Genomic DNA, 134,278 nt, shown 5'->3' with positions numbered 1-134,278 from the left:
GGGTTAGTTACACATGATTCAGGTGCATCTCTGGAGTAATCTAAGGATTTCATACAGCAGCTGAGGCCCCTGCTTGTGCAGCAGTCAGAACGGTCTGCCTGATGTTACAGGAATGTTTGAAATCTCTGATCAAGGTTTATTATTATTGCCACTGGGCATCCCGCTGTGCTGGTTACTGTACAAACACTCATGAAGATGACAGTCTCTGCCTCCCTTCTTGCCAACAGCAATAGCAGCTATAGAGCCCACCCCTTCATAGCAGTGCTTTCAAAATAAACAGTAATCAGATTCTGTGGATGGATCGTATGCAGATGGGGAAGGGGGGCATATTATTTGCATTTTTGATGCAAGTTTTCAGTGTAGGTTGACCTGAAAATCTGTTAGTGCTACATATTTTACAAGTTTTATAAGACTGAATATTTCTATCTTTAAAAGAGGTAGGTTAATGTCCTTCTCATGGTTCTCAAGAACTCTAGCACAACATAGAAAATTATAAAAGCCAGACTTGATAAGTATTTAAAAGACCAATCTTATTTTCTATTCAGGTATTTTTAAATTACAATGACTTCATTAAAACTTTGAAGTTCTGTATAGTACATACAGCCAAATCCAGAGCAAAGAATCCATCTCCTGCGCATCCTTAAGCAAACCAAAAAGCCCAGTGTTATTTAAGGGGTGAGACTTAAGCTATACTTCTACTTTGAAAAATTTCAAATGTGTCTTATTGATTATATTAAAACATTACTAAGTTTATATACAAATGGGATTTTGGTTTGGTTTTTTGTTGGTTTTGTTGTTGTTGTATTGCAAGCTCTCCCAACTTAGCCTGTAACTTGGACATTGCATTGGGTTTGTGTAATCTCTCTAGTCATCAGAAATCATAGCTCTTTATGCCAAGCTATCCTTTTAATCAATCCTAGTCACCCCATGTCTTCAGAATACCCTGATGGGAAGGCATGACTGGATATGCAGAACTTTTCTTGCTAGTAATGATGAGTGACCAGCTTGAACCTCTTGAATCCAGTTTGCTTGGTTGGCAATGAGAAAACCACAGACTATTCTTCATAAATGTTATGTTTTATTTGTTGCTCCCATGAAACAAAAAAATTACAGCTGCCCTGTGTTTTTAAAACTGAAAAAAACGCCACTTGAAATACCTTGACAGGTTCTTTGTACTAGAGACATTGAAATAAACTTTTGATTTGTGGAAGGATGGAGGTGTCCATCCAGGTGATGTGTAATTCACCTCAGCATCCAGATTTTATGAAAGTGTCTTTAAATTTGCTGGGGTTTTTCCTGTAAAACACAACAGCTGGAAGGACTGCCCTGAAGTCCAGGATGAAAAGAGAGAATTTATCAGAATGGGCTCCCAGCAAAAGTAGCCATGGGAAGGAACAGTCCAAAGACCAAACAAATGCATGTAGTCTTCTTCAGCTGCTGGTTGCAGCAAAGATAATTTCTCTCCCAACTCGTACATGTTTTATGCCAAAACCAGGTTCCCATCACAGCTGTCTGATGCATGCTGTCAGGCCCTTCCGTCCTAATGCCATGCCAGATGGCAGAAGTTGATTTTTCATTTTTTTTAAGAGAATACTGTACACAAGAGCTCTGGGAGGAGACCGCTGCACTGAGAGAAACAGGACTGACCCTTGCATCTACCAATCCAGCATGACATTTTAATGGTGGAGTCTCCTGCCATACATACTCATTCAATATTTGTTGGTGGAACTTATCCCTCTTTCAGCTTGGTTAGTTCAAAGACAAGTCCCTCTTCTGCCTGTCCCACAAGCAGAGAAACTATAGCGGCTCCCACACGGGGCTCAGTGCCTAAAGTTTTGGCTTGCCTTATGATCCAAGACATAGCTTTTCCTATGTTTCCCTTAGACCAGCCATAGAAACTGCTGATTAGATTACTGTAACCCAATGTGACAGTTCTGGATCTTGAAAATTGCCATGTATGACATACTAGCAGTCATTTGATCCCAAATGATTGCAGAGGCACAGAGATGTGATGAGTGGTTCTAAAAATGGTTTCATCAGACCATTGGATTTTTATGAACAGTCAAGAAAACAGTTACCACTGGTGATTTGCAGTGAAAGATCTAATTACATAAACCTAATGGAACACTATAAACAGAGCTGTATTTTCTCCTTAATCACTTAAACTTGTGTTTAGCTGCTAGAAAGCACTACTAGAATAAATGGACTTTTGTGGCCATGGAAACACGTGAATCCACTTTTAATTTACCTACAGAGAAATTGTTTGGGGTTTTTTCCTTGAAGTTTTCATAGCAAAAGCAAAAGTACCTTCTGTACACTCTTTCTGTCCCTGACAATCTTTATTGTTAAGATTATGATAGTGGGAAGTCATATATTTCATTTCTCTGTAATTAATTCTTCATAGTTAGCTCTTTGAGGAAGAGTCTTGTGCCATCTTGCACCATATTTTACCTTATCAAACTGTAGCCTAGATCCAGCAAAATATTGACATTTCTGTCTTCTACCTAAGCTTCCTCACTTCCTATTGATTTGACAGACTTTGTAGACCTAAGTTCTGGTGTGTGCCTGGTCCTTTCACAGCACAAATACATTGAAATGGAATAATATTTAATGAGGTTACAAAATTGTTCTTTTCTAATCCTCTGTTCTGAAAGTGCAGCCCAGAATCTGAATTTCAAACTGTCTTCCATCTCAATGCCCCCCTAGAATCTGTAGAGTCACAGTCCAGTTGTTCATTCTATATGAGGACAGTAGGTTCCAGCTCTTTCTTCCATTATTGCACTGCCTTTTGTGAGCAGGAAAACTTGGGGAAAAGGCTTCATCAAGACTGAAAATAATAATGGTTTGGAGACAGCAGACTGTTTCCTCTAAAGCCCCTGAGAAGAGAGCAAGGAGGAGCTGTCCTGTCCCTAGGAGAGATTGTGGTTCAGGCTGATTCTCAAGCACATCCCCATGTGATGTCCCCACATTGCAGGGAAGAAACCTATGCAACTACAACCAGTCCTGTCACACTGCTCTCCACACTCTTCCAAAAAGGTTTCTGTTATGTGCCTTGCTGCATGGCACAAGGAAAAGCAGCTCTGGAGGGACTGGTTTGCCACTGTACTGCCCTGCATAATATACTACTCTATGCAGGTTATTGTGGAGCTCTTTCTCATCCTCCCTACAACTTGATAAATAACATTGATAATAGATGAGTTTATTTTTTGTGTTTTTATTTTAAACTCATCAAGTATTTACAGCATATGGAATGTTGGATACAATAAAAATGCTTGCCTATGTATTCCCTCTTTGCTTTCTGTTTTCCAACAGCTTTATAGTGTTTGAACCCTGTAATTCTTGAATTGGCATTTAACATTTCCCAAATATGACATAAATTCAAAACTGAAGGAAAAAAGCAAGCTGTTGTTTACACATGAGAGAAAGGGAATAATTTTTTTTCCTCATAGTATAAAAGGGAGACATGATTTTTGACATTTCTAATACTGAAGCAGGAGTGAGATGAAATTTAAAATTTAGCAGAAAAATTTAGTGTTTCAGTGATGAACACTTGATTTTTTTGGCTTAAGACCCTTTGGAAACCATGTTTTGTTCATGCACAGTACATTTTTAGTGAAAGGTGTATTATGAGCAAGTCTCACCTAAGCTCCAAGGGGAAAGATAAGGTGTGTTGCTCATGCATGCATGGAAAACTAGCTGTTTCATCAATAATTTATGGAGGGTCCATAAAGTATGCTGCAAGGGTCTCCAAAAGCCCTGCCTTGCTCTTTGGTGTGGGCATGAAGCAGAAACTATGTGTGCAGCAGGCCAGAAGCAGAGAGCTGTGCTGTCACTCAAAAATCAAAGTGCTCTAATGCTGCACTTATTTTTCCATTGAAAACCATGCAGTTTTGAAATGCATTTTTTAAAGGCCAGACCCCACATACACACTTCACAGTAAGACCTGATCCAGTAAGGCAGAGCCTCAGGAGAGCACTGTTAAAGGCTGCAGTCCTTAAGCCAATGCTCTACAAGAGCCTGTGTCCCCCAGGCAGTGTAATCATGTTCAGCTTTTGATCAACATAGGAGCTGCACCTAGAAAGTCCCTGGGACTTGGCATGTGGTACCATCTGGAGGCTCTTTGTTTAACTAGTTAATTCTATTAAAACACACTACAGGATTATTGAGTTTGCAGAGCTTGATGCCCAAACTTAGTAATAGGAACTTTGGTTCTCAGGGCCTACAACTCACAATCAGGTCTGTGAGAACATGCTCACTCCTGATGATGCAAATCACACATGAAAAGATAACCTGTATTTCCACCATCTACAACCTTGTTTGGAGGCAATTATAATTTCAGGTCTTACCGTATTTGTTCATTAGCTCAGTAAAAACATAATGGCTTTTTCAGGGAAAGCCATGTTGTGGTAACACATGAAGGAAGTGACTAGAGAACAGGATCCCATCCAGGTAAGCTTTTAGTTTGCTTCCTTGCAAAGCATTTGCTTTGCCTTGGTCATCCTGGCTTTATCTCCACTGGTCTGTAGATTTCCAAGTTCACTTTCTTGAGATCTTTCTCGAAGGTTGCTCCAGCTGCCAAGCCAGGCACCTGTTTGCCTGCCTTACTGAGTGCACAGGCACAACTATAGTCTGTCTGTTTGCTCCACAGACTGAACTGGTGTCTTCCCATTGCAGCTCAAACTGGAGAGTTCAGCTGCAGAATGTGCTCATTCTTTCTGTGTATCAGCTTGGAAATTTACCTTTCCAACACAGAAGTGGTAAAATCATTAAATATGACATAAATATTTTATAATAAATGTTTGATAGTTAATGATTAGTTAACTGTAACCATATTTATATTATTTTTAAACCATTAAACTTTAGAATAATCATGTAATAATATAAGATGCTATTGAAAAGAGGCCCCACATATACACTAACATTATGAATACCTCTTCTTGGAGACAGAAAGCATAACCCATGAGTAGGTAGATGAACCACAGTGCCCAACACCACTTCCTCAAGTTGTTTGCCTTTGTTGTCTACTGTAATTTTCTTTTTCTATGTGGAAATGCATTCTGGTTTCTAGCATCTTTTCCTAAAACACGCTTCGAAGCCACCAGGAAATACAGTACCCCATCTGGCAGCTGCCAACATACATTGATTAGTGTTGTTTAAATAGGCTTCAAACCATCAATAACCTAGGCTAAGCCTTCTCATATGACATTATCTCTTTCCTTTTTTCCTATGCTAATCCTATTGAAATGGCTAGTCCTTGCAAAGCAGTACAGGTTAGCAAAGTAAGTTTAAACTCACCCTCTGATGCATTTCATCAGACGCCAGACAGACTCATTTAAATTTTGGTTAAAAGCAGCCCCCTTGATCACATTTTTAAGGGATTCCACTTCTCTCCAGAAGGGGAAATAAAAATGAGGCTGAAAAGGCAAAATACCTTCTGTGTAGGGTGATTTGAATTGCTTGAGGATCAGAAGTGGAATCACATCTCTCAAAAACAGAATGTTAGTCATAGAGTGTGGCAGATGTCTGTTAGTCACCATAAATTAGGAGAGTTTACCCACTCTGTTCAATCAATGCAAACATGAGATAGATCAGGTCCCAGTTAGCTGCAGGGAAAGAAGTCTTTAAGAAGTCAAATCTGATCATTAAAAGGGATAATACTGAAAATGTGAGAGGGGAGAGGGAAGAAGATAGATAGACTATTTTCATTAACAAAAATAATTGTTAATCTCAAAAATACGTTAGGAGATAATTTCTTTTTCCAAGCAAAGGCTGAAAGTTCAGCCATCACAAAATAAGTGGATTTTGCTCTTGATGGTAATTGAACAGCTGCAGCAGTGAATGAAATGTACAAACCCTTCCCAGCTCTCAGGATTTGGCCCATCAAGTGGTCCTTTCAGGGCACGGCACTGGCTGCTGGCTCAGCACATTTAATTTATGTTCTGAGATGCACCACTGAAATCTACCAATTCCAGAAGATGAAGTCTCTAAATAGCTTGTAATGTTGTTAGAAATAGGATATTTAAAAGACATCTGAGAAAAAATGTTTGTGAACCTCCATCAGAAACAGCTTATTTGCATGCCAGTTTTTCTCCAAATATGCAGTCAGGATTTGAAGGAGGAACATTTTCAAAAAACGTTGTCAAGATAAAAATCAGATTTCCTGGTACTGCGAAATGCAGAAAACTATTAACTGAAAGGAATTTTCAGAAGCTCCCTCTATGCAATGCTGAAAATAATTTTACAAAAATGAAAAAATTATACAAATCAGCTTTTATGTCAGATTTATGTTCTCCATTTGGTGTTTTTGTTCTTCTGTAGCTTAGATAGTTTGGTTAAAGACTTACTTTCATTCAGATGTGCATGCCCTGACAAACTCTCATTTTCTCATTGTTTTGCAACCTTGTTTTTTGCTGTGTCAATGACTTTTCAAGAGAAGCTTTAAAATTTCTTTAAAAAGCTTGTTCCAACTAATTTAAGAAAAAGTGAGAACATTTTTGTGTGATAGAATCCTACTCTGAGCCTTTTTTTTTTTTTTTTTGCAGGGAGATAATGTGGTCTGAGCGATATTAAAGCAATGCTGGTGACCAGATGCAGCAACTCAAGCCAGAGCACTGCTCTTCCCTGTCTGCCATATCACTGCTCCACGGTGGATCACTGAATGAATCACCACTGCAGAGAGCTGACAGCAATGCCCTAGCTATTGCATTGACTTCTTCCTGACAGTACCAGCCTAGAGATTAAATCCAACATAGGAGCTCTTAAGCCACTGTTTCTTCTTGTATTTCAGTTTATTGCAGCACATTGTCCCATGGTGTGGAGCTGCTTGCTGCTCACTGGGACTTCATGGCAGTCTGTTCCTCAGACCCTGGAACAATTCCTAGTAGCTTTGCTTGGGGATTACTCTTAAATCATCAGAGATTGCTTGTAGAGATCAACTCTGTCTTTGTACTCATTCTGTCACTGGTCAGACACTCAAGTTGAGGGTTTTCTGGAGATTTAATGCTGTTTTTCCATCAGAGCATCATCCAGCTACCAGAACCCTACAAAAATTGTACAGACCTTATTGGCCTGGATTTGAACAGGAACCTATTCTTACATTAGAGTATCAGCCTTCCCCGTTGCCTGCTTTCTCAAAAAAGGGACAAGAAAACACAACTTTTTCCATGTTCTTTTTTATCTGTATATATAAATTCTGCTAGATGAGCACTGCTTTGCTGACATTGTTATTTTGGCAAAGCTGTGTATGCTGAAAACAGTAGAATATTCCTGGAAATTCAGCTACCACTGTAAATCTGTCAGTGTTTCATGTCACATGTCCTAGGCTGCTTAATTTCATGAAGTACATGAAAAATCACAGTGGGTAAAGGCACTGTGTCTTCACTAAATTCTGAAGGGACATTGATATTTTTCAGACACTTAATTATTACTTCTTCAAAGTCACTCTGTAACACAAAGTCTAGTAGAAAAGAAAGGGAAGTAAGAAAAAACTTACTGAACATCAGTTTAGTTATTGAAGCTTAAAATAGATACTATGCAAAGTATTCTACCTGCTTGCTGTCAAACTATTCATTTGTACACTGCAGTGCCCACTTAACTTTGCCTCACTGGAACCATCTGCCTTTTTAAAACACTTTATGTGCAAGATTAGTCCCTGGAGGAGATTGCACAAATAACATGAGGAAATACAGTGTTATTCTCCTGATTTGCACAGCACCTTCATCTTTCTTCATCTTCTCCATTTTATACAACTATTGCTTTTTCCTTTGGGAAGTCTGCTGTCACAGATCGGCATTTCCTTTGCTGCCAGCAGGCACAGTGGTTCCCTGCATTTCCCTTACACACAACTCTGAATTGTTCTGTCTTCCATTTGGCCCACCTGTATCATCAGGACTAGCAGGGTTTTTTGTCATGGATTTAATCAGCATATTTGATTTTAAGAGTCTTCTCCTGAAGTGACTCGCTGTTTCTGTTTGATTTTGGGTTGGTATCTTTTTTTTTTTAAATCCTCTTTTCCTCCATGCTCAAAATATAGAAAAGAAATAACAAATTAATATCACTTCCTGCTATCTGTTTGGGTATTAATGAGGTATTAGTAACTGACTGACTTATCTCACACAAAAATATCTTGTGGTTTTTTGGATTTATAGTAATTACTCTTAAAAAAAAGTTTCACTGCCTGATTCCTCCCCTGGTCATTCTTATTAGTGGATTACTACAATTGCAGAGTGAACATTCTCTTCTGAGTACAATTCCTTACCCATTAAAGACAGAAAATTATGCTGCTCTGTAAACTCAGACTTCCTTCACAAGCTGTACTGTGTAATAGCTTGCCCTTCTCACAGGCATGGACTGGACAGTCCCTGAAGCTTCTTTCATTCCTCCGTCCTTGGGTGAATCTGTACCTGCCATTCCTGGGACTCTCTTTTCCTATGTTTCCTACATAACCCATGTCACTGCCTTCCAGAAAGAAGGCAAAATCTTCTTCATAGTTTCTTCCCATCCTCAGTTGGTGTCTGCTCTGACCTTTGTCTTCTTCAGGAAAACTTCTCAACTGCTTTTGTATCCCACATATCTTAAACTGCTTCAGCACCTTTTCAGCAAAATGCTACCTCAGGAAGACACTGGCAGTGTTATAACCCCCTTGCCAAGAAAATTAGTCTTAACAGTACTTAAAGACTGGTATGTAAATTACATTTCTATGGAGTCTTGAACTTCTTAGTAAAGTAGGCATTTGCTGCAGGCAGCTGCAGTACAAGTCAAACCAATTTATTTAGTGTAGATTAATAATTTGATACCATTATTTTCCAAGGACACTTACTAGAGTTATTTTTGAGTGTTTAGTCATTTCATAGCCTTAAATGTACTGAATGATGAAAGTAGCTGGATTTATACTTTCAAGTCATCTTTGTTTAATTTCAACTCCTTTTTTCCAAGCAGAGACTCTACAAAGATGAGCAGAGGTCAAATCATCAGCTGTTGGCTGTAACGCTGTCTCCTTTCCTCTAGTTCAGTGAACTCAAATCCCATAAATCTCCTTGATCTTGAAATACACAAAAGCACACTGAAAGCTAAAAGAAAAACCTGAGCATTTAGCTGTCTCAGAAACGTGTTTCCAAATACATATTCTTCAAGATTCATCCTGCAAAGCTTGTTAAACAGGTGTGTTCAGTACTATTGTCTGCTGGTTTAAGCAAAGAGATGTTGATTCCACTAAGAGAACATAAAAAATAAAGACTACTGACAAAATAGCTGACTGTATATTTGTACTTCTTTAGCAATAAAGACATATATCTGAATTTCTATAATTGGAAAGTCATAGAATCACAGAATTGTTAAGATTGGAAGGGACCTCTGGAGATCATCTAGTCCAACCCTCCTGCCAAGGCAGGGTCACCTAGAGCAAGTGACAAGGAATGTGTCCAGAACATGACTCCAGACAGAGAGACTCCACAATCATCCTGAGCAGCCTGTTCCAGTTTTCTGCCACCCTCAGTGTGAAGTTCTTCCTCATTTTGAGGTGAAATTTCCTGTGTTTTAGTTTATGGCCATTGTTCCTCATCCTGTTGCTGGGCACCACTGAAAAGAATCTGGCACCAGTGTATTCGTGTATTAAGGACAGTCTGTCTACTTCTTCATCACATGAACATCTTCTATTTATAATTTGCCATGTCAACAAATGGTTGCTTGTTCATGAGGATATGTGTTTGCAGCAGGTACTGAGATCAATCAATAGGTGAAGCCAGATAATCTGAGGTGAGAACTGTGATGCAGCAGTATTCAACCCTATTGGTCTTACCTGGCATAACATCATCATGTCAGCTTGCAGTTTTTCTGCTCCTCCACCCTGTGCATGGAATGGGAAGCAGAACAAAAGTGAAGGCTCACAGATCCACTTTATCTGTGCCCCTTTTTCCTTTGCAAAGGTGTCTCGGTTTGAGGCGAAAAAACCAAAATGTTTTACCCACAAGCAGGGGAGGGGCCTCCTCCACAATAATCACACCACTCTTTATCAAATTTAAGAAAAGGAATTTTAATACAAGAAGGATAACTGCTATATATATATATATATGTAAACAGACTAGTACAACCCACTTCCCCAACACCACAAGAGAGGGAAAAAAAACAAACCAAAAGAAACAAAACAACAACAAAACCCAGCAGGTTTTCCTCTGGGAGAAAAGGTTATACTTAAGTGTCCTTGTCACAGCCCGGCTGGCTGCAGAGTGAGTTTCAGTCCCTCTCCAGCGAAACAGACGAGCAGTGGGCTTTCAGATGGACTCAGTCTCTTCCCCCTGTGTTCCCCGTCCAAGAAGCAGAAAGGTACGAGCAACCAGCAGCAAATCCAAGGCAGGTAGCAACAGCAGCGCGGCACGAAAAGTAGTCCGAGGTGGGCAGCGGCAAGACAGCCAGGAAAAAACCCCAGCAGTAACCAGCAGGGCAGCCTGCCTCCTTCGAGCCCCCACTCCCCCGTTCCGCCGAGCCAAGACTCCCGAGAAATCCAAAAAAAAGAAACCAAAAGAGACAAACCTGCCCCCACCCCAGCGATCAACAGTTAACTACTTCTTTTGTTAACCGCTGGCCTGGGCAGTTAAGTGGCAGGGGAGAGAATTTACATAATAATCCCAAACTACAACAAAAGGCTCTACCACGTTCTTTCAGAAAGGCACTTCATACACAGCAGAGAGGCAGCTGCTGGCTGGACGGGTTCTTGCAGTGACAACCCTCTTGGAGTGACTGGATGTCTGCCCATCACATTAATTAACAGCTCTGTGCTGTCACTGGGTGATGGGCATGTCAGGCTGCTTCATGGAGAGTGCCAGATGCTGTGCTCAGATGCCACATGAACATCCTGTCACAAGGCAGATGTTGGGCCACATTATTTTGTCCTCCATCAGTAGCATACCTCTCTGGCATGAGCATGGAGCCTTCTTTCCATGAAGGCTTTTCTGGGCAGGATTTCAGATGTCTCCCTAACTATCTTACTTTTCCTGCATTAACTCAGAAGCAAAACTTATTCCCTTGATCAATGCTGAATGCAGAGTGCACCCATCCGTCTCTTCTTTCTTTCTCCTATTTCTGTTTTCATATTGATCTCCTCTACCACAAGAAAGTCTGTGAGGTGTAAGTATGATATTATGAGGCTGGAAGTTACAGTGACATTTCTTCATCCCTGAAGGCATTCTCAGCAATCTGTAAATGCTAAAAAAGGATGATGCCTTAGGAAAATCAGTTGATGTTTCAGTTCAGGTTATGACACACACACTAAAAGTATAAGGCTTACCATGATGTTTTCAGGACAAATCAATACCCAGAAATTCTTGTGAAAGAGGTGGAGGATATGAGAGGTTTACAGTGGGAATGGTGACCTGCTGGAGAGGAAGAGCAAAAGAAAACTGGTCAGACCCAGCAAGAGGGAAAGAAAGAAAAGGAGAATGATAATGCTTAGAAGATTTCACACTCTTCACAGCATGCTGTGGTAATGAATTCCACAATTTAAGAAAAGCTTGTGAAGTATTTCTTTTCTTTTTAATCTGTCACATGATCAGTTCATTTGATGTCCCCCAGTTCTTGTACTGTGAGAAATAGCCAACAATCATTCCTCATTCATTTTTCTCTGTGGCATTCATGAATTTATAGATATAAATGATTTTTAAATATTTTTTCTTTTTTTTTGTACTTTTTCTAGTTTTACCATATCCTCTTAAACACTGATTAATCAAAATTTCATTAAGTTTTTCTAGGTGCAACTTGCAGACTTTGGCAGTGACTTGTTTAGTATTTTTTACTCTTTTCTTACTAGATTTTAGCCTTCTATTTTCCTATTTCATGGATGCTGAATAGTGAACTGATGTTTTCTGAAATTGGTCAGAAAAAATCCAGTTTTTCTTTCATGGATAATAGTTGCTGATTAAAACATAATGAGGTGCAGTACTTCAAAACTGAGGTGATTTAACCCAACACAAAACCAGGCAAAAGTATAAAAAGGAAACAAGGATATAAACATTCATAGGAAGATAAATAGTGCAGGCTTTTACTTCCTCAGTCCATCTTCAGGAAGATCAGGTAGCCAGATGAGAGGAAGCTACAGAGAATCAAGTTGCAGTGGAAAGTAAGAGATGACAAAGATGTGGACCAAACAACCTCTCTTTTCACAACTGGATGAAGTAGACATTATCAGCAAGGAACAACTACATTTAGTGTAATTCTTGTTGGGGACAGAAAATAAAATGCCACAATGGCAAAAATGATGGCATTTCATTAGAGACAGGAGGAGATGAAAAGATGAGAGAAGAAATGATGTGGCTGTTTAGCACGCAACTGCACCAGGTAGCAGCTGCAAGAGGGGCCCAGATGCAGCCTAGGGAGGTGGGGGAAGCAAGGGGTGAATGTCAGCAGCTCATAGGATAAACACCCTCATTTTCATTATTGTGCTGCTGCCCATACCGAGCACACAGTACCACTAACGATGAGTGCAAAACTAGAAGACAAGTCCCAATTTTCTTTTCTGTTGTTTTTTTAAGTTGTTAAAAAAATGAAAATAATTATTTGGATTAAAATTTCCCCTGTGTTTATTGACAGTAAGGTTCTTTACATGTAATGTAGTATCTCTGTTAATGAATTGCATATGAATTTAGAGCCATTATTGCCTTAAGAGGCTTCCAGCAGTTCTGTCTTAGAATATTTCATGGGAAAATTTATGTGCTTCAAGCCTTATTACTCTTTATTGTACTTAGGGGATTATGGTGCACACATGTTTTCTTTATGTTATCTGAATAGTGCAATCATTTCAGTCCCTTACAAGGAGATGACCATTAGTCAAAGTGATTTTTATACTTCTCTGTTCACCCCAAGAAAGTCTAAATTCACCTGTTTTATCCTGATTGCTTTAGTAAAAATTTCTCTGTATTTAGTTATAAATTTTAATTTTCTTATTTTTATTTTTAATTGACTAATTGATTTGGCTTCAATTATTTGGTCTTGGTTATTTTGAGGTCTAAGGAAAAAGAAATAAATCTTGAAAACCTGAAGAAAAATGAACAGTGTCATGGAAATAAATGTCTTTTTTTTCCAGCTATCTTTGCTTTAAAATAGTTGTTTAGCATAATGTGGTACTTTCCAGAATGGTCAAGTCAGTGAAATACAAAAGAAATATTCAGGAAATGTGAAAAATGTACTCATTATCAAACTTAAAAAACATATTAAAAGCAGACTAAATGGGGGAATGAAGCTAGCACTGAAGAAAATAATAGCATCTTTGGAAACCAGTTTCTTCTGTCCCCTTATATAAACAGGTCGGCAAACACCACACTGTCATCCAGAAACAAAAGCAAACACCACACTGTCATCCAGAAAAAAATGCAGAATTACAGCATGTTTCCCCAGGGTTTGAAGAGTATCTGACTTGTCCCACTACTTCGCTAAAGTCTCACATGGAGATAGATAATGAATGGCCCTTACGGTACTCTGGTGTTGTCCCCTGGGCTCCACAGACTGAAAATCTTACAAGAGGGAAACCTGTTGTTTCTTGCTTGCAATTTTTCCCTTTCCCTCTGGTGAGAAGAACAAAGACAACTCAGTGGATCTTGTCCCTAGGCACTGATAAATATTAGTCTGAACCAGAGCAGCAGTCCATTTGGCTGGCCTTGACTGGGAGATTCTCCTCAGGCTTCAGCAGAACTCCATGCAGGACAGGTGGACCTGGCTGGTGTGTGCTCAGCTCTGACAGTCCTGAGGCCACGCTGTCCACCCAAAAGAGATATTGGGTACTGGCAAAAGCATCCAGCAAGCCTGGTTATTTCTGCCCCTTGTTCAGAGTGCCCTGTCACGCTGCCAGATGGGACTTGTTCAGGCCATTATGTATATATATGTCTATGCTGGATGGGTGACCCAGAAACCCGGCTAGCTTCCATGTTTAACTGATGTTATAGACAAAAGTTTCTGATACCTTGGAGCACTAGTCGCATGCACACTATTACTAATGGCAGTGAAACAGCAGAAAAGGTCTGCCTCCATCTCCCTCAGTGCAAGGGGTCAAACTGGCTGTATCCAGACCAAGAGGCTGTGACCACTTACAGAAGCCCCCCTGCATGAACTGAGACCCTGGAGAAATTATGAAGTCTCTTGGGCCTCCATGAATTGGAGTGCATAAAACAAAATGCTAGGGAAAATCTGAAGTTCAAGGCTTCCTTTTCCATAAGACAGTTCTTTTTCCACTACACTTGTTATATTAATCATGCCTTGATTACTTTTACAATCACCTCTTGCTCAATAACCTTGTTTCATATTCTGATTTCGGTCATATTCTAAGGCAACTAAAAGCTAGTGGCTGCTGTTCCAGGAACTCACAACCCTAATTGCTGTCCCTGACAGTAAGGAGTTTGCCTTTCTTTTCCACATGGATTCACTTGGAAATCACAGCACACTTACATAAAAGAGTTATTACCTTCAAAAGAGTAGATCTCTCAAGCAGTCATGTCAAAGACTTAATCAGTGTAAGAAAGCACATCATCTTGAGTTGCTCTTCAGTGTGGCAAAAGTTTCTTCTAGTCCCACGTAGGAAAAAATGTCAAATCAGACAAGAGTTGTATTAATTTCTTTTGGCAGTTCTTTGCAGAATATAAGGAGTTAGACTTCTGGTCTGTATTTATTTTATTGAAAGGAGTAGAAAGCTTGTCATAGATCAAAGTCTTCCAGCTGATCTCTTGGGAAGGCATCACTCCTTCCTCTGGGTCTATGGAGCTGAGCATACAAGTAAGAATAAACAATATTTAATAATCACTTGTGATTACTTTCAGTATTCATCTGTTTCCATGGGATAAACTAAACTTTCAATGGTCATTAGACAGTTAGCTGAGTGTTATTTAAAAATGCCTGCTGGAAACACAACTCCCAAATTATCTATGTACCCATTGCCTATAAAAATGTGATTTCCCCCTTCCCATCAATTTCTTTCCCATCTTCAATAGGGAACAGCCATAAATAGCTTGGTTTTGTCTTGTTATGAGAATTTAATTTAGATTGCATTGTTTTTATTCACATAATTTGGATTAACATTTAAATATTAATACTATGCTACATAGAATGTTATAAGTACATTTGCTAAATATATTTATATTTTATGTTTAGACTTAATTAAATATTTCAGTAGAATCAGAATAAAGTGTTTAACATTTAAAGTCATTTAAATTCAGAATTTGTTTTAATTATTTCAAATTAATTTAAATTTTTGATACAAAGTACAACCTCTTTTGCAACTTTTTATTACCCACCAAAAGATACTGAAGTTCTGGCCAAATTTTTGTCATTCATCCTTTCCACAGATATTGGGAACTTGCTGCAAAGCTGCTTCTTCTGAACTAAGTCTTTACATTTAGAACTCTCACTTGCTGAGGAGCTCTTGCCTGTGGCACAGAGGGCCTTTTTAGGCTGAAGCCAAATACAGCAACAAAAACTGTTAGTATTTTTTTACAATTTGTTCATTACAAATCTCTTTGACTCACGTCTGTCAGTTTGGAGACTGGGTTCAGACACAACTAATAGTAAAGAAAAGTGCAATCTTATATCCCTACAGCTGTCTGTTTCCTTCTCCAACACTGATGTTTTCCAGATTCCAGAAGTTGTGCCACAGAATAAAATATCAGATTTCCAGTCCCTGTACCCCCTACACCATCTCTGCTAGCCCAGCTTCTTTTAAAATTACTTTCACTTCTATTCCATGTCAGATTCGACTGCAACTAGACCCTTTCTTTCCTAATCATTTCTATGCCTATAATTGAAAATCAGAACTCATTTCTTTGCTCAACTCCAAGAATGTTGAAGCCTGAAAGAATGGAAATTGCACTGCAAAGAAATTTCTGTATATAGTCACCTTATTTAAAAGGGATTCAGGTTTTTAATAATCCATAGTGTCATTAGAGAATTAGAGAGCAAGGAAAATCTAAAAAGCAAACAAAAAATGATAAAGACCTATTATCAAAATGAAACAAACTAATGCACCCTAAGATGAATGATGCTTACTTAAAATGATATTTTATTGAATCAGGCAGAACTTGACCAATATTGGAAACAGAAGAAATTATAGCGATTATGCTGGGATAATGTCAGAAAGCAGTTTGGCTGCATTATTAAGCTGGAATGAATCAGCTGCCACTGTAAAATGCATTGCCAAACAGACAAGGACAGTAACAAATTATACAAAGGAAAGTAGGGGAATTGAGAGGCCATTTTGTCACTGCACTGTCAGTGTGCAAGCATTGATCATCTGTCTTGCTGTGGACAGTCTGGCGAGGTGGGAAAATACCTGTACTCTCAGGAAACCAAACCAAGCCTTGGCACAAGGACAGCGAGGAAGGATTGTATCTGATCACATTGAAACCCAGGAGGCAGCTTGTCAATCAATACATTTAACAGGAAAGATCAAGGTCCTTCAAGAAGAGGCAAGTCCTTTTCACCTGCAGGGATGGTCTTGTGTTATGTGTGTTTGCCATCTTGCTGTTTCTAATGAGGCAAACAGTTGAATGCAGGCATTGTTTGTTAAAGATGCTGAGAGTACAAATTTACAAATACAGTCATAACACAAAATTTAGTCCCATAAAGTGCCAAGGTGAAAAGGGCAATTACAAATAAAGATTAATTCAGTCTTGGTTATGCCTTTCTTACCTCTGCAATACTAGTGGGGCTGCTCAGTTTTGACTAAAATTAGTTTTTAAGCCAATAGAAATGAATAATCCCTTGCAGGCCCTGGAAAGAACTGTAATTTATGCTTTTCCTATATGTGTCTGAATTTCAAAAGTTAACATATTCAGAACCAAGAGATGCTAAATCAATATAGAATGATGGAAGAACATACCCCAGGCCACCCTGCGCTTCTAGAAAACAGATACAAATAACTACTTCATGGTGAATTTAATGTGCCTGTGCACAGGGGAGTGGAAGTGACCTGGTGAGACCTCGGAACAGAAGATGGTTGAATGACACAAACTGATCTTCTAAATGCCAAGATGAGGCTGTGAATCAACATAAAAAACCAACTTGGTTTTAATGGATCATATTTATTCAGTGAGAGGTCTTTAGGAGGTACTATATGTTATAACCACAGATGTTAATATTTAGGAGTAGAACTTGAGGCTAGTCTTGAAGCTTTCAACTGCAGAAATTTCTCTAGTGCTAATTTTTGCTGGAGGGTCGAGAATTCACACTGGAATTTTTAGACCTTTATTGTGTTCTCATAAGCTACATTCCCATTCCCTTCTGTTGGTGAGTCTCTCATGGGCTTGATTCACCATCTGTAATTTCCTTACGGTGCTGAACTTTAAGACATTGCTTTCTTTCACAACTTAATCAGGATCTTTTGAAAAAAACCCAAACCAAACAGTGCAAATATTAGTCAGTATTTTAAAACTAACTTCTGTGCTAAATGTAGACATATTCACCCAGGCTTTTATTAGGAAAAACCAAACAAATAGAAGAATATCATTTTTCTACAGACCAAGAAGTGAAATCTGGAATTTAGTGGGTCTTGGGGTTGGGGATTTTTGGTGATTTAAGAAAGAAAGGTAGGAAAATTAATTTGTGTCAAGTTTTTGTTTCAAAATCTTTGAAATATTTCCATTCAACTTTCACAATTATCTTACTCAAACCATGGATAGATTTTCAACATAGGGAAATTCTCTAAACATAAGAGAAATAAGCTGTAATTAGAAAAACACGTTTGTGGAAATCTTTTTAATCACTTTGAAAATTTTTGATGGTAAAAAGAAATGTCAGAACTGACACTTTCCAGAGAAGGTTTTAGCTTGAATGCATCAGCTTTATTCCTTAGGAAACCAGATTGCTGGAATTACTTTGATGCTCCAAAGGTTCATTCAAAACTGATGATTATGCTTCACAGTTATCACCCATTGTAACTCTTTGATGCAAAAGAGTTATCATCTTCAACCAAGAGTAAATTTGGCCTCAGAACTCTTTAGATGATACTTCCATGTAGTTCCCTACCTAAATGAATACATTTTCATTGATGAAAAGCTCATAGGAACTCCATAATATGTTAAAAGCACATTTTTCTTAATTCAAACAAGCTTAATTCAGATCAACTAATTTGGGTGTGGGGAGGTGTTGAAATCTGATTTCTCAGTCTCATCCCAATTTGACTTTTTGATTCTAAACAATTTTTTTCTGGCTCTCTCTTTCAGCTGTATGCAATTTAAGATAAATCAATTTGGAAATTAGATGCATGAATTACTCAGCAGTGGCTAGAAAAGAACTTGCCTTTTTGTACTGGGTTGAGTCCAGATTTCTCTTTTAAGTGCTAAACTTTAATTCTATGTGGAGGTTAATTAGATCAGTTTTTAGAAAATGCAAAGTTTTCAGTGGAAACATTCTAATTGAGAAAAACCTGGGGTTTTTAATGATTTTAGGTTGATCCAAATTTGAACTGATCAGGCATTCTGCTCTGTGAAATGCTAGACATGAAGGTTATCCCTCTTTTGATGCAAAATGTCCCTGGGATCACAGCAGCAGGCAGGAAGATGAATAGTAAGGAACTTGCCCTCTGGAAGGATGGGAGGCACTTGGGAACCACAGCCAGAGCTGCTCCTTCCACTGACTCTGGCGTGTTCAGAATCCCCTTCTTGTTTCTAAAACCAGAAATCCAGTATGATCTTTCTGTTCCTTGGGTAACTTCTGAGGTTAGTTTCTGTACATTTACTAAACATTTAGAGTTCCCTAGTGGAGGGACTGCTATAGCTCAATGTTTTATAAAAACCATAGAGAAGAGTTGATGCAAGGTAACATAATCTTCAACAAGGGCAGTATTTTAAGAAAAACAATTCATGAATACTTTTTACCTCAAATAAAGAAGAAAAGGGTTTTAATTTAGCACTTCAGTGAGCTTTACAGGTAGTATCTTTCTAGATAATATATCCAAAAGTGGAATATTTGAAACTCATTAACCAGAACTTTTCCTGTTTTGACTTTTTTGTTCATCTTTTTGAAGATACACATGTGACATACTATAAAGGGTTAAGACAAATCCGTAATGGAAGTTGTAGTCTATGATACTCTCTAGTGCTTTACTCAAGTATGTGTGGGACAGAGGGTTTTCCACATCCTGTAAGCAAACAGACCAGTGTTGTCCTTGGGTTACAATGAAATTAGTTTTATCAGCTGCAGATGTGGCCTGCTGTTTTGGATTATATGCTAGTAAGGAGAGTGAGCTCTGCATCTCTGATTGCACACCCTTAGTGTTCCTTACCAATGGCTTAGCTGGCTGCCTCCCTGTCTACACCCAAAATACTTGTTAAAGCGCCAAAGTCACTCAGTGTAGAGTAAGCAAAAGGATGTCCTTCAGTCACTTTTAAGATTAGAAATCTCTTCCTCCCTTCAAAATCCGTACAGAGGCAAAACTGATTTCACCTCAGTTTGACATTAGGCATATTTGATGTCCCTGTCAAAAGTACCTCTCTTGTTGCATTACTTTGCTCCTTCAGCTTCACCTTTAACTCTGCATGTTTGAAGAGAACATGGACAACAAACTCAGTTCACACTAGGTCTTCTAAATTCTCTGCTTCTAAGCTATTTTGAGGACTGTAAGTTGGTAAATAAAACCAATGGTGCTGACCTATAGACGAATGTTTTTTTCATTTGGGGAACCAAGAAAAGATGTTCACACCAGCAGCCTCTGAAAAAACCACCCCTGCTACAACTGTTTGGCATCTCTCTGAAAAGACATTGATATGGTGAATGGATGAAAGGCATTACAGCATGAGGTGCACACCAGGTGGATTTGTATTGCATAACTTGAAGCTATTTGTCCATAATTTCCTGTATGACAGAGATAGTGCTGGAAAATATTAGGGTTCAGCTCAAGTGCTGATCCCAAGAAACGAACACTCTCCTGTTAGGGCCATGCATGGGCAATACAGCAGGTAACCAGGAGCTTGGGGAAACAGTAGCTTGGGCAATGGCTGACAATATGCGTGTTTGCTGGTGGAGCTGTTAGTCCCAATGTCAGTAGGGGTCCCAACATTTGCCCTGGCAAGTTTACTATTGGAAATTGGGCAAGGCACTTTCAAAAGTAACACTGGTGATTTGTGTTCCCAGGTGCACAGAGAAGGTTGGATCCTGCAGCAAGTTCTGTGCCAGTGACAGTGCGAGCTCCTAAAGCATAAAAGGGCCCTGGCACAGGCTCTCAGCCAGCCTCAGGGGCAGGTACCGACCTATTCAGGGTGCTGTTGTAGCTCTCAGCCTTTTCCTCCCCATCTGCTCCACATGAATGTGTCCAGAGCATCAAACCAAGCAGCAGTGTTTTCCTTCCCGAGTCAGATGATGACAGTTTTCACCCTTCAGTGGCCTTCGTGGGAGCAGGAGCATACCTACATTTTCAACAGATACCAGAAAAATGCATGAGAAATATTCCATGAGGACAGTTTGGAATACTTGTCAGTATATAGGAACAGCAATAATGAATGAGATATGATTTCCAAAATCTGGACTTTTTTTACCTTTGTTACATGGATAGCATTTGTTCCTAGTCCCTTGTACTCTTAGAAGTTGTTGCTGTAGAAACATTAATATCAAAGGTAAATACTAGAGAAAAATGTTGCAAAATATTCCTGAGTGCAACAACTAAGGTGGAGAGAAAGGGGCTTTTACACTCTTCAGCAACTGTTTCCCTGCTGCTGAAGTGGCCATGGGCAAGTTCAGTCCCCCACAGAATTCAGAGCAGCTCACGGGCTGCCCTACCTTTCCCATTCTTTGGATCATCCCTCTTCTCCCATGGACACCACTCTCTCACCGACCAAGCCCTGGCAGAGGCATCCTGGCCATCACAAGGGGAATGGCACAGTTCCCTCCAGCCCAAAGGCCCCTGCTGAGCTGCACTGGCTGCAGCCCCCGGAATGCCATTACTGCCCTGTCCGTCATGTTGCTATTAGTGTTCCTGAGAGGAACAACTCCAGCCAGTAAAAGGCATTAGCAGAGGTCATTAATGAAAGGTTTTGAGTATTCTTAGAAAATCGCAGCATTAGTGGGATGATTTGAAATATTTATTAACGTAGGGAATTATGTCAGTTTGCAGATTTCTCTCGTTACCCTACTTTTTTTAAAGCTTGTTGCAAGGCTACCAAGCAGGCCTGTGAGGAATCCAGCAGTGGTCTCTTCAATCACAGAAAGTGCTTTTAGAAAACATTATGGTAATGCTTAGCACTAAATGCTGTCTGTTCCTGAAAAAAGGAAAAATCACCACGAAGAAAACAAGAAAGTAGCACAGAGAGAAGAGTGTTCGCTGCAGGAAATGTGCTTCTTTGCACCATCTGTGAATGTTTTTTGAATTCAAAATCAAGATGGCTTTGAGCAACAAAAGTCAGATGGCAACGGTCCCCAGTTTTGAACACAGGTAAGGGACTGGTCAAACAACAAGGCAAAATCATTGTTTTCATCAGGTTTCCTTTAGCTCACCGGGGGTGTTTAAAAACAAATCATTCAAGCATGGTTAAGGAACTGGTGTTTGGGGCAAATTTTGGCCTAGTTTTTAAAATAAATAGTTAATTTTCATTTGGAGGTCCTTTGTAGGTGCTGATGGGTGGGTGTCACAAAATTTGAATCCTCTTTTTAGAGACAGTAAGCTGGTTTTCAAATGCTTTTCCTAGCTACTTTATTTTGCATCATTTGGAGATATGTCACTCTCTATAGATGCTAATGATGCTTGCCTACAGCTGTAGGCTTGAAAAGTAGAGAAAATATACAGAATCAAGTTAGAGGAGGGGCTTTCAATCTATGTTTTCAAGGCTTTCAATCTGTGTTTCAATCTATGTAGAATCTGACTCATGTAGGAGAACAGCTACCAGAAAAATCATCTTTGAGACTTACACCCACTCACATCTACACCTGAGCACTAGCACCCACTCAAAGTGAGTCTGAGCACTGATGGGTGAGCATGCTTGTTTAAATTGTTTTTGCAGCAATGGAGTGGTTGTTGAAGTTAACTGATGAAAGGAAAAATTATGATAGCCCTCAAATTGGTGAGAAGAATGTAGGTGATTGGCATAAACAGGCAAAAAGAGCATTTGTCATTCGTGTACGATGCCAGGCAGAAGTTACTGTGTGGGTGCGTAGCTTTGCAGATGTTTGTTGTGGTTGACTTAGCTTAAGTCAATAATTCTGCTAAGATAAGTACCTGGAATGCCAGAGGCAAATCAATGAAGGAAAATGCGGGTATCTAAACTTCTCCAGAATCAAAATAAATCCCCAGTGTAATACCTGCACAGTATTTCTCAAAAGAAATCAGTAGTTAGCTTTGAACAGAATTTGGCTTACACTGAAAACCCATCAAATTGTAAGAATTTGTTGCATGATAAAGACAATTAAAGGATTTTGATGTTATTGTTGTTTTTAGTAATCAGCTTTATGATTAATCATTTACCTACCCTGAATCTGAAAAAAAACAAGGGTAATAGGGAGTGAAGAGAGATATAAATAATTCTATAAGCTTGGACTTCAGGAAATTCTCCCTTAAACCCACCACATTCATTCTGTTTGTCAGTGGAGGAACACATTGAAGAAGGAAGCAATAACAACAACTATGATATTAAAAAATTTAAATTAAGGAACACAGACCTGTCTCGGTTTGAGGGGAAAAACCAAAATGTTTTACCCACAAGCAGGGGAGGGGCCTCCTCCTCAATAATCACACCACTCTTTATCAAATTTAAGAAAAGGAATTTTAATACAAGAAGGATAACTGCTATATATATATATATATATATGTAAACAGACTAGTGCAACCCACTTCCCCAACACCATAAGAGGAAAAAAAAAAAAACAACAACAAAACCCAGCAGGTTTTCCTCCGGGAGAAAAGGTTATACTTAAGTGTCCTTGTCACAGCCCGCTGGCTGCAGAGTGAGTTTCAGTCCCTCTCCAGCGAAACAGACGAGCAGTGGGCTTTCAGATGGACTCAGTCTCTTTCCCTTGTGTTCCCCGTCCAAGAAGCAGAAAAGGTACGAGCGACCAGCAGCAAATCCAAGGCAGGTAGCAGCACCGCAGGAAAAAAGTAATCCGAAGTAGGCAGCGGCAAGACAGCCAGGGAAAACCCCAGCAGTAACCAGCAGGGCAGCCTGCCTCCTTGGAGCCCCCACTCCCCCGTTCCGCCGAGCCAAGACTGAGGAGAATATCCAAAAAAAAACCAAAAGAGACAAACCTGCCCCCACCCCAGCGATCACAGTTAACTACTTCTTTTGTCAACCGCTGGCCTGGGCAGTTAAGTGGCAGGGGAGAGAATTTACATAATAATCCCAAACTACAACATTATCCACCCCTAAATTCTCTTCCATGCCGATACTCTACATTAAACTTAAATTTTCTTTCAAATAATTAAGTGTTTACAAATACAGTAATATGAGTCGTTTACCCAGAGATAAGTTCCCCTTGAGGTACACATCGTGTCTCTCCATCTTCCTGCATCACCCACCAGGTGGAACCAGATCCTTGAGCAAAGACAACCCCACGAATGGGTTTGCCTTTGCCTGAGGCAGGGTTGATCCAGACTGTTTTCCCTAGCATACCTCTCAGGTGTATTACAGGGACTTTGTCTCCATCTACAGTGTGAAGGGGTTCTGATTGGGCAGGGCCGGCTCGATTGACAGAGCCTCTAGTGTTGACTAGCCATGTAGCCTTTGCTAAGTGTTGATCCCAGTGTTTGAAAGTCCCTCCACCCAACGCCTTCAAAGTGGTTTTCAACAGTCCATTACACCGCTCAACTTTCCCGGCAGCTGGTGCATGGTAGGGGATATGATACACCCACTCAATGCCATGTTCTCTCGCCCAGGTAGCAACTAAGCTGTTTTTGAAATGAGTTCCATTATCTGACTCAATTCGTTCTGGGGTGCCATGTCGCCACAGCACTTGTTTTTCCAGGCCTAGGATGGTGTTCCGAGCAGTGGCGTGAGGCACTGGGTGTGTCTCCAGCCACCCTGTGGTTGCTTCCACCATGGTGAGCACATAGCGCTTGCCTTGGCGGGTCTGTGGCAGTGTGATGTAGTCAACCTGCCAGGCCTCCCCGTACTTATACTTATCCCAGCGTCCACCATACCACAGGGGCTTCACTCTCTTAGCCTGCTTAATGGCAGCACATGTCTCACAGTCGTGGATAACCTGAGAGATAATGTCCATGGTTAAATCCACCCCTCGGTCTCGTGCCCATTTATAAGTGGCATCTCTGCCCTGATGGCCCGAGGCATCATGGGCCCATCGAGCCAAGAACAGCTCTCCCTTGTGCTGCCAGTCCAGATCTGTCTGTGATACTTTCACTTGCGCAGCTCGGTCTGCCTGTTGGTTGTTGAGATGTTCCTCATTGGCCCGATTTTTGGGCACGTGTGCGTCTACGTGGCGGACTCTCACAATCAGCTTCTCTACTCGGGTGGCAATATCTTGCCATATATCGGCAGCCCAGATGGGTTTCCCTCTGCGTTTCCAATTGGTTTTCTTCCATCGGTCTAACCATCCCCAGAGAGCATTGGCCACCATCCATGAGTCGGTGTAGAGGTAAAGCTTTGGCCATTTCTCTCGTTCAGCAATGTCCAGGGCCAACTGCACGGCTTTAAGCTCTGCAAACTGACTCGACCCACCTTCTCCTTCAGTAGCTTCTGCAACTTGTCGTGTGGGACTCCATACAGCTGCTTTCCATTTGCGATTAGTCCCTACAATGCGACAGGAGCCATCGGTGAAGAGGGCGTAGCGTATTTCCTCTTTTGGCAATTGATTGTATGGTGGAGCTTCTTCCGCACGTGTCACCTGCTCTTCCTCTTCATCTGCTGGATGGTCTAATTTGGTCTTATATTTCCTTTTCTGAATAGGGGCAACTTCCATAGGCTTGGCCTGTCCTCCTGGTTTAGCCTCATCCTTTTCTCCCTTCACTGTGGCATCAGGGGTTTTATTCTCTCGCTTTTCCCCCTTCACTGGGCTAGGTTTCTGAATGCATTCTGGAAAAACCCTGGCCCTACCTTCAAACATTCTGTAAGCTGCAGGGATACAACCCTGCAGAAAAACCATAAAGAGCAAGATATCTCTGGCATCCAGGGAGAATTTAAACATCTCAAAAGCTGTTGTAGCAGACTTGAATGGGGAATGAACAAAGGGTTGGGAGAAGAGATTCCCCTTTGTTCCTTCCCAAGGGTCCGTACTATTATCACTGAATCCCCAGAGGTAGCAGCTTAGGTTGCGGCAGGAAAACAGCCTGGAGAGCACCACCCACATGACATCCAAAGGCATCGAATTCATGGCACCATAAATCCAGAGTAAGAACTCAATAATAATTGCGGCTATTTGAGTTTTGCTCATTGATTTGTTGATAAGACTTAAACCTGCCGCTCCTTTTGGCATGAATTTGTACCAACAAAAAGCCAATATATTATACAGGATGGTCCTGATGAACTCTAAGCTCAAGACCCACATGGTGCCACAAAATAGCAGTTATCCTTCTTTGTTTACAAGCCCCACACGTTGGGCGCCAAGAAATGTCTCGGTTTGAGGGGAAAAACCAAAATGTTTTACCCACAAGCAGGGGAGGGGCCTCCTCCTCAATAATCACACCACTCTTTATCAAATTTAAGAAAAGGAATTTTAATACAAGAAGGATAACTGCTATATATATATATATATATATGTAAACAGACTAGTGCAACCCACTTCCCCAACACCATAAGAGGAAAAAAAAAAAAACAACAACAAAACCCAGCAGGTTTTCCTCCGGGAGAAAAGGTTATACTTAAGTGTCCTTGTCACAGCCCGCTGGCTGCAGAGTGAGTTTCAGTCCCTCTCCAGCGAAACAGACGAGCAGTGGGCTTTCAGATGGACTCAGTCTCTTTCCCTTGTGTTCCCCGTCCAAGAAGCAGAAAAGGTACGAGCGACCAGCAGCAAATCCAAGGCAGGTAGCAGCACCGCAGGAAAAAAAGTAATCCGAAGTAGGCAGCGGCAAGACAGCCAGGGAAAACCCCAGCAGTAACCAGCAGGGCAGCCTGCCTCCTTGGAGCCCCCACTCCCCCGTTCCGCCGAGCCAAGACTGAGGAGAATATCCAAAAAAAAACCAAAAGAGACAAACCTGCCCCCACCCCAGCGATCACAGTTAACTACTTCTTTTGTCAACCGCTGGCCTGGGCAGTTAAGTGGCAGGGGAGAGAATTTACATAATAATCCCAAACTACAACAAGACCCTACAACATATATTGGTTATTTGAATCATTAAGGGAAATCTGAGGGGCTCAAAGCCAGAGAAAAAATGTAGACTTAGGATTCTATCATGCAAATCTCGTACTATGTGGTACTTTCCTACTAATGCAAGGGAAAGCATTTCATTATTGATAAGCTGCTAGTAGCTGGAGTCAAGACAAGGACTAAATTAACATGCACATTTCAAAATTAGACCAAAACAAATAGAAGGTGACTTTAAAATCTAAATTTCAGGCACTGTTTACAAATCTGCATATGTAACTTACGTGTGTTTTGGTCAGTCACCCTTTTCAGTTAAAAAAGGAACAGAGTTGCTAAGATTTCTTCCCAAAGTTATGTGTAATTATCTACAGAGGTGCAGAAGTTTCACACTATTCTCCCATTCATTTAAGCAGGACTCCTCATGGGATTAACGTCTCATTGGCAGGAATAAAGATTAATAAAGAAAAGATCTTCATGTTATAGACAGATGGATTTTATTCTTGTACAGTTTATTAAAACTATCACATACCTGAAAATGGAGCATGGTTGTCTAGGTTTCATTAGATATGTATGTAAGATGGTTAGTGCATGTCCCTGAACTGGAAGAATATCACTTTGGGAAGAAATTTCTAGAGAAATTGTTCCTTTGTATAAATGTAAAATGTATTTCTTTATTTTTGCCATCATTATTATTATTACCTTTGTTCTTCTTTTTGTTATTGTTAATGAAAATGCTCTCCAGAGTGTTTCCTACTGGAGTATTCATGAACAAGAAAACTATTACACTTTCATCCTTTTTTTTTTTTATTACACTTTTTGTGCTGTTATCCCACTGTAAATTTTGATCTTTTACAATATATGAGGAATTAAGGAGTTTTTTGATGCTAAACAGATTAGTCATAGGGTGCCTTGCTTTCATATTAACGAGAACGCTGAGACATAGCAGTGTGGCACACTCAGAGGGAAAGTGAAACTCACCAATTCCTTCAGGGTTCTCTGGAAATCGGCTCCTATGACTCTCCACAGCTGCAAATGTGAGAGGTTTCTCTTTTCTTTGGTTAAAACTTTGGTTTTATTCTTTATTAAAAAAAGTATTTCAAAACTCCTGCGGTCCTTCTGCATAACATCCTATGGCCTTAGGAAGACCTCTCCTCTGAGTGGTCTCTGGGAACAACACTCAAGTATCTAAATGGAGTCCAAATGAAATTCATCTTAAATGCCCATAACTTTCGGTGAAAAATTATGCCTTCCCCAGAACTCTGAAATGCTACAGAAAGCACATCAACATATCTGAAAAACTGTACATTTCCACCTTTTAAAGGTCTAGACTACAAACAATCCCCCCAAATTAATTATTTCTGAAGCCGTAAATTGTGGCAATGCCATTTTAAGACTCTGTCAGCAGTTGCAAAGATGAAACTGGTGTCTGATGAGCCTGATTTTATGCTGAGAAATGTGTGTAGCTCTGTCTAAAGACAGCTGCTGTCTGTCCTGCCTTCAAAAGCTTTTCATGCATGACCAGTGAGGCACTGGTGGCATGGCAGGTCATGATTCCCAGAACTCCAGCAAGTCAAAAGAGACTTACAGATGTGCTAATGAAATAAAACTGCAGTTGAGATGAGAGGAAAATGCAGTGAAAAATGAGGACAAGTTGCAAGCTTTCAGAAACTAATTGGCACCACAGCCAGCTTCATTCACTAAGGCATGGACACAAAACCAAATTACTTTCTCTTCATGAAAATACTGAAGGTTTTTTAATACTGCTTTATGCTTTCATCCCTTTTCTTATTTTTCCTCTGCAGTTTTATTCTTTCCTTCTGTCTGATCATTGACCTTCTCTTCCCCCTTTTCTCTCTTAGCTCTAGCATTTTTTATTTCCTCTGCTCTCAAACAAACATTTAAACTCAACAGTTATTTCCCTCCTTCCTTTAAATAGTCCCTTGGTTATCCCGTTTGAAACACCCTTTTTCCCTCTGCTAGTTTGGCTCCCTCACCTTCTGCCTTCTCCACTGACTCACACCCAGGCAAGCACAAAGTTACTATTTTTCCTTCTCTTTTACCTGGAAAACATAAATGTGTGGGCAATGAGTGGGAGTGAAAGAGTATTCCCAGAATGGGTGTCTTCAACTATAAAATTCCTTGTGAAAACTGATCATCAAACATGTTGGGATAAAGGCAGAGAAGTTAGCAAGGAGGTTTTTGAAGGTCTTTTTACTAATCTGTAAAGCTGGGGACAAACATGTCCAAAACAAAGGTTTTGCATGGAAATACAACTAACTTTTCAAGTGTCTAACTTTTCAAGCGAAAAGTTTTCTGTGAGTTTACAACAGTCTGAGAAGCAGACACACATGCACACACTGTACTCTCTCTGACATGGGAATTTTCCTTTTATTTTGTTGTCTGAAATCTTAATTAAAGTCATCCAAATTGAAAGAGTTTTGGGCTCTATGCATGGCATAACAAAAGTCACCACTAGCACAACACTGCAACACATCGTAATGAACTCTGTGTTGTCATGCAGCAAAAAAACATTCCCTCGGTAGCAAACCAGTTACTTTTCTGGGATGAAACATGAGAAGATGCAGCAAACAAATTCTAGCTCTTTTCCTTGTAATTCTGTTGGTCACATAACAGAATGAATTTTCTGATATGTGGTTAAAGCCTTGCCTCAGTCAACTAAATCATGTTACTTTTTTTTTTTTTAATAAGCTTGGGTTCACAGTCAGCCATTACTTTTCTTCAAATAGATCATGTGGCCTTTTTGCTTCCCTGCCTATTTTAAAATATATATTAACACTGCTGAAGGAGTGGTTTGAAATTAAAGTCTGGGGAATAAAAATACATTTGATTAAATAGCACAATTTTATTACTGGACAATTTGGTGGCAGCAGGCTCCATGTACCCTTACAAAGGTAACCCAAAAATGGACTGTGCATGGAGTACATACAAAAAGTCAGGGCTGAGGAATGAAGAGGCAACTCCATATATTTTTCAAAACAAATTTTCAACCTCTCTCTCAAAATGATGTAATGTATAAATCTGACAGATCATAGGTAAGCAGTGGCATAAAGAGAAAATAGAGTAGGCTGAGTGAAAGATCTCACCAAAACTGTGCATCTTCAGTCATCAGTGCAAGCCCACTGGAAATGGATTTGCTAGTGGGCTGCAAATGAGATTTTTCCTCCTACCCAGTCAGTCTTTGGCTTCTCTGCTGGCACCTTCCATCACTAGCAGACTGGAACAAAACTCAGTTTGTGCTCTGTATCCAAGATTTATTGTGGGATAAACTAAGATACCCGCTTTCACTATCTCTCTGAAGAGCAATTCCCCCTTTGAACTAATTGCCACCCAAAGAGGAACAGTTTCTAATGTGACAATCTAGGACAAAATGCCATCTATACACACTAACAGGCTTGGTCATGAGAACTGGCCCAGGCATGGAGCAGCCAGAGGAAATTCTGTGTTCTTCCATTTGAATGGCTGCTTGTAAATAGAGATTCATACTGTACTCAAATGGGCCACCAGATGCTAATAAGTCTTAAGCAGCATAGCCCTGATCTGGATTTAAACTGACAGTCAAACAGAAATGAGACATACATCATCTCCTTCAAGTCATCTAATCCTTTTGCTGTGACATGATTTTAATGTAATTCTTTGCATTCACATAGCATGGCTTAATCTGAACTAGCTTTCTGAGCAAGACCTGATAGGGGCTGATCATTTAACCTCTCCAATCATTTTTTCTCAGACAGACCTAATTTTAGGTCTCCTTAATATTTCCCCAGCTGTTTTGTCGTGACCTTCAGCAGCTCCAACTCCCTCCAGCTGACCCAGATGCTTTGCTTCTGTAATCTGAATACCCAGTTCTCAGAGGCTGCCTCTGCTCCACTGTTCTTTTCTAAGCCTGCAATAAGCTCTCACAGAAAGCTCTTAAAAGCATATAGTCATCATGGCATGGAAAAGAAGTCACTCTTGCAATTAAAATCTGCTAATGGCACAGGGAAATGAAGATATGAAGAAATGGTTCCTTTTTATAAAGAAGGGAAATTATCACTAAGAATTGCAAAGGTTGTGTGCCCGACATATGAAACAGCTACAGATAATGGGCAAAGGAGGTTTGTAGGTGACAAACTTTTTGTGATGATTAAAAACCATTTAGTAAAATCAGTTCTAAAGCTGACTGCAAAAAGTGTCTGAGGGATTTTACAGCATTGAATAATTGCAAGATAAAATGGCAGGTGAAATATAAGGTTAAGACCAGTGTATCACAGACAGGGAAAACACTTCTAAGTATACATAAAAGTGAATGGGCTCTAATTTAGTGACATGAAGGGGAAAAAAAGGAATGGGAATCACAAATAGAAACCATCATTAATTTGGTATGTACGCTGTGACACTGCCCACGCTTCTTCAGAGAATTTTTTTTTCTGGAAAATGTGGACAAAGGGAAGTCTGTTCAAAGCTATGGAAATAGCTTAGAGCCTTTTAACTTGAAAAAGAAGGAAACCATGATCAAGGTTTATGAAATTATAATGGTTTGGAAAAGGACAACAGATCTCCACTGCTTTTCATAATGAAATAATTAAAGTGCACCAAAGCAAAATAGCCAGTAGCAAATCTAAATAAAACAAAACAGTGGGTTTTTACACAGCAGGCAGTTAAACCATGTAACTGTTTGCCACAGGTGTTAAGGAGACAAAAGCAAGATTGAGTTAAAAAAGACCTGCTAGATATATTCATTAACGTAGAAGTTGATCAAGGGTTATTTAACATAAGCTCCAGTTAAGTCTTCCAGGTGAAGAAAATCTCCTGGTCCAAAAATCTCCAGCTCTTGGTCCTGAGGCATCGAGAAATAGAAAAAAGATTGGAAATAGAAGAAAGATTGTTTTATATTTGACCCTTTTCTTACTTTCTTCTTCTAAGTAGCTGGTATTGGCCAGTATCAGAGACTCAATGTTGAGTTACAGTTGTCTTTGCTCTGACTCACTACAGGCATCCTCCTGTAATTAAGGAGAAAATGTTAGACACAAACTGTTGACCAAAACCTTCTTTATGCTGAGAATGGAGAGAAGTATACAGAGTCTCCCGCTCAGGTACTTCCAATCTGCAATTAAAACAGCCTCTAAACACATTACAAAGACAGCAATGGTATTTGTAAATGCAGAAGGTGCATTTCCTGTGCAGAACCATCCAAAGAAAAATCTAGGCAAGGAGGAGTCTTGTTTAGATCTTGCATTGGATGCAGGGTTAACATAAGCCCTTGTGTAAGCCATCCTGCTCAGGGCAATTTTGTGAACCAGCTTCCATGGCCAAATACTCTGCTGCATGAGGGAGGAGCTGATGATTATCTCAAATGAGCTATAAATAAACTGAAGGGCATTAAATAAACAAGTCACACAGAATCATAGAATAGTTTGGGTTGGAAGGGACCTTTAAAGGTCTTCTAGTCCAACCCCCCTGCAATCACCATGGGCATCTTCAACTAGATCAGGTTGCTCACAGCACCTACAATCTGACCTTGAATGTTTCCAGGGATGGGGCATCTACCACCTCTCTGGGTAACCTGTTCCAGTGTTTCACCACCCTCATTGTAAAATATCTTCCTTATATTTAATCTAAGTTGGCCCTCTTTTAATTTAAAACCGTTACCCCTTGTCCTGTTCACAACAGATCCTGTCAAAAAGTCCCTCTCCAGCTTTCTTGTAGGCCATCTTTAGGTGCTATAAGGCTGCTATAAGGTGTCCTCAGAGCCTTCTCTTTTACAGGCTGAACAATCCCAATTCTCTCAGCCCTTCTCCATAGCAGAGGAGTTTCATCCCTCTTGATTGTTTTTGTGGTCTTCCCCTGGATCTGCTCCAACAGACTCATGTCCTTGTTTTGCTGAGGATCCCAGACCTGGATGCAGTACTCCAGCTGGGGCCTCATGAGAATGGAGTAGCGGGACAGAATCACTTCCCTTGACCTGCTGGCCATGCTGCTTTTGATGCAGCCCAGGATACAACAGGCTTTCTCGAGTACAAGTGCACACTGCTGGGTCATGACCAGCCTTTCATCCACCAGCACCCCCAAATCCTTGATGGATGTGATTGAGATTAGCAATTCTGAGGAACAATAATAACTTCATGTGAAGGAAAAGTAGAGCACTTACAATGATGATTTTGCTAACAGGCCAGGCTTTGTATCAGGTGTAGAGAGCAGATGGTAACAGAAGGAAATCGGAGCTACATGTAGTTGCTGCCACAGGCAAACTCTGAATGCAACAAGCCAAAACTGCCATAAGAGACAGGCCAAAAGCTGTTTACATAACTACATGAAGAAGAAAAAGGAAGCAAAATATGATCCAAACAGGATGCTGCATTTCAGGACATAAGGTGGGAAGTGTTAGTCACAGCATCAAGCATGCATGCCTTTAATTCAGCGAGAGGAACTGTCTGTGTGAAGGCACTGGCTTTACTTTCCAAAACTGTCTGGTACAGTGTGTTTTGAAAGGGTGCAGTGAAAGTTCATGAAATGAGACTCTGAATGGTGGGGCATATTGTGTCAAATGGAAATGTTAACCTTCCTCTTGCCACTGAATCACAAAGAGCAATCTCTCTGAGGTTCTGTAGACTGTAAATTTCATCAACTACCTTCTTATGAAAACAACATTCAATTCAATTCCATTCACCCAAAGTGTTAAGAAGCCACAACTTTTTCTGGAAGCAGTGCTACTAGAAGCTTGGAAGTTGATGAGGTTTCTAACCATCCAATAATAAAAAAAAAGTAGGTGACACATAAATTCAGACAATCAAAGTAACAGATTAATGGTTTTAAGCTATCTATTTCAAATATTTTATTTCCCACAGTTCCGTATCAAATCAAGATTTGAAGGTTTGAGCTACAGAAATTATTCGTAATCTGACAACTCTTCCTATCACTGACAGAAATTTCAGCTCAGGGTGTATTTATAGACCAGCATTCTGAATCCAGCTATGACTGATTTTTCAGCGTTGTTTGGCTGATTTGGCAGAACTGGCAATGGTAGGTATACAACCAATGTTTCACCACTGTAAGTCATATTAAAATTCACTTTTAATTACATTTTTTATTAAACTTTAACCAGGATATCAGAACTCAAACCCTAAATATCTTCTACATCATAGAAGGACAAACCTGATGTTTTTTGACTTCTACTCATTGCAGAAGTATTCCTTGAGAATGCAAAAAGAAAGAGAGAAAAGCTCAATACCTCTCCACCTTCAGAAATTGTGGTTAGAAAAAGTATGTCTTTGGTGAGTTGTGTCATGATTGATTTCCTCCATTTTTAATAAACTTGAGATATAAGTGCCTCTTCCAAAGGCTTTACATATTAATACAACCCATTGTGCTGGTTTTGGCTGGGGTAGAGTTAATTTTCTTCACAGGGACTAGTATGGGGCTGTGCTTGGATTTGTGCCGAACACAGTGATGACAATTTAGTCATGTTTTTCTTATTGTTGAGTAGTGCTTGCACAGAGCTGAGGCCTTTACTGCTCCTTGAACTGCCATGTTGGCAAGGAAGTTGGGGGTGTGTGTGAGGTTGGGAAGCAGCACAGCCAGGTCAGGTGTCCCAAACTGACCAAAAGGATATTTCATACCATATGACATTATGTTCAGTATATAAAGTGGAAGAAGAAAGAAGTGGGGGAGGTTCGCAGTGATGGCCTTTGACTTCCCAAGTAATGGTTTCGCGTGACAGGGCTCTGCTCTCCTGGGGATGGCTGAACACCTGCCTGCCCATGGGAAGCAGGGAATTAATTCCTTGTTTTGCTTTGGTTCCGTGTGTGGCTTTTGCATTCCCTATTAAACTGCTGTTATCTCAAGCCAGGAGTTTTCTAGCTTTACCCCTGTGCTTCTCTCTCTGATCCCACTGGTGGGGGAGTGACTGAGACACTGCGTGGGGCTTGGTGGCTGCCTGGACTTAAACCACAACACTTCTAAACACTTCAGAGAAGTGAGGACCATCCCATAAACCCATTGTGACTTATTTCTGGGTTGTGTGGCTCTGACTGGTCCATCAGGCACTCTGTTCGCTGGCAATGAGGTCTGAGTCTGTCACATGTTGCAGAGCTGAATTTATAAAGCCAGAGTAGATCACTGATCACAGAACCCTGGGGAAAATATTTTTTGTTGTTTGCTTTCTGCAGAGGGAGTTGAAGCTAAGGGATGTGGGCAACATTTACAAATGCAGGAAAGATCCATCCTTCACAACAAACCAAGAGTGGGCATGACCGAACTGCAAGATGAGCATGAGCCTCAATGAACTGAAGCAAGCATGGAGGTGATGGCTGAGGAAAGGGATGGAGAGGCTCAGGGTAGAGTGGCAGGTTTTACACAATTCACCTTTCTACACAGGAGACCTTTCTACACAGGAGAGATGGGATCTGAGCCATTGACAGGTGAAGTCAGAAAGCACTTTGGGAGCAGTGGTCTCAAAGCACAAAGGAACAGTCACCTTGTAAAGTTTGCATGCAAAGACTGGCTGCCTCCTCACTCGAAGATATGCTATTGCATTTGCAGCTGCCAACATTGACTACAGCTGCCTCTTGCAAGGATCAAAATACATACACAGGTTTAGTCTCTCCTCTTAATTACTGGCAAAGCTGTTCAACTTTGCTCTTCTCAGTTTCAGAAAAATAGATCTGGAGTACTGCACTGCCTTGTGATACTGAGAAATTGTCACATCCCATCCCAGAAACAGTGATCTCTTAAAATGGATGGGACACTGAATGAGGTTGCCAAGGACAGAGCATTGCTCCTTATGTTAAAGAAGCACACAGGGTTTTTTATTTGCTTATGTCAATACCAGTATATATTATAATACATTAAAAAAGCTTTTCTGGACAGTCCTGGTTTATAAGATGCCATTCTGGAATTTACTGTTCCAGATGGTGAACATCAGAGAAACCTTTCATGGAGTTTCTTTTCTGTTATTGAGTATTTGGCTGGCTTTAAAATAAATCTATTTGTGGCAGTCACCCAGCAAGGCATGTTTCATCCTAAACAGCTAAAGAGTTATATAATTACAGTCAACAGAAAGCAGTCTTATCTGTAAAGAGTCAGGCAGACTTACTTACAGGCAGTGATAGGAACTCAGTCCCTGCCACAATATGCTCTTTCATGTTTCTTCCCCTTTTTATTGTTTCTTGTGCTTAACTTTTTGCCCTGATTTTACCTGGGTTGTATTAGTGCAGTATTAATCTTCTGTAAAATCAATGGTGCCTCTGAATTAAATATATAGATTAAAAGGGAAAAGAAAGGTTTCCCCAACATAATATTAATGACTTGTCAAGACCACTAATCTTGGCATATTAAGGCAGCTTTCTTTGACTATTCAAAATAATTTCTAAAGTAATTAGCTTCTTTCTCACATTTTTGAAGGTTGTATCCCCAGTATAGTACTATACAACTGACAATTTATGCTTCTCATCAAAGTGAGGAAACAACAGGAAAAAGAGTGCCTAAGCTACACTGGGAAAAAAATAGCTATAACAAAGCTACTAGAATTTTCTTAAGCCGCTTCATTAAAAAAAAAGAGATGAGGATACTGTAACAAATCATTCAAATCCGTAAAGTCTAGGCTTCTCACAAACTGCAAAGTCATTGCAGTAGTCAATGAAAGGAGAAGCTGTTTCCCTAGATGACTATAAAATGACTTCTACAAAACAATCTGTCACAATTGTGGAGGAGGTGTTTTTAGCAGCTGAGCTGTATTGTCCTAAGGGGTACCAAAGAGCAGTAGCTCTGGATTTTGGCATGCCACCCTTTGGATTTGGGCCTATGTGTGCATTTACTTGGAAGGTGATGCCCTCTGCATTTGAGAAGAGTGGGAAATTGTAACAATCAGAAAGGGTCTCAGGTATTCCCTAAGCTCTTTTTCCTGGTGGCTTTGTGAGGGATTAATTGACTAGACAGGGCAGAGCATGGCTGCTGTTAAGTGACTGTGCAAGCAGGCTCTGCCCAGCCAGTTGCTGGAGTCATCTGCAATCTCTGCACACCTTCACCTGCCAAGTCCTGGGTATGGAGCATCCCTTCAAGGCAGAAACACCTGCACATGCAAAAGTAATGTTCCTACCCACCTCCTATGCAAGGAGAGGTACTTTGCAGGTCTTAGGAAATAGAGGAACTATGAGGCAAACAATCATACACCTTTCCTTCTCTGTGAAATGGAATGAAGTCTAGACTATTTTATAGTCTGGTGGTCAAAGATATCATCTATAATGACTGGTAGCTAATGCACGGAATCTGTATCATACATAAGGAGACATAGCTTTTTCCATCAGCAACCCAGTTCATCACATTAAAGAACAAAAAATAGAATAAATAGTACCAGGTAGTGACATCTTGTAGTAACAGTATTATGCTAATGCAACCAAAGATACAGATTTAATAAAGTGCTGTATTAGCAATGAATGGGTGAATAATCCCCACAGCTATGCTTTCAAAAGCTCCCTATCCAGTTATATTACAGAAACCTCTGAGAACATAGGAACCTGTTCTGGGTGATGCACTCATCCTAGGGTAGTATGACAGCTTACAACAGCCACAGGATCAAAGAAACCATGAAAACAACAAGGCTGTCACACTTACGTTGCCTGTGATACTCTTCCTGGGCCAGCTTGTGGGCCAGCTTTGCTGAACATCTTATCTGTATTTGTGCTTTGCTATTCTGCTCAGAGCTGCAAGTCATTAAGCCTTAGGTTAAGAGGAGGAGACAGTGAAAGGCCAGAAGTGGGCCCTGTCCTTTATTACCCAGAGATGAACAGTGCTCTCTGTGGAACTGCCTCACACTGGGAATCAATGAGAGGTTTGAGGTTTTGAGGGATGTTTTGAAAGAAGAGCTTGAGAAAGAAGAGAACAACTCATAGTCCCTCAGATACGGTGGGAGCTTTTTATGCCTGCAGAAGCCATTGTGACTTGTGCTGACATCTCAGAGTGGGTTCCTGCAATGCTTTGTTGTTGGCAGACTTCTTTAGAGTGACTTGAGCTCTTCCAGGCTTGCTGACTGGCTTCTACATTGTGCTCTCTGCAGCTTAATTACATTCTGTCAGACACTAATGGGGAATGTTAATTAACTAATTATCATTTATTGATAGCTGATCTTTCTGGGAATACAGGGGAAGCTGCTCTTGACATAAGTCACTAGGATAGTCTTTGCTCCCAGCTTAATCAGAGATTTTCACCTTTTGGTTTTCAATTTTTTGCAAAAACAAAGGTGGGACGATATTTACTACACAGTCTTTCTCACATCACAGATCCCAGGAACATGAATCCATCAGTGGGACACACAGTTGTGGGGAAGAGAAAAAGAGGATCAGCCACTTGAGTACAACCGTGCATATTCTATAAATCATCTTAAGAAATTGGGCTTGACCCCCATGGTTGCAACTTTAAGAGGAATTTCTCTCGTCTATTGGTCACAGCAAGAATAAGAAACTAAATGCTTGATACATTAGATACAATGGACAAATTAATTGAGTGTGAAATCTCATCTTCAAAAATTGATTCCAGGTTTTAGGCAAGACATAGTTTGTCCAAGAAAGTTAAAATTGCAATGGATATTTTCTTCAAGGGAATACTGATACTGCTGTAATAAAACATGTTTATGAGACAGTTTGAGTGTTAAAATTAAAAGAGCTCTGCCTAATTCAGAAAGTAAGAAACATGCACAAGGCCTACCAATGGACTGTATCTCTGTAAAGTTAAAAACCAGCATATGGAACAGATCTGCCAAATTCCAGTGTGTGATCTATGCTGTGGAAGAAGGCACCAGATACGCCAACTTCCAGTTCTTGTTATGCTATTTTTGCCTATAGCTGAAATTGAGAGAATTCCCTTGGTTAAAATGGATTTTTAATCTGGCCCAGTATTCACAGGATCCATCGGAATATCTAGGATACTCTCCTAAGAATGTTAAAATGAAGGATTAGAATGGAAGAGTAAAGAGAAAAGGGGGAAAAAAACTTTGTTGGAAAACACGTAAGAGAGGTAGGGAAAAGAGACAATTAATGCATCACAGAATATGTATGTAGGAGAGATACACTACACAAAAATAAGTGAAAAAAGACTACATAATGAAAGAGAACATTTCTATTCACCTCTCTGTGATTATAATTTCTGATCATGTCAGAGGGACAAGCATTAGTCCTATTAAAACTGTCCTATGGTTGCAGAATGGAAGTATGTTGTACACATGCTCCACTTCAGGGAATAGTCAAAAAATGACTACATGGGCTTTGCATGGCTTGAACAACTAATAGTTTGATAAGAAATACCGGACATACCCACCCAGCCATGTATTAGCTTTCAGGGCATGGGAGAGAAAAAAAAAGTGATGAGTTTTGATGTAGTTGCTACTTCTTTTGAGCGTTATGCAGTTCTGATCCTAGACAGGACTGCAATTTGTTTAAAATGTGCTCCTGTCTCCTATGCCACAGTGTCCTATCAATCATCACGGCAGTGTTAGGATTTCTGCGTGCAGGCACTTTGCTGCCATGTCACAGGTTTGCCATGTGACTTTGAGGAAAGGACATTCCCAAAACAAGGATATCTTAGGGAGATTATACATAAACTTCAGGAATAGTTACTTTAAGATCAACCTTAGTTATCTGCATAGAAGGGGTGTAAATAAAATTAAGATAGTAAATAGTATTTTAAACAGTATATCTATTAATAACATCATAATTTCTTTACAACAGGGAGATGAGACTTAAATGACACTAAGAACTTTCAGATCTACTGACAGTAAATGCTAAAAAATTTCAAGTGTTGTTACAGTAAATGGGTTTCCACAGAAGACAATAAACAGAGTGAGAGAAAACAGTAAACAGCCTCTTGAATGAATGACCTGACGTCTCAAAATACAATTCCATCCAATAAGATGGGACTGGTTTTTTTAGTTTCTCTCGAGTTAGTATCACTTCTCGTCTTTGCTGCTGCACATACTATATCTGCAGTCCACGAGCTGCATGGCCAAAAGGGTGACTAGAGTGAGGGGAGCTGCACTGCCTCATCCCATGTCACACAGGCCAACTCCATGTCAGCTCAGGCTATCTGAGCAGTTGATGTCCTTTCATCTGCAATGGTTAAGTCTGTGTTCTCTCTCTTTGCACTGGAGCAGTGGAGAAACAGAAATAAATAGGGCAAAGTTCTAAAGGGCAGGATTGTGTAGCTTTTATTCCATTGTTGCATAATGTGTTATGTGAGTGTCTGAAACACCAAGTTAAGACTTATCTTGAATTTAATAATGCAATTGCCCCATTCCATAGCAAACTGCAGGAATCACTAATTACATCTCTTAGAGGCTAAGCTATTCAGCTAACATCAAATGAGAGATTGGAAAAAATAATTACTGTTAACAAGTGAAGTGAAACTATTATGCAAACTTCCCCAGTGTGCAGAAGCTGCAAGCCATAATATGAATGAGATGGAGGATAATAAACAGCAAATATTACTAGAGCATGTGGGTTTTCCTGCCTTCTGTTTTAAAAACAAAATAAAATAAAAATAAAATTAAAAAAATCTAAGATGTTAATGCAAAAAACACAAGCACATATTTCTGCCCTAGGGCCACAAAGACAAACTGGGATGATGATGAGACACTGCTCTCTACAAAGCCTCTGAGTTGAAGGAACAAATTACATTATTGCCATCAACCAGGCCACTTGAAGACCAGTTCAAAGTCTGCTTTCCCTTTTCCACTCTGTCTGCTTCCAGCTGGCCCTGCCAGCTCAGATGTTGTGAAGAAAATTCTCTTCCTTCTCTGATGAGGAGTGAATGTGTGCTATAAAGACTAGCTTGAAATAAAACTGGGCCACTTGCCACACTTGGATTCAGGGCTCCAAGCTGTCCTAAAATAAGCACATTTACATTTTCCTACATGGTGAGACCCCATGGCTGTTTTCATTCTTTTCACCTCTCCCCTGTCCTCTGTACTCACCTCCAGTGCCTCATCCCACACTATATCTTGCTTCCCAAGCCTCACCAGGGCTTTTACAGGGCAGTGCTTGTCTTAACACTGGCTCACTGTTTGCACAGGGCACTGTAGAAGAGATCTGGGAGCTGCAAACCCACCACCTCCCACAAGAACACATCTGTTGCTCCAGCTTTGCTACCAACTCATCCGCATCAAACTGTCTTTCCTCCAAAGGAAAAGAAGCTTTCAATTATCTTGAATGATCCTTCACAGCAGTGGTTTCTGCAGAGGGTTGGCTTGATAGGAGGCAGGACTGGGCAGGGTTTGGGCAAGGTCCTCACAAGCACATGGCTTTGATAGTCATTGGACTATTTATGCCTGAAGATGATTCTAACTAAGTCTAAGTCTTGGCCTTTTGTTTCATTAATGGGGACATTGGAATCACTGCTTGGGATAGGAAGAAATTTTTTTGACATCTCAGGTTATTAATTTGCTTTGAGGTATCTGAGTCCTTTTAAGTCCTACCTAGGGAGAGATTTCTTTGGAGTATCTCCCAGGGATTTAATAAATATCCTTAGTTTGCTTAGGCACTATGAAAGACAGAATGAGGGTCCTGCTGAATTGTCAATCAGACTTTCTGTAGCAACTGCTATCATCTTAAAACCTGAATTAGAGACATTTTTAATTTACAGCGGGGACTAAAGAAAACAATTTAGGACAGGAATGTTGTAGAATGGGAGAGAGATGGAAACAGCAAAGCACAACTGAAACTTCACCTGTCATACTTTATGAGACAATGGGAGAAAATAGCACTGAGTTTTATTTGTAGGAAGGTGACCCACAGCGCTTTCATGGTTGAACTCACAACTTGCACAAAATAGTCATGGTTTAGGGCCTGTGAGTCAGAAATAAATTTAAGCCTTGTGTTTTTTATACGTCCAGCAGTACGCCTTTCTTTCTTCTCCTGTCCTTGTCGAGTGAGACACTCACAGCCTGTGATCTTGGGACTGTTAGAGAAAAGAGAAAGGTGTGATGATAGCTTGAGTCTATTTATATCTACTAAAAATGTACCTCAACCTCGAAAATTCTCCTAGGCTCTTTTCTCTCTTTATCAAACAATGTCATTGCTGTGGTTGGCAACATACCCAGCTGGGAATCACTTACTATAGCCACATGAAATACAGCTTATAAGACTTCAGATGGATACAGTACCAGTCAAGCAATGGAGACAGATCTAGAGGTACCTGGTCAAGTGGAATCAAGCTACGAACAGCAAGGGAAATAGTCATCGTAGAGCATCAGGTGACTCAGCACTGCCAAGAATTTCAAAGGCAACGATTTAGAGGTGAGGTTCAAAACGGCTTAAAAGTGTTACAGACTCATTGTTTTCCTCCTGAGTCTCTCCTATAATTGAGACAGGAACTATTCACACTCTTGGGCATCTTAGCACCACCTGTATATAGGTTTACTGAATAAGATCAGACCACTCGGGCTCCTTCATTATCCTTCTTACTCTCTTCTTGCTCTCTTTACCTGAGAGGCAAATATGCTAAAATGCAAAGTATGCTCTGGGGCTTCCTCAATGCCACAACCTTTTAAAGACAGCAACCCAGGAAACACTCTCAAAAACACCTGTCATCCCACCTCTGGGCTGCACCCTGTATCTAGGAGGTGTGAAACTCTCATCTTATCCTGAAAAGTTCTCCTAATTTCTCTAGTTGTCAAGCAAGTACCTATGCCTGGTCCCCTGTATGTGCCTCTAAGGACTAGTCCAACTACTGAAAAACAGTTGTCCATTCTGCCATTTGGCTATGGCAAAGAAAAGTGAAACAGGAACTCCAGGAAACAAGTGCTGTACCATGAGACTTATAATAAAAATTACCAGCAAGCAGCACATGTGGGAGCACTGAGGGCAGCTGACATAAATGTCAACCTCACACTAGCAGTTCCCCCACAGTAGGGTGACTCAGGGGTAGTTGTCTCTGTCAGTTTAAAGAAAGGCCACACAGGTAATGTTGTGTGCACCTCAGCACCCTGCTCTCCATCTTTACATTTAACATGGTTCTGAGGAACTGCAGCAGAAAACTCTATATATCAAATTCCTCTCATGCAAGATTTATCTGATAGGACCACCCATATTTGCTCAGAAAGTGGAGAATGGGCAGTAACCCTGATCAATAAGGGAGAAAGAGGAGTTCTTCACAGCAAAAGATATTTAGCACTCCTGTTTCTTAGTCAATCTCCATTCCACATCTTTTCCATATCTCACAAGAACCATATACTCAAAGGCATTAGAAGAGAAGAAAATACAGGTTTTGCTTTTGAATAATTGGGTAAGGCTGGGCACAATGATTAATTCTTTTAATAAAAAATTCTGACCACTTCATCAAGGCAAGTCTTTTAATCTGTCTAAAGAAGTCATATCTTGCTTTCAGCCTTCTTTGTGACAAATTTAAGCTTATTTGAGCTATTTGTGTTCTTTATTGCACAGCAATTATCCTGCTGTGAAGGGATGGACTTAATGACCAATCAGGTAATTTCAATTGCTTTTTCCCCCCTTTATCTCAGGAGGATGCATGCTAAAAATTCTTCTTAATAAAAAGAACTTTCTTAACCTAGTGCATATAATTAAATCACTGGTAAAGCACAGGTACATCCTATTTTTTAAATAAATGACTTGTGATTCTGCTGGCTTTGTTTTTCAGATGCTGAATGTGATCCATCTTGTAGGAATCTGATTCATAAGACATCTCAAACATGGCTTTTGAATATGTAGTCCCTTCAAAATGCTATAAACTGTCCAAACCAAAAGCACCATAAAACTAGTTGATTGAAAATTTAAGCTGCAACTACAATATCTTTTCATATTGTACTTGAGGCCAGAGGAAACTTTATTGAACAAAGGCAAATGGCTGCACAAGTGTCCTGACAACAACCATTCATTAAGTTTAGAAGGCAGAGGACATGCAGAAAATGGTGGAATCAACACAACATATGAGCTCATGTCCAATCACTCACTGCCATGTGTAAATTATTTGGTAGCTGAAGTGAGACTCTGACAAAGCTGGCCTAAGGATGGAATGAGGATTGAAAATCATAGCCTTGTGTTTTTGTTTGTTTGGTTTTTGGTTTTTTTTCCCCAGTTCTAACTGTACAGCACTAGACAATGACAATGACTCACAGCCTTATGTGTAGTTCAGGATACCATATGTCTCAGATATAGTCTATTTTTACTCACAAATTCTGCTTGGGCAGAATGAGAGGATCTCTCACACTTGCCTATGATTTCGGGGCAGCTGGCATTATTTCTCACTAGCTCCAACCAGGCTAGTGTATGTGTGGAACACCAGGATATTCCTTCAGAGCATCAGTAGGTCAGATTTATAGCGCTTGTCCTGCAGGACCCACACATGAACATGTGGATAGTTTAGTGCATATGGGCATAGCCCTGCCTTTCTCAGGAGCACCAGCTGACCAGCACACATGTGCACATTCAGGACAGTGTGACATATCACAGAAGCACTGAATACTCTGCGTGGCTTGTAGTAATTAGCTGAGTCTTACAACTTACGGAGCATCAGAAGGGCTAATTTAATAAATCCAATACAGAGACTGTAAAACTTTCTGAGCAGATTAAAAAGGTTAGCTCCTGGTGACTAATCATGCTAATATTCACCAACCTGCGTGTTAACTGGAAACTGTAGCATGGCAAATATGAAAAAGGAATGACATACATTATTTCTATGATTTTTTGAAACTGTCAAGATATGTAGATTTTTACACAAATATTTGAATAAAGAGCAGAGAATACCTTCCCCTGGAAGTCAGTCCAATTCAAGTTCTTCACCTACAGATGTATTTTTGGTGATTTGAGGGCAAATATAGCATTTCCTTAAATAGTTGCATCAGAAAGATGATTTGGATGACTTTTGAAGACCATGAATTTCTATCTTCTGAGGGTGCTCATGAATCTGCAATCTGTGCAGCACCTGAATTAACAACTGCCTAAACCTGGTCAAGACATTGTGGACGTTACCAACTGAGAAAGTCAATAAGGCAGTGTATAAAAGAATAGGAAAAAAAATGGACCACTCCCTTTTAAAAAATCACCTTGTCATAGTACAGGAGAGTTTTCTGTGGAGAGATGCCATGTCAAGTTAATGATAAGTGTCTGCTCAGACACCTGCTGTCCTGAACAAGGTGACATGCTGTAATCATTGAGCAGTCCTGGGGTGGAGCTGGGGAGAAGGCTGAGGGCTGGCTGGGGAAGCAAACAGCACCCACAGGGCAGCCACACATCAGGGGATGGGTTGTGCCAGGGGAAGCCAGGTAGCAATGGAGTGCCTCACTGGCCCTCTTCCCTGTGAGCTCTGCCAGCAGCAGACAGCTTTAAAACCCTTCTCAACTGATACATAGCCCTTACCTGCTGATCCTATTTACTTTTTGGGCTGGCTTCCAGCGCCTAGCAGTCATGAGAGATTGCCACCACTTCATGATGCTGCTCCCACTCCTCCAGGAGAAGCTGGGAGCCAGAGGAAGATGGGGTAAGGAGCAGATCTTGGCCTGTTTGGCATACAGCAATAAAACTGCAGGGTTGGCAGGGAGAGGAGGGATCTTGCCAGGATGGGAAGAAAGATTTTTCATTTCTTATTTCCACTTTGTTTCTGATCACTTGCTCTGTTACAAGCTGAAGTTCCAGTGGGTACTTCAGCACAGAAAATGGGAGGCTGAGATGAAGCCTTGTCTTACTCGTTGCTAAGAGAGTAACCTAATTTGCAGCAGATGGTGTTTATTGTTACTTCCCATCTGCATGAGGATTAAGAATTCTTCTCAGAAGAAAATGATGCAGTCTGACAGCATCCTGGTAAGAACAGGCAAACTAAATTCCAATCAAATACGGCTTTTCTCCTAAAAGACAGGCTTTTCTCAACTTTTGGGTAAGCTTAACTTAAATGACGTTTAGGATTTTTAAAAAAATAGTACAACTCAAAATTTCTAGCCTTGAAGAGTCATTTTAAGAAATGTGTGGCAATGGAGTCAAGTAAAGCTTATGCACATTGCCTCTGATCAGAAAGGAACTTCATGTCAGAGCTGAGATTAAGTTTCAGCTCTCTAAGGCCTTAGACCAGGATGAGGTCCCACAAAGGAACTGACAGCACATCTTGTAAGCATCTGTCTTTGGCCTTAGCGCTGATAAAAGAGAGCAGATGTCTCTCTTATATTCTGCTCCCATTCACCCATGGTGCCTCATGGTTCAGCAGGTCTTTCTGTGCATATTAAGAAACTAAATTTTTATTCTATTCATTTAATCCATCTGAAGTCGTAAGAGTTGTACCAACGTGGTTAGTACAATGAACCTCATTAAAGTCTGTCTTAGGTTTTTTTGTAACCCATACCTGTAAAATTGACGTCTTGAATATGCCATTGCCACTATCACTTTCAGTCATGACTGGGCTTTAATAAGCACACAAACATTACCATGACTACAACTTAGAAAGCAAGATGAAATGGAAAGGGAAGGAATTTACAGTGGACCAAGCAAAAAATAATAGTATTCAAAGCAGAGATAGCAAAAAACCCAAAACCTGAAATGACAATTTGATCAAATATGTGTTTACAAATAAGGGCAACTCGCCCTACTACATGGGCCAGTCCCAGACTGCAATGGTTATACTGCATTTATAGCATTGCTTTACTTCTGCTCTCTGTACTCTTGCTTATAGATTCATTCTTTTAATCAGCATGCTCTCTTTTCCTTCCTGCAGTTCATGTCCTAGAAGAAAAAGCAGAGTCTGGTTATTTTTCTGTAATTTCTAGAAATCAGGCATCCCCTGGCAGATAGGTGGTGGTGCATGAGAGGATTGACTGGGTATGTCAGGAAATTCATGGCATTCCAGGCAGCAGGAATATGTCTGAGGCCAGTGGACCTGACCAAACACATGCCTGGACTGCAGCAGACAGAGTGCCTTGCACAGCGGCTGCACAGTTGATCTGTGCATTTGCAGCAAATCTGAAGCAGCTGGGGTACATCTGATACCCGACATATGTGTTGCATAAATAGAAATCACTCTCTAGGATTTTGTGAACAGAAGTCTAGAAGTCCTACACACATCTGTAGCAGGTATCCTAGTGGTTGCTAATTTAATGCAAAAATCATGACAGCATTAAGTCATTTGGTATGTTCCCTTCTTGAGACTTGTGGTGCAAAAGGCACAGCAGTGGCAGCTCCTACATGGTGATGTTGGCCAGAAGGCACTTTGCCATTTTAAGTACATTTATTGAAATCCTCAGATGTTTATTTTTCTCTTAATTGGTTTGTACAATAATGGCACATTTGAACCTTTTCCATTATTTTCTGTCTTGTGCTGTTATTAGGTGTGTGAGTGCACACTTATGTACAATATCTGTTATACAGACACCACAACTCATATTTCCCATCCAGAGTTTCTCTTCCAGCTTGGTTATGTTCATCCTCTTAACTGAGCTGTGCAAGAAACTTTGCTGGCTCTGTTCCCCAGAATCTTATAGCAGAGGATCTGTTTGCTACGTAAAGTCATCAAGTTTGACACAACTTGGCAAACCCATCCAGATCCATGCTTACTGCACACTAATAAAATTTGCTGCCATTTGAGGTAGAAATGTTTCATGTCCAAACCTTGTGCTCTTGAAATCATTTTTTACCCTTTGGAAAAAGTGTGCAGATTTCTATGTTTCCATGAATCATTAGTGACATCCAGTGGCTAAAATACTAAAAATTTGTGATTCTTGTTGTCTAGGGACACCTTCCATCTCTTTCTCTAACAGAAACCTATCAGAAAAAGGAAAAAGTTGGAAAATTGTGTTCCCTGGCACTTCCACAACACATTCTTACTGTGGATTTGTTTAAGCCTCCCTGAACTTGCAAGATACAACAGTTATCTTTCCTTTGTGATGACTGTAAATAACTATAGAGCTCCCTTCAGAAACCAAGTGACAGAAACCATGCCATCTCCAATCAAAACACAGATACATATCACAATACAAAACAAACAAATACATGTAAACACTGAAAAATATAAACCCATTACACATAAGAGTTTCACTGGGTAGTGTTCTAGGGAGGTATCTGCCTGGCAGAGTGAGACAAGCCGAAGAAACAATACAAAACGAAAGAAAAGGCAACAGCATAGTAGAACAAGAGAACTAAAGAATTTGGATTGTTAGGGACCTTTAAATATCATCTAGTTCAACTCCCCTGCCATAGGCAGGAACATATTCCACTAGATCACATTACACAAAGCCTGACCTTGAACACTTCCACTGATGGGGCATCCACAGCTTCTCTGGACAATCTGTTCCTGTGTTTCACCCCCCTCACAGTAAAAAATTTTATTCCTTGTATGGAATCTAAATCAATCCTCTTTCAGTTTAAAACTATTGTTTCTTGTCCTGACTCTACAAGCCTGTGTAAAAAGTCACTCTCCATCCTTCTTACAAGTCCCCTTTACATATAGAAAGGCTGAAACAAAGTCTTACAGACCTTTCCCTTCTTCAGGCTGAAAATCCTCATCTCTCTTCTTTTCTTCATTAGAGAGATGTTCCAGCCCTATGATGATTTTCATGGCCCTCCTTGTGAGTAACGTAACCCTGATCAAAAGCTTAACAGACATTTTTGGCCAAAGCACTGGCTAAAGGAGATCTGGCTCTACAAACCAATACATTGTCCTGTTCTCTGAATAGTCTTGTCTTTTAAAGGTAGGCTTTTGTAAGTTCTTGTAATAAGCACATTATCAAAGAAATAAACAACTCTGATATTTGTTTTCCCTCCTAATGAAAATAAGTTGATAATCCCAGAATTTTCAGCAATGAGATATAGGCAGTTATTTCTAGTTTTGCTAGCTCTATAATGTCTGGGTTATCACTGAACTCCAATTAGCCAGCTAACAACTCAACAACTGAGAAGAAATTTTCAGATTAACTCAAAGTAATGAAGTTCAATTTTGAGAGCTTTCCTCACTGTCATTGTGAGCATGCCAGGAGGAGGTGAAGGTGGAAACCAAGAACCTTTTTTGTCAGTTATTTAGTGCACTGAGACAGGATGTCATAAGTTAAGCAGCTCCTTTACGCTTTGATTTGTTTGGGCCCAGCAACTCGAGCAAGAGAGAGCTGAAGTCTCCTCCATCACTCCCCTCTCACCTCTCTCCTTACTCATGTCTCTGCACTCAAGGTATCTTTAATGTAAAGTATCACCCTGTAATTACCCCATCAGGGAAAGGGATAAGTCTGCAACATTTTAACATGATATACGTACAAAACAGGTTTTGAGGAGGCCAACTTTCATATCATAGGTTCTATATTTTACATATATTCATCTTGTAAGTGTGTATCACAGCTTCATAGAATGGCCCAGGTTAGAACAGACCTACAGAGATCAATTGGTCCAACCTTTCATGTGATGGGAATCCCAGGTGAGATTGTCTAGCACTCTGTCCAGTTGCATCTGGAAAACCTCCAGTGATGGGGACTCCACCATGTCCTTGAGGAGGTTGCTCCAGTGAATGTTTGTTTCAAAAATTTATCTGTTATGTGAAGATGAATGTTTATATCATACATATAAATTCATATTTTGATATAACCACAAAATAATGACATTGCTTCAATATTATAGTTGGCTTCCAGCTGGCTCAGTTGGATTATTTACACCTTTGGAGTTAGGTAACTGACAGTTAAGCACAGAAATCACTGACTTCAGTGTTCAGGACTGGAGTCAGGTATATAAACTCTTGTACTTTTGTTCATGTATTTAATTCCATTTCCAAAAGAAAAAGAAATAAAGGTACTCAGTTATATGAATATTAGGAAAATACACTTTTCTGCTTTGAACTGCTATTTATTAATTCATGCTCATTGTTTTGAACATCTACTGAAAGCTGCTAACAGAGTTTTGCTGAAGTGCTAAAAGATACACTGATGGAGATGTTGTTTTAGGAAGGCAAGGTACTCAAAATAACCCATCAACAATGGCACCACAGTTTGCCTGATATTACCTACATTTTTGAAGGTTCTCAGTACCTGGCGTGTTCTACCACAAATAATTCTATAATATCTGTGCCTACATGTTGTACACAGTCACACTTTTCCTCTTTATCATAAATTGCACGTGATTTCTCTAGGTTTTATAAATAATAAAACCAGAAAGGACTTTTAAGAATGTGGTGGAAGGTATAACTAGTTGCTTTCCTTCCCAATTTAACTGTTATATACTGGTATTTCCAAGACAGTGGATTAGTCATTGGTAGCCCTCAGTAAAATGATGATACAATTATACTAAACATAATTTGTCATATCACTATGCTCCCTTGAAATGTTCTTTATTTGAGAATAAGAAATGATGCTGGAATCTTTAAAATTCATCACCCACACAACAGCTAAAAGTAGCTTTTCTGCTCTTGGGCACCTACACCATCCCTATTCAGATAATAGCAATAATACTGAGGCAGACTTTCAGATGATCTCTCTTCATTCACCTACTAGGTCCATTAATGATATGTTATCCAAAACCTGCAGATTAAATAGTGATTAAAATGTTTCACACGAAATTATTGTTTCAGGTCTTTGTGGTTGGGGAAGAGCTTAAAACCGTGTCTTCTAAGCTTGGAAGGGTTGGAATGACAGTGACAAGAGTCAGGAAAGGAAAGGGATGAGGGGGCTTGCAGTAGAAATAGTACTAAGTAATCTTAATACAAAAATAATGGAAGTAAAGGGACCTTTTCTGACTCTCTGGAATGGCTAACTCCTCAAATGCTTTGCCTGTCTCTTCTGTCTCGGAGAAACTGCTACCTCAGGTGAAGGCGTCTGTTTGGGGACAGTATGTGGAAAAAACCCATGAGTCCTAATTCTGGTTTTACCATTAACATACTGAAAACTCTATATGGCAATTTTCACTGGTAAATTATTAAATTCCACAAACTTCATATTTGAATTTACAATTACATTAAAAAATATGAAGAGTATAAGACCTCATCAACAAACAAATTCAATTACAAGCATACTTCTTGTTTCCTCAAAGTACTTTGTAATTAGAGCTTTGTAAATGAAAACATAAATGGCAACAGTAGCTCTTTTCAGAGCAAGATTTGTCTTAGCTAATACATAAGACCTTAGAAAAAGTAGGTGTAACTCCTTGTTAAGAAGTTAACACTGAAAGCTGGTTAGAATTCTAATTTCAAGCATCAAGATCATTAAATTAAAAAGATATCTAAGCAGTAATGGGGCTTTGTTTCTGTACCAGGATGTAGACATTTAAATATCAACATAAGAAAACCTTTTTGATCTGATACACACAGTCAGAGCTATCACAAAGAAGTGCCAGAGTGGATTTGTGTGGTGAGTTTATCTTTTCTGCTCTCTAGCTGACAACACATGACCACTATAAATCATGCCTGCCAACGAACTTTCCAAAGGGACAGGGTGAAAGCAAGCAGGGGCAATTAGCACACAAGGAACCAGCCAGCAGATGCACATGCCCCCTACATTCATCACTGAACTGCTTGTCTCTTCATACTTCTAGTAACTCAGCACAGTCCTGTCAACATCAGTGCCAGCCACAAATCACTGGCACGAATCCTTGCTGGTGACAGACCAGCCAGGTTCTGCAGCAGCACTGAAGGAGTTAGGAGGGGATGTATATGTTGGCCCCATCAAAAAGTTGGCTGCCTGAGCAGTCTGGGAATCTCCAGCCCAGCGCACAACTGAGCCCACATTGATCATGCCCTACCCAAAGAGCAAATGTCAGAGTTACAGTGGATGAACCTTTATAACTTTTTGATAAGGCACTGGGTTCACTCCTCATTTGAGCTCACCAAGACAAAATTAAATCCATAAAATGCTTGTGCGAGGAACGAGATCGTTTGCTGTCTTCCATCCTGAGGCGGCAAACAAATGCAAGTGACAGTAGGGAGGTTTTTTAGAGCTAAATTTGTCTTCACCAAGGCATAAGTGACCTTGAACAAAAGGTTTTGAAGGAAACAAGAGCCTAAGAGAAGAGTCTATTGAAAACAAGAAAAAGAGGGGAGGTAAATTACGCCCTGACTCAGTTTCTGTTACTCAGGATCATGTGGGCACAAACTACAATAAATTTAAACATGAGAAAGCTTTTTTCACTGTTAAAGAGTGGTCAGACCCTGGCACTGCTTGTCTAAAGAGGCTGAGGGGTCTTCACCCCTATAATATGCAAACCCTGAGGGGATGTGGCTGTGGGCCATCAGATCTGGGTGACCCTGCTCAGGGCCTGACTCTGCTGCACCATCCCATCCCACATCCATAGCCCTGGGTCTCCACGACTTGTGCCCTGGGCTCTGATGGCTGGCACATGCAGCTTCACATGATGGGATCATGCATTCAGCGTGCATTGTGGGGGCACCAGGCAGCCACTTCAGCAGCATAGCTCAGCTACCCTGACATCTCAGGGTGGCAAGAACCATATGTTTAGATTAGATATCAGGAAGAAATTCTTTATTGTGAAGATGGTAAGGCACTGGAACAGATTGCTGAGAGAAGTTGGGGATGTTCCATCCCTGTCAGTGTTCAAGTGAAGGTTGGATGGGGCTCTGAGCAACCTGGTCTAGTGGAAAGTGTCCCTGCCCACAGCAGGAAAGTTGAAACTAGGTGATCTTTAAGGTTCCTTCCAACTGAAACCATTCAAGCACATTGATGTGCTAGAGCATGTCCAGAGAAGGGCAACAAGGCTTGTGAAGGGTCTAGAAAACACGTCTTCTGAGGAACAGCTGAGGAAGCTGAGTTAATTTCGCCTAGAAAAGAGGAGGCCTAGAGGGAAACTCATTGCTTTCTACAACTACCTGAAAGTATGTATTAGTGAGGTCAGGACTGCTCTCTTCTATTGTGCCTGCAGTGAGAGAAAATGCCTTAGTCTGAGACAGGGGAGATTCAAATTAGACATTAGAAAAAAATTTGTCACTCTTAGGTAGTCAGGAATTGCAGTAGATTGCCCAGGAAGGTGGAGGACTCGCTGTCCCTGAAGGTGTTCAAGAGGCATCTAGATCTGGCACTGGGTGACACGGTTTAGTGACTGTTAATTTGCTGAAGGGTAGGAAGGCCCTGCAAAGTGATCTGGCCAGACTGGATGAACAGGCTGAGACCAATGGTGTGAGGTTCAACAAGACCAAGTGCTGGGTCCTACACTTTGGCCACAACAACCCCATGCAGTGCTCCAGGCTGGGGGAAGAGTTGCTAGAATGTGGCCCTGCGGAGAAGGAGCTGGGGGTGCTGGTCGACAGCAGATAAACATGAACCAGCATGTGCCCAGGTGGCCAAGAATGGCACCCTGGCCTGTGTCAGCAATAGGGTGGCCAAAGGAGGGGATTCTGTACTCGGCACTGCTGAGGCTGCACCTTGAGTGCTGTGTCCAGTTCTGGGACCCTCCATTCAGGAAGAACATTGAGGTGCTGGAGCATTCCTGGACAAGGGCAAAGGAGCTGGTGAAAGGATTGGAGAGCATGTCCCATGAGGAGGGGCAGAGGGAGCTGGGGTTGCTCAGGCTGGAAAGGAGGAGGCTGAGGGGAGAATTTAGCTGTCTCTACAATTATCTGAAGGGAGGTTGTAGCCAGGTGGGGGTCGGTCTTTTGTCCCAGCCAACCAGTGACAGTACAAGAGGATATCGCCTTAAGCTGTTCCAAAGACGTTTAGGTTGGACATTAGGAAGAATTTCTAGGGGGCAGTCCCATGGTGTAAAGGAGAGCACTCTGGACTCCAAATCCCGAGGTCATGAGTTTGATTCTCGGTGGGACCATCCTTGGCAGTTCAATGCCTCCTTGCCATCTCATCCCGTCACATCTCGGATGCTCAGCAGGGTCAGCCCTGGTTAGTACCGGGTGCTGTGACAGTCCCGAGGACTTCACTGTCACTGTCCAAGCTCGCTCGGCCGTGGCAGATGGATCTCAGGACTGAAACGGTGGGGCCAGTTCTGCACACGCTGTGCCTCACCTAAAACATCCACTGTGCAGGCTGGAAGGGCACACCCACGTGGGGAGAGCCCTGCCCAAATCTGCGTTCGCGAAGTTTGGCCATACACATAGGAAGAATTTCTTCACAGAAAGGGTGATTAGACACCCAGAATGGGCTGCTCAGGGAGGTGGAGGACTCACCTTTCCTGGGGGTGTTTAAGGAAAGACTGAGCGTGTCACTCGGTGCCATGGGCGAGTTGACAAGGTGATGCTCGGCCATAAATCGGACTCGCTGACCTCAGAGCTGTTCTCCTAACTCCGTGATTGTGCAATTCTTCGGCTCGCCGGGAGGAGTCCGGGCACGCCCAGACACCCCGGCCCGCGCAGGGTCCCCGGAGCCGCCAGGGGGCGCTGCCGCCGCCGCCGCTATTCGGGGCCGCTCTGGCCGGGGGGGCGGGCCCGGCCCGGCATGGAGGCGAGAAACATGACCCTGCCGCGGGGCCCCGAGAACCTCTGCTTCAACAAGGACGAGTTCATGAAGGTGGGTGCGGGCTGCGGAGGGGGCGAGGGTCCTGTTGAGGAGGGGGTGGCGGGTTTTCTGTGTGGAGGAAGAGTCCCGGAGCGCGAGCCGCGATCCTACGGCTCTGCCCCGGCCGCGGGCACGGACAGCGGGGCCGGGATGCGGCCGTGTCCAGGCTCAGTGCTTGGAGGGCTTACAGTACTTAATACTGAATTTCGACCTGTTGTCGTTTTGTCGTTTGTTTGGGTTTTTTTAAGTCTATATAAGGAATATACGACCCTGTATTTTGTGAGCTGGTCTCTAGGCACTCTGTTCCAAGACACTGTGCTTTTAAGGGCCAAGAATTTAGAAGACTGGAAACTACTGCGTTAAGAAGCCTTTTGCCCCCTAGAGCTTTAGTTTGCTCAACTCACTGGTACACAGAGTACTTTATTTTGGGTGTGTTCTTGTGTGAACTGTTTGCTTACATCCTCCTCTCTTTCCTGTTTGACTTTCAGGCGGATTTTGATGTTGACCATTTCGTGTCAGACTGCAGGAAACGTGTGCAGCTGGAAGAGCTCAGAGAGGATCTGGAGCTCTATTACAAACTCCTAAAAACTGCTATGGTAGAACTCATAAATAAGGACTATGCAGATTTTGTTAATCTCTCGACAAATCTAGTAAGTGTTGTGAGTTGTACTGCATAATTCAGACTAAATGTGGTTCAGTGAGATTTTTATTTTTCGTATAGAAAGTATATGGCTTTTATTTTTACATTCTTAGATTGAAGACATCTTAAACTGTGAGCCCTTGCACTGAGAGAAACTGAAAGACCATTCCTGTAGAACTTAGCTACTGTACTGAATTGCTCTTGCCCTGTAATAAACGTTTTAGATGTATGCTTTTGTCTTGAAAAACTGATTAATTAGGAAGTTAGATTCAGAGCATGCTTTATTTCAAACTGTCAGCAGTTCTAAAATTGAAGGAAATAAATCATTACAATAGAATAGCAATGATACAAGTAAGGCCATTTTGAAGGATTCTTTTACGAATTTTTAAATGTTTTGTGTAGTCAATATATCTTAGAAAAGAAAAGAAAACCAACCTGCTTTACTGAAAATTGTAGTTGTTGCAGTTGTACAGGTTCAAAGACTGAGATTTAACATTTTAATGGGCGGAAAAATTTCTGCACATGAAAATTTTATTTAACTTTTGGCTTTGTATGACAAACAGTCTGATATCTTTATGCCTGTATTTGAGATAACATATTTTTGCATTGAATTTAAAACTGGAGATTATAAGGGGAGTTACATTTTCTCAGTTGTCTTTTAGTGTCTGTAAAATTATAGGCTTGGCCTGTAATTCATGTATGAACTTATTGAAAAAGTCATAAATGTGTTTATGGTGATTTTTTTAGGTTGGCATGGACAAGGCGCTTAATCAGCTTTCAGTACCCTTGGGACAGCTGAAGGAGGAGGTTATGGTATGTTCAAAACAATGATTATTATAGAGAGCTTGGTAAACTTCAGCTCGCTTTCATATGATGTACAGAACATCTTTTACTCAAGTTATACTTGTTATAATAAACTTCTCTTTGAAAATTGATGACTTAGAGTGGTTGTAGAGAAGCATTGTGTTTTCAAGCAGTTGTAGTAGCAGTAAACTCATGTTTTCAGTCATGCATTTAATCCTTGAGTTAAAGGATTCCTTAAACATGACAAATGAACAGACTCTTGCAAGACAAGTCTATGGTGATATCTTGAAACTCTTCTATGTTTCAGTAACTTAGAGATAATAGTAGATAATTCAAATACAAGTCTCTTAAGGACTTGCTTTACTCAGGCCTGTGGTTTAACCATAAAACATCACGCTCTTGAAGGTGGGTCTAGTCTGGTCTTTCACAGCAACTTGGTCTTTATAGCAAGGGGCAGTTTTTGATCATCTTGGCAGCCAGTTCAGAGGGATGTTTCCTGCATACATGTGCCTTCAAAATATCACAGCCTTGATATCTAAACCAGAAAATAGAGTCACTTAGCATAGAGAAATTCTTATTATGTGAAAAATACTATTTAAAACGGATGTATATCCTCAGATTCAAGACATGAAAGCATAGTGGGTTTATAGCCTGTTTCTTTAAATGAATGGTCAGTTGATCTCCCTAAGGTAGTAAAAGAACACTTCTGGCAGAAGTAATTACATTTGTCGTGGCAATACCTTAATTTGTGTTCTAAGTTTAGATTTTTGAGTTAAGGTTTTCTTCAAACCTTAAATGGCAAGGCAGCTTTACCTGCTGTGGTAGTTTTACATGCTGATCTTTTCTCTCACAGAGTCTTAAGTCCTGTGTCAGTGAAGGAATTCAAGCAGTAGATGACCGGATGGCTAAACAAGAAGATATTAGAAGCAAAAAGGTACAACACAGAAATTACTGCCCTGAAAAGGTTGTCCTTAGGATGACTTTTTGCCATTAACCCAGAGAAAATGAAATTTAGAAAGTTGTAGACTGTCTAGATGCCCACTGTGCAGAATTTTGTACTTGTGAAAACACATTGACCTTTTGGTTGACAGACTTAATTTTTTTACAGTGTCTAGTTGATCATAAATCTTTATTTTACTTTTCTTGCCCAAAACATGATTAGTTGGATTTTTTTTAAAATTGTAGTTACTCTTGTTTCTGACTGTGGTAGTTTATAAACTTATTTATTGTGAATGGAATTTCAAATACAGCTGTTTAATTTTTATAGGATGGGGGACACACCTTTGTCTTTGTGCTTAACTTTGAAAAAAATAAGATAGGAGAAGTTGACCTACATCCATGACAAACATTTGTTTGTGGGGTTTTGTGGACTTATGTGAGCAATATTTCAACTAAGACATGATTCAAGTATTAAGATGAAGGAAGAAAACTTACACCAGAAAAAAAAACCCCAAAGAACTAAAAGCCATCTGAAATATCTTCTTAAGGTGATGTCAGTTGGGATTGGGGTTAGACATGAAAATCTTTCTTCAATTACAGATGTGTGTCCTGAGACTTATTCACGTTATTCAGTCTGTTGAGAAAATTGAAAAGATTCTACATTCCCAAGGCACTAAAGAATTGTCCTCATTAGAGGGAAACAGGTAAAAAATATGTAATGTTCAGTTTTGTTTGTAATTGATGTGACTAACTTAATTTCATGGTGTTGCTGAAGGTGATTTTACAAGCATTAGGAGATATCTTTAGAAATGTAACTCTAATGGAATAAATGACTGTAATTTTCTAGGTTTTAGTCTTCTGCCAACTGATTGTTCACAGAACATGTAACTCAGATTCCAGAGTTCTTAATTATTTGTGGTTCTTCCAGTAAGCAAACTTTTTGAAGTTGGTACAGTAATTCCATTTGTTTTATTTGGAAGTCTCTAATCCTGTCATGCCTGAAATACTCACTGCAGTACAGTTTATTCCAATATAATTTGGAAGTGAAACAGAAAAAAGTTTTTCTTGTTTTCCCTGCTATGTATCATTGAAAGAACTGCTGCAAGAATAGCTGAAGATGGTCCAGGCAAACATGTAATACTTTTGGTACAAGGAAGGTCTGTGACAAATTCCAGTCAGATCTCTCCCTCTGCCTTTGCTGAGGAGTGAGCCAATTTTGGAACTGATCTACCAGTCATGTACTTGAAATGCTTGACTGGCTTACAAGTGCAACTTCAGCTTGAGGGAGGAGACACAGTGAGGCTCTCTCTTCAGTTTATTGTACTAGATCACATAGTGATGGGGGAGAGCTGTGCAGAAAAATACATTGATACCTGGAGGGACAAAGCATAAGCAGATGTTTTCAGTCAGGGTGAGGCACTTTTCAGATTTATGTTTGCAAGCAAGATGGTACTGGAATGGCTGAAAATTTGGTTCATTTTTGGGATTGTGTAGACTTGAGAAGGGTAGGACTGTTTCTCTGGAGATAACTTGTCCTTAGTTTTTTTGTATGACAGAAAGGGGAAATAAGAAGCAAATCTGGATGGTAAAAGTCACTTAGTGCAGTTTCTGAGCTCTCCTAAGACTGACTTTTCATGTGATAAAATAAACAAAACTGCCATATAGAAAACAGTGCTTTGTACTGCTGAGGCAAGAGCTTATGTTCCTCTCAGCTTCTGCTTCATCCACTATGTTGGTAGCTGCAAAGCAACTAATGGTGTAGTGTGTTCCAGATCATTATTGTGCGATTGCAGTAATTGTACCTATCAGAATTCAAAATATTTAGATTAAACCACAAAAATCGAGGGAGAACACTGTCTATCTGGTACAGATGGAAGTGAGTTGATTTGAAAGGATCTAACTGTTCTCATTTTCCATCATCTCTCTCTTCTAGTCCACTTTTAACTGGACAAGTTTTAGAGAGAATTGCCACAGAATTTAATCAGCTACAATTTCATGCAGTTCAAAGCAAAGGAATGCCCCTTTTGGACAAAGTGAGACCAGTAAGTACTGCATGATAGCCAGCTTAACGCTTGTAGAGTCAAACAAAACCAATATAATTGGAAGACAAATGCCTGTTTCCACAGGGTTTTATTGAATTAATTTAAGGGGGAAAATGGGTTTCATGAGGTCATTTTTATCAGTTGGCTAGAACTATTGCTTTTTCTGAGGATTTATGCCTTGTTTGCTAGCTTCTTCAGGATGAATTACTTAGAATAAGAGTAGGAAATACGACAGACATTTCTGTCAGGCTAATGTATCTTGTAGTTTATCTGCTTACTGATATTGAGGCCTCATTCTAGAGATCAATGTTGGGTTTGTTAGCTGCAGCATACAGACTAGAATTTAAATGGCATGTGCCTACAGATTGGCTGGCTTGAATATATTCAAGTTTGTCTTTTCATGAAGGTGGCCATTCAGATCTTCCCAATATTCTGTTTGTAATAACTATCTACTGTAAAAGATTAATTGATGTTTTGGTGAGGTTTTTTCTTCATTCAGCAGACAGGGGAAACCAATGAAAACCAGTGCTTAAAGGAAGATGTGAATGTGGAGATGGGGTATTGCTTTAAGCTGATTAGCATAGAGATGTCATTCTTGATTGCTTTTGAGCAGGTAAGGTAGTTCATAGTTCCAGTTTTTCACTATGTACTTATGCCTATTGACAGTATAAACTTGTTTCAGCTCAAGATGTCCATTGGTACGATGTTGGTTCATAGACAGTTTACAGGACTGTTCTGGCCACCGAGTAACCAAACTTGGATAATAACAGGAGTCAGCCTGAGTAGCAGAGTACTGTATGTCATGGGAGGATGTTTGTCATGTAGCTTCCTTAATGATGTTTGCCAGGACTTTTGTCCTGTACCTGTTGTTGTTAAGTGTCATCAAAATGTAGGTTTTATGACTAGTCAGTAGTTGGGTTCCTGACTTTGTTCAGTTCAAATTCTGTGGAATCGTTTTAGAATGTATGATCACAATACAGCATGTAAAAGGGCAGAGAAGAAATTAGTCTGTTTGAATTGATAGTTCAGCTTAGACTACATTAGTGTGTGTTGCTGAATTTGCTTCAAATACAGAGTTGTAAGGACAACTTGGGCAGGTGGTGTAGCAATGAGTTGGATCTAGTGGAAAAGATTTACCAGGAGATCAGGAAAAATGGTTAGCAGAAGGGAGACTATATGTAGACTGAATCCTTTTTATTTTATTGCTAGTATCAGTGTCTTCGATTTGCAGTAATTTGACAGGTAGTGTTGGAACACATTGTCTTTTTAGCCTCTGACAAAGAGGGATAAATACCACAGTTGTTATCCCTGGTCACTTACTGTAAATCTTTTGTTCATTGTCACACACAGCAGTTCATTTGAACAAGGAACAATTATTGGCCTATTTCCTCAGAATTAAGCAGACCTTAGATAAGTTACCACGTCACTTACAACATATAGAGGAAAATAATTGCCTTTTGCCTTATTATCATAAATACACAGTATATAAATAGCATCAGTAACCCATTCAGCCTGTGTTATTGTTCATTAACTGCCAGTTATCAAAACCTTTTCTCCTTTCAAATGAAAATGGAAAGCTGAGTTAGGTATTTTCTGGACAAATTTACTTCAACAGTGATGACAAGGCTTTGCATTTGTTTTTTTATAACTATATTTTGTTTCTCCTCATAGCGTATAGCTGGGATAACAGCTATGTTGCAGCAGTCTCTGGAAGGGCTGCTCTTGGAAGGCCTTCAAACTTCAAATGTTGACATAATACGCCACTGTCTTCGCACTTACGCAACAATTGACAAAACACGAGATGCAGAGGCATTAGTTGGTCAAGTGCTTGTAAAACCTTACATAGATGAGGTAAGATAAAGTAAAAAATCGCAACCGATTTGCAAACTTACTGATTTTTCCTGTTAACCTCCAGCTCTCTTTAGCAACTTCAAAATATCTTTATGGAGAGAGCAGGAGAACTGAGCCCCCCAAAAATGTCAATTTGTTTGTTGTTGCCATTTGAGGAAAAAAAGTGTGGAGGAGTTCTCATACCTGCCTGTTACCAGTTTCAGACTATATCCCACTGGGTTTCTTATTCTTCTTACCTAAATTTTTCTTGGACTGAGGAATCAAAAAACCAAACCTCTTCCCTGAAGGACAAGCTTCCATTGGGTGTTGCTAATGCTGCAGCAACATCTACAGTGGGGGCCAGGTTGTTATCCCCTTTGTTTTCTCAGTGTCTGTTCCTTCACCACTTGTGTGCCATTCTGCTTGTTTATGTAGCAAAAGGCAAAAACATTCAGACCGGTGGAAGAATATCAAGAAACAAGCTGTTGTTCTTTTCCTTTGTTGTCCAACCACTGTCTGCCTTCTCTTTGTGGCAGCGATTATCCCTTTTCACAGGCTGTGAGGTACTGTCCAGACAAACTGCTTTGCTAGTTGCATTAAAGGCTTAGCTATGTCACAGAAGTTTTCTTGGCTTTGGCTCTCCTGTATTTGGGATTGGACCAATATTTAAAAGAAATTTTTTGCTTTATTCTGAGGTTTGATTAGCTCTTGCCAGTCATCTGTTTAACTTTACAGGCTGCTTCACGTGACAGGGATGAGGCCTGTTGTGACCCAGGGATGAGGGTCACGAGCCAGACACGGTGACTAACATTTAAAAACAAAGAACACATTCCCATTCATGGGCCTAGTCTTGGCACTAAGTACTGCATTAAAGGAAGTAATAATTCAATCTGGCAAGTTATACTTGGAAACTATAATATAAAAAATTAATATGCTGACTATCCAAATATTTGAGGTTATAGTGTTAGAAGTTTTGAGTGAGTAACTGTGAGTCTTGCATTACAGCATTTTATGTTCACTTTTCTGACATTTCATGTTGAACTCTTCCCAACAGGTGATTGTAGAAGAGTATGTTCAGTCTCATCCTAATGGCCTGCAGGCAATGTACAATAGACTGTTGGAGTTTGTTCCTCATCATTGCCGTCTCTTGCGTGAAGTAACAGGGGGAGCTATTTCAAGGTAATTATCTTGGGGGTTTCTCTCAGTTGCACAAAAATTACAGCAAGTATACACTTTTGAAATGATTTTCATTATTAACTTTCATACACTAATAACTTATGTGGCCTTTTCTGAAGATTCATAGTCAAGTTTGATTTCTCTCTCATGTCAGTGTTATTCAAAATAAAACAGTGAACAGACTTTCTTGATGCTGCAGCCCAGACCTTCAGAGAAAGGAAAAGTAATCCTGTATTTCAGTAGTAGAAGTGAGTCCTGTTCGTAAACCAATGTGTCAGATAACTCATTATTTTGAACCCATTACGTGATTATACACTTCATCCAAGGAGAAGAGCATAATAAAGCTATTAAAAATGTAAGTGCAAAAGTTACTGAGTTGTTAGTGCACATAAGAAAAGTGGGGATGATCCCCAGAGGTTTCAGTGACTTATTGCATGTACTGAAGCTATAGATTTAATTGATTTGTACTTCCACTGTCTTCTCAAAAAGTGCTTAATTCCTTATGCAATAAATTGCCTGGTTTGAAGTTTAAATAATTCAAGTCTACTGAACTGTATCCATTTATTCATCTGTTTGCAGGCTGGTTAATATAGTAGACTGCTATAACCAGCAGAACTACCAGGGACTGCAGAATTACTTTTCTAATTAGTCATCCATTGCTGAGCTTTTTATGACTCCGAAGTTTTACTAACATTTCACTTCTTTTAACCTCTCAGCAAGTTTTAATCTTTCTTCTTAATAATGGAATGTTTCTACTTTGTACTGTGGTGTACTGAACTGGAATTGAATGCTTCTATCTCTTCTGTTCTCAGTTTATGTTTTCATAATCAAGGTAGCCTTTAATCTTTTGCTTCAAACACAATTTTCATGTATAAATACAGCTTGGAACAATTAGGAAAAAGTTCTGCTTCTTTTCATCACATTAGATTACTTATACTTGGTAGATCTTGGAAGTTTGGAGCTGTTAAAACTTGAATTATACCAATAATAATAGAGTTCTTAGCTGAAATATATGCATTTTCCAGAACACACTTGCAAGATAAATAACTACTAAATTTTTAAAACACTTTGAGAGTTATTAAAAATACCTTGTATTTGATGAGACTGTGGAATCAGGTAAGAAATCTCACATGAAGAATAGTTAAGGGAATCAGCATAACTATGTGAAGGAAGTTAATTGCATTCTGTCTAGTGCAGTGCATGTTTTTTTTTAGTTATTCCTACCTCCAAATAGAAGCCTGGTAGTAAAATATAATCATGGAGTAATTGCAATTTGTTTTCAGTGAAAAAGCAGATATTGTTCCTGGATATGATTTCTTAGTGAATTCAGTGTGGCCAGAAATCGTACATGGTTTGGAAGAGAAATTGCCTTCACTGTTTAACCCTGGAAACCCAGATGTGTTTCATGAGGTAATTAATTTTTTTGGATTTTTTACTTCCTTGACACACACATGAGTTGAATGAGTCGTGTTCTCCAGTGTTTTCCCTCTGTTTTTTTTTGTGTAAATTCATTCTGTTGCATGGCTTGAAAGAAGAGGTTATCTCAAATCACTTGGTTCAGTTTTCACAGAAATTAAATCTCTCCTCAGGTTTGTCAGAAAAGCTCATGCAGAAGTTATTGGAAGCCATTTAGTCATGTGAATTAATATTTGTTTTGGGAATAGATGTTCTTTTGTAATTATAGAACTGCAACATTGAAGGTGGGAGTGGATGACTCCAGTGTTCACCCAAGTCCAAGACTTCTGTATAACAAGGGCTCTCATGTAACTGGGTTACAAATTTTTCTCTACTAGAGGAAGGTTAAAAAAATTGTTTCACTTGCTTGTTTTAGCTTTTGCTCACCTACAGTACTGCAGATTATGTTGTGATTAAAAACACAAGTCAACTAAAAGAAACAAAAATACTTGGAGGCAGCACCATCAGGTTTGAAACATATAGTATTTTCTCTGGTATCACAATCAATTATGGAGCAAGTTTACATTAAATAATTAATTTAAAGCACTTCTCACTCTTCTATTTTCTACACTGGCAGTGCTGCTCTGCCTCTAAAAGATCATCTTTTACTAATGGTGAAATTGATTTCTTGGTCTAGTATGAATATTGGCTCTGGCAGTACTTTTTTAATATGCCACAAGTAGAAAATATGAGCTTTCTGCTTTTCTTCCTGTCCTGTCTGCCTGCATTTAACCATGATTGCTGAAAAATGGTGTGTTTTTTTTCCTTGCAACTTGACTTGTGATTAGGGCGAATCATTTTATTTTCGAGATGGAGATGGGAAGCAGTGATAAGTGCTCTGCAGGAAGGCATCAGGCAGATCAGAACAGATGACTTAGGGAAATGGCTTGCTAGTGGAGGTTTATAAGGCATGTGATTCTTCCTGTGTTTATGCAAAACTGCTTTTACTGAGTACTTAAATTTTTTCTTAGAATATAAGATCTCTTTTGTACAGCTGGATTGAGTAAATGAAGGCAGGCAGGCATAACAGTGAATGTCTTCAGGGCCAGCTCTGAATAAGAAGCAAATTAAATGGATGATGAAGAAAGTTGCCGTGCAAATGACACTGTAGTGTGTTCTGCCTCCCTTTAAGAATACTTAGTTTACCATAAACTTTCAGTAACTCTCCAAGCTTTCACCTAATGCCCTGCATACAGCAAAATCTTGAGCCTTTTGCTGTTCTGTCCTGCATGGCTTACACAGCAATATATTTTATCTTCAGAAAAGCTAGGTTTGTTTGAAAGTCTCTCATCTTTTATTGCACTGATACTGACCAGCAATGGCACTGTGTTTATTTAAAAAACAATCTACCATCCAAAACAAACCCCACCAAAACCCTCAACACCCCTCCGTGACTTTCAAGTAAATCAGGTAGTAAGTCTAAAGTACTTTCCAGACTGCTTTTGACTACTTGGCTCAGAGTCATTAAAATCATTAAAATATTTTACCTAAAAATCAATATGAAGTTGAAATGCCAAGTGTAAAAATGCCATTATAGTTACCCACACACTAATAGTTCTGAATTAGGAGGGAGAAAAAAACCCTTAAAATTGTTTTTACACTACTGATGAGCCAAGTAATGCAACACAGATTTTAGACAGTAATCTATTTCTATGGTGTTAGAAATGCAGAAAAGTCTTTCTCCGGGTTTATTTGTGTATGTATAGGTTTAATGTTGAAAAGTTTGAATATGCAGTATTATCTCTTAGGAGATTTTTAGATGTAGAGGAGAGAGGGGAATGGAAACATTTATTGTAAATCCTTTAAAAATCAGACTGGCAGTGTTAACTATGTATGTTGAAATAACTATTTGTGCAAGGTTGTTTTGTTTGGGTTTTTAAAAATTGTTTCATATTGTTGTACCCTTGTTTCTGAGTCAGATTTGTAGATTTACAGGTATTTGAAAAGAATTCTTCTTTTACCCCTGAACATTCATTTGAGATTAAGTTTAGATTCCTGTATTTGAATATTGCTCCATTTTGGTTCCCAATTCAAATAACTGTGCAGTCAACAATCCAATCCTAGAAGCTCAAATGGGAACCAATCTTGCAGTTCTCCTGGATATAATATTATCAATAACTACATAAATGTCACTTGAGTTGCCTTCTGTTTTGAAAGTGATGTGTCTTTACAGAGTGTTGGGTTTGTGTCTCACTTAAGGTGGCAGAGTATTAACAGTTTGTTTGCCTTTTTACAGGGTTTGTTACCTAAGAAAGGAAGCCTGAAAGAGCATTAATCTGTCATTCGTTGTGGGTGTAACTCCTATACCTGTTATGGGTGCATTGTGTTATAAATACCACCACATTAGAAGAAAAGTAGTTACCTAAAAGCTTTTGTGTGTGTTTTTCTGAATACTGTCTTGGCACACTGAAACTGCCATGCTACAAGAAAAGGATGCTGTAATTATACCTTTAACAGAAAGCTATGAACTTACACAGTACAAAGGCAGACCAAATCTCTGGTCACAAGAGAGTTTCTGTGAGAGTTTCCTGTGGTCACAGGAGAGTTTCTGAGAGCAGAGCCTGTGAGCAGCAACACAGGGACTGCTCTTTACAATGTTCTACTGCTTCTTCAGAGGCAAAATCATGTAACCCAAGTAGTGCTCTGGATTGTGGTAACAGCTTTGCTCCTACAGCCCTGATGCTGTTCTTACTGCAGTGAAGTCAGAAGCACTGAGAGATTCAGTCAGGCTTGTTTCATTAATTCAGCAGTGGCTTAATGAGAATGTATAGTAGGTTTTATGGCTGATTCCTATGTTTTTAAATAGAAGAAACTTGCACAGAAGCCAAACTGGTTTTCATTCCACTGAGGTAATTTTAACTGTAGCTACATTTTGATTTTATTTACATAAGCATTGTGTTCTGTTAGCAAGGTCTATTTTGTAAAATAACATTTTTGGTACTGTTTTGCTTCTGGTTTTCACTCAAGTGTTTGGCTTTCTGCTTTGTGCGTGGTTTAATTTATTATTTCAACAAGAAAGAAGAGAAGGCTTAGAAGTGACCTTATCACTGTCTAGAACTACCTGAAGGGAAGTTCTAGCCAGGTGAGGGCTGGTCTCTTCTCCCAGGCACTCAGCAACAGGACAAGGGGGCATGGGCTCAAGCTCTGCCAGGGGATATTTAGGTTGCATTGGAAAAAAATTCTTTCCAGAGAGAGTAATCAGGCATTGGAATGGCCTCCCCAGAGAGGTGGTGGATTCACCATCCCTGGCGGTTTTTAAACTGAGATGGGACGTGGCACTGAGTGCCATGATCTGGTAAAGGGACTGGAGTTGGACCAAGGGTTGGACTTGATGATCTCGGAGGTCTTTTCCAACCCAATCGATTCTATGATTCTATGAATATTTTCACCCCATTAATAAGTTACTGTTGAGAGTAAGTCCACGGTGCATTTGAGGATTAATGTAATTTTTTTTGCTTGCAACCAACTTAATACTATTTGTAAACATCTTATTAGAAGTATGCGCTAGATAAAGTTAGTTTATCTGAAATTATTTGAAAGTCTTCTGCAAATATTTGGTATTTGCAAAACATTTTTAGGGAAGCAGATTTAGAAATTCTTAATACAAGTCCTGTGTAACAGACAAAAATAATCATGCTTTCCATTCTCATGTGTGTTTGGCTATGTGTACTTCCGAGTTCCATTCCTGATTGTTTCTGTTTGTTGAATACCTTTGTCTGCTGCACCTCTCTCTGTTGTTCCTACTATGCAGCACTGTTGTTCCACCCCAGTGACTGAGCTCAAAAGTACTGATGCATCTCTGATCACTTTTACTTGTTCAGTGTGCTTGGACTTTTTCATGGTTTTTAGAAGAATCCCATGCTAGCTTGCCTTACCAGGAGGTAACATGTCCTAGTTCACTGGGTTTGGTTTCATTGCGACCCAGGATTTTAGCCTTGTATGATTAGGTGATGGGGCAGTGTCAGCCCATTCTGAACCTTGAGCTTAACTGTAGCATGATACAAGAGTTCTGCGGAATGGCTGGTGGCCTTGTGTGAGAAACAAAGTCGCAACCTCGTAGGTTTAATTAAAATTTATTACATGGTAAAAGCAATTTCAGCATGCTGGGTACGATGGACACAAGCATCGCTCACCATCACACCCCGAACACAGTGTAATTCTAACATTTATTTAGGCTCTACAACATATTCATTCGACTCATGGATAAACATATTAAGTACATTGTTAAGCAGTTTAACACATACTACTATAGCTAAGTCACTCTTACAACCCTAGTGATAACTCCAGCATAAATTCTGTTTCCCCTTAGATGTGGGAAAGTTTTCACTCTTCAACCTTCCTGTTACAACTCATGCGGTCCTTGACAAAGTTATAGGAGATAAAATGATTTAACACTATCCTGTTTCTCTCTCCATGTGGGTGTAAGTTGGAATTTTTGTTTAATTGGCTGGCCATATGTTTTTTCTCATGTCACTGTAGAAGCCCCAATAACCCATTCATTTTTACCGACACGAATCGCACTCATACTTCTCCCACTTGGTTGCTGTGACCCTGTGCATGATCAGAATGCTCTTTCTCCTTCTGCAGAAGTACACGACTAGTATGGATTTTGTACGGAAATTTGAACGACAGTGTGGCTCCCAGGCCAGTGTGAAACGCTTAAGATCTCATCCCTCTTACCACAGCTTTAATAACAAGTGGAATTTGCCTGTGTATTTTCAAATAAGGTTGGTATGCCTTTTTTTGTTTTTTGTTTTCTCTTACGAAAACAGAGTTTAGTCACAGCACGATGAGCTGGGTTAGGTTCAGATATCATTGTTCAAAGTTTGAATTGTCAACAAAGTATAATAGAAATCAAACTCAGAATTTAATTACTAAGTCAAGTAACTTTTATATATCTTTCAGCAATTTAGCAAAATCACAGACAACTATTCTTCAGTAGTTACCATGTTGTTACACCAAATTTGATACTCTACTCATAAGACTTTGGGGAACAAGTCTAAATAAGTCCTGAGTTCTTCTTTCAAATACTTTTTCTTCAGTGTTCCTGAAACTAATCTGTATGTTGAAAGATGCTACTTGTGAAAATCTAGAGGAATACTTACTATGAGGGAAGTAGTCTGTCTTTTTAGAAATACAGAATTAAAGGACTTGATAACTTGTAGCTTCTCCAGGTCTAGCCATGTTTGTGACATCTTTTTTGTCTCACAGGATGTAGTCTTTGTAGCATTGCCTTCACAAAGATTGCCCTACCATTCCGTAATCCTGAGGAGCTGAATAATAACTTCTATTTTTCCAGAAGGTCTGATGTACCTGTAGTACTACCTTTTACAGACCTTGCAGCTACAAGAGAGCAAAGAGACACAAGAAAGCCCTGTTTTAATTCTAATAATGTTAGAATTTTAATTAACAAAATAGAATGTATAACCATATTTTTAGAAAGTGTAGTTCACGTGTCTGTAGGGCTGGATAGGAAGCCTCTAGCCAAGGAAAAGAACCCAAGTGTCCTGTGTGTGATCTCTCTTGGTCAAAGGCCTTCTGAGAGTCTCTTAAAAAAAAAGTAGAATTTCCAAAAGAAGAGAAACTGATGCTTATTTTCAACCTGCATCACTTGAGTGGACTTTTTTATTGCATGTTTCTATAACTGGCAGCAACATAGTCACATTTATGCAGTTTCTTTAATCCAGGATAAATCTAAATTTCTGCTGCAAAATTCCATCAAGGAATCTTATGAGTAGTAGAGTTAATATAAGTGACCGGAGCATGGGGCTGGGGGCAGGGTCTTACTGTTTTGGTGGTCCATGGTGTTTAGTAAAACAGCAGTCACAGCATCTGATTTCCTGGTTTGGTTTTTCACTTGCACGTCTGTTCCTGTGGCTGTGAACTGATCTGTTACCCTGGGCAAAAAAAAGGCTGATATTAAATCATTTTCCCCAAACCACTTAATTGTACAAATACTCATGCTGGGGCAAGGGAAAGGGCATGAGTATTCACTGCAGAAGTGGTATGGAGTGCTCAGACTGAAAGTGTCCATGGAACTCTAGACATTATGAACTTTTAAAAAGATGCATGTCATTAATAGGTCTGTGTGTCTGCCCCTTTTGTTTGAAAGTGCAATTTTTCTAAGAAGAGACGACTTGATCCAACTTTTATACTCTTACTCGTAAAACTGAAATGGAGCCTGAGCATGTTCTTTCTGTGGAAAGATGTTTCCCATTAGGTATTCTGAGCTCTGATCCAAGATTACTGTAAATATAAATAGTGCACTATTTCAATAAATGCTTGGGTAACAGCAACTGGTCAACTTTCACCATTATTATTCCTTTATATTGGAATAATCTGATAACTTTTAAAAGTGCCCATGACTACCTTGGTGCAGAATTTTAAAAATAATGTGACATATTATATATATCTCAAGGAAGCTTTTTATTTGATACATGTTCACATCCTTTAAGTCATACAAGATTTTATTGAACTGTTATCTCACACTATGGGCATTTATAGTCAAGACTATTGGGGTTTTTTTCCTGTTTTCAATTATACAGAAATTACCCTGAAAAATCAGCCATTATTTAAAGCCTTTACAAATGATCCTTTGAGGAACAGATGTATGTTCAGGCATTTCTTCTGTAGCTACAGTCCCAGTAACTCTTTCCTGTGCCATTCTTTCAGTTATATCAGTACAGCTGATTGTGGAACTGTAGGGAACCCCACACTGGGGAAATTTTTCTCCTATGTGAGAAACGTTCAGCAAAATTCTTTCATTGTTAAAAATCGTACTCTGTTCTCTAATCCTTTTCTCCATAAGACTTCAAGACACTTCTCTGCTGGTGGAGGCAGTGCACAGGCAGAAATGAGGTTTTGAAACAGATTCACAAATACATTTAGTTGTTAAACATGCATCTTGGTACATTAGGAGCTTGACCAAGAAAAGCCACGTGGGCCTCTCTTCTGGTCTGGAAATGACAGTTAAGCTTTAAGAGAAGCCCTGCAGGTTGGTAATTAGTAACTTTGATGAGAAAGGCTTACAGAGTTACTATGATGCACATAAAAGCAGAAAAAGGGAAACCAGTGACAACAGAACTTTCTATAGGGGAGCTTATATGGATAGGTTTGTTTCAGTGCTTGGAGGGAAAACCTGGTTAAAGAAGGATTTTTTGCAGCTCTTGCTTGACAATTTTTAGATGAGGGAAATGCTATGTTGTTCATCCAACATGCATTAAATATGGAAAAGTATCAGAGGTTTTAATAATGGCTTTTTCTGTTATTATTCACCAAAAAAATTCAGGAGGCATGATATTTTTTGTTTAATTTTTTTTTCTTTTTTCTTTGAAGGGTGAATTTTTTAGAAAGGAGGGTCAAGGTATCCTGTGAGAAACTATTGATTTTTATTAGGTACAGAATTGTTTGCAGAACCTTATGCTTCTGTTCTTTAACAAACATGTAGAAAGCTGGAGCCTCCAGTGTCACATGGCATATCTGAAGGTCAGCTAAAGCAAGTATGAGTCAATTAGTTTGCTTTTATTTTAAAAACAGTAATAAAAAAATTCTCAAAATAGGTGAGGACTTGTCTCACTGTGAGCTATCATGTTGATAACATTTGCAACCATAACTTTAACAGTTTCCCAAAGTATAAGCTTTGCATGTGCCTGTAAAATGTCAGAGGTTCTCTTTCAGCTCTTTGAATGCTAATGTGGATAATATCCCAATTTAAGTTGGGCAAAAATAATGCCATGTTTAAAATCTGTTTATGTGCATTGATAGCAAGTGAAATAATACTGAAGTAAGCATTGAAAAATGTTTAGGCATCAATTTAAGCAGTTGTTGAATTGTAATATTCAAAACTTTTCTGTCACTTTCAGATTCAGAGAAATAGCAGGAGCCTTAGAAGAAGCACTTTCAGATACACTGGAGGAAGCACCAGGTAAAATTTTATTTCAGAAAGGACTTTCACTGTTGTAAAGGAATCAGTGGTATACATATGGTTGCTGTCTATCTATTGAGTATTTAGTAACATGCATCCCATGGATCACATGAGCTTTCTGATTTCTGATTAACTGATTAAATAGTACATAAACTGATTAAATACATTTTTTTAAAGTTGGCAGTGTGGGAGTACTGTTCAGTGATCACTTTATTTACTAAAAACGCCCCTTTTGTCAGGAGTCATTAACATACTTATGGAACCATCCCCTCAGTGCAAGAAGGAACTAAATTAACATTTCACATCCGCTAAGTGACAACCAAAAGGCTACACTGTGTTATTTTCCTAATTATTGTAGCACTATGTAGAGGCAAAAATGGCTGTCTGTTGGCAGTATTTAGGCTTGCTGTGGTTTATGGTGTTGGTGTCTGCTCCAAAAACATACATTGATTTGTGAGCTGATACACACAGGAAAAATTAGACTGGAAGGGGATAACCTGGTATATTCACTACAATTATAATGAGAAAAACTCACTTCAGTTCACAGAGTAAATACTTGTGAAAAAGGCAGCTAAGAGCCACATAAATACGTCAGTGTGTACACCCACACCCACACCCACACCCACACCCACACCCACACCCACACCCACACCCACACCCACACCCACACCCACACCCACACCCACCCACACCCACACCCACCCACACAGGCCTGGAACTTGCAGACACATTCCTTGGCTTTCTAATTGTGTTCTATAAAATATTAGTGTGAACTGCTTAAAAGTATTTTGTTTCAATAAGGATATTCCTACTGTGTTATAAATAAATATTTATAACAAGTATCTTGTATAACTGTGAGAGGAGCAATAGTTTAGTGCTAAAGGAGTGTTACATTGTGTCTGGCAGGCATATCTAATAAAACGTCTTCATAAGATTGCCAAAAACTTCCTGGAAATGTTATCTCCTGAAGTGCATTATTTGGCCAAGCTGTTTCTGCCTTTTTTGCAGGCAAATTTTTTTCACTTGTTGCTTTGGGCCTGCACAGCTACAGCAAGACTTAGTGGAATTTTAAATCTAGAGCATTGAGGAGATTGTATTTTAAGAGTTTGTTTCAGACAGCACTTAATAAATTTCTATCTTTGTCGTCGTATCTCTTGGGAAACCTTTTTTTTTCTTTTTTTAGTTTTAGGTAATGCACTTACACTGATGTTACATTTTTAAAAAATGTGCTTAGAACCTTTGCTGTCTAATTGTTTTTAGCTGGCAGCTCATACTGTCTTCTGGCCACTCACATGGTCTGGATGAGTCTTCTGAAGTGCTGGTCAGATCAAATGTTTTTACCATTGTTAGCACACCGTCTGTGGAAACTCAGTCTGCAGATTTTGGCACGCTACTCTGTGTTCATCAGTGAGGTAAGAGACCAGCATGGTTTTGCTTTTGTTGATTGGATATGTCCATCAGTAAGAGAGGCCTTTTGAAGCAAAGGATGTGACCTCTTTTTAAGCGTTTTTTTTTTCTAAACATAACATTCTTCTAACAGGAAGACTTTCAACCAGTTCATGAGTTTGGTTTATAAAACGTCTTACTGCAAAATACAAGATTAAGCACAAATATCAGTTCTGTTGCAGTGTTACTGTCTGATAGTTGCCAAGGCTGTGCTTCATGTTGCTTAATGCTGCCCCTGCCACTGAAAGTAATAGTCACAGTCTTGGAGCCAGGTGAAACATAAACATGCAAATAAAAAGGAGTAAGATAAACTGCAAATCATCCAACTTCATAGTGCACCAAAATGTTTTTAAAATATATTTTTTATGTAATTTATGAATGGTAATCTCCCTTGAAAGTGTGGCATTCTAATACTGAGAACTTACAAATCCTTTATGTAGTGTTTCAGTTTGTCCAACTTCAGCTGCCTTAACTATTGCTCAGGTTCACATTTCAATTTGATATTTCAGGTTGCTGTAAGGCCCATTTCCAATGAGAATACAAAGGAAAGCAAAAGATCTGTGCCAGTTGGTAGAAAGGAATCTTCTGTAAGCCTCAACCCTAGTGAGGACCAAGGGAACGAGTCTTCTTCAGAAAGTCTGCCCTTGTCTTCTATATCTAGTGCTCAGTTGGTGTATGTTGCTGCAGATCTGGACAAACTCCAGGATCAGGTTTGTCTTGTGACTTTACTTACAAAAGAGTCCTTGTTGATGTTTGGTGTCTTGTTAAGGGCATTAAATTCTTTAAAATAATGTACCATAAAGTTTTTTTAAATCTTAAATGCTAAAACTTGGGTGGTCTAACACAGAAAATACCTCCTGAAATATGTGGCCTACTGTCTTATAGGAATGTCAGATTACAGGGAAACCACTTCTTTTTATAGTAGCTGCTGGACTTAAACCCCTGAAATAATATATTTTTACAGTTTTTTACGGCAAAGCATCGCTCTTCCAGTCCTACCTTTTCTAGTAAAGTCTGTGTTGCAGCTTGGGGTGTGGTGGAACAGTCAGCTTTAATACTATGTTCTCTTTTAAATGCTTACTGGTTTTAGTCTTTGAGGTTGAAAAAGCTTTTGTCATCACGATTATTATACTTGATTAATGATTAAGAATCTTGAGGAGAGGTGTATGTATTAATTTTCTTCCAGCAGGGATGAATTCTATGTATTTTTGGTCAATAAGGCTGAAATGTCTGTAATTTGTGAAGTTGTAAGTTATAGGTAGATTTTGTTAATTCTAAATTAATTCTAAATTAATTTCTCTGAGTACAACAGTAAGGTAGAGGATTTAGTGTGTAGGCCTTAATTCCTGTGCATATTGTAGACTTCTAGTTTCCCAGAAATGCAGTAAAACTATAGAAATCTAAAGTGTCTTTTGATGGACTTTAAACTTGCAGGATATAGAAACAGCAATTAAAATGTTTGTAATAACTATATCTCTCTTGATTTTGGGGTGGGTTTTGGTTGTGTTTTTTTTCCAGATTCCTGACATCTTAGACATGATTAAACCAAAGCTTGAAATGATTGGCTTCAAGAATATGTCTTGTATTGCAGGTAAAGCTTAGAGGCTCTTTCCCCTGTCTCCCACATCCCCTCTGCCAAACAAATTAATTCACTTTTACAGAGTTTCATTATTACAATGAAAATTTGAAAAGACTAATGTGTTCATTACTTAATGAAACTTGCTTTATGTTTAAATTGTTAAAGAGAAACAATCTTGAAGAGACATGTTGAGTCTGGAATGTTTAATGACTAAAATTGAGTGAGTCTAAAGTGCTTTTAGGATTCTCCTCAAGAAAGTGAGGACTTTATACTGAAAGATCTCATACCAAATCTTTAAATTCCTACTTGAAAAATAATTGGGGAAGAAGTAATGAGAGGCTTTCCATTATGCAGTTAAAACTACAGTATTTTTATAAAATGGTTGTTCTCTCTCAGGCCTGATGAATCATGTGAGGCAGAGAGTTATCAAAGGATAATAGTTAAATACTTTAACTTCAGGGGACAGAAGCAGTTCAGTATTTTAGCCTGTTTTTTTCTTTTTTTTTCTTTTGGTTTAGTGTTTTTTATTGGGGTTTAGGGGGGCTTTCTTTGGATTTGTTGGTTGATTTTTTTTTCATCTGGTCATTCTTTATGTGAAATATGGAGTTTGTTTTTAATTTAGTAATTCAGGCTAGGCATGTAGCTGCATGAGTGAGCTCTAGTCCCTGTCTTCAAGCACAGCCAGAAGTTCTGTTTTGTGATTTCCACTTAAATCTCTGAATCAGAATTATTAATAGACATCCAAGACTATAAGAGATGTAGGAGCTAGTGCAGATCCCCTGCTCAATAAATGGTCTGATGTAAATCACAATTCTGAGTTGAACATGCTGTAGTCATTCCACAGGGAATTTAGAGAGAATTTCACAACCACAGTTTCTTTGGAAGCTTGGAGCCTTTTGATTTAAGCCCCTTGCTTCACTGGTAATACTGAAAAAACTTTTAACCTGAAAAATGTTAATTTACCTCTCTTTCCTTCCCTCCATCCATGTGTCTGGCTGAGGAATGGTTGGTATTACTGATAGTGTTCTATAAATGGCTCCTTTGTGTTTATTTGGTAAGTGTATCCTGTATTTGATACCAGATAGTGAGCAAGATTGGAAGATCAAGGGGGTTCACACAATTTATGTTGTGATTGGGCAGGGTAGCTCAGTTTAAACTTCAGCATTTTTACTTGAATAGGAGCCTTGGAAGATTCAAAGGCCTCTCTGTCAGCCTGCATGCCTACCTTGAATAACAGGATTATCCAGGATCTCAGTGAGTCCTCCTTTGCATACCTGAAGAGTGCATTGGAAGTTCCAAGATTATATAGGAGAACCAACAAGGTCAGTGATGGTTGCAGAGGTAAAACTAAATTTCAGAAAGGCCTTTGCTAAGATTGTTACGAGTTCTTCAGGCCTGTCCATAGCTGCTTGACAATTAAGAGCCCTGTTAAATATCTTGAGATAATTTAGTCATTTATTGTTTACTTCATTGCAAAAGTTAAAAAAAAAGGGTATTTTCAAAATTTAAGGTAGGGTAACAATGATGAGAGCACAAGTCTAAGATAGAAGGAAGGGCAAGGAGTAGAACTGTAGATGTGCAAGAGAAAAAGGGGTAATGTTTCTTCATGTCACAGCATGTACTGTAAGATGCAGTGCTGCTGACTGCCAGATGTTTTTTAGGAGGCTAACACTTCTGCCTGCTGTGTCAAGAAACTTCCTCCCAGCGAGCTTTGATTTGTTTCAAGAAGTACCTTGGCACAGAAGGAAACAGATAAGAATGGCTAATAAGAGTAATTTGTTGAGAAACTTTTTCACCATTGCAAAAAGCAACAGTGAAATATTGTACTGAAACCACTTATGTGATCTTGGCTTGTGTTTCTGCTGTGACTTACCTTTGCCAGTCTCTCTGGACAATCATTCTGGTAGTTAGTTTGATATTATTCAGACCACAGAGAAAAATTTGAGGAATGTGAACCATGGGCTACTACATCCTTGCCTAATCTGAACACAGGAAGCAGCTAAAATGACAGGCCATAGCTCTTCCCATTTCACCCCTCTCCCTGTGTTTCTCTTCCTGCTGTCCTCTGCATAGTGATTTGGTGGGTTGCCATTGTCTCTCAGTTGTCCATCAGCTGTTGAAACAGATGCTGTGCCAACACAAAGACATAAGACCTGGCCACCTTCAAGTCAGGCGAGGTGCTGGCTTGAGCTCTGTACTCCAGGAGTGTGACTGCATCGCTCTCTTGGCCATCAGTGTAACTGTGGTGCAAAGCCTGAGCTGATAAACAGGAGAGAGATCACTTGGGTAGAGAAGGTACATTATTACAGTTGCATTAAGTTCTGGCAACTTAATTGTTATTGTGTTCTAATACTTTGAGTTTTTCAGCAGAATTCAGAATTTGGTGTGAGGGTAGTCTTTGCAGGAATTGTACCAAGACTTTTTGCTTGGCCAAGTTCTAAGTAAGAGGTTACTGAGATATTTCAGGTTCTGTTGCTTTGCAGTGTGTGAGGTTCACCCAACCCGTGTGTGGATCGTCCCTGGAGAGGTGAAGCATGCTCCAACCAAAACTAGCTGAGAGGATGATAGTGAGGGGATATTAGTTATCCAAAAATCATTCTTCTGGAAAATATAACGAGGAAGCAGCATGGTATAAGAACAGAAGGAACAATATCTTTGATTGAGAGAAGCATAGTACAAAGCAGTAGGAATTTTAACAAAAGTATAATGGTATGTTTGGGGCACTGAGTGTGCTCATCTTTCTCTGGAAACAGCATGAGCAGGAAGAGCATTCACGATTATACCCTGATAATAAGAGTGGCTGGCACATGGATCTCTCAAAAAGCTTTGGTCATTTTGTGCCTTGTTCTGTATTATATCACACTGTGTAACACCACTGAATGACTTTGTGATGCTCTTTCCTATGTATAATCATCTCTTCACTGACTTGTCCTGAATGGAGTGTATATCTCTTTGCTTAGGTACAGCATTAGTATTTTATATATATGCAAGAATTGGGTGTTGATACTTTCAGTAAGTAAATTACTGGTTCCTTTTCCCCACTTTGTTTCCCTGTGATCTACCAGGAGGTGCCGACTAAAGCTTCACCATATGTTGACAGTGCTCTTAAGCCCTTCTACCGACTGCAGAATGAATACAAAGATACCTTGAAGCAGCCCATGGTTCATCAGTGGTTGGAAGGTGCTCTCTCTGAAAGCACACAAAAGTAAGAAAACCATACGGAACATTCTTTGCCTTAATTAAAAACTCTAGTGTCCATTGAATGGGCACGGAGAAAAACCAAACCACTATGAATTAACAAAACAAGAATATACCACTCTTTTCTTGGGGTATCTCTCTTCAGATGTACTCTGGTGCTGCGCATTCAGCAGACAAAAACCTGGGTAGGCAATCCAGAGCCCTGGCTTCTGCTCAAATCTCTGCAAGCTGCAACAGTGTGGATAGGGCATTTGAAAAACTGATTAGCTCTAGAATTGCAACAATAAACTAAAAATTTGCACTGTGTTTCAGAATTGATGTAAGACCTTAACCTCATGGTATTCAATGAACAGTGGTTGAATTTTCAAGAAACTCGAGTTCTGCTGTCCTTTGACTTCTTTAATGGATATAGTGATTATCCAACATTTTAGTGGTGTAAAAAAAAAAGACCTTTATATTTTTTAACTGGCAAAGAGTTAACTGTTCACCATTTAATAAGGTAGTTATAAAGCAATACTTTCTTTAGTAGAACTTCTGTTTCCTAGTTAGCATCTTGAGGACTTCTTGAATATGAATAGCCATCTACATTAAGTTCTGTAAAGGGTTTTGTTTCTGGCTGAATTTGAAATACTGATATGTTGCAGTCTGTGAGTTCAGCCAGTTAACTGTGTAACATGAGAAGAAAACATGCCGGAAAATTTCACTGGATACCCCCCATTTCTTGCATTGTGGACAATTTATTCTTTGTGCCAGCTATAATTTTTTTATATCTTTAATTTTGCTTCAACCTAAAGGATCCCTGTAGACTCTTTGAATAGTTTTTTGTTTTTCCCATCTTTATAGTTGTGCTTTGTTGATTTTCTTTGTCCTTTCTGGCCATAAGAGGGTAAGATCAGAAGAGTCCATTCAGATTAAAGTATGATACTGTGATTTCTGCCTGTTCTTGTGTGGTTTTCCTAATAATTCTCAGCATATTATCCTGTCTGTTGACTGCTGCTCACCATTGGATTGATTTTTTTTTTCTGGGACTTAGCTACATAATAATACCAAAGCTTTAAACTGTAGCCAAAACATGACTTCTTTTCTGCCCTTTGCCTCCCTAATTTTCTACTTCTGGTACCTCTCAGGTACTTACTAATGCTCAGTGCATCTGCAGCACTTTGCACTCACTCTTTTGGTTATCCAGAATAAACTTAAAATTGTAAGACAATTTTGCCACATTCACCAACTGTCCTGAAAATTGTTCTTCACCATTTTGGACAGGGCTAAGCTTGTATTGGTCTGGACTCCACTGGTCACTTCCGTTTTGCATAAAAACTGTTTAACTCCTGATGTCTCTTAACCAGTTATTAGTCCATAAAAAGATGCTTACTCTTAACCCCCAGCAGTTACACTTGTTAAGTAACATTGCTGAAGGACCTCAAACACTCCTGGAATCTCAAGTCACATGCTTACAGAGCTAAAATACCTTAGAGTGAATTCTTGTCTGTCTATCTGTCTACCTCTCTGCATCTGGTAAGTCTTGCTTTTAAAGCTTCCATATACCTGGAGACACCATGCAAAGCAGCTGTTCTGTAGCTCCTTGGACCCAGCCAGGACTCTTTTCTTTTTTCTCAAAAGAGCAATTTCTCACTTTCCATGTTAGCATTACCAGAACTGACTTAAGTTCTGAGTTAAACAGTGTCAGAGGTTAAACACCAGTAAAATCGGCAGGTTAATTTGTTAATTCCTTGGAATTTTCTGTTTAATTCTGTTTTCATGATTTGTTGTTATCAGTTTGTTTTAAAATGTTCACACTGACAAGAGACAAGAGAAAGAAACTGAATTTCTTAAATGGAGCAATGTTGTAATTTGTTGAGAATAGAGGTGCAAATAATGTTTCCTACTTTGACAATATATGCTTGCATCCATATGAGAAAAACAGAAAAAAAGCATAAACTGGTTAAAAATCTCCGAGGACTAAGCTTGCTTAAATGGCAGAAGAACTTGGGCATACAGTAGAAATAGGAAGTCATCACAAGTGAGTGGGAATAGGAAATACCAAGATATGAACAGAGAACATGGGTGACTTTTATTGGAATACTTTTACTTTTCATGAAATGGTATCTTGAAACAGTTTCCGTGGCACTGGCAAGCACTTTTTCTTTAGCCATCCCTATCTCATTATCCTTTTTAAAAGTATGCCTGCTTTCTGTTTCCTCCTTCTGTAAAAGTATCAGGAAGATTCTTTCAACATTCTACATTCTTCATTCTTAGGGTAGTCGTTTTCGTAGAGCGGCTCTTTGAAAGTTACACATTTTAGCAAGTTAAAGACCGTAGCTCAGTCTGGTCACTTCTCTTACAGATCCTCTAATTTCTCACTGTTGCTCTATTTTCTCTTCTTAGCTATTCTTATGACTTATTCTTAATAACTCACTGTCCTGGGCATCTGCTAATTTTATGTGATACTATGCACTTTCCAGTAAGGCATGGGGTTTCAGTCCATAAGGCTTTTGGAACTTTGGTTAATTAGTTTATTTGTTTACCTTCTTTGATTCTATGCTTTCTTTAATGTGGATCAAGTATGTGGGAAGTGGTGTTTTATTTAATCTATACCATTTCTAATGCAGGAAGAGTGTTCTTCTGCCAGCTTCCTGAGACTCCTGCTTAGATTAGTTTCTAATGCCTTAGACAGGTATTTCTGACTGGTGTGTACATGCATGCTCCCATATACACTTCTATAACTTGCTTAAAAATATGGGGGTTTTTGGTCTGTCAGGATGTTATTCTTGTCCTGTTCAAAAAACCAGTTTTAGTCAGTGTTCTATTGATTGTAAATAGAGGCTGATTTAGACTGTTGCAAATTGAACAGGCAACCAACAATAGGACAAGAGGGCATGGGCTTAAGCTCTGCCAGGGGAGGTTTAGGTTGGCTATCAGGAGAAAGGTCTTTACAGAGAGAGTGATCAGGCATTGGAATGGCCTGCCCAGAGAGGTGGTAGATTCACTATTCCTGGAGGTTTTTAAGGTGACACTGGCCGTGCCACTGAGTGCCATGATCTGGTAATCAAAGTGGGGTTGGATTAAGGGTTGGGCTTGATGATCTCAGAGGTGTCTTCCAACCCAACTGATTCTATGATTCTATGAACAATTGCATTCCTTGGTCACTATTGAGTAGAAACACCTTGAGCAGGTCAAAAATATTATGATGAGAAGGAGGCTTCAAGATGCAGTAGTAATCTTAAGACTGACCTCTAGAACTAATGAGGGAAATACTGATTAATTGATAATGATGAAAACATAAGTAGCTCTCTTGCAAGGAAAGCCATTTCTTCCAGCATTGTTCAGCAGTTTTCTCAGTGCTGTGTATGAGTAGGCTTTTCTGTAAAGATGGAATTTTTTTTCTTTCTCTTTAATCTTCCTTAATTTAGGTATTACGAAACTGTATCTGATGTGCTCAGTTCTGTTAAGAAAATGGAAGAGAGCCTAAAAAGGTTGAAGCAAGCCAGAAGAACTGCAACTTCAAACCCTGTTGGTACAAACGGGGGCATGAGTGATGATAACAAAATTCGACTGCAGCTGGCCCTAGACGTTGAGTATTTTGGAGAACAAGTAAGTTATGACAAACAAGGTTTTTTATTACTATTATTGGGTTTGGAAGGGAGTGACTGAAGAGAAAAGGGAAGCTTGGCTCAGATTTTGGTCTTGAAGGCTTTGTTGGTGTGAGTTTGGATTTGGGGTTTTTGCTTTGTTTTTTTGCATTTATATAATGGAGGCGATTTGAGACCTTGGTGATTTTAGATACCACTTGAGCAATGCATGCTTTCCTGTCCTTTCTTGTACAAATGGAAATCTTGTATTTCTAACTATTCAAAATTCTAGTACTGCTCAGTGCTTGGAAGGTCTAAGAAGAAATTCACTGTATAGACAGATCAGAGGGCAGGGGCCTTCCTTAGGTCTGATAGAAACTTCTTTATGGCCCTGCTTTGGTTTGCCTTCTCCCAGAGTGTTTCAGCCTTGACTTCCTGCACAGTCAAGGTCTGTTCCCAAGAGCTGTGAAGGTGTTAGCCTGATTTGTTGTGCTGTGCAACTGTAAGTTCTTTTAAGTGCCAAATACGAAATCTTAAATAACAAAACACATAAAAGAAGAAAATATTCCAGGAAGCATGTCCAGTAGCTACATCGAATTGTATTGCACACTGTGTTGTTCTCATTTATTTCTGAAAATCCTATATTGAAATAAACAAACTTACAAAAAAGTGCAGGTCCATGTCATTAGTTACCAAGGAGTTGTCATCAGTCTTGTTTATGAGCAGGTGCTGTTGATGCACTGTAACAGGTAGATTAAGTCTGTGTGTGAGAAGATGCTTTTCTCATATAGGAGACTTACCATGAAGATATGGGTGGAAGTATGGAAATCTTACTAACAAGAGCTAGTATTTGTCAGCTTTTCCCTGGGCTTGGGCTTTTGTTCTTTTATTGCTGCTATGTGCACAGACATCACTGCAATAGGAATTTAAGCTGAAGTGTAGTAGATTATTTGTAGTTGTTTAGGAGATGTCTTTGTACTGGTGACTATTACCAAGAGTTTCAACAGCAAACACCTTTTCAGAATCATTTCATTATGGTTTTAGTTATATCCAGATTTTTCTATTTCAGTGCAGTCTTATCTTCCTCAATAGAGCAATAGATTTCCTGGCTAAGAAATTACTTGCAGCAACCTCTGTATTTGTGGAGTTGTTTGCATCTCCCAGGAAGTTCAAGGCTAGAACCACAGGCCCTTGAAGCCTATTGAAATGCTTTCACTATCATGCTTTTGGCTGTTCTTGGATGCATTCATGGTTATCTTTAAAGTTTTGCCCAGAAACCTCATTTGGAGTTTGAAAAAAATCAGTTGAAATCAATGCATTAAAACCAACTAGAGCCAAGTTTCTTTTTTTGAGTTCTTCACTGGAAAACTTCCAGCTGGCTTTAGTTGCAAGTTGCCTAGAAGATGGTGAAGTATTTCTGTGCAAGACGCTACATTAACTGGAAAGACTTAACTGAGCAAAGTTGAACACAAATTTTGTTATAGTTTGCACTATATGCACTTGTGGGTTTTGCTGCATGTCGATGCAGGACAAAACATATGCTTTGCTAAATGTTTTAAGTAGAATAACTAGTGAGATTTTTTATGTTTTAAAGGAAATTAATGCTTTTTCTCTGTGTTTTTAGATACAAAAGATGGGACTGGAAACAAGCAGCATAAAAAGCTTTTCAGCCCTTACAGAACTGGTTCTGACTGCCAAGGATCAGGCTACAGCAGAACAATCCTAGGTATTTTTGAAAGCATGTGATTGAAGATAAACAATGTCCATAAAAGAAAGAGAGAGAATTTAACTCTGCTTTATTTTACCAAATAACTAGCGATGAAGTGCTTCCTAAGGTATCTTGAGCAACAAATCTGTGTATCTGTTGTCAAGATAAACTTGTTTCACCAAAAGATTGAGAATTTATCAAAATTATCCATTATATGGAAAGCAATTAAAAGTTTTAAACTTTCTACTGTAGAATAAAAGTAGAAGAAAACGTTTTTCTTATTTTTGTTGTACAACTTAAAATGTAGAAGAATGAAGTTATATGTTGAGAATAATATAATAAATTGTCTTTCTAACTTTTGATGTCTCATTTGTTTTTGAATCAAGTGTATTGATTGGTGGCTGTTTTACAGCCCACCCCTGAGGGGCGTAACTGAGGTTCTTGTTAATCGATCCCTTGGGGTGAACTGAAACGAAATGACCCTGAATGATTGGTGTTTACATATATACAGTAGGTTTATTTTAGAGCAGTCTGTTTGCAATGGAAAAGAGGTATTATTTCAGTTATTATCTATAGAAATAAAACAATATAAAAGTATAAAGCTATCACTTAAGAAAATATATAAGGAGAAGAAAGAAAGAGAAAGAAAGGATAAGCAAACAGGGAAGGTATCACCACCCATGGAACCAGCGATGAGACTTGGTTGAAGTGATGGTTGCAGCCTTGATCTGTTGGGGATTGGGGAAAGCCCACAAAACACAAAGTGCAATGGGTCAATATACATTCAAGCTCAGGTGGGAATGCACAAGTACTTCCCCTGCGGGGTGAGGGCTTCACACTGTGGATCATGTGCAGTCCTCTGGTGGAAGGCCACAGAAATGAGGCTGGGGGCACTTCGGGGGTCACTGGTGGTCACTGATGCTGTCTGTCTATAACTTGAAGTCATCTTTGCTTGACTGGTGATATGTGCATGAACAATTGCTTCCTTTCCCCCAGTTTGCCACAGTGGGAATTTTTGTCCAGATGGATTAACCAGGATGTGCTAACCAGACCTCACCTCTGCCAGGTCTGGAATCGGGGCCTTCCTGTCACAAATTCTCCCTTCTGTGCTTATCTCAAGTTCCTACTGTGGTGGCTTATGTTATGGCAAGTTCCTTCTGTGGTCTTGACTGTTTGAGACAGGCAGCTGTGCTCTTTAACTCCTTACAGACTGTCTAAAACTTTCAAACTTTATGCCATCTCTTCTGGAATAAAGTGGTCACAGGAACAGGATTTTGCTATTTCTCATTACTGCTTTGCGCTTACCTGCTTTCTCTCATCATATAGTATAGTCAGCTCCTCTTTGGGCTTAGAATGTTTTCATTGTACTGGTTTTATTTTTTCATAGACCATATTGTTGCATGACAAAAGATAATACAATAATTGAAATCTTGAAAATAATTTTTAATATAAATAACTTACAGGTTATTATGTTCAGGCTACCTGTTTTCCTTCAAAGAATTTATTCAGTGCTGGCATTTTTCTGATTTTTATTATATTGTCTATTAGAACTCACTTTAATGCATGTAGAATTCTTGTAACTCCAAACCTGGTTACATCAGTACAATGCAGCAGGAAATTTGAAAGTGTTAGGGTTTAAAATGGTAGAAGGATTAACAAAGATCTCTCTTGACCCTAGAGTGATCTTCTCTTTTGTATGGGAGGGACAGGTAACAATCTGGGAACAACAGGGGGTGTATTTGAGGCTTTCAAATCGGAGAATGCCCCTTGTAGTGGAGGAAGGTTTTGTTTGTGTGTTGTTGTTTGTTTTTTGGTTGTTGGGGAGGGTTGTTGTTTTTGTTTGGGTTTTTTTACCTTGTGAAAATTTAACACTGGGGTTCAAGTTCATGTGTATTAATTAAAAATACCTGTATTTAGAGAACTTGGATCCTAATGCGGGACCCAAGATGATGGAAATTTTGTGAGTACTTAGAGATATGTAGCACGTTTAGCATTGAAGCTGTGGTGAGCCAACCTTCCACAGCATTAAGGTTTTTTATTTCTGTTAGTGAACTGACCATATTTTTATTTGCTTTTGAAGCAATTAGGATAGGTGGCTATTATGACTCTTTTAAAATTAATTCTATGAAGGAGGGCAGTGGGGAATGTACCACTGCATAAAATTATGTGGTAGTACTTGGATTCAACCTCAGTAATGGAGAGCAGGTTTTGGCTTTTGTAAATTGCTTAGCATCTCTCTTTTCATGGCAACATACACAATTGAGGGAGCATCCAAATTTATTACTGAAGAAAACAACAAACTGAAACAAATTGCCAGATGGCATCTGTTCCCTTCAGGGATGGTGAGATCTCCGGCCTTAAGTACACCCTACTGAATGGCGTAACTTACTGCTTATGAACAAGTTTGTTATTTATATTATGTTCTTCCAAGTTTCTGAATGATGAACCTGGAAAGCTTTGTCTTCCCACACCTCTTCATTTGCTTTTATTAAGAGTCAGAAGTAGAGACAACTTCCTAACCTCTAGCTACTGTTGTTTTCAACAATGTTTTCTTATTATAAAATGGATGTGCAAGTTGCAGGCTGAGACAGTAAGGCAGATTTGATTTTGTGCCTTTTTCTTCTTCCATTATGGGACCTTTAGAAAACTTACTATACTTTTCTAATCTTGGGAGGAATTTAGCTGGAAGAGGTTCCGTATAATAGGAGGCGGAAAGCAGTGGCGTGTTTTCCTCTGAAATGATAACTGGATTATCAACTTTGTGGGTTATACCAGAGGAGGACCGGACTCTTTTAACTTCATCACCTAAAGATAGCTAGCAGTATGTATATTTGGCTGAACCACTCAATATGGTGGAATATTTACTCTCCTTTTTCCATCAATAATACTGAGCTTGTTCTGCTCAGTATATTTTCAGTTGCCTGTCTATGCTCATTCCTCCTTCCTTTTCTTCTCTAGGGTGCCAGTGGAGAGGTGCTCTCCACCACAAAGTTTTCTTTTCAGAAATTGTTTAGTTTGTTGGATGGTGGCTTGGCTTGTTTGTTTTTCTTCCTGTAACCACTGGACAGGGTATGGAGTCCCCAGAGCATGCAGCCCCCACCTGTGAATAATGGCATTTTGTCCTAAACTTTCTGTCAGTGTTTTCAGGGGCTTCATTTCATAATTATTATCCCTCTTCATCACAGAAATGGAACATTTTGTGGTCTGAAATTTTATTTGTAGCTGGTGCTACCTTCTGACTTCAATGAGTCAATGGGATAACATTTAAATTAGCATGAACTTTTAAATTCATATGAAGCTTCCTCTTTCATGCCTGAAGTTATATCATTGGCTGTACTGCATGATAATGCGCAACTTGGTGTCTTAAAAACATAAATCTGACTTGGAGCAGATTTCAGAAGGCAAAAAAAGGGATGTAGTTACGGACAAAAGCCCAACAGAACTGTGGCAAAGAAATTCAGAAGAGTGTTTTATTTGCATCTTTCCATCTCTGCATATTTATAGTTACTTGGTTCTGTATATAATACAAGTACAGCATTTAGATGTTAGAGCATCTAGAATACATACAGTATAACTGGATAAATACATGGATGCTCTATCATAATACTTGAACTCATTCTTGAGATTTGTGTTATTTTATTGTATTTTATTTATGATGTCATGGCATTTTCCATTCACCTAGAAGGATCTGTCGTGTATCTACATCACCAATAGCAAGCTGCTGGCATTAGTGCATTTAGATTAGATAGGCATTTGGACCACTGTGGATGATGCTGAGCTGCTGTGCGCTGTAGGATACATCTGACAACATATGCTAAACAGGTTTGCAGTTATTTTCTAAATGCCATCAGTGCTGAAGGCAAATCTAGAGATGAGAGGTGGAAATCTGTGTTCCACGGAGAGACTTTCCTTAGTACCAAGGTTTCACTTCCAATTCTTCACTTCCTAATTAAAGAGTAATCTGTTAAGAGTTGGACTGGACTACTGTAATCATTTTATTCACAAGTGACAGCATCACATCCACTATTTATACTAATATATATTATTGCTATTAATGCTATTTTTGAAGAACATATGGTTTGGATATGTTCAAGTTTACAGAACTGGGCTCTATCCAATAGTGTCTCTTTTTACTAGAAGGCTGTAATAAATGCCTCACAGGTTAGAAAGTAATCCAAGGAACAGAACTGTATTGGAATAGTAGGCCTTGCTGTGGTTTTTTTTCTACAAAAAAATCTGAGATAATTCTTCCACGCTCTGAGAATTCATCCATCACACTTCATTATTGCTACCAAGTCCTATTTTTAGCATTTCCGTAGAGTTAAGAAATGAATGTATCCATCTGGGCTGCAGAAAGAAGAAGCTTCCCCTAAGTGTGTTTTTGCTTTCAAGGCAAAAAATCTTGTCTCAGTGGGACAAGTGAAGCCTGCCTGTGCTGTTGGAAAATGTTGCTGATGAAGCTAGAAATCTCTGTGGATAATTTTAAAATTTTCACTGTAATGTAAAAGGGGGTCTCTCTCACAAAACTAACCAAACAAAAAATTTTAACAGCTTCTTAAAGAATGAAGAGGTTCTTTTCTATGTCTTTCCATAGTAAATGCTTCTTGCACATATAAAACTATTTTTTAAGTCGATGCCTTGCATCAAAACAATGCCCTGCCCCACTGCATCAAAAAAGGGAGCTGTAGCAAAAGGGAGACAAAGTGCGAACGAAGAGAGAAGCTGGAGAGAGTGTGTCACCTCACATGAAATAGATGATCGAGGATGAAATGTTGCAATGTGTTAGCTTTCAAAAAGCTGTGTTTCAAACACTAACTGTTTTGTCTCTAAGTAGAGCACTCAACAACATCACAAAAATTGCTGATGAATAAGAGAAAGGTGATGGGAACTGTGAATCATTCCCTTTCTTTCTTATCCTCTGTTGTTTTCATTTAAACCCCATGCAGAGGGTTTGTTACTCTGCCAAGGAAAAGCATTGCCCTTGACTTCTTTTCAAAAACAGCAAAAAGGAATGGCTTGTTCAGTGTTACATCCAGGTACACTCCATCTTCCTTCTGCACTGCAGGGTCTTCTGCCTGATCTGTTCCACCACTGGTCAGCTTGAAAGATACTTGATTTACTACCTGTAAGACAAAACATATGTGTAATTCTGCAGTCATCAGAGCATGATAATGAAGAGACAAATAGGAGTTTAAATTCTAAAGCACATCAAGTAATTGATAACTTAGATCATCTGTAAGCAGCACATGACACTCCATGGATGTTTAAAATGATGATGGAGTACTTGTTCCATAACATTTGAAAAGCTGTACAACTGCTTTTACACTTCGGTGGTATGTAATCCTGTTGCCCTTGTATCATGGTTTAACCTCTGCTAGCAGCAAAGTGCCACACAGCTGCTTACTCATTCCTCCCCTGGTTTAGCAACAACTGAAAAAACAGTGTATTACCAACACTATTCTCATACTAAATCCAAAACAGCACTGTACCAGGTACTAAGAAGAAAATTAGCTCCCAGCCAAAACCAGGACACCTTGAAGGCCCTGACAGAACTTCTAAGGGTGGGACACCTGTTAAATAAAAGTAAAGGCACTCAAATTATACTTCTGGAATGTAATATGCCTTTTTTTTATGAATTAAGCTCTCCCTTTTTCCCCTTGAGACTTGAACTCTGGAGTCTTCAGGTGTGGTTGTGGGCTGCATGGACCTCTGTGTTTGTGATTTCTGTGAGTAGTCCCTAAATGATTGAGGATTATCCTGAATAGCCCAGGAGCTGCAGCCTCTACTCTGTGCTCCAGCTGTTTGAACTCAAGGTGGTATCTAATTTGCATGTACACACTCAGATCTTGAACATAGTGTGTTTACTGTAGCAATACAATTTAGATAGTTTAGGGCAAACCTATTGCTGCTGATAAATTAAGGAATATCCACATCTTTCAGTCATATTGCAAATCCCCTACTAAACGTGTCCCCCACATGGCTCTGACTGTTTTGTTTTAGTTAAATTTATCCAGTTTATGTGGCTAAAACTGTGCAAGAAGCATGCTTTTTTTAATGCCAATGATATGTACTGTACCTTTCCAACTGCTAGACTGGTGTTGCTTATTTTACTGAAATCTGCCCCCTTCCCCAGCAGTGCAGGCAGTCCCATATCTGCAAGAAGCTCCTGTAGATCAAAGCTGTCTTCTATTGTTAATGCTGGCAGCATTAATTTAATTTCTCTGCAGAAAAGAGAGGGAGACACAGAGGCAAGTGAGTGCTTGTTCTCCACTGTGTTTGGGCAGTCCTGGGGAATGGGCATGTGAAAACAGCTGGAAGTGCTTGGTATGTGGGGACAAACACCGATGGGTGCCTTATTACTGTCTCCAAGTGTGAACTCACCCTGGCTTCACCACTGGGTATGCTATTAAACCCCAGTTCACACCACTTCATGGGTCAGCTCTATAAAAGTGCTTGCTGATTTCCTTAAAATACTCAAGTTAAAAGGCTGATTCCACCAAAGTCAAGCTTCCTTGAAGTGAGGCCTTGGGGTTTGCAGGGGTTTCTCTTTGTGCTCAATAGTAAACTCTCACTGGCTGGATCCAACCCCAGTCAGTGAGCAGGCAGGCCTGTGTAGTGGACCCCAAGCTCATTCATCCCTACCTTGGGGACAGCTGCTGGAGCCAGGCTGAGGATTGCCAGGTCAGCTCGGACTCCACATGCTCCAGGTTGCTGCCATTGATGGGCTGCAGCAGCACCAGCAGCGCTGTCTTGCTGATGGGGACCTCCACCACAGAAAAAGTCCCACTGGCATCAGTTCTGTGCTTGAATGTCCCCGTGATAGACAACATAGGGACCAAGACATTTGTGTTTGAATCCACCCAGAACTCTTGAGGCTCTTTGAGCATGAAGGCTTGCTGAACACTCGCTGAAAAACAGATCAAGAAAGAAGAAATTCATTCTTTTTCTTCCCTCCTCCCCTCTGCCCCTTAGCTGGCATGTATGTTTGTTTAGAAACAATATGCTGCGCATTAGAGAAGGACTGTGTGTACAAAGTCACATGTAACTGTAAATGTATGTATTCTCCCTTTAGTATGTCTTCTGGTAGCATCACAGTGCACTGTGACCAAAGCTGATGCACTTCTACTGGCTTTGTGGCCTTTCCTGGGCACAGTGTTTCTGCGTGCTTGGTTGCCTGCTTCCTCACAGGCTGCCGGTGGCCCCTGGGGGGCTCACTCACCTGTGCAAAGGGTCTGCTTGATTTCCTCCCCATCCCTCGAGCAGTGGTGATGGCATGAAGCACATCCATCAGGGTACAGGAGCACCCTCAGGCACCCCAGTGGAGTTGGGAGAGGTAAGGCAACAAAAATTCTGCCTGAAGTCTCACTCTTCACAATCTTACCAACCAATGGGGAAGGTTGTAAGCATAAACTCAAAGTGTTGGCTCAGCCAAGGAGGTTAAAAAGGACATACTTGAACACTTGCTAAACCTTAACATAAATTTCTTCCCCAGTTCAAAAGTATGGGAAGCCTTGCTCTCACCTCTCGCTGCTTCTACACAGCTTTGCATTTCCACGTTATCTGCTCACTGCCATGTGGCTGCCCACTTAGGCAGGTAATCCTGGTAGCATTAAAAAAACTACTTGTGTCAGTGAGGAGGCAAAAGTCAGAAATCTTGAAATTGTTTGGTGGAATTAGGGAATTAGAAAAACAGATTTCTTCAAGGCCATCTCTCTCTACCTCTTTTGCATTGCCCTTGCTGGCTTGTGGCAGAGTCTGGGCAGGACCCCCAGCACAGTGGTGGGGAGCAGTGGTCCAGCCTTTCATCTGAGCCCTTCCCTGTCACCCCTGGCCAGGCATGACCTTGCCTCCTTCCTGGCAGCAGGGTCACTGCCTGTCCTTTACCCAGCCCACTCCCAAAATGAGCAGTGCTGCCTCATACCTGCCAAGTGCACGTCCACTGCAAACAGCAAGTCTGCAGAGGGATCGATGGCTGTCAGTAAGCACTTGCTTTGGCCCTCGCTTTTGGCCTCCACAAAGGCGTTTATTTGTTTTGCTGCCTTACTTGGATTTGTAAAGTCAACAGCTCGGGCGTAGAAAGCATCAGCAGAGTGGAGCAAGTCCTGCACGAACAGTTCAAATAGAGGTACTCCAGGGGCAGAGAACAGGCAGAGTGTTTTGGAAAAGAACAGCTCCTCATCCCTGCTCTTCACGAGACTTTCGATCGTCCTCAGGTGGGAAAGGAAATTGCTTCCGACTGCCCTGGAAGTGCAATCAGGGTTTCCAGAGGGGGGAACAAGTCCCAGCAAACCTTGCAAATCAAGAGCTGTTTGGTTTGAGGCGCCAAGGTAGAAAGACACCAAGGAGCTATAAAGGCTGGTTGGGGATAGGAGCACATTTTGGCCCTGCTGTGCTTTCCGCAGCACGCTGTAAAACCGCATTCCCAGGATGTACACCAGGTCCTTCAGGTAGCCCAGTTCCTCCTTCCCCCAGTCGCTTAGGCTCGGATCTTCCAACTTGTCCTTATCATTCAGGTCATCTTCGTAGGCAGGTGTGGTTTGGGACTCAATGGAAACAGGGAAATTAGTTTTTGTCTTTCCCTCCTGAACCAATTTTTCCAGCTTATCACAGTCACTCTCGTTGAAAGAAAACAAGTTGAAAGGGTGGACGTAGACCCTGTCACAAGTCACCACAGTAAGGCAAGCCAACAAACAGAGAAGATCTGCTACCAGATTCATGTTGGAAAATTGCCTCCACAGCGTCTGCTGAAAGAAAAAGTGGGGAGGAAAGAAGACTGATCAGCCTGTTTTAAGTACAGTTTCTCTTAATCACAGGATGAGGTGTTAGTGCTGCGTTGGAGTTACAAAGGCAGGAATTTCAGTGTTTAGTGGTGGCTGGTCTGGCTCTGACCTCCAAAAAGCCCAGGATGACACAGACACCAATTCAAATGGCAGCAGGAGGGGAATTACGAAGCACAGATCTGACGCCATTACCGACTGCCATACCCCAATGATTTAGCACAGGAAGCAATATTATTGTGCAAGCTGGTTAGGCCTGCAAACTAGAGCATGCTAATCCTGCAAAATATTATAATAATGCAACAACATTACTCCTGGGACCTTGTCAGAGCTATCTCTGCAAACTGCTGCACTGAGTCTTGCTGACACATGGACAGGCTAAGCCATTTGCCTGCTGTTATGCAGGAATTGAGATTGGAAACCAGTTCTGTTAAGGTCCAAAAATGGAACAATCCTGTTTTGTATGTCTAGTCAGCCAAATACTTGGCAGTAGTAGATCATGTTATGTTTTCATAGCCCAGTGCAAACATTCATTCTAGCTTCTAGGCAAACACGCTCCAGGCTCCCTTATACAATGTGCTACCATTGAAACCATTTTCATAACACCTTTTATACCCAAATACAGAGTAGAAGGGGTAGGCTGAGTTTTACTCTGCTGTACAGGCAGTCTTCTCCTGCAGTAAAAGAGCACTTGCTGCTCTTGTTTTTCCTTATAAGAAGCAGAGATTTTTACTCTATGTGGATGTCACTGGTGTTTTGGTATAAAGGATCTAGTACATATTTGGAATGACAAAGTCATGGGCACACATACACACACACGTATACCCGCTGACAAATTTTACATTTTTAGAATTCTTATTTTTCTGTATCAAATTTTTTGATAACTAATAGTTCTGCAGTACCTTCCTTGGATTTCTAGTATATGAGTTTGAATTTGTGTATTTGAAATCCAAATATGTTGAACATTATGGATCTGTAACACTTATCATTGGCAAAAATGCTCTTACTCAGAGCTGTATTTTTATTCTACTATTAATTTCTTGTTCATTGTAGCTCTGTTCACCCTCTTCTGCCCTTTCCAAGTCCTGCAGAGCTCATTGGATGGGCAAAATGCTATCAGCCTTGTCAGCACCCAAGCTCTGCTCGCTTTCTCCGATATTTTGAGTTGTACCAGTCTGTCAGATATTGTAATTCTGGTAGCTTTTTGAGCCTTTTGAGAGGACACAGAGCAATGTCTGTCTCACCTGCACTTTAATTAACACAGGGTGGAAGTGTTTGGGTTTAAATCCAGCTATTCAAGACCTGGCACCTTCCCAGACTGATTTAAAATGTATAAACATATAAATTCCCCTGAGGGGTCCCTAAGTGTTCTGTGTCTAATAATACTCCAGTTTGCAGTATTGCACTCTCTTGCACCTCCAAAAACTGAGATGTGCAGGTGCTTGAAAATTAGACATACCTTGCTAAGTATGTATTCCTGCTTATGTGCGCATCTACATTCTCAGGCTGTAGATTCTTCTAACAAACTGGTTTGCAAATGGAGTTTCTGCTGCTGTGATGTCTAAGCCTCTTCCTAGAGAATGCCTGCATGTCAGGCCTGAAACTATTTGCTCCCCAGAGGCATGAAGAGGAGGACCTGCTGTAGATCTCTGGCCCTGCATCTCCACTCAAGGATTGTTCTATCCCATTACCTCCCACCTCATCCTCTAAATTATTACATGTGCAGCACAGCTGTGCTGCTGTTCCCTCTGCTCCCTGTCCCCTTTGCCTCCCCAGCACTGCTGGTAGCAGGTGACGTGTGACTGAGCTCCTTCATTGCTTATGACCAGTTAAAAAATTATCTTGGGAGGTGCCTTCCCAACTTCATCTTCACATGCCCAGCTGCTGTGCTACTGCAATTCTAGACTATGCAACATATTTTTGATATTAGGACAGCTCAGGAAAACAAACCTAAAAGCCACAAATTAGAAGCACTGCCCTTCCCACACTGTTCTCTCCACCATACAATTCTTTTGAGGCATTTCTTAATCTTTCCTGCAGCAGCAGGAAGGCTGACTCTGTGCTACCCAGGCAGGTTGTGCCATTATGTGCCACTGATGCCTGGGGTTAATTCCCTATGGCTGCCAGAGCCCCCAGTTCAGCTCTTTTCTCACGAGCAGTACCAAGAGGAGCAGTTCTCACTGTCAGCACTTACCCTAAGCCCCACCTGTGAAAAGTCTGCGTGGTTTATCTCCCTAAAGACAACCGTGAGCCATTCAGAAAAGCATGAACACCTGAGCTGAAAAACTAGCATTCAGAGAAAATCCAGTAAGAGTGCTTACTCGCCTCTATCCTCAGGTGTGTCGCCCTTCTGTTGCCCCTCCAACACTGTTACCCCTCAGACAAGCTCTTCACGGCACCTCCTACCCCTGGGATGGGGTGATTGAAGGTGGAATTATGCCCTCTCTACCAGAGGGCCCTTTCTACCTGTCTGCAGCAGCATTGCGCAAAGCAGCTTTACATCACAGGCTGGGGGCTGAAAAAAGTTCGCTCAGGGCAGACAGGGCCCAATGAAACATGAGCCCAGCTTAACACCAGCTGCACAGAAAGTTCCAGGGATGGACACACAACCTTTAACCAGACCCAGCACACCTGTGTAGCCTGCAGTTACACATTTACTAAGACAGATACAGGCATTTTACTATGAAGAATAACTGATTACAGGAGCTGAAAATAACTCATTTTTTGCCAGTCTGAAAGGAATGCAGATTACTTCATATGTGTATTTGTTGTACAGTTGGACCAGATTTTTGTCTTCTCAGATAAATCGTCTTTAATCTCTACTTTGCAGCCTGGGTACCCATCAGTGTGTGAGGCATGTTATTGCAGAGTAAAGTGATTAAGCTTTCAGTTTTTACCCTTTCTTTCCCTCTTGATCTGTCTGTAATGCCAAAGCTTTGTTCTTCTTCCTCTTCAAAACAAAATATTTTGGAAAGAAGAAGATGAAAGCCAGATAGATAAGGTTGCCACAGTTGGAACACAGAGACTTCATCCCTCTCAGTCTTAGCCTCCCAAGTCCTATTTGTCAAAAGGGGTGGAATTTGGAGATCTTTCTGTTGGTTTTGAAACCATCTTCCAATTTTGCTGTGCCCCTTCTTCCTCCTTAAACAAATCAACAGTGAATCAAACCAGAGATGATACAGTTGGTTAGACTGGTTCTTGTTCAGTGCCCCTGTTATACCTAATAATCCCATGGCTCTAACAGGAGTAGGGCTGGTTTGTCATCTGTGCTCTGATTTTAGAGGGCCAGTGAGATATGATTTGTACTGCAGTGCCCAGGTTTATGTTGGGTTCTAGGAGAGAGGTGAGAGGGATGTTACCAGTGCATGTGGGCATTTGGAGCTGGTGGAGATGAAGGTGGAGACAGGGACTGCTGAGTCCTGCCAGCCCAAGGGCTGTGTGCCAGGTGCCTAATGCCAAAGAGATGGAAAATTTCAGTCTCTAACAGTCCCGCTTTTCATTTAAATAAACCTATTACATTTGCTCTAATGAGGTCTGAAAATGGACCGGAGCCCAAGCTTGTAGAGCAAACTACCATGCACTGAAGGCTTAAACAAACAACTTGAAATATTCAAGGTGTTTTGTCTTTTTGCTGCCTGAGCATCTCAGTCAAAGAAGATTCTGGCCACAGAACAGTCCCTGAGCATTTGTACCATCTCCAGACACGTATAAAATGCATGCAGCTCAGCTATGGACATAGGCCGTACAAGATAGGTTTCAGGTTTCAATCTCCCTTTTCTCCTCTCTCCCCTGCAGAGTCCTTCCCGTGGGCAGTTTGGGGCAGACAGCTGGTCCCTTAGAGGTCAGTGGAGGTGTGGGTGGGGCGTGAGCAGAGCCCAGATTTGCACCTCCAGCACCACCCCCCACGCGGGTCCCCATTAGGCAGCAGCAGTGAGCACAAATGGCCAGACCACACCGCGACTGTGAGCTATAGCTGGTCTGCTGTGCCCTCCTAGCTGAGGCTTGAATACAGGGAAAAAGCAACCCCAACCTGATAATCTTTGTATTGAGAACACACAAATGAAGGCTGTTTCAGGGAAGGGCACTTTTTCTTCTGTAAAACTCTGAAAAGTATCCATATTAAAAAGAATTATTGGCTTTGGCTAATAAGCTACAAGTGATGCTAATAATATATAGTATAGCTGCCAGACTTACATGTTTGCTGTGGACAATAAACACTGGAAGGAAAAATTACAAAACCTGCAGCCACTGTATTTTTTTCACTTAAATCATTATGCCTTTGTGCTGTAGCACCAAGAGGGCCGTGTGGTTTGGGTATCTCCTACTACCAGCTCCCCTGCAGGTCATGACCAAGCTGTGCTGCAGCTGATAGTCTCCTTTTGCTACAGATACCAGCCCTAGGTCAGGCATCCCTGGCTGCAGGGGATGCTGCCCTGAAGAAGAGGGGGAGCAAAAAGCACCTGAACGATAACTCCAGCATGGTGGTCTGGTGGCTCTGTCACATATAACAAAGATCAATTTAGTTGAACGTTCTCAGGGTTTTCATCCAAGCTGACCTTTGGGTCTCTTTTGGTATTTGTACAATCAGTTCTGTTGCTTTCTGTCTATTAAAAACTTGTCAGTGCCTTTGAGGAGAACAGAAGTCTATCTTCAGCGCTCCTCTCTGCACCACCACCATGACCCCATCAATAAAGTCATCAAATTAAAATACCCAGCTTTCTCCAGAAAAAAAAAAAAAACCACAACAAAACCACCAAAACCATTTCAGGAGGAAATGCTCAATGTCCTGGTTTCACCACAGGCTCCTCCTGCTTCAGACCACCAGGAGTTTGCCTGGCCGCTGTAATGAGGGCAAACCTTTGATTTCACCTTATTTTTATGCCCTACTACAAAGCTCAGACACAGCTCCCCCCTCATTTGCCAGTTACTTATGCTCACTCAATTAATAGCCCCCTATTAAGATGCATCACACACTAGCACACTCCTTAGATCTTCATCTTTTATCTTCTAAGAGCTCCTACCGAAGAAGAATGTTTCAGGCTATGGAGAACATAGCCTGCCACACCTGCAACCTATTTTATCCTAGGAGGACTTAATTACAGTTAGTCTTCCATTTCATTTCTCAGCCATTTTTAGGCAGGAGTGCATGAGCATTATTTCAATTACTGTATGTGGACTCTGTTGTCAGGCTTTTTTCTTGCTGGGTTGCCATGGTTTTAGGAATGGGCGTGTGCTTAAAGACACAGCTTTGACTTCAGAAAGAAGAGTCTCTATCCTGCCCTTTGGCTCTGTTGTCCAAGGATTTTGCCCCCTAAAGAGAGCTGTGCCAGAAAACCTGCTTTGGGCCAAACTTGGGTGAAAAGCTTTCTGGCAACAAAGAACCAAAGCAGGTGAAAGCAAGGCTGTTCCTACAGGTATCCCCTGTGCAAAACTAGCCCATGGCCCACACATATTTTCTAATGATCTATCCCTGCAACAACCACAGCAAAGGTACAAAGAAAGACAGACCTCTCAAACCTGTTCTTCAGAGATGAGATTCCTGCTTGCCTTTTGCCCCACTCTTTCTGATTTTTTGAGGTGTACTCGGCTCCCCCTTTTATACACACTCTTGCATAAGGTGGGCCCGCCTCCCTCTCCCCCCTCCACTGCCCTCATTTTGCTTCAAAACCTGCCTCTGTTTTTCCTGCTTGTTATTCATGGTTGCTGCTGAGAGGGAGCAAAGAGGGGTGGAAAAACACTGGTGCTGCAGTTACGGGTTCCCTCACAGCCATGCTCAAATTGGATCTCCTGGTCAGCCTCATTTTGCTGAAATGCTAACATGGAAGCACTCCCCTGCTTCACAAAATATTCTCTTTTATGGTGCTCCAGCACTTCTTCATGTAAACACTGCCAGATAGGCTTCAGAAATTTTAACCCTGGAAGAGGAACACTAACCCTACAGCCAGAAGTGTGTAATTTGGTCTTGAATGGAAAAATTATTTTGTCCAAGCTAGAATTTCAATTGATTCTTTTACCGAAGAACATTGAGTCTCCACTCTGTCAAAAAGTGTTTTCATTGATCCAGACTGTTCTGGGAAAAGCTGTATAAAATTCAGCACTTTGTGCAGAAACAGTAGTAAATATTTTGTTCCTGTTTGTTTAGTCTTTTTTCCACTTTTCCCAAATTTTGCTTTGAGACATAACTCAAAAGGGCCAGACATACTCCTGTGATGATGTTCTTATCTCCTGCTATGTGTGAGTCCTGGAGGAGGAATAACAAATTACTCAGCTTACAGCCTCAGAACAGAGACCTTCACATGGGGTCTTCCTAGCCTGAGTTGGCATGTCTGACATACATAGATTATGAATCAATAAATTGCTAACTCAGACATAATACCATGCATATGGTCATATATTACTAAATTTGAAGGTTCCTTTTATTAAGCCTAGAAGTACCTTGATTGAGAAATAGGCCACATTTTGTTTATACAACTTGTGTGTTGACATTGGTAATTGTAAACCTCTACATCCCATCAGCATTCATATAGTTCCCTCTGTCATCTGCTTTGGTAAGGGAGCTCAGCCTGGAGTCTGAGCAAGGCTCCGGAGAGGGATAACAGGCACTGGGAAAAGAACAGGGAGAAAAGGAAAAAGATGTCTCTGTGAGAGGATCTGACTAAAGGAAGACCAGGGACTGTGGCTTCATTGGCTGGTGCACCACACTCCAGGTGTGGCAATCTAGTCATAACAGTGGAAGGGCAATTGTTCGCAAGACATCAAGGAAAACTTCTTTGTAGAGAAGTAGAGTACCTATGGAGACCAACACATTTCAATTTGGAAGAAAACTGGTATGGGAAGTATAAACATAAAATGATGAGGGTGAACAGAAAGTCCTGAACCTCTCTTTTGTAACATTGCCTGAATCAGCGGGTTCCCAGTAAAATTATCAGGCAACAAATCAAAATTAAAGGAAGGGCCCTTTTGCATGCATGAATTGCAGGAGGCACTGCTACAGCATGCTGCAAAGACCAAAAGTCTTGGTACAAAAAGAGATTAAATTAAATAATAGAGGGCACAATAATTGTTCTCTGCAGAACATGATGGTCCAGCTGTGATTGCTAACTTGGGAAGTCCTCAGACATCCAGCTGTCATGAATTTTGCTTGATCCAACAGCTCTCATGATCCTTTCTAAGGGCTTGTCTTTAACTTGTGATGGAAGTAGAGATGTCTGAGCTGAGGCCAGCTTATGCTGGCTCCTTTTGCAGCACAGATTCAAAATACTCTTTCACTAGAGCTATGCCAATGAAACATCACACTCAGCAAACCTGCCCCTCAGCTTTGGTGTTACTGGGATCTGTTCCTCTGCACAAAGCATTTAGGAACCTGCTGCCATCTCTTCAAAATCAACATAAGCCCTGGAAAACATGAACAATTTCAAAAACTGTGGGTAGACTTTTAATCATAGTTAGCCAGTTTTCTGTTTGGGGTTTTTTTTTTTGTCTTTTTATCAGGGTACATGTACTAAGGGGTGGCAGAGTTACTGCATTGGGGTCTGAAATGTGTCTCTGTCTCCTGCCAGACCTATGGGCTCTGTTCTCACTTCAGCTGCACACAGAGTATTTGGTGACTTTTTCCTGAATGAATAAGGAGTAAAGAAGGAGTATAGCTCTGGCAAAGGGTCAGGCAAGTTTCTAAACATTAGTAAACCAATTTTCCCCCCATTCTGTGAGAACTGTGGCCAGCTGCCATGGGCCTGATTTTGTTTATTTTTGCCATCTCTGGTGGGGAAAGGCTATGCAAAGTAATTTTTTTAACGGTTTTAATAAAACAGGAATAAGTTTGCATGTGATTTTTCCTGTGTTTTCTCTGTATACCTAACCTCTGCCCTTGCTGGCTTAAACCACTTTTCTGTGAAAAGCTGCTGGTGAGCATGAGGGATGTACTTGGCTTGCCCAATTTTTTGTGTAAAGAGGATTGCAAAAATGCTTTTCAGTAATAGCATTCAAAGTACAGATGATGAAAGAGAGAGATTTATCCTGCTTCTGCCATGGATTCTCACAGCAAGGAGCAATGGAAAACTTGGTAACATGGCTCCTATAAACCCCAAAGACCACTAGTGCCATCTCTATGCAGCCCCACCCAAATTGCCCCCCAGGCACTATGCACAATAGTTGTTGTCTCCTAGTCTGGAAATTCAAAGCATAGCCATAGAAAGACCTTTGGAAGATGGGATTTGTGTGTACCCTGCACAAACTCAGGTTTCCCTTCATCATCTCCACAGCCTCCCTCAGCACACCTCCACCCCTCCTCCTGCTCCTCTGCCTGCAGCTTCTTGCTCTGGGTGGACAAATAGTTGCAAGCAGAAGGACTCAGCTATTTTGGCCTCTATTTGGTGTTCCTCTGAGAAAACTAACTGTGGTGCTCTCCTGCCTCACGCAAGGAGTGGTTTTAATCATACACAGTTTATGCAGTTCCTTAGTGAGAAACAGACTGGCTCCTTCCCCACTGCAGGTGTTATGGGACTCTTCCATTTTCTGGAGTCATGGCAGGTCCCCCTTGGCCAGCCAGCTACAGGGGCAAAATTCAGCAGCAACTTCCACTGCTCCAAATATAATCTGTAGTACAAAAGGACAGACCCTTTGCGTGCCGTGTGAAGTGATTTGCTGTAACTTGAGAGGTACACAACTGATGATAGCGAAGTGTTTGGTTACACTGGATACCCCCGCCCTCGCATCCTGGTAGAAAGCAAAGACACTGAGCCAGACACTATCACTGGTAGGGCTGCCCAGTAAGATTCTCGCAGGATCTCTCTCCTCGGGGCTGCTACATAGACCCATCCCCTCTTTAAGGACCAGCTCGAGCTCTGCCACGCAGAAGTGGGAACCAACTTCCCACGCCAGCGCCGATGTGGAACCATTTGTGCGTCTAAGCTTTGCAGGGAAAGGAGAACGGGGAGCAGCCAGGCGCTGATCCAGCGGGCTGTAGCGCCGCAGGGGCCGCAGCACATCCCTCTCTCCTTAGCCGAAGCTGCCGCCGTGCGGAGGCGCCTCCGCATCGCTGCTCCCGGCTCGGCTGCGGCTGTCCCTGCCAGTAACATTTGGAAATGTTATTACCTTATTGCACCTATTGCTAACCAGTAATTCTGAAAGCAAGAGGAGTGGAAAGTTAAATTTATACCCAGTGGTTTTTGTTTTTTGTTTTTTGGGTTTTTTCAGGAAATAATGAAAGAGCTCATAATTGAAGTTTCTGGAGTTTCAGTAAGTGGGAAAAAGCAATTTTCTTGCACATCGGAATTTCCTGCTCTTTTGTTTTTGCTGGATGATTTTTAAGTAAAGACTTAAATGTTTGCTGCAGTTTTGGGTTCATTTTAATTTTATTTTGCTTTATTTTTCTACATTTTCTATGTTAACTGTAAAACCATGAAATAATGATTTAGCTTACTGCTTGAGGGATAAGTCTGAGGAACAGTATATTAAGCCCAGAATATTCCTAGTGAGAAAAGAATTAAGATTGCCTCCTGGCAATACACCCTGATGAAAGCCTTTGAAAACCATAAATGCCCCCATAAAAAAAAAAAAAACAAACCTACAAGAACAAACCAACCCAACAAACAAACAAACACAAAAAAACCCACAAAAAACCCCCAAACAAAACAAAAAAACCCCAAACCCCACAAAGATCAGTGAGTGTTCTTACAGCTATTCTCCCAGGAAAAGCTGAGGTCCCTTAGGGATTGCCTCTGACTCAGGGCACTGAAGATATGCTGTGACTTGGCTCTTCTCCCACACTGCCACTTGGCGTTTCACAGTCTAAAGAAAAAGAATAAAAATAATCTTAAAAGCCCTCTTTTGTATGTAAAATTGCTGCTCCTCCAAAGTAATGAATTAATGCAGCAGTATGTGCTTAGCTCTGACAAAAGCCTGGAACAACAGCTGAGAAAGCTGTGCTGTTTGGCTGGGTAAAGCACTTAGATGGCTGCCTAATGATATTTCAGCTGCCAGTACAGATAATGTTGTCATTATTTACCAAAGCACACAAGAAGACACGTTTCGTATTTCTTTCTGGATGTGCAAAAGGAGTGGTAGCCCATCAGAGATGCTAGGCAGAAAGGGGACAGGCAAAGCAGTGCTGCCTCCCAGTGCTGGAGTGCTGTACATCAGGGTGACCTGGGCAAGGTAGGTTGTGGTGGGGGAGTTGCCTCATGAGGTCACACCCACTCTGGGCGACAGCTCAGCACCCTCCTGCCCTTGGCCCTGTAGCATGTCTGGGCAATGTCACTATTTCATAGCCAGGCATGGCAGTGGGCAGTAATGGCAAAACTGCAGGTGGTGTGATTAGTCCTAAGACCTCATTTGGGACTGATGCCTCTTTAGGAGAAGAACCTATTGCTATTGCACAGCACAATGAAAGCAGCTAGGCTGTGGCCTCTGGCCTTTCACCACTATCCAAAACGACAAAGAACATTCACTGTAATTTTAGGATCCTCCTTTGAATGAGATTTTGATAATCCTGCAATTCCTTCAAGATATTTCTCTAATCAGCAGGATTTTCAAAGGGCACTTCCTAAGAACCCTCCCCTTGATTTCCAGTATTCTTTTTCTCCCTGTTCTCTTATAATTTTTCACTAGGCTGTCCACAACATTGTGTGGGGACATCCAGTCCTCAGGCTGTCCTGCAGAACCCCTAAAGCTGACCTTTTGCACCTTCCATCCCTTTGCCTCACTTCTGCCTCTGGAAATGAGAGAGAGAAGGATGCTCCAGTCCCTCACTAGAGAGCTTCGTCAACTCCAGAGAAAGTGTGTATTACTTTATTGCTAGAAGACAACAGAAAAGTCCTCAAAAAACAAGCCCCAAACCAGGCTCAGTTTTATCTGGTTTTAGCTGTTGTTAGAGCAGAACATGTGCCCTGCAGTAGAACATCTGCCCTGCAGTAGAACATGTGCCCTGCAAGGCTGTGTGCAGAAGCATGTGCAAAGCCTGCTGGGCTGCAAGCCATTGGGCAAAAGTCCATGCTCTGCATTAGAGCCAAAGTAATGGAAAGTATCAGAAACATCACGGTTTCATGTGACTGTGACTGCAGCATTTGGATTCAAATCAATGCAAGGTTCAGAGGGCACCAAGCAGTATGAAATGAGGCTAATCTCCAAGACAGAACAAAGATGTTTTATATAACTTCATACAGATTCAGAGGAGGAAAGAAGGACAGAGAGCTGCTGAGCTTCACAGATCGTACCTCAGTCCACATAACATCTAGCCTTAAACCTTTGCAATTATAAGGAGAGTGATAGAGACCTAGACAAAACCAGTCATGTCTCTCAAAACACTGAAGAAGAGCACAAAAATGAAATATTCTAGCCTAAACCAGTCCCTTAGAGGAGGTCAGATGACACTGAAGGGTCATAACCAGCAGGCAACAAGCACTGGAGAATGTGGGGTCACTCAGGTGAAAGGATAAACCCTCCAATGTTAAACAGTTGACAGGGCATGAGGTTTAATGACAACAGGGTTATGAAAGACTTGATCAGGTTGCTGTCATTTGAATAACCAATTTTAAATCCTGAATGACCAGAGTCTACCTGATATTAATGAGGAAGGAATTATGTAAGTGTGACTCAAAAAAAGCACATTCCAGATGCTGAAAGTCAGAGCTGTAGCACGATGCTAAGCGAGGAGGCCAAGGCAAAGTGGAAATTATACATCAAGCCTTCATGTCACCTTCTATTCCATGAATTATGCTGGCAAGTGAATAAGAGTCTCTCTTAGAGTAAAAGCAGTTCAAACTAGAGAAAACCAAATCAGATTTTCTGCCTTCTTGAAGAAAATAAAAAGATCCAAGGAGGTCTGACTCAACAGCAGACAGAAATTACTCTGTTCCTGTTCCTATCAGCAGTAAGTGTGCCTGAGGTTTTGCTCTTTGCAGAGGATGTTCACTCGCTGCCAGAGCCACCAATTCTTCAGCACAGTGCCCGCCTGGCCCCCTCTGTTGGTGTGATAAGGGGATAAGCAGAGTGGCTAGGCAGGGGTGTGATGCCTTCTAGCAGCTGCAACTACACTGGTGTTCACACTCTCTGAGTGCTTTGTAGACACAGCTGAAGGTAATGGATAAAACTCTTGATGTTTCAGAACAGACATTTAATGACAGTACTTGGAAGAAAACAGTGTTCAGCTTTAACATACATTGCCAGCCTGTGCATGCTGTTATGCTGTCAGTTTGAAATCTTGCCTGGTGATGTGGCTCAGAGAGAGACCTCTGCAGACCACAGGAGCCTAATGGTGTCCAGAGCTGGCCTGCTAGGAATTAATTGCATTTGATCTGACAGCTTTCTCTCGGCTGGCAGTGCTTTCACACGCTGGCAGGCACTCACTCACTGACTTACACATCAAGGACAGACCTGCACTATCGCCCCTGCTGGGAGAGGGCCGGTGGGTTGGAATCCTACAGTTCCCAAGACAGTGTAACCATGGAGGAAGGACTTTATTTATCAGAGCTGTCTTGTATTGCTTAAATGTCACAGTATGTCTGCTGCAACAGTGTGCCAAACGAGAATGTGCACAGGCTGGTGTCACAGCCTCTCATTGCCCGTGTTCACCTGCTGTTCCAGGGAGTGTTAAAATACACCCTGCTTTTACTCAGCAGACCAGGACACCTAAGGAGCAAAGATATTCCAGGTCAATGGCTCAAATCCTGCCTGCCACTTTCCTGAGCAAGTAGGAACATGGTGGTGGTGTCTGTCCATAATAGACTACCATAGGAGTAGCTGCACTTTCCTCCCATTCTGAGTATCTGCAGAGAGCACCAAGTGGCAGCAATAACAAGAGTCATTTTAGGGGGGAAATGCACTCTTGCTGTTTTCAAAAGGGGATTTCATGGTAAAAGAGGAAATCTGCTTTAAGTTCTTGTAAAATTCTTGAGTATGGTAAGTACCTAAGTTACATAGGTTTGTTTCTGCCCTTCCAGACCTGAGAGCTTTAGACATGAGCCCATGATTTGTGACATGTGACAAGCAGGGTATTGTATTTTCATGAGAACTGAGACATTTTATAAGCATTTTCTGCACATTCCTCTTATTTCTTCCTCCCTCCCCAGGCACCATCTCTCTTGGGCACTTGTAGTGCCTCGACACCAAGGCTAAAATCTCAGAGACATGAAGCTCCCCTGCAATGTCATGACATGAAACAGCAGGGTGAGGAGAGGGAAAGGCTGCACCTGCCCTCAAGAAGAAAGTCTACAACATGAAAACATTCCTTATTGCACACCAGAGTGTTCACACAGGAGAGAAACTGCATGAATTTTCCTGCAGCAGAACAAGCATCCACAGAGCTAAGCCCACACTTTTCAGATGCAACTGAACTCTGAAAAGTAGAAATTCCCTGAGGTGATATATGATTACTCTCCTCAGGACATAGCAGGTGGGGGGGCTGTATGTCTAGGATGTTGAACATCTTCCCCAGTCAGCACGTTACTCTGGTGTATGAGAATTTGCCCTGGCCCACACAGAAGTGTTGTGGTTAAAGTAAGTTCCTGAATTTACCACTGGCTGAATGCAGGATGTTGAGTACATCATGTCTCTGGACTTGTGTTGGCACTAAAATGCCTTTTACCTGCATTAGCCCCTTGGCTGGTGTTCCTCTCACTTGATTACATGCATTTAACAGCTGAGCACCTACTCTAAGCTAGTCCATGAGGGTCTGTCTACAGGCAAAGGAAAAACACAGTCCTCTTCAGTGGGATCTTATGTATGAGTACACAGTAAGTCACTTTCTGGAGGTTCTGGTATTTTCAGTGATGGTGGAAAAAGCTGAGGTGAGTAGCATGGATTCTATTCTGCAAACCTAAAGTTTGGTCAAATGACAGCCATGTTGTGAGCCCCAGGCCTGCCTCTTCTTGCACGTTTGGACAGCATCCATATATTTGGACAATGGGAGCTTGGTCTCAGCAGGGAGCCTGCAGACATCAACAATGGATGCAATTATGGGGAATGAACATGGGAATATATGCTCTGAAAAAGAAAGCTTTCCTTACAGCACTGCTGTGGAAGAGAGCAGAACAGAAGGGAACTAATTCTGTTTTACCTAAATGCTCTCCATAAATCATCTCTTGGCAGCAAGAAGCTTGACTGGTCCACCAAAGGGCCAATTAAAGCAAAGGGAGGCCAAGCATTGTTTGTACTCAGAGCTGTGTTTTGCATTACAGGGATTGTAGTTTGTTCCAAGAGAGTGGCATCTCTTCCCTTTCCAAGCAGAGGGGAATATCCATGTCTGTTTGGCTCTGCTCATTATTCCTTCAGAGCATCCACAGCACACTTCCTGGCATACTTTCCAGCACAGTGTTTTACTGTCTTGTTGTGAGATACAATGCTGCAGGTAAACACTGGTTAGAAGAAGAATTACAGAATCCTCTAAGTTGGAAAAGACTTCTATGATCATTGAATCTGACCATCAACCAAGCACTGCCAAGTCCACCACTAAACTATGTCTCTAAGTGCTGCATCTACATGTCTTTTAAATACATCTGGGGATGGTGACAGCACCACTTCCCCAGGCAGCATGTTCCAATGCTTAATAACAATTTCCATGAAGAAATTCTTCTTATGTCTATTATAAACCTCCTCCGGTGCAACTTGAGGCCATTTCCTGTTACTCTATTGCTTGTTACTTGGGAGAAAAGATCAATCCCCCTAGCTGGCTACAACCTCCTTCCAGGTAGTTGTAGAGAGTGATAAGGTCCCCCTTGAGCCTCCTTTTCTTCAGTCTAAGCAACCCCAACTCCCTCAGCCACTCCTCCTAAGACTTGTGCTTGACATTTCACTGGTGATGGTGACAGATGGACAAGGTCATGAAACCTGGAAATCAGTGACAGCTACCTGTGTATTTGTTTTTAAAATCCCGTGTTACAGTGCTCACAGAACTCCTTCAGCCCATTAGAATCCCTCCTCAGGGTGGCATCTCCTGGCAGTTTCCCTGTGTTTGCTCAGGGCACGTCCTGCTGTGAGCTCTCCCCACTAGCTTTCAACACTGCTGCTGCGCACACCCAGCCCTTGCGCCACACCCCATACTCAGCAAAGCGGCCATGGCCACCTCTGCCTGTCACCCAGTGGGGGCAACATCTGCCCACCAAGGCAGCCCTGCTGACATTAAGGCCAGGCTGCTGTCCCACCTGTTAGAAACAGAGAAACTCGCACTGCCGCAGCACCGCGCCCTGCCCCACCGTGGGGCTCTGCTTTCCCCCTCGAGGCTCACCGTCACCGCAGAGTTCAAGGGCTCCGGCTGGGTGCTGCATACCTCGAAACCATCCCTGCACCCGTGACAACCTCCCACCCAGCCCGTGCTGCATGGGGAATGGTGACGGACCCCGTGCACACCCTCCCTCGCCAGGCAGGCACGGCGGCTCTGCCCTGGGGAGGACGGGGCACCTCCTGGCCGCTCCCAGGGTGGCCGGGAGTAGCCGCTTTCCCTCCCTGTTTGCATTCAGGGTGTTTGCTGCTGTGCAGAGCAGCCGGCAGGTCAGTCTAGTACAGCAGAGCAGTTCAAGGAGGTGCAGCGGAGGAGCACTGCAGGATATTGCCGGCTTCCCCAGCCCACAGTCCTTTTCTCCCGCTTTCCCTTCACGAGGTACTTGAGGTATTTGCGCTCGCCTCTCGTTTTCCTCCTGTTTGCCTCCTCGCTCTGTCCCTACCACCAGCTAAACCTTGTCTCCGCGGGCTCTCTCCGGCAGGAGGGAGAGAGACATGCCCTACCTGTACCAGGACTCGAAGCCCAGGCCGTCTGCGCTGCCCGAGGCTGCGCGTCCCACCCATAGCTCGGGGAAGGGCTACGAGGAGCTGAGGCAGGAGTGTCTGCGCAGGGGGGTCCTCTTCGAGGACTCCGACTTCCCCCCCTGCAACTCCTCTCTCTTCTTCAGTGAAAACCCACCAGTTCCCTTCGTCTGGAAGAGGCCTGGGGTGAGTATGCCATTGTGTTCTCTCCCTTCATGCTGCCAAAAAGACAGGCACGGCTGTGCTTGGGGATTGCACCAAATGTGTGAAGGGTTCAGGGAGATGCAGAGAAGTTTGAGGGGGAAACCCGTCCATCTCAGGGCAGCAGCACAGGGTCGGGTTATCACCCACAAAGAGCTCAAGCTGCAGAATGAGAGAGCTGGAAGGCTTCACCCCATTTCTCAGGTGTAGCTCATTGTGTAGACACACTTATGCATTTGTATTTATGTAGATTCATAAACAACCCATAATTAGCCTTCTCTCTTATATTGTTGCCAAACAAAAGATGACAATAAGAGAACATGCAAGGAATTAAGGGTAAAATCCATTATGATGATATTCTAACTTTGTAAAATTAAGTGTTGTTAATGTAGGAAATTCATAATTAAGGTTAAACTTAAAAAATTCAAACCTTTTAACTTTCAGAATATTCAACCCTTATACTTACTTGCTCACTTTCATCAGGAAATACCGAGAGATTACAAATACATGCCATGGTTACTGAGCCATTCAGCAGTAGCTAAGGGCTCGATGAGTATCTCTTAATGCATCTTGCATAAGTCATTAATAGCACAGTGAGAGCCTGAAACTTCACTAGTCACATGCTCTCAGATCGCAAACCCAGCATCACTCCAGGTTCCTTTTCCCACTTCATTCTGTAACTAATAACCACAGAAAATCTGTGGCAACATTTCTTTTTTTTTTTTTTTTGCTAATAACTGGTGTTTATTCTCTTTTTCTTGATAGTCTGAAAGCTTCCTCCTTAGCAGAAAACGTTCCTTTGTCAACACTGATGCCTAGGGGGAAAAGAAGAACAAAATAAGCTTAAAGAAGGGTTTCAATTTTGGCTTATCTTAATCCACAGTGACAAACATTCAAATACCTCATCATCTGATAGTTAACATAGCACCACTACAGAGCAGAATTAAATCTGTTACTCCTGGACAAGTTTCAGTTATGAAAAGAATAGAAGATCCCTGTGGATGGCAAGTGCAGTCCTCACAGGCACTGTTCTCTGCCTTGCCTATCGGTGTTCCAAAAGGCAGGTAGGCTGTGGGGCTGCCCCACTCAGTACAGGAGAGGGCCGTGAGGCTCAAACGGGATGTGGTGACTCTGAAGGGCTGTGTGGCATCAAAAATGTGAGTGCCTGCAACAGTAAATCATAAAGAATGGTTTGCCTCTGGCCAGCTGTTAGGTGCTAGTTTGTTGGGTTTTGTTTTGGTTTTTTTTTTCATTTTGGGCTTCACAATACTTAAACTTTGGTGTAAAATGTGACCAGGAGTGGTTGAGAGGTTGTGTGTCCTTGTGTATATTACCCAGGGGCAGTGGAGAATGGTCTGTCTTTTACAGGATCTTTCTATGCTGAACTGAAAGCATTTCTAGGATAAGTTACCTGAAATGGCATCTGCCTTTACACGCCAGTTCCCACCACGCACTTTTGTGAGCTGCACAGTGAGAAATAAAACTCAAGGGAGGCTGAGAGGATGTGTAAGGACAGGGTATTAGTTATGCTCTTCTCTGGCTCCTCAGCATTTAAGCTACATCAGTTTCATCTGTGTTATGCATCAGGACTAGCAGCAAAATAAAGGCACAGTAACACTATTTAAATTTAGTATGTTTAACTTTGCAAGTGGGACATAAGCCTGGAGCATGTGGCAGTTTAGGGGGCAGAGCTCTGCTGGCAAAGCTGTGGTGCTGGAGAGGGTGAGCACACAAGCATGGCCTCTGTGTAGGGTATCTGCACTCAAGCTGCTTTTCATGGTGACTGGTTTTTACTGCCTCTCCTACCAGTATTTGACAGCAGCTTGGATGAAGTGTAGTACAATACATGTGGGTAATTGCAGGGACAAATAACTCTGTTGGAGTTTAATCTTTAGTAATGACAGTAGAGAATTTCTCATTATAGATCTATGTATGCATGTTTGTATGCAGCATGAACAAGACCCTCAGCTAGTCCTAATCTGTAAATCTCCCACTGCAACCAGTGAGCTGCAGGTATCTGCACCAGATGAATATCTGACTTTCTACAGAAATCTTAAATGTTCTAGGATTTAGAAAGGTATTTAGTGATTTTATTTAACAATCTCTTTTCATTAGAAATTGAACCTTTGAAAGTGTACCTTATCAAAATTTTAGAATAATTTGAAGAACAGAAGACCCTTTTTCCTTCTCTTTTTTCTTTCTTGCTTTCCGTCTGAATTCAGCTACTAGGATGAATTCAACAGCCCCATGTCTGGGAAAATTAGACACAAAAAGTGGAGAATGAAAAAACCCCAACCCCCAAAAAGAAAGACAAATGAGTTTTACCAATGTCAAATGTGTCTATGATCTACAGGAGGAAGTAAGAAAGAAATACTCCTAATATGAACAGCCATGGGCAACCGGTATGACAGCTTCGAACAAGGCAGAGAAATGTAATTGCAGAAACTACCTGAACAGCCTTACTCCCAGCCTGTTTTAAATCCCATCCCCTCTATGAATGTGAGACAGGATCAGGGGATGCAATTTGTTTTCTTTTGAGTTTAAAGAAACATAGCTTTGATGTAGCATCAGGAGAGTCGTGGGTCGCTGTGTTTCATTTCTACAAGGACTGCATGTCCCTGCTTCTAGGCAATATCCTTGTACAGGTGAATCCTTGAATTACTGTATGCTGTGTGTGAATGCAAGATCCACCTCTGGGTTTTGTCCTTCAAGTTGCTGAAAGCCCTGATGCATTATTATACCATCCAGCCTGAAAAATCCCTTTCAAATGAATATTATTTAAAATTAATATCATTTTTCCAATATCCATTGAAAAACTGTAGAGTATGTTTGCTTTTGTGTAGTAGAGAACGTGGCACAGGTCCAGTTAAAATCCTTCCAATTCCTTTTTATTCATTTTTTAAAATCATTTTTCTTTGCTTTAAATGTATGAGGTTCAAAATATTTTTTCCATATCTCTGTTGCAGAGATGTGTAATGAGCAATGAGTCATGAATCTAATGTTCAGACCAATGTCAGCCTTTATCTTGTCCCTTGCTAACATGCAGAGTTTCTTGGTAACAGCTAAGTACATTACTTGCAATGAGAATTATGTGTCCTGGGAGCAATGGTGCTAAAACAAGGTATGTTATTGAAGACCAGCTACTTTATCAGCCATTGCTATATCAATGTCTAAAGGCAATGAGCTCTGTGGTTTTTATTGTTCATGTCCAGTCTCAACAAGACTGAGTGTATTTAACAAGCAGGTGGACCAGGTAAGGAGAAGCTGTTGTTTGATTTCCCTTTGCTCCATACTCTGAGGACATGACGTTCTACAGTACCTCCTCCCTGGGGCACCTGGGGCTGAGGCACAACCTGGGCACCACCTCCTCCCCAGCAAAGGCAAACAGAAACTATGCAAACCAGCTTCCTCCTGAACATTGCCTCAGCAGGGTGAGCTTCACAGTCGTGCTGGTTCACTGTGGGGATGTCTTGGCTCTAGCAGTGGCTGGTAGCAGATGCTTCAGCAGTAAGTGCAGGAAACTAAACAAAACTATCAACTCTCTGCCCTATGGCCTGACAAAATGCAGTGACATGAACTAAAAGCAACTCAGTTTCATCTAGGCAAATGCAGGGATTAAATGACTGAATGTGTTATTCTATTTCCCCCCCTTCATTAATTAATTTGCTGCTTAGGCAGAGGGTCTGCTTTGTGCCACAGGGGCACAAATAATGTATCAGGGCAGACTGATTCACTACAGGCATATTCCTCTGTAATATAATAGGTACTCTTCCCTTTACTATTCAGTTCAATCAATTAAATTCAATTTACAGTTCATGGGAGAAGGGAGAAGAAAGGAATTCATGCCAAATTTATTGGTGTATCACTGTAATTTTTCTATCCAGCTGTGGTGCTAGTAATTGAATGAAAACAGTCAAATGAATGCTTGAGAATTGTTTAATGTCGCACTAAGCACCAGTCCCTCTGACCTCTGAGCACACAAGGGTGGATAGCATTAGCTCCTCCTAAAAATTAATGAGGCTGAAGTCTGCCTTTGTTGTTTGCTTACTTGTGGAGGAAATTGTCTCATGGTTGTCAGACACTCTATGTTCCAGAGATTATGTGCAAGTAAATAGTAAATAAAAGGCTTAATAATTCAGTTAAAAGTAAATTGCCAATTCTATTTTTTCCAGCCACTGGGGGAAAGCAAGCAAAGACAAAGCCCTGTTAACCAGGGTTGTAGCCTAACATCAAGGTTCTGAACCAGTTTGTCCTATGATATTTTAACAATTGCCTACAGATGAATAAAGACTGCCAGCCTTTCATTAGCAGCCAACTAATTATGAAAAAATGAGGATAGTTGATTCTTTAGTTGCTGTACACTGTAATTAATTAGCAAGGATTCCCCATGTAGTTCTCTGTGGTGGCTACACTGCTGCAGGATAATGTAGCTCATGTGAGACCCAGGGTTTGTCAGCACGATTGCAAGTTAGGCTTAGAGGGATGGTACTATTTTTCTGCCACAATCTAAGTATTTTCTGTCTCTCTCTCTCACTGTTGAAGGACATTGTCAAAGACCCCAAGTTTATCCTTGGAGGAGCCACAAGAACTGACATTTGCCAAGGGGATCTTGGTGAGTGATTTCCCCCTGGGTGGATGCATTCATGTCTACCTGCCGTGAGGAGCAGGAGGAATATCCTCACACATGAAGTGATGTTGTCTCTCCTGAGCTGGTGGGAGCAGTGAAGCTGGAGGTACTGCCCATACTCACCTGGCCCGCAGCTACATTTTGATACCTCCCTCCTATCCCTGTCACAGATCATCTTGGTGTAGTGGAATTCAAGATCAGGGAAGGATCTCTGCTTGAGAGGAGTGAGGCCACTGTGAGGCCGAGACAGTCTTTTTTTCTACCAGCACCTCCAGACTGAAGCACAGTCTGTCCTGGCCAGTCAGGGACACCCTTTCTTGAAGGGAAGAAAATGAGTGGTTTTTACTCCTTCTCAATTCACAGGTGACTGCTGGCTGTTAGCAGCCATAGCTTCTCTCACACTGAATGAAAAAACACTAGCAAGAGTGGTGCCACTGGATCAAAACTTTGGTCCAGACTATGCTGGAATATTTCACTTCCAGGTAAGATGAACATCTGTCACAGCATGAACACATCTCCATAATTGCATGTCATGGTTTGTTTTGCAGTGGACTTGCCAATTACTGCAGAGGAGACATTGAAAAAGTATGGATTGATGAGCTTACGCTGTTGTTCATGTGTCAAGAAACAACCTAGAGGGCTACATCAGCCTCCCACAGGCACACACAGCCACCCCTGCCATTTTTCTGGGCACACAAACCTCACTTGGGATATTAGTCCTTAAAGGAGTTGAATTGGGATCTGTAATATGAGTATGTCTTAAGGGTGTCTGGAATCATGTAGTGAAGACATGCATGGCTACATGAGTGACATTATCCTGACAGGGAGCTGCAGTACAGGTCTACACTTTTAGTCAGGCTTTTCTTAAGATAGATTACCCTTCCCAGAGAGCAGCCTAGCATGGTAGAGTGGGAATGGAGGATTTACATATGTCTTCTAATCAAGCCTATGATTGTCACTAACGTAGTGTTAGAAATACTGGGACACCAGAATCCTACGCTCAGAAAATTACATGCTGTCAGCTGACTCATGCTCCATCCTTTCTAAACAGTTTTGGCAGCACAATGAGTGGCTGGATGTCGTGATTGATGACCGATTACCCACCTTCAAAGGCCGGCTGGTTTTCCTGCACTCAGCTGATCTCAATGAATTTTGGAGTGCCTTACTGGAGAAAGCCTATGCCAAGTAAGTTGTACTGCACAAACATATTTTGCTGTTTGTACATATATGATTCACAATTTGTTCATATGCTATTGACAATTCCAGTGAACCGTTTCTAGGCAGTTTTTTTAAATATTATTTTGAAAGGGGTGGTTTGCATTTGCTGCTGCCCTGATCTAAAGATGACTATCTTTTGTGAGTTGGTCCAGCTTCCAGCACATCATTAAATACAACCTAGGTGACAGCAATAGCATTGGATCAAAGCCTGAATCCTGCCATTTTTGTCTCTGCTGAGACCTCAGTTGATTGTTCTGGCTAACTCTGTATTTTTAAATACTTTGGCAGGTAGCAAGCCACTGACACACAGTAATATTCTGTCCTTGCCAACCAGACAACTGTCACTAAAGAAAGAAAAGCCTCAGGTTTTAATGACATGGAGAAATGAATGAATTAACAATGCATCTAAGAAGGAAAGTAGAATGATCCTAATACTCCTCCCATATATCCTGGGTGCATTCCAGGGTATATATTTTGACTTCAGTGCCATTGCTGCAATTTTACACACATGCGAGAAAGCTCTCAAGCATGGGTATCTTCAAGGTTTTGGAAGCAGTTCTCACAGTCAACATATGTTTTCCAGGTTGAATGGCAGCTATGAGGCTCTTAAAGGCGGCAGTACAATAGAAGCCATGGAGGACTTCACTGGGGGTATAGGAGAAATGTATGATGTTAAGGCGGCTCCTGACAATTTCTATGAAATCCTTGAAAAAGCCCTGAAAAGATGCTCGATGGTGGGCTGCTCTATCGAAGTAAGTAAGAAATGGAATCTGTATTTCTCAGTTTAGTTTTGTGGTTTCTGTGTTAAAAAGCTCTACTGTTTAAAGACTGTTTAAATTAATGGAAAGTAGATGCATATGTACTTAACTCTTCAAATAATAGCTATGAACTCATATATATAACATTAATGGAGTCCTTAGTACAGTTTTTCAAAAGAAAAGAAAAAACTAATCACTTTTCAGCAGATGATGTCTAGTGTACTTAAGGCAATAAATGACATGAGTATGAGCACTTGATGAGAGTGAACTGTATTTCCTGGCTTCCTTAGCATTAAAATTTTCTGTAGCTTTTCGAGGACTTACTGGTTCCAGAGACTGCAAAACTGGGTTTTATTCAGACCCGAATAACACCACTTGTTTTGAGTTCCCACAAGTCCCCACAATCTCCAGGATCAGTGTGTTTGTTTGTAAACAGTCTTGTGTCTTAGGATATTTCAAGTTTATCTCTCCAGTGCCTAAAGCCTCCAGCTTTCACAGAGAAAAGGTTGCTGGTCAGTAGTACTTGCATAGGATACCTACACTGCTCTGCCAGTGTGTCAGACCCATGGAGCTGTCTACATGTCCTTGGCTTTCTGATAACAAATGCCTGAGCTGCTCAACAGCAACAGTGAAAGCCCCATTTCTGTTCCTTGCTGACTGTGCTCAGCAGGAAGGGCAGTTCAGAAACAAATGTGTGCTAGGTTTCTCCACCAGAATGAGCAGCTGGAGAAAATGGATTCAGAGCAAAGGCAAATTCCCACCAAGCACAAAATATTTCATTTCCCTTTTGGACACTTGTAAAAAGGGCAAGAGGGGTGCCTATGCTGGGGGAGAGGGAGAGAGGCTTTCATTCACTCTCTGACCAAAAACCTCATCGCTGAAAATCTGGCCAGGCCTGAGGAGTGTCAAACCTGTTGTCTGCCTGACTGAAAGGAGGGCTTTTCCACAAACTCCCTCTTTCATTCAAGACTGTGTCCTCATCTTTGGGTTTCAATATTTTCTGATTTGAGTTTCAGATTTTTTCCTGGTGGAGCTTTGCTACTTGCAAAGGCTAGTTAAATATTTGTTGAGCTGGTCAGAAAGTGTGATACTTAGCTGGCTGATGGGACCCTTCACCACCATAACTGTTCATCATTGCCTTTTTACATGAATTGAGACAATACCAACACCTGATCTCAGTCTGAGAGCACATTTTCCCATCCCTTAGCTGACACAAACTACATTTGAATGGGAGTTAGATTGAGATTCTGGAAATGTAGATGATGCTGAAACAAAATCACAGGCGTAGAGAAGGAATTCCACCCTGGAACCACCTCAATTTTGCTCTAAGTGAACAATGCTTAAAAAACCCCATGTTGTTTCCTAAAAGGGCACCATTGCACCATCGCTATCTGCATTGAGCAGGAAGACAAGTTCCCTGCCCATAGTACTGGTTAGCTATTGACCTCCCACCTGCTGCTTGGAAAGGACCAGGTGGCACCACTCGTGATCTCACTCTGAAGAGAGAGATTCACTTTTTTTTGCCTGTATTTCAGACCAGCAGTCCTGCCGAGTCAGAAGCCCGAACACCCTTTGGCCTTATAAAGGGCCATGCTTACTCTGTGACTGGCATTGAAGAGGTATGTTCAGCAGCACGGGGCAAGGAGGGACTTGGGGGCCAGGCAAGGGAGTATCCCCCCCCAGGTTCAGGTGACAGGGGCAGTTATCCTAGGGAGGTTACCCAAATTCCCATCCACCTTTCCCTTCTACATCTCCAGTCTACACCTTTTGCCCAGCTACTAACACCAGCTTGCCCAGCCTCTACACACTGGAGAAGTCCTGCTCCCCAAATACTGACACTTGAGGTTTTCTCTATTTCCTTCTTCCCAGGTGAGCTATCAGGGCTGGCAAGTGCGGCTCATAAGGATAAGGAACCCCTGGGGACAGGTCGAGTGGAATGGCCCTTGGAGTGACAAGTATGTGTGCTGTCTTATACACTCTGGCCTTGCAAAGGTCAAATCCCAGCTTCTGCTCCACAGCTAGTTTTCTGCAGCCCCAGCTGTTCCACAGAAAATTAAATCAGAGTTTGCACATGCAGAACAGTATTACTGCCATTCTAACATGTCTCCCTCAGCATTTTCAAGCCGGTTCAACACAGGGATGCTGTCAAGGTTGTTTAGCCCTGAAAACCTAGTGTTAGCAAAAATTGTGTGTTAATATAAATAAGACAAGTTCATTTTAATACACTCCCAATTCTAAAAATTACACATTTCAAGTGATCTTTTTGTTTATTGTTTACAAGCCTGCTGCTACAGTACGTGTAACACAACATCCATACTTTGCGTTCTCCTGCAAATAACCTGAAACTAATATTGTATTACCTCCTCTAAATAGCTTGTGAATCTCTAGTTGCATTTACTGTTCACGGTTTCTAAACACATCAGGAACAGGCAGAAAATTGTAAGGTTTCTACATGTATATAATAATATATGACCATTAAATGAGACCCTCTTCATGTGGCATCCACCAAAGTTGTGGAAGGACCCAAAACCACAACAGGATTAGTCAGCAAACCAGTCTGGTTTTACTTCCAAAGTTAAACAAAGTGCAAACCATGCAAAATTAGAAAAAAGAAAAGATAGTAAAAACCAACAGTAAATTCCTCTCTAACATACGGTTTTCAATATATGTTTGCATATATGCATGGCTTAATTTTGTTTTATTTTATTCAAATGAGGTTTTTTTTATTCCCACAGATATAGAGGAGAGGAGCCATAACCTGTCTGCCCCTTTAATATTGCTGAGACATGTAGTCATCTGTGGGACTACTTTGAATGTCCCTGTCCTTAGCATGACTCAGAAATATATGAAATACGTCCACATCAGTGCTGATTCTTTGTTATCTTGAAAAAAAAAATGGATAATTGGCACATGCAATGAGTGCTTAAATCTGGAAAAGACGTAGAGGTTATGATCAGGACAGGTATCTGGCAATTCATGCTGTCTCTGCAAAGCAGAGCTCTGACTCTGTACTTGGGAGGCTCTCTGGAGCTTGAGATGCAAAGACACTTACAGGTCAATACAGGAATCTGTATTAACATTTTGCAGTGGTTGCTGGAATTAAAAGCCTCAACACAAGGTACCTGCTACTCCCTGTTGGTTATGTCGGATTGGAAATGTAGTAAGACACTTCTGGTTTTTTTCAAAAAGCTTTATCAGCTTTTTGTTTGTTTTCTGATCTGCCACAGCTGGAGTGGTAGAGGTGAATGAAAAGGAGGCAGAGACTTTATCTGGGGTCTCAGTTACTCCACCAAATCTCTCTGTGTAGGGGAAGGATCCTCTTCAGTCCCCATTGACTCAATTTTGAATAAACTTCTGGCCCTAAATGAGAGACAAACATAAAAGATAAGATGATGCTACTGATGAAAAACAGATTTAATGAGAGGTGTGACTTACCAAAATCTTGAGGTTTACGATAAGCCCTATTATATCCAACCTGAACACTTGACAGCAGTCCCAACCTTGAGTGCAGGCAGTAACTCATGTTAGACCATTCTGGAGGAGCTTTGGGATCTTTGACCTTGTCCTGCTTCCGGCTACATTAGTTGGTTGTCTGTGACCATGAGTGCCAGCAGGACTGGGAGGCCTCTTAAATGCGTCTGTGTAAGCTGTACAAATAAACACATTGTGAAGAAGAACAGCCTGCTGCTATGGCCAGACAGTCATTGTGAGCCAGGGAAAACTAATTGCCATGTATCTGTAATAAAGCTTGAGTTTGTTTTCTTGTAGCTCTCCAGAGTGGCGTTCAGTCAGCTCATCAGAGCAGAGACGCCTATCTCAGGCAGCGCGGGATGATGGAGAGTTCTGGTAAGTCACAGGTTTTTAAAGTGTGTTACTCTATTCAGAAGTCAAGCTGCCAGTGGCCAAAATAAGCAACAAGGAAGAAATCTCTGTGTGAGGAAATTCTCAGTTTCTGTCTTAGGAGAGGGCAGGTAGAATGCTTGCTTGGTTTTCTGTGTGTTTCGTATATGCCCGTATCTATTTTAATAAAAAAAGTCTTCTGAGCTCAGTTTAGTTAATGGCATTAGTATATTTCAAATACTGTGTCCCCCATGAATGTAACACCCTTTAAATCCTTCCTATCAACAAAGTCAGGCTATAAAGAAGGGAGCATTGTATTGTACTGTATCAACTATGAAATGCCTTCAGGGTTGATGCTAGGCATACACTGAAATAGAAGGGAGTCCTGAGAAACAATACTACTAATTGCAGAAAGTAAAAAGAACACCAAGATCTGTGTGAAATTATGAAGAATTTGAAGAAGACATGAAATGGATAAAAACCCACACAACATGGTGGAAATCACTTTAGAAGTGTGAAATGTTCTTCATGCCAAATTCATGATCTCAGACAGAGCAGATGGCTGACTTGCACATGATTTCCCCCCTATATCAACCACACTGTGCACTACTGACAGTGTGTCTTACCACATTTCTAGGGCCAGATGCTCATCTCTCTTACATGGAAGTAAATCTAGAGAGGTATACAGTACTGCTATTCCACATTTTTCCTGCAAGTTAAACCAAAATTCAACTTGAGGCCTGGAAAGCTATTTGAGATAGACAATGTAGCACATTAAATCGCATAAAATAATTTATCCCAAACTTTAATAGCTGTGGAGGGAAGTAGGTCCAGTGGCTTCTCCATTGCTGTATTTTTATATAGAATATTTTGAATGATTTTGCTATTGGCATTGCAAATGCAGTAGGGCATTCACAGTTTCTTCAAAAAGCTTTTGTATTTGTTTGGGTTTTGAGGGGTTTTTTCATCTGTTTTTGACCTGGCTACAGCTGGAGCTTGTGGGGTGATGAAATGGGGACAAAGACTTTACATGGAACACAAGTAACTCCAGCAAGTATCTCAATAAAGGGCATAATTGAAAACCGAACTCTGTAATGGAGGTAAAAGCATGCAAGTAGGCATCAAATGAACAATGAAATTCATGAAAAAGTCATCTAGCCAGTATAGCTAAGCTGATAGTTAAGTAAATCCTCAAAGGCAAATAAAAATTTATGAGTTCGGACATACCCAGACAATCCCACATCTCTGCCATTCAGAGCAGAAACAAAAACCATTGGGACTGAAATTTCCACTGAAGGGATTAAGTGGACAAAAATCATATGCAAAAGATAAGAAATGCTTCAAAAACCAGTCAGGCAAGTGCAATACCAGTTAAACTCTCCACCCCATCCATCAGACTTATTTTTCTTAATGCCTTTTGACTTCTGTGTATTTCTCTAAGGAGTATTTGCCTCTTTATGCTCTCTAAGCCACACCTTGATGGTTTCCTCATCGGGCTTCCCATAAAGATTTTGCATAAGCAATAATATGTCATGTCCTCAAAGACAGTAAAATGATTGAATGAGGAAAGAGATGGAACATCTAGTCCTCTACAGCTGTGCTGCCTTTTTGCATTGACTGAAAACACTCAGATGATATGACACTTTTCTTGCATGGGACAAGTCAGCCAAGGCAGGAAACATGGTCTGATAAGACCTTTTGTCCCTTGTTTTCCCCTGGATTTGTGAGAACTGAAGAAATCAAATCGTGGCTTACTAATCCATCACCATGTGTCCCTTGTAGTGCTGTCATTGTGGCTGGCATTGAACACAGAGATGATTTGTTTGAAGTCTTAGCTTCTGCACATGTTTCATACCCTCTGGTTGGGTATTCAGCTGTACAGATGCAGCCATTAAGACCAGGATGGTGTTGATGAAATAACTCTTTCTGCTGTAGGTTTTGTGCCAGTGTCACTTCCATGTCATCTTATACTCAATTGTAACTGAATAAAATCAACAGTTATAGTGTTAAAAGGAAGGTGTAAGAGATGTCAGGCAAAAAAGCGTGCTTGTGCTTTACATCCCAGCAAGCGAAAGCTAGTTTCTCTCCTTCTGTACATTGGCAATATGTCCATGGTCACCAATACACAAGTTGGTGATCTGGCCCTGGGACTCTGGGGAGTAAATACTTCTGCTGGGAATCCTTCACTGAAATCAGTGACTGACTGTTCCTTTCCATGTCTTTCATTCAGGATGAAATATGAAGACTTCAAAGTGCATTTTGACAAAGTTGAAATCTGCAACCTGACTCCTGATGCCCTGGAAGACAACACTGCCCACAAGTGGGAAGTGACCATCCATCAGGGGAGCTGGGTCCGGGGATCCACTGCCGGAGGATGTAGGAATTTTCTAGGTAAGTAGATACTAGTTTGAAAATGAGAAGCAGGCACCAAAGTCTTTATCCAGCCTCAGCTACCTCTCCAGTTACACCATTGCGAGAACTGTGGGCGCAGGGCAGTTCAGCTGAGTCCTGACTAACAGAAACCAGCCAAAGGAACAAATGAGGAAACTCAAACCATGGGTTTTAAGAGCGCTGTACTTTAAAGACAAGACCATTCAACCTCCTGTGATTAGATGATTTGAATGAACAAACCAGGAATGAGGAAGTTCAAATTGTGGCCTTTATGACTGGCTGGTTTGAATGAAAAAACCATCAATGAGCATGGTCATATGGTCCCACTTGAGACTTTGCAATGAAAGAGTTGCTTTCTTTGCTCTTGAATTCATTGGATCTGATTTACCTCTCATTGACATTTGCATGAGCAGGACTAGGTCCAAATAAGTCAGTTAAACTGCAACAGTAAGTGTAAAATGAGACTAGAAGTCCAGCTCAGCCAACATGTTTATGTGGCTCTGAAGCAGTGTCATGGATCCCAACTGTATTACTGTAGATTGGCTCCAGCACTTAATAAAGTAGCTGGCGTAAAATCTTTTCTACACCTAATTTCGTGAAGAACTTTTGGATTTGGCTTATTTTCTGCAAAGCTTAGGGGAAAGAAGCATGATAACTAATGGAAAAACTAAGTTTAAGAGAAACCTTAGCTAAATTGTAATTTTTTGTCTTTTTTTTTTTAAGTAGTAGTAGTAGTGGTGGTTTATTATTCTTGACGCAAGAAAGTCTCTGGTGTTCTTTACATTGGCAGAGACTTTCTGGACAAATCCACAAATAAAGCTACACTTGACAGAGAAAGACGATGGACAAGATGACTGCACGTTCATAGCAGCCTTGATGCAAAAGGGTCGCCGTAAACTTAAGAAGCTTGGCGCTGAAATGCTAACCATTGGCTACTCTATTTATGAGGTATTCCATCGCTTTTACAATGCAGTAGCTGCATTATTGGTATTCAGATCTTGTTCTGGGTTTGTATCCCTGCCAGTCATCATGTATTTTTAGGGTACTTGCTCTTAAAATTATCTTATCAGTTACATCAAACGCTATGGAGGATGGAGTCCTCTCAGAGGAGCATTTAGGAGTTCCTATGGGGCCATGGATTCCCAGGATAGACTCCTCAGCCCCATAATTCTGTCATCCCCTTCCTGATTCACAGAGAGAAGCTGTTGCTTCTTCTGAACCTCCTGGGGCACATTACACATAGGGATGCCTGTCCTCAAGTGAAGTTGAGATTGGCAAATCTATTGTTACTGCTCAGTGACACCCTGTCTGGGATGGTGATATTTAAGGGCAGGGAATGTTTAAGTAGGAAGACAATGCCCCAGAGTCATCTGAGACTGCCTTCTGCATGAGAAAGGACACTGGTAATGGGTCCTTGCTATAAGGTGGGATCTGCATTGCTGTGAGCACCTGGGTGAGGGGAGGAGAGTCAGGATCACAAACAGGGGTCAGCGCCAGGCAGACTTTTTTTCTGTGAGTAGTCTCCAGCACACCCCAGCCAGTGCAGCACTGCCTTTCTCTTCCTAGAGCCCTGGCAGAGATGGACACTTGGGCAAAGACTTCTTCAGGTACCACCCCTCCAAGGCCAGGAGCAAAACCTACATTAATTTAAGGGAAGTGTCTAACCGATTCAAACTGCCACCAGGTGATTATGTTCTTATTCCAACCACATTTGAGCCACATCAGGAGGCAGATTTCTGCCTGAGGATTTTCTCTGAGAAGAAGGCCATCACTGAGTAAGTCAGCAACAAGCCCTGAGTCCTCTATTGCTCCCCTGTGCATGAGATTGGTGGCTGGTGGGGAGAGTCTGGCTGCTAGGCACCCAGTTCTACAGCAGAGACCTGTCATGGCAAGCTTTTGAGGGTTTTCTGCATTTGCCCATTTTTGCTAAACGTGACTATTTTTTGAAGAGGAGATTAGGAGGTAGGAAAATAGGGTATGCCATGATGAATCTGCTGGAAGCATTGCTAGCTGCATGATACTGTTTGGGAATCTATGAATGCAGCGGTGTTTGCTTCCTGTTTGTTTCCTCACAGAGTTCATCCGAAGGACAATTTTACATTAAAAAAGGGTGTTTGAGAAAGAAGTGTGTTCACAATGAATAAAGAATGAGATTAGTTCTTTAGCAGACAACAGGCACAGCTGTGCCCTCTCTGAGTACTGCTTAAAGTCTGAATCATGGGTTTATACCAAAATTTAAACAGCACAAAATTCTGATTGTCTGATAAATTTTGTCTAAACCAAACCTAATCAGTAAAAGAAGCTCTTTTATCATTTACCTCTGGAAAATGTAATAAGCAAGCTTCCACTCCAAGCAGATGTTGAATGTCTTCAGATACCGAATAAGGTTTTGTTTTCTCCAGGGATCTAGATGAAAATGTTGCCATTGATCTCCCTGAGGTAAGTCTACAGACTTAAAATAGCAAGAGAATAGCTCAGCAGAAGCCAGCATACATTGTTTTTACTGTCTTTGGTTAAAACACGTTCATTTCACAGGAATGTTACACAATTGCCAGCTTTGTGTGTGTCACTGAAACACTCAGCTCTGCTGAATATGGTAAAAAAAGTCAAAATCATAATTGTTAGGCTTCTGCATCTGCTTCAAGGCAGTCAGTGTAAGCCAGCACTAGAGGTGGGTGTAAGCCACCACGTGTGCAGTGAAAGTGCACCCATTAGCACCAGAGAGGCACGTGGCTGTTCAAGGCTTTTTAAATTTTGTATGTTATGAAAAAATAAGAAGTAAGAGCTACATTCATTTTGTACACCAGTATCTTTATTTTACTTCTCGCTATCTGCAGGACTTGAGAGGGAATGCTTACACATGCACATGCCTACTGAAATGATTAAATTCTTTTTGGTTTTGAATAGCTTGGTCTGCCTGCTGAGCACTAATTGCAGCTGAGTCTGAGTCAGCTCCTGTTTAAGTGTATCCCTGCAATTAAGCCATTAATTGTGGTGTGCCTTTCCATGGAAACAAGCTAAGCCAAGATCTCATTTGTCCCTCTTCAGTAAAACTCTCCTTCAGGGACAAGCTAAACAAGTGCAACTTTATTTCTGGGATCTCAGGGCTGTGTTCAGTAGCAAAAGTCTGTTCACCTGCCTCAGTGTCGTTAAGAGACTGCATCCAAACTTGAGCAGAATGAAATGAGGAACATACATGCAGTCATAAAATGTGTGAATGTCCCAAGCAGTGCCACCAGGACTGTTCTAGAGCGCACTAATAGCACCCGTGTTTTATCTTCTATGGGTAGAGAAAAGAAAGCCTGATGTTTTGCCTCCTGTGCTGTGCTGTTGCCTTCTTTTCCCCCTCTCTGTCCACATGGTCACCCCAGCTATAGCAGTGGCTGTACACTATTGCATCTCTGTGCACATCGGTGTAGACTGAAGCCTGAACTCTTAAGGTCCTGCAGCTGCACACAGGCCCTCAGCTGGCAGCCAGCTGAAAGTGTTTCTAGGCTTGGGATGGTGCTGGGTTAATATGCTGAAGTGCAGCCATCCCTGGCTGGTGCCCTCAAGAAATGTGAGAGGTCTCAGGATGATGCCACTGGAGAGAGCTCAGTAGAGCTGTGGTTGTTGGAGGACCAGGGAATGCACATGAATGGTGCAGTAGTGGGATGAAAGGAGAGTTGTTTTACAGTATGGATGCTCTTGGTTTTTACATGGCCAAGGCAATGGCACCCTACATGCTCACATGGGTGAAGGAAATGAGGGGGTGAGACTCCTCTTGGGCAGCTAGATGGTTGGGAGGCCTCAGATCTAGAGAGGTTCAGGAGCACCTGTACCCTTAATTTAAGATGTACTATGGTCCCTGATGACAGAGGGGCTTTGTGCACACAAAATGTCATGTTTTACAATTCTTATAATGACTTGTGTGGTTGGTGTTGCAGCCGCTGCACCCAACACCAAGCCCACAAGAAACTGAAGAAGAAAAGCAGTTCCGGGCACTGTTTGAGCAGATTTCAGGAAAGGTGAGTGCGAAACCTTTGTGGATTACCACAAGATGTAGACAGATGAGAAATAATTCTGCTCCCACACAGCGCCAGGTGAAAAAAAACCTGATGTATTTTGAGAGGAATACATTTAGTTGTAGTGTGTTGTTTGGGCAGCAGATGTCACCATGCCTTATGTCTAGATGAAGAAGGGTGCAGTCCCTGGTGAGCAAGCAGGATGGCCAAATCTAGAGATCAAGGTCTGAGGTAGCCTACGCTGTTTAATGTTCAGCTACAGTTGATTTTTTTTGAATCAGCAGTTCCTGCTTGAGATCTCCTTCAGACAGACTTATGCACAGCAGCTCCCCATGTATTTTGCCAGCCCTTTAGTTTTTAGCCTTTTCTGGGTTTTGTAAGGTTCTCTTTTCCTGAGTTACAGTAAAGTACAGATGGGTGGTATTTGTGTTTTCTGAGGTTTTTGGTATGTCTGATTACAGAAACATTCAAGTAACAGATGCTTCACTTTTTTTTTCTTGTTTTTTTTTTTTCACTTTAGGACATGGAGATATCTGCAGAAGAACTTGAATATGTTCTGAATACTGTATTAAAAAAAAGTAAGTGGTGATAACTTCCAAGTTAAGAGCTGTATAGAACTTTATAAAAGCTGCCATTAAATTAATTTACAAATAGACAAATAAAGGCTATGTTACAACCCCTGCCTGGTGTCCTTCAGCCAGCCAGAGAAGAGCGAGGAAAACATCTGCTCTGTACTCTGACCGCAAGCTGGCCCTGCCTCCCGCATGATCCATGTCAGCTCAGTGAGGGTAGCTCTCTTTAGCACTCTGCTGTGAAGGGACAGGCACTGGGCTGGGACTTTTAAGGCCTTGATGTAGTTCAAGACCCTGCTACACACCCTTTGTATAATGAGAAACCTGTTACTGTCTAAACCTCTTCTCCTGATTTACAAAACAAGGACAGTATTTCCAATCATGTCTTCAGTAAATACAATTTCTGTCTGGACTGTGACTTCTCTGTAGTGAGAGCTGCCTTCACCTTCCAGGGAACAGATCCTCTCACAATGAGGACTAAGAGTCAGCTGCTATCTCTGCTCATGAAACCTGTTTTCTACTTTAGATTCATAAAAAATCTCTTTACCTAATGACTTCTTTCCTATTATTGTTCTTTTTCAGCAAAGAACATCAAATTCAAGAACTTAAGTCTCATTTCATGCCGAAATATCATTTCTCTTATGGATGTATCCTTTCAAAAAAGTGCTTGTGAGGCTAAATGAATACTAAATATAGTTATCCATAGCATTACCTGTCACGGAAATCTGAAATTAACTTGGTAGTGTCATGGCAAAACATTACCAACCCCGCCCCCCCCCCCCCAAAAAAAAAACAAGTGAAAGTTATATCCTGATTTTTATTTTAGAAATTTAGGGTTGGGACTTTCAAGACAAACTGTTTTCTACTGCAGACTTAGATGCTTTAATGCCTTAAAATTTGTATATATTTGTAGATTTTAATAGAGCTGTATAATTCCTCACATTTAAGGTAGAGGATGACAGCTCCTAAACACCTTTCTCATGGTTTGTGCTACATTCTTGAAATTCTGTTTAACTTTCTTTTCAAGGAAGAGATTTTAGCAAGGACATCTTGTTTGGGACACATGCACCTAGAAGCTATACTGTAGTCAATGCAAGGTAGGAGGCCCAAAACCCTTGGAGAAGCTCCAAAGGGGAAGAACCAGGGAGATTCTGGGGGCAGATGATTCTCGAGTTAGGTGTATCCATTAGATATGATAATTAAGTAGTGTTATAAATTTGTAAGAACCCTATACTGGGAGTGCTTCTAAGTATTTTGCACCTGAAAGCACTTTCATTAAAGGCCTATTCTGTTTTATGTATACTATTATTATCTGGAAAGTTTTTTCTCCCATTTTAGACAACAATGCTGAGCACCTTTATAAGTGAATTTCAAGTTACTTTTGTGTGTAACAGTGCATTTTTCAAGCTGTGGTTTAATTGAAAAATGCCTAGAAGATGTAACTCGAGAAAATTCTTTTGTCTGGAGAGTTAAATTCACCAGACGGCTTAGTGCATGTAAGTTAGGGGTCAGAAATTAGGGTTCAGCAGAATGTTGAGAATTGATGATATCAAAGCTGTGGGGTTTTTGACAACCAGACTGAAAACTGGAAAATCTGGTCTTTCAGCTACATTCTGGGACTCCAGGAAACAGACATGTGGGTGAGAGTTGTCTGTCCAAACTTAGGCATTGGAGGTGTAGGTGTCTACATCTAAGCTAGCTTTCTGGAATTCCTCTGTAGATAGTGAAAAGGATGGTGTAATTAATTGTTCTGGGTGTACCTAACTGAGGGATGCTAAATGACTGCTCAGACATTAGATGACATGAATCACAGCACTGGTTCTTCCCCACCAGATTCGTCCTTTTGCAATGTTCTGGTGCCTGTTGACTTTGCTTAGTAGGGCTTCTCCTCACGTAGAGCTGTTTTTGCACTATGCCTTCCCAATAAACAATTTTGTTACATGTGAGACAAAACAGATACAATCCTAACAAGGCAAGTATCTAGTATATGGTTTATGTCTTGCTTGTTCAGCTGAGATGTTCTTATCTTTTGCTTTTGTTGCTCCAGTCTATGACAGATGTAACATCCTCTCAAGCCTTTCTATTAGAGAATCAAAACATATCCTATATCCTATTAACATATCCTTTATCCTATTAAATCTATGACAATAATATTAAAATTCAGTGAGATCAGTCACCCTTCACATGTAGTGCAAAACAGAGACCAGTCCTAAATTTCCTCCCTTAAAATCCAAGCCTCAGTAGGGAGCTGGTCTATGTTCACTTCTCATCCTTACATGGTATTGGCACAGAGCCAGGTCTGCACTTGACCCAGGAGCATGGCATGAGTCCTATATATTATTTAACTAAATAGTTTCCATGATTTGCAGAGCTTCCAAGCAAATTTCTGCATAGTTTTGGATAAATGAGGAAGCATCTCTTCCTCTGCTTTGGAAGCACAAGGAACACAGACGCAAACAACCCACTCTGTATATGCTTTTTGGAGCACAATGACAAATGCAAGCCCAAGTCAATGCTAGCAGAGTCTCCTCTGTGTCACACACTACCAAATTCTTTGGCAACAGTCACCATGTTGTGGTGAGGAGCAGGGACAGAGTTCTACATGACCCCAGGAAAAACCTGTCTGAGTCAAAAACCAGACTCTTTGCAGAAGGGAAGATGTTCTTGAGACCTATGGGTGCCTTCAATTATGTCACCAGTGTAGATGCTTAATTAACAGCAGGCATTAGCTAAGACCCCACTTGGCATGTTTTGACCTTTGTGACTGCTTGCTGACCTCATGCCCATCTGAGCAAGGGCTTTCTCCTTGCAAAATGGAAAAGGGAGAGGAAATGCGGCCATTCCTTATTTAACATTTCAGAGTAGGTGTCTCACCTTGCAAGGGAGTTGTGCTTGGAGGGCATGAATAACTCAGTAAAATAAGTCCCTCACACTTCAGGCAGAAGGAAGGTCAGACAGATCTAATCACTGCCTCTCAGAACTGCTATACAGACATTTGTTTCAGACCATAAGGACAAGATTTTACCAACCTCACCCCACCACTCCCATTAATTTTTGATTAAGCCATTGCAACAGAGCCTGGTTTCTAGATAAAAACACTGAATAGCACATTGGTTGACTAACTCCTTTGGGTACTGTAGCAATTTGTTTTAATCAGGTAATTTAATTCTCTGAATCATTTATATCCCATTTTCATTCAAAGCTCTTCTGGCCTTAGAACAATCTGTCTTTCTTTCTCCTGTGGAGTGAATTGCTCAGCTGTGTTTTTATGTCACATAATGTTCCTCAAGTATCACAGCCACAGCCATGACTGAAACCGCTGGAGTTGTACCTCATGAGAAATCCCAATACCAGTTTCAGCAGCACCATAGGCTTTCCAGTCAACTGACCTTTTTCTGCTTGAAGGAACAATGCTGATAAATTCAGATAGCATTTGGACCTTCATATAACAATTCCTTTTCCTTAGTTCAGATTACCAGACCAGTGGCAACGGGAAACTGGAATTCAGTGAGTTCAAAGTTTTCTGGGAAAAAATGAAGAAATGGATAGTAGGTGACATTATTCATTGTATTTGTTTCTTCATTTCATGAGCTACTCCCTGCATAGTTTATTATGTATGTGCAGACAAAAATGGAGACTGGAGTGTTTACAAGCCATGAATTTTAACACAAATGTTTTAAAAGCATGGGGGCTTGTTTTGGATAGTCAGAGACATTCTTAGCTTTCCCTGATGCTAAACCATAATGGTTTTCTGGAAATAACAGAGATTTTTGTAAGCAAATCAACTATGTTTGGGATAAAGAATGCAATGGATACTAATAAGCAAGCCAATCAAAATGAAACTTAAGGAGTTTCCATTACTGCTGTTGTGCAAAAGAAGAAAGTGATGATTCATAACTAGTGGAAACAATAATTTCCTAAGTCACTGCATTTTCATTACTGATCTCTCAGGAGTCAACTGTACCAAAGTCTGGGAAAGTGTTGATTCTAATTTTAAACACATTTTCCTGCCACTGTATATGGCAGTAAGAATAAGCAGGCCTACAGAATCAGGCCACAGACTGAATATTCAAATAAAGACATCATAATTGTTTCCTTATGGCCATTAATAGATTTTTCTGAATTCGTGCTTCACCAAAGCATTCAAAATATGCAGTTCTTTGCTTCTTGTCTAGCCCAATAGAAAAGGCAAACACTTTTTCTGGATACTAATGGCACATCTCTTTTAACAAAGGACACATTGTTTTTTAACAAGGGGACTTGAGAAATCCTTATCTCCTGTAGGAAAATTTGCATGTATATTTGCTAGAAAATTTTAGGCTGAATGTGACTACAGCTCTAAATAACCTATATTCCAAAAGAGACTTGTATTGTTGTTTCATTAAAAGGATGAAGCTTAACTCAGGCTTAAAAATTGTTTAATATTTAGATCAAAATTCAAACTGTTTGACTAGTTCTCTTGGTAGTACCATAAATGTGGCTATTCAGATCTTTTATACCTACGACCAAATTAGTAACTGACAATCTTGAATTCATATTAAACAGTTTGTCTCTGGTATTCAGAATTATGGAGAAAAACATAAAAGAAGATTAAGAGAATGTGTTGGTTAAGAGTCAAAGACAAATACATCCTTTCCAGATAAAATCACTTTTTTAAAAAAATCATGGGATTTTTAATGGAGTGATCATTATTTTTTAATGCTTGCATTTGATGGTACTTTTTAAAGTTAAAACAACCATTTCATATGACAAAGAGAATTGGGACTGAGATTTGCTCCTCAGTTATAAAATCAGACTGAATCTAGACCAAAGTCCTGTCCGCTTTCTTAAATGCTTATATTATGCAGTTAAACACCTTGTCTTTCCATGCCATAACTATTCTTTCTTTCCTACTCAAATGCTGAGCTTCCCATGTGCTCCTTTCGTAACAGAGTATCTTTCTTCAATTTGACTTGGATAAATCTGGTTCCATGTCCTCTTATGAGCTTCGTGGTGCTCTTAAAGCTGCAGGTAAGACAAGCACTGTGTTTTATCTGATAAACCTGTGGGGCAGGTCAGCTGTGGGCAAAGGGGGCAGGCCAGGTGCTCCTGAGCACAGAGGAGGTCTAAACCCCAGAGAGGATCTGGGCACTTTGAGTGGACTAATTCTACCCCAGTTATCCTCAGTCCTGCAGGGCAGTCAGTCAGAACAATCTTTACATTTTGTTGAGCTCTGTTAAACTCAACAGTGCTGCACATGTGCAGGGTTATGCCCTGAAAAAAACCCCACAGTCCATCTACCCTCAGGGGTTGAAGGAATAGTGAGAAAGCTGCTCATTATGAAGAGCAGTCACTGCATTAGTATTTCACCCCAAATTATTTTTTTTAAAGTACACGGTTTTGCAGAAATCTCTTCAAATTTCAAGAAGACAGAGTGGTCTCTCATACATTACAAAATGAATGGACTAGAAACTACAGTGACTGCAAAATTTCTTGTTGAGAGTTTGTTACTCATTGCAAGCTTGAAGAACTTTGTGGTCAGATTGTTTTCTGGATGGATGTGTGCCACAGAGTATCCTCCCATTAACTTGTTTTCAAGATTAGTTAACAGAGGTCTGTAGATTCCCCCCGGCCTACAAGGTTGCTCACTTTTTCTTTGTGCCTGTATTTTGGGAAGGATACCAACTCAACAACTACCTGCTGCAACTGATTGTCCTCCGATACTCAGATGAACAGTTCCAGATTGAATTTGATGACTTTCTGAACTGCTTAATTCGCCTAGAGAATGCAAGTCGTGAGTATCTTCTTCCTCTGGAATTCCTTCCCATTTGAAAAAAAAAAAATAGTTCCACTTTCGGCTGTCGCTGAGCATGTTGCACAATATCTGAGATCAAGTGTGTACATGACTAACAGAGAGGAGCTGTGTTTAGCCTTTGCTTTTAGGATGGCTTTTCTCCTGCAAAGTGAAAAATGTTCTGGTGCTAATGAAAAATTTCTCCATGTGAATAGAGCTTGCTTCAAAAACTGCAGTAATGTAGAAGGCATGTGAAGAATGCTGGTAAAGTCCATATTACAGCCTTTCTTGTGGCTCACCCAGGGGCTTAATTTGGGATCACAGAAGTTCAAGGTTCAAATAATACTTGTGCCTCATGCAGAGAGACAACGAGCATGCACTTGGGCAGGTATCTCCTGTACCTTTTACGTAGCGTGTCTCCCTTTGGCTGCAGATGTTTCCTTGTACATCAAGGCACCCTGGGCCTCAGTTTATTTGTGTACAACGCCATTCTTGTTCTGGAGCAGCAGTAATAGAGATAGGTAAAATCGCTGGATAAACGCTGAAGTGATCATTATTGTGGCTTCAAATTCAAGTGAAACACAACTCACCCATGACAAGCAAAATCAACTTTCTTGACTGGTTCTTTTTTTGTTTTGTTCTTCCCTTTACGTTCTGGTTCAATCTGTAGCAATAGAAGTCATTAAACTACTGAGAGATAAAAGTTAAATAAGATATATAAAGAAATGTAAATTGCTTGGCTTCATTTCAGAGTATCATCTAAATCTGACTGTTTAGCACATTTGGGACACCCCTCCAGACAAGTCCTGAAGTGAGACTTGCACAAAAGCCTTAAGTCAGCAAGACATTTCCTCTTGCAAGGACTTTGCTTTGTCAGAGCAGCTACCAGCACCAAGCAATCCTAAGCAATACGCCTTTGTGCCGTGCCTTCCCTCTCCTTGGCATGGCCACTCATCATTGTGGGATACAGAGCTCATGTATGAATATGAATGAGGTGTATTTATAGCACTGGTGTCCTGTTTTTCATTTCAGGAGTATTCCAAGCACTGAGTATGAAAAACAAAGAGTTCATTAACCTGAATATAGGCGAGGTATGAGCACAGATTCATAAACCCTGACAAAATGATGATGTTTCTCTAGAACTTTGTCCTCTTGTAAGAACCGGAGTATTTCCGCATGATGCTTCATGTGACATCTATATCTGTGAGGGTGCAGGGGGTATCAGCCATAGGTTTCAGCAGGGCTGGCATTTTACATCCCACACACTGATTACATCTCCTCCATACTATTTCCTTCCTTCCTTGCCCTGTAGCATATTGGCAGCTTCCTATGCTCCTTTCTAGATTCTCTGCTCTTTTTCCTTCCTTGGGTGCCAGGTTTCAGTGGGGGAAAGGGGAAGGAGCAGATAGGGATGGGGGTGGTCTTTTACTCTTCTGAATCCACCAGAACTTCAGATCAGCCTTTCCTGTGCATGTCTATCATCTGCTTCTCTGACTGCTCAGCACAGGCTTCTTATTTACTTGTGCTGTCTCTATCTCCATGTTGCATGTGAACTGTCTCTCATTTTACTAGCTCATAACTTCTGAGATGAGGTGCAGTGGAAAAGCTTGAAGAGCTCTGCCTCCTTCCTTCCAAACACAGAATAAAGGCTGTCTGAGGTCTCTTCTTAATGACAGGACATAAAATCTGAGTGACCAAAGGTCCTTTTCCCTGCATGGGATCAATTCAGAGCAAGGCACAGCTTTTGAATGTCTCCAATGTGAAGAAAGAGGTGGGGAGAAAGAAGGGCCTGTAATAATATATTGTAATATTGATCTTTCTTCTGATATTAGTTTATCAATCTCGCGATGAACATCTGAAGAATTCTGACTTGGATGCTGGGAGTTTCTTGCAACATTTGCTGCTGAGACTTCTGCTGCCACAGCTGGGGTCCCCTTCACAGGCAAACTTTACCAGAAGATTCCATGTGGAGGAACATGCATGCTGCCCATCCTTTCTGATCTCCAGCCCTATTGTCTTCAACAGTCAGATGATATGTTTTTGTTTTTTGGTAAAGCCTGATATTGGATTTGTCACTGGAAGAGGCATTTGGATGGGGCACACATGCCTGTCAAGCAGACCAAAACTGATCTTCTGGAGTGACCACAGGTTTTTATGAAATAGGATTGTATTTAGTTTCAGCCCAGCTCAGACTACAGGGATTATAAGTCTTTATTGCTGCTTGGCTACAGATTGCTGTAAGGTTCTTCTGAAAATAAAAGGTTGCATTAAACTTTGTTCAGTTTGGAATTTGTTTCCAGGCATACTGTATGGCTGAATGACAAGCACCTTGCTGTAGCCACATAAATTTCAGTCTGGTCAACTGTGTACAGAGGAAGACCATGGAATGTATGGATGAAAACTCAGTTTTGAATAGTTATGGCAGAGGTCACTGGTCCAGGCTTCCTTAGAAGGATTCTTAAGATAAGGTTTGACATTAATCACAGATGTAATTTGGGGGAAAGTTGTTTCATCTGACCTTCCCATAGTCCTTCCTCTGCTAACAACCAAGTTTCTCTGCTTTGCACTTTGCTCTGTGGCCAGTGTGTTCCATAGGCCAATCTCTGTAGAGCTGCACACAGCTTGTCTTCATTGTCAGAGAAACACATGACCTCTGAGACACTGAGCTCTTGTGTGGGGCCATTCTTCTCCAGACAGTCTGAGACTGTGTCCCACACCAATCATGCTCCAGAAGAACAACTATAATCATTTTAGATGAATTAAATATACCCATTGGTAAGGTCCTGATCTCTGCAGCTATTGCTATTTTGCATCTGTGACTTATGTGGTATTATTCATGTGGTGTGGGTAGCCAGTGCTGACTTAAAAAATAACAGTAATAGCATCCAGGGACTTAAGAGGTCTTCATAGGATTTGTTTCCATGATTATCCCCATAACTTATTTCTATCTTACAACGAATCAACTGTCTGGATTTGTTTTCTAAAACCTTTCTTGCAGTGAAACAGATGGCCCTAGACTAGCCTTGCATTCCCTACTGTCCAGGATCACTGAGACAGGTAGGGTCTTGTTTTCTCTACATTTAGACCTAATAAGCAGTTCTGGAAGGAAAATCGAGCTGCAGTGAAGATGAAGTTCAAACAATGAAAAAACTTAGGGGTCATGGTGTTTAAAATGCCTACTCTATGTTTTTCTAACTCTTACAATATTGTAACTATGCAGAAAATACTCTGGAGCTAACTGGAAGCTGAGCAAAAGCTGATGGTTGCAGTATTTGATTAACTGAGGTAGTCAGCCCCATGAGATGTATTGATTTTCAGATGTGCTGATTGCCTGCTCTTTTTAAAGCACCAGATACAGCTGTCTAAGTTTGTGAAAGTTTGGATTAAAGTCTAGACTGTCCTATAAACATTCAGCTACATACTTGAAAAAAAAATCACAGATCCTTAACTTGTTCATTGTGCAAGCTTAGATGTGGATACAAATTTGTTGTAATCCAGCATCATTCACAAGTTTTGCAGAAAAAAACAGATGCCTTAATACCTGGCATCACCAGTGTAGCTTTCTGTTCCTCTCCACAGAGTTGGGATTGTCTTGTGGAATCAAGATTGCTATAAAGAAAGTGATAAATACTGAGGTGGGAGCATCGAGTCACTGGCAAAAGTTTCCTCTGCATTTAAAAGAAAATTCATGTGTTTAAGAAAAAAAAACACACTGGAGAGTTTTCTGCCCACTCAGAGCAATTGGCCACTGCCTGTATCACAAGGAACATGGGAGCTAACACCCAAGTCCTTTAGGATTCAAGCCTCTTTCCTGACCAGCCAGCTCTCTGCAGAGAACCAACTCCCTGTCCTACCTTGAGGCTGATGCATCATCCAGGCAACAGAGGAGTGCACATAAGGGAGTTAAGCACAGTAAAACCTGTATGTACAGCTTGGCTGGCCCAGGGCCACTCAGACTCTGTTGCACCACAGTCCCTATCCCACCACTATAGGCTGGAAGGATATCATGGGTGCTCTGTGCTGAAACCCTTGCTATCACTGAGGTGAAGGACAGCAACTTGTCCTGTGTGCTAGACCATTTTCTTTCTGCACTGTAGTGAAGCCCACCTTGAAAAGTAACCTTAGAATTAAGTGCATGTGAAGATAGAGGGTTATATAATCCCTGGTAAGGTGCGTTTTTTCAGTCTGCTATTGTACTGTTTGTGTGAGTGACTGAGTGGGTGAGCAAGACATTTGACTTCACAGCCCCATCTGAACATGATGGTCCTTCTCAGCAGAGCACCCACCCATTGTTTGAGCAGGAGGGCAACTTAGTGCCCAGAAGCAGGAGTTTGGGCTTGTAGTTCTTTTTGTTTAACCAAAGATCTTGATTTTAAAGCTGGATCTTGCTGCCTTCTCTGATGTGAGAGGTAGATACGTTTGGCTCTGTACCATTATAGGACCTATGGCAGATCACTTATAGTG

The 134,278-nt window shown here is 40.9% G+C and overlaps 3 protein-coding genes across 10 annotated transcripts; 2 read left to right on the top strand and 1 right to left on the bottom strand.

Moving 5' to 3' along the window:
• The first annotated feature begins 53,522 nt into the window (after window positions 1-53,522).
• On the top strand, window positions 53,523-82,273 carry COG2 (component of oligomeric golgi complex 2). Its single transcript, XM_071549531.1, has 18 exons — window positions 53,523-53,620; window positions 54,097-54,258; window positions 54,996-55,061; window positions 55,906-55,986; window positions 56,592-56,695; window positions 57,925-58,033; window positions 59,705-59,884; window positions 60,918-61,042; window positions 62,323-62,449; window positions 67,082-67,221; window positions 70,357-70,418; window positions 71,679-71,830; window positions 72,374-72,574; window positions 73,383-73,455; window positions 74,623-74,765; window positions 76,509-76,648; window positions 80,052-80,232; window positions 81,835-82,273. The coding sequence occupies exons 1-18, from the start codon at window positions 53,549-53,551 to the stop codon at window positions 81,934-81,936; spliced, it is 2,220 nt and encodes a 739-aa protein (XP_071405632.1). The 5' UTR covers window positions 53,523-53,548; the 3' UTR covers window positions 81,937-82,273.
• Window positions 82,274-84,177: 1,904 nt separating this feature from the next.
• Window positions 84,178-96,287, bottom strand: AGT (angiotensinogen). 7 transcript variants are annotated; one of them, XM_071549524.1, is made up of 5 exons: window positions 96,204-96,287; window positions 89,840-90,662; window positions 88,561-88,825; window positions 87,995-88,139; window positions 84,178-87,041 (listed from the first exon to the last, which is right to left on the bottom strand). In XM_071549524.1, the coding sequence occupies exons 2-5, from the start codon at window positions 90,633-90,635 to the stop codon at window positions 86,850-86,852; spliced, it is 1,398 nt and encodes a 465-aa protein (XP_071405625.1). In that variant the 5' UTR covers window positions 90,636-90,662; window positions 96,204-96,287; the 3' UTR covers window positions 84,178-86,849. The 7 variants fall into 7 exon arrangements, with proteins under 7 accessions (XP_071405625.1, XP_071405630.1, XP_071405631.1 ...); XM_071549529.1 differs by having other exon boundaries at window positions 89,840-90,659; window positions 96,204-96,263; XM_071549530.1 differs by lacking the exon at window positions 96,204-96,287 and adding an exon at window positions 93,017-93,173 and having other exon boundaries at window positions 89,963-90,662.
• Window positions 96,288-106,172: 9,885 nt separating this feature from the next.
• Window positions 106,173-132,080, top strand: CAPN9 (calpain 9). 2 transcript variants are annotated; one of them, XM_071549522.1, is made up of 21 exons: window positions 106,173-106,296; window positions 106,391-106,616; window positions 111,174-111,243; window positions 111,622-111,740; window positions 112,310-112,443; window positions 113,060-113,228; window positions 114,770-114,853; window positions 115,104-115,189; window positions 117,003-117,080; window positions 119,305-119,465; window positions 120,256-120,413; window positions 121,032-121,240; window positions 121,868-121,904; window positions 123,392-123,472; window positions 123,990-124,047; window positions 124,624-124,688; window positions 127,521-127,589; window positions 128,973-129,051; window positions 129,698-129,814; window positions 130,847-130,905; window positions 131,647-131,752. In XM_071549522.1, the coding sequence occupies exons 2-21, from the start codon at window positions 106,404-106,406 to the stop codon at window positions 131,671-131,673; spliced, it is 2,073 nt and encodes a 690-aa protein (XP_071405623.1). In that variant the 5' UTR covers window positions 106,173-106,296; window positions 106,391-106,403; the 3' UTR covers window positions 131,674-131,752. The 2 variants fall into 2 exon arrangements, with proteins under 2 accessions (XP_071405623.1, XP_071405622.1); XM_071549521.1 differs by lacking the exon at window positions 130,847-130,905 and having other exon boundaries at window positions 106,173-106,287; window positions 131,647-132,080.
• Window positions 132,081-134,278: the final 2,198 nt, after the last annotated feature.

This window comes from Pithys albifrons, chromosome 2 (genome assembly GCF_047495875.1).
Source record: "Pithys albifrons albifrons isolate INPA30051 chromosome 2, PitAlb_v1, whole genome shotgun sequence".
Classification (NCBI taxonomy): domain Eukaryota; kingdom Metazoa; phylum Chordata; class Aves; order Passeriformes; family Thamnophilidae; genus Pithys; species Pithys albifrons.
The sequence above is the reverse complement of the archived record's forward strand: the minus strand, read 5'-3'. Positions and strand labels throughout refer to the sequence as shown.

Bases quoted from the DNA above. Each gene is read 5' to 3' on its own strand.
- CAPN9 (XM_071549521.1), top strand. From the start codon at position 106,404: ATGCCCTACCTGTACCAGGACTCGAAGCCCAGGCCGTCTGCGCTGCCC. The intron at 106,617-111,173 runs GTGAGTATGCCA...TCACTGTTGAAG, and splicing joins TCGTCTGGAAGAGGCCTGGG to GACATTGTCAAAGACCCCAA. The intron at 114,854-115,103 runs GTATGTTCAGCA...CCTTCTTCCCAG, and splicing joins CTGTGACTGGCATTGAAGAG to GTGAGCTATCAGGGCTGGCA.
- COG2 (XM_071549531.1), top strand. From the start codon at position 53,549: ATGGAGGCGAGAAACATGACCCTGCCGCGGGGCCCCGAGAACCTCTGC. The intron at 62,450-67,081 runs GTAATTAATTTT...CTCCTTCTGCAG, and splicing joins ACCCAGATGTGTTTCATGAG to AAGTACACGACTAGTATGGA. The intron at 80,233-81,834 runs GTAAGTTATGAC...CTGTGTTTTTAG, and splicing joins TTGAGTATTTTGGAGAACAA to ATACAAAAGATGGGACTGGA.
- AGT (XM_071549524.1), bottom strand. From the start codon at position 90,635: ATGAATCTGGTAGCAGATCTTCTCTGTTTGTTGGCTTGCCTTACTGTG. The intron at 88,826-89,839 runs GTATGAGGCAGC...TCTGTTTTTCAG, and splicing joins AGTGGACGTGCACTTGGCAG to CGAGTGTTCAGCAAGCCTTC. The intron at 87,042-87,994 runs GTACAGTACATA...TTTGTCTTACAG, and splicing joins CCAGTCTAGCAGTTGGAAAG to GTAGTAAATCAAGTATCTTT.